Raw genomic sequence first — 144,179 nt, 5'->3', positions numbered from 1 at the left:
TAGGACTGTATTATAAACTCATTTTTTAAATGTAATACATTCCCTCCAAGAGAGAGATGTCAGTGTGCTAACATTTCTAATGAGCACTTTTTAAAGTACTATTTTAGGGAATTTGCTGGCCATCCAGTGGTTAGGACTTGGTGCGTTCACCGCCATGACCCGGGTTCAATCGCCGGTTGGGGAACTAAGATCCTGCAAGCTGCGAGGCATGGCAAAAAAAAAAAAAGGACTATTTTAAATCTATTATTTACAAAGTTGTTGGAATTATGTATTTTCCTCTCATTTTTTTCTGCCAACCTCTCCATCCACCCCTGAACAAAACTGAATTGGAAACAAATTCTTACCTGCAGCGGTCTCCGTAAATACAGTACCCTCGCTGAAAATACTTGCACACTACACCATATGGACTGTCAGAGAGGTCATGTGAGTATCGACAGTTATCTCCTTCCTTACAAACCCCATGCATGAAATACCTGTGAGACAAAGAACCACAAGTTGGTTTATAAGTCAGTACTCAAAGAATTCATGACCAATATATTCTAATAACACAGGAGCACTATATACTAGTACTTTATTCTACTGTTATAGTCTATCTACACAAACACGAGAAATGAACACAAAGAAAGTAGAACTAGACTGTATGACCATAAAAGTATCCATGATGGTACTACAGGAAGGTTGCCTATAGATACAGACACCAATTTAAACTTTGAGGTCATCATTAATCTTGTCTCTACGGGTTAAGTCTGACTACTGCTCTCATTTTACAGTCCTACAGAGGTAGCTTCTTGTTTTCCACTAACTTCAGCCATAATGGCAGCTCTATCTGCAAAAAAATCAAAGATAAGCAAGAAACAACGTAAACCTGAACGGGTCAGACTACTGTATATGTTTCAATTCTTTGAGAAACCATTTTAATTCTTTAAAAGCCACATGTGAAAATACAAGTAAAATTTGTTGCAAAGGTAGAGGCAAAGGGAAATCACTTTCTGTCCTTCATTTAGCAGACTCTTGTTCTGAAGGAGAACATGTGTACCTAACTAGCAGTTTCCAAAAACCAAGTATCAGAGAATGACTCAGTTTCTAAGAGGACCTGGGAATTTGCTACAAGTGCAACTTCTGAGACCTCACCTCAGACCAACTAAACTGGAAATGGGGCGGGGGGCCAAGCAGCAATCTGTAAGTAACTAGGTGGATCAGGGAAGTGATAAGGGGCTTTATTTTTTTTGTAGATAATCCTGATCTTGTAAAGTGGGTAGAACTATCACCACCCGTTGCATCCTCCCTCCCATCACTGACTTTGGTCTCTTTCTCTTGAGTAGAGTTATGAAAATTTCATGTTGGCAGACCATTAACTGCCCCGAATATGCATCTATGTACAGCTGATCCAGAGTAAGGAAAAAGTGCCTACCTCCTGGGTGTGTCAATTATCTAGAGAAGGAAGGTAAAATAGCATTAAGTGCACTCTACTTGTCCACTGGATTGAAGGATATATAGAAAAGAGACTCATATTTACCTAAAGGAGCCTTGAAGAAGCCTGCCCCAAATTGAAATGTGAAAGGTTCTATTCAAATTACTGGCATGGGGCTTCCCTGGTGGCGCAGTGGTTGGGAATCCGCCTGCCAATGTGGGGGACACAAGTTCGAGCCCTGGTCCCGGAGGATCCCACATGCCATAGAGCAACTAGGCCTGTGAGCCACAACTGCTGAGCCTGCGCTCTGGAGCCCTGAGAGCCACAACTACTGAGCCTGCGTGCCACAACTACTGAAGCCCACGCTCCTGATGCCCGTGCTCCACAACAAGAGAAGCCAGTGCAATTAGAGGCCAGCTCACCGCAACAGGAAGTGGCCTGAGAGCCCGCGAGCAGCAACGAGGACCAAACGCAGCCAAAAATAAATAAATTAATTAATTTTAAAAAATGACTGGCATGTATACCTTCTATGTGACACAGAAAGAAAAAATGTTAACATCTTGGTGGAACAGCTATAATTATCAAGAAGATCCTGAACTACCCTAGGGTTTCAGTCCGTAACAAAACATAAGAATATAGTAGTAGGAAGTCAAATTCTAACTATAATTAACCTAATTTCAACTATTATCAGGTTTAACTTAATCTAACTAGGTCTGAACTTTTGCTCAACTACAGGGCAACTTTCTGCAAGCTTTGAAGCTGTCTGAGCACCACATAACACAAATTTGAGTTAAACCACTTGCGCCAATAGGTACTTTTTGACTGTATAAATGAACAGATTAATACTTAAAAAAACCCAACAACCCAACAAGTCAATAATTTCATTGTAATCACCACTAGTATAATCATGTTTCAAAGTATCTATAAAAGTATCCACACACACACAAAAAAAGTATCCACAGTTGGTAATTGCTTATTCATTTCAAACAGTCTCACTGTTTGAATACAGTTGCTTACTGTCCCATCCCCAGTGGGAACGTTCACAATTCTCAACACAAGACAAAGCTGTCTATATCTTCAATATTCTTTGGGGTCAGTTTGAAGTCAAAGGTGCACATACTGATACAGTTTTAAGGCTTGATAAAATACCTGCCCCTGGAGATTGCAGAGCCGTCGCTCCAAGGAGTTCAGCTCCCTGACACCTGCATTTCAACGTCCAGCAGGATGCTCTTCCTCAACACTTGTGCAACACCTCACACCACTATTACTTTCTGACATCCATGATAGTAAAAACTGTTCTCGAGAATCCAAAATGAAAGAGTAAAACTCAGAGTCACTGGCCCAAGACAGTGTAGCATGGCCTGTTGGCACCTTTTGACCAAGAGCATAATACAGCAATGACCAAGAATGGAGAGAACAGAGGGGAGGACAGGCTGGAAGGCTAGGGAAACAGATTCTGCAGGGCCTTTTAAGTCAAGTTATCTTAAAGCAGTAAGAAACCACTGAAAGATCTGAAACAAGGACATGTCAGAATTAAATTTAAATTTTAAAACACTACATTAATTTAGCCTTCTTCCAGGTGACGTGTCTGGGCCAGCTGATTACATTTACGTCTAGGGACTTCAGTTGATTCCAAGTTTCAAGAGCCAGCAGTGGATGCAGGCACCAGAACAGTTAATACAATCGGGCTGCAGCAGCAGTCAACTGTTTGGATCCAGGTAGTAATAAAAAGCACACAGTTTAAGAACTGGGAAGACTGTTTAAATTCCAGCTTTGTGACCCTCAGTAAAGCTATTTTGTCTTAGTTTCACCACTCTTTCAGATTTAAGAACTTAAAAAAAAACCAAAAAAACCCCTCCATGTGTGCAGTAGCAGCTGCATAGTGTCTTTGCTGGCACTGAGTTCATTTCCCCATCTCCCCTTCCACATCTCTTCTCTGCCTTGACTACATTTGTTTCCGACCACACACTGTAAGAGGTACACACTAACGAATCGGATAAGAAAAGCAAGAGACCTAGATGTCATGCCATAAGAAGATTTTAAGTAACTGGAGTAGTTTGGCCAGAAGACAAAGGAATAGCCTTTTGCAGCACTATTCCTGGCAAAGTCAATACATGTGGGAAGCTACATCATAAACCTGGCTCAGCGTAAGGACTGAGAACTAGAACTATCCAGCAATGAAATAAGCTCCTGAGGTCCAGAACTAGCATCACCAAAGGAATTCAAGCAGACACAAATCACCTGATACCGCAGAATCAACAGAAACACTAGAATACAAGCCCTAATTAGTTACTGCCAAATACTAAGCATTATTTTACATGGTTGTTTGGTACATATGGTCTGGGTTTCTGGTTTGTTTTACTTGCCTTTTGTCTCTCAGTGATATTAACACTGTTGGTATAAACAGTCCTCACAGTGAAATCCCTTCTTGCCAATCCATGTCTAAGAGATTATGACATGATAGTGTAAGTTATAACCTAAAGAAGAAGAAAGGCAACTCTCCCAAGAATTTCTCCCCATTTTCTTTTTTAAATGCCACCACCAAAAAGTCATCATCCAAATTCACCTTAATGCCAGTGTCCAGGCTGAGCTTGCCTTCAGTTAAAGGCTGGGCCATATGATTTCTATGGTTCCTTCCACCTTGAAGATTCTATGACTCCAATCAGACATTGTCCAGTAATAAAGACAAATACAACTGACTAGAATCCCCGACTGTTGTACCTCTTGGAAACGTAAGCATGGTTACCAAGATATATATAAGAAACCCCAACAGTAGCTTGTGAGGGTGTAAGAGAACCACCCAATACCCTCAAAGTACTTCTAGGCGTCATAACAACCTGTCTGGGGATTTACAGAATATTAATTAATTTGGCACTTAATCACTTAATCTGCTGTGACACTGTTTACTGTTACTTAATTCTTGATAAGTACATGCACCCTATTTCTCAAACTAGATTGTAAATTCCTGGTGTTTAAGAACTATAGTTTATTCTGCTTTTTATCTTCTATAGTACCTGTACACATAATACTTAGATATGTGTTCAGTAAAAACTGTAGAAGACACTAGGTGTCATGGGGAATCACAGTGCCAGTAGCAAATTAATTTCTCTTTCCCTGGGCTGAATAGCTTTTTCAATGGCATCCCTTCAAAAAAACACTAAAGTCTGAAGGCAATAAATTTTATTGTGGATATCACAGCACTTGGATAAAGACTTTCCGGAAAAACTCCCTTCATTTTTACACTACACTTAAAGTTTTTGAAAAATCAAAATGAAAAAACACTTGGTTTTTGTGTATTATTTCAATACACTCGTCTACCATTGTAGAAGCACTCTGATAAAACATTGTCTAAGTTCAAAATTACAACTTGCAAGTTATGACTTTGTTGTTTTAACCCCCAACACTCAAGAAAACTAGAAGCAGCAATAGCATTTCTAGTTCACAGCACTAAATTCTAATAAAAGATATCAAAATGGCCTGGTGGGGGCAGCATAACACAGTTCCTTGGGAAAAGTATACCTAGGTTTTCCTTAAAGGCCGCGAAGATAAACACAATGACAGAATTTCAAGAGAAATATTTAGACAATTACTAACCAACAAGAAAATACAGATGATTCTGAGCAACCAAAAACAAATTTATAACATCCAAACAGCTAAGAGGATTATACCCTTGGTGAAGAAAACAGCCTTAGTCAAATTCCTAGATATAAAGGGGGGAAGAGGCACAAACTAGAACACTATCTTGAATTCTCTTCAAAGGAGATTTTGCTATCAAACACAATGAAAATATTTATAATACAGTGCATTTCTGCATTTCCTTCAACATCTAGCTCTATGTCTCTCGTTGTAAGCACTAATGCTTATTTACTGAATAACTGAATGAGGTAGTCCCAGAAAGATATACACATGTTCTATTAAGTCCTTTGTCTTTGCTGATTTACAAGGGTCGTCCACTTCTTAACGAAAGCAGAGGAATCTCACAAGCACATATCAAAGTGGGTAATTTTAGGTGTGGATTTATCAAGATCAATTTAAGCATTTACTGAGTATACCAGGCACTGAGTAAAGCCCTACAGATACAATGATAAACAAAACAGGGCCCCTGAAAGCTCAAAGCTTACAATAAATAAATGAAGATATCATATTTGGTATTCCCCTATTCAAAAGGAAGAAAGATTTTTTAACAGGAGATCGTGTTACTACTTAGAACAACTGAAAACAATATCAAATATTAAAACCCAAGACTTATCAACTAGCCTGTGCTTTTTTGGATAACTGTCTCAAGCAAAAGCTATAAACAGCTTCATATGAAAAACAAAAACAATAGCATATCTAAGCCTGTATCTGATACATAATGCTTCTTAGAAATATTACTCAGCTACGTAAATTTCTTAAATATATAAATCTATTGGTTCATGGGCAAGGAACTCCCACTGGTCCAGGATCGATCTGGGATCTTTCAGAAACTCAAAGATCCTAAAGGTAGACAAAAAGGAATGATTAGTCTGGTGAGCTGTTCTGAATTCTGGTGACACTGGTGAGGAAGTAGAAAAGGGGAAGTAGATCAGGGAAAAGTGCCTAACAGAGGGGAAAGTAAAGTGTAGAAGTGGTAACGCATTCTGAGCAGAAATGAGTTGAGCTCAGATACAGACGCAACAGGATAATAATGAGACAAGTAATATATAGTAATGTCAAGTTAGTGATGGGTATTCAAGGCTAAACTATATTGAGATCACAGTCTGTGTAAAATCAAGGCACTGAATAGAGTTCTTAAAGAACCCACATATTAAAGGAAGATTAGTCTGTGTATAGATAGATTGGAACTGCAGGATGAATGGCTAGAAAATTCAGGAATGTAAAAGGTTACACTACTCCCTTTATTTTTATATTTTTTTATTTTTTTGCGGTACGCTGGCCTCTCACTGCTGTGGCCTCTCCCGTTGCAGAGCACAGGCTCCCGACGCGCAGGCTCAGCGGCCATGGCTCACGGGCCTAGCCGCTCCGCGGCATGTGGGATCTTCCCGGACCGGGGCACGAACCCGTGTCCCCTGCATCGGCAGGCAGACTCCCAACCACTGCGCCACCAGGGAAGCCCCTAGTCCCTTTATTTTTAAAAGAGTCAACTAGCACATACATATCAACTGTAACATCGTAGATAAAAGAGAAGTAACAGACTCAAATAATTGGTTCCATTAATAGGAATTTTTTAATTCTCATTCTTTGGGATACTGCACAAGTATTCTAAGGATCTACAGATCACTAATAAAAGAAGCTACCTCAAACGGCTTTTATGCTTTCTACATCCCGTTATTGAAAATAAACTTAATTAAACTTATCATTCATGCCTTAAATGTATCATGTTAAGCACTGAGAACGCTTCACTCTCGCTGTTAATACCAGGGAAGTGAGTTTTGTATATTAAGAATATTTTCAAACATTTACATATAAATTAAATTACCCCACCTAAGTGAAAACCGGCGTTTCAACTGATTTTTTCAACCGATTGAAAAACAAAAGCTTCTAGGCGCTTACTGATCACTTTTTAAAAATCCAAGTACAACATCCAATTAAATGCCCTAATCTTAAACGTACAGCTCGATAATTTTTTACAGGCGTGCACACGTCAGTATAACCGTCCTCCACTAATCACTTATTTTTTTTCCAAATATTTTCATCCGACATCCCAAACCAAAACAAAATCTCTCTCCTTTGGGAGCGACGAGCTCCTCGACTCCCTTAAATAAGATGCGTGGATTTCCAAGAGATACCTTTAGCCGGGGCACGGGAACGGCAACCCGTCAAATTTAAGGCGGAGGAGACGACCCCGGCCCGGCACTCGGTTCTAAGACAAAGCTCACAACCGCCAACCTCGATAAACATACAAAGAAGAAATAACCAAAGCTCCTGCTCCAGGTGGGGCGGGGGCCGAGAGACCCGAGAAGACTTTACAAACGGATGACACGGCGCGGGGCCCGGCAGCCAAGCCCCCTCGCCGGGGCCCGCGGCGCCGCTCCCCGGCCAGGCAGGGTCGCGGGGAGGCGGCTGGCTCCAGGAGACACCGCCAACCTCCTTCTCGAAACGGCTAGCTGGAGGCAGGGGCTGGGGGATCCGGCGACAATAAGAAGGAGGGAGGAGTCATCCTACCTCTCCCCGTGCGCGCTGCGCGCTCCGCCGGGTGCGGGGAGACTGCGGGCGGTGCGGCGGATCCGCAACGAGGCCGCGCGCGCCCGAGCCTCGGCGGCCGGCGGGGGTTGACGCAGCGCGGGCGGCGAGGCCGCGGCGGCCGCGGGGACAGGAACGCCGGCGGCGGCGGCAGCAGCAGCAGCACCGTCGGCGGCGGCTACGAAACGCCGGTTCCCCTCCCACCTCCGGCCGGTCGCCCGCCCCTTCCTCCGGGGTCTCGGTCCCCTCCCCGCGCCCGGCGCCGGCCGCGCTGCGTCTCACCTGCAGGTGACCTGTTTAGTCCAGCCGCCGCTGCTGCCGTCGCTGCCGCCTCCCCCGCCCCCCGCCCCCAGGGACGGGGAGGTGACTGTGGGGGTAGGGGTGGGGGAGGCCGCTGCCGCCGCTGCCGCTCGTGCTCCTGATGTTGTGGCTGTTGTTCCGGGAGCTGCAGCCTCCGCCATTACTGTTTATCCCACACAGCAATGGCGCCGGAACTTCCGGGATCACATAATTCCGGTCCGGCTGCGGGGAGGAGAAGGCGGCAAGGCGAGGGGTGGAGAAGGACACTGAGGCGCCCGCTCGTTCCCCTCTGCCCCGCGTCGCGTCTCAGAGCGATCTCGCCGCTAGCACTGCGGGCCGGAGCCCGAGCGCCCCCAGCCCGCCCCCAGGGCTCTCTGATTGGTGGGCGAGGCAGCCCCGCCTTGGAGGGGCGGGGCGAGGGCGGGCTACCCCAGGTGAGGCCCACCCCCCCACCTACTGCCCCCAGGCTCCACATCCAGGGAACCAAAGTCCTCATTTCAAGGGCACTGACTTAGAGGAATGCGTCCCAGCATAGGCTGATGCAGTGGAGAGGCGGAGTGGGATTGGGGTCCTGGGTTTGAATCCAGACTTCCCTGGCTCTACCAATTACTAGCTGTACGAATTTGAGCTGGTTACACATTCTCTCTAGCCTCAGTCTCCTGATCTCTCAAATGGGGGTGAGAGTAGGCCCCACCACATTGGGTTGTGGTGAGGTTTATATATGTGTGGCAATCACTGAGCTTAGTGCCTGGCAGACTAAACACTTAATAAACGTTCTCTCTTATTCTTCCCATCAGAGGTGGGATCTCTCAACCCAAGAGAATAGCATGGTGGCTAAGCAAATGCTCTGCAGTCAGCTTGTCTCCATTACCTCCAGGCTTCTCCCATTCCTAGCAATGTGTTTTTGAGTAAGTTAACTTACCTCTTAGTCTCCTGCTTTCCATCTGTAAAATAATAATAATAATTTTAAAATAACTCCCTACCCCAGAGACGATTATGAAAATTAAATGAGAGTCCACTGTGCTTCACACTACAGTTTTAACTTAACAGATATTGAATAACAAAAGCTGTCTGAAATATCCCAGCTTCTAAGAGTTATTTCTAAAACTAAGAACATTAAAAAGTATTTAATCCTACTTTCTGATTAAACCCCATGGTCCACACAGATGCTGCATATTAAATCCTGAGCAGTTTTTCATGAGCCCTTAAATTTGCTTTTCTATAGTCTCTCTACCTTGAGAAAGTGAAAATCCACCCCACTGATAATCAGACCACAATGTACCCAACAGACACAAACAAGGACAGTGGCAAAGCCAACAGAAAACAATGTTTCACCCAAGGCCACACCATGACTGCAAAATGACTAACAAGCCCCTTTTGAGTAATCACAGCTTTTTGCTAATGACCTTCCCAGCCCCACTTCACTTCTCCCTCTGACCTCCCAAAGAAGATTTATGAGACACCCAGTTTCTAAACTGCCCCACCTCACGACAGCACCCCAAACCAGAGCTGGTCTCCTCTTCTGCTGTGTTGTTACCCAAAAAGAGCTTCAACCCTGTGAGAAGCCCCTCCCTATTCCCCTTTCCAAGATGCCCACATTCCGCTCCTGGGTGGCCTCCCCTGCTGCGGCAAGTTAATAAATCTTTGTTGGACTACAGGTGTGTCCCTGGTAGTCTTTATCTCTTAGGGTTTATCTGTTGTTGTTAAATAATAAAATTTCAACCAAGTCAATTTTATGATCTAATTGGCTTTATTGAACAATTCATGAATTGGACATCTAGAAAGGAGTTGCACTGAGCTGTAGAAAGGAAAGGTTTTTAAAGGCTGAAAGGGGGCAGAAAAAGGAACTTATTAGCAAAGAAAGCGTTGTTCTCCCAAAAAGAACAGAAGGGGCCTACTGGTCATTATCACCTCACCTAGTGCTGACCAGGTAATTCCAGGTTGACTGGTTACATTCCTGGGGGGTTGAGACAACAGGCTAGGCATTAAGTCTTGGTTTGGTGATGTGAGGTTTAGCACAAGTGACTCCATTTTGGGCCTTCTGTCTCCTTTTTAACACAGTCAAGTGATAAATTGTGTTTTTAAAATGTGGGAGTAGGAAAGGAAGTACTGAAACTTTTTTATGTTAAGAAAGAGGGCCATTTAAAACAATTCTATTTTAGAAAAATCCTCTTGTAAAGTATGGATTCTTTTTGTCTCCTCACTGCTGCCCTCACCTGGAAGCAGTGATGCTCAGCTCAGGGCCCTCAGAGCAGTCACATGAGATGGTAAAAGATCTGAGTCACAGAGATACACCTGGAAAGGCCCTGGGCCTCAACTTTAAGATGGATTGAGGATGGAACCCAGAGCTGTCCCCGACACCCCATGTGCCCAGCCAAGCTGAGCTCTGAATTTTAGATCTTCCTGTTCAGCCCTGCAGCCAAAGTGACTTTCTCTGCTCCAAGTTCTCCAAGGAGAGTTTCAATCAGGGTAAGGCTTTACTAGGCCCCATCTACAGACCTCATCTCTCTTCTGCCCCTTTTTCGCTTCTCCAGGAACTCTGACCTCAAGCTTGTTACCAAATGCAAGTTTGTGTGCCCGAGGCACCGTGAGGCCAAACAGACCTAAACATCAGAGTCTGGTGCAGAGAGAGGTTTATTGCAGGGCCAAGCAAGGGGAACGGGTGGCTCAAAAAACCCCAACTCCTCGATGGTTTTCAAGGAGAAATTTTTATAGGCAAAATTTGGGGTGAGGGCTGCAAGGTGTGTGACTTTCTTCTGACTGGTTGGTGGCGAGGTAACTGGACGGTGCTCCAGGAATCTAGCGTTCAGCCCGAAGTTGCAAAGTTACCATCCTCCACCTGGGTGGGGACCTTAGTTCCTGCAGAAGAACTCAAAGATATTGTTATGTACATTCCTTCAGGAAGAACCAGGACCCTGCCCCGAGGTTTCACTATTGTTTCTTGACTACTCCTTCTTTGTTTCTGTATTCCCTCCCTTCCCTGATTAGCAACTGTTTGAATCCACCCTTTGGGACTCAGGGAATATCAAGGAGGCTGAATGAAGCTTATAAACAAGAAACTGGGGGCAGGGAAAGGGTTTGTACTTGGTTTCATGCTGACCCAAACACGCAAGTCACACTCTCACAACCTCATCATCTAGACATTTCCTTGGCTACCTCCTCCAAGCTTTTGCCAAAACTCAACCAGAAATTCTCAAATCTTGGGGCTGGGGGTGATAAATTGGGAGATTGGGATTGACATATACACACTACTATATATAAAACAGGTAACTAATAAGGACCTACTGTATAGCACAGGGAACTCTACTCAATACTTTGTAATGACCTATATGAGAAAAGACTCCTAAAAAGAGTAGATAAATGTGTTGACTAAAAAACTCTTCACAACCTAAAAGTTGAGAGTTGTGTTTTATTCAGCTGGAGTTTTTAGGACTTCAAGCCCGGGAGTCAGTGTCTCAAGTAACCCTGAGAAAATTGCTCCAAGGAGAGGAGGGGAGCTGGGATATATACTTTTGTAACAAAGGGAAGTTAGTAGGAACAAAAGATTACTGTTAATAAAAGAAAACCAGATATCTCAAGTTAAGGAATTTAACATTTTTCTATGTATGGGAAGATGCAAGAGTTGGGCTCACTGAAATCATTCCTTTGATATGCACCTCAGTTGTCTGGGGCCAGTACCCTGTGTTTTCACGTCCTGAGTTTCCTCAGGGCTCACCGCAGGGAGTGGCTGCAGTCTGATGGCTGCTAGATGGCAGGTATTCTTTCCTTCCTGAGTCCCCTCAGGGATCACCAGCGCAGCCTAGTGAGCTGCAACTGCTGATGACTGTGACATCCTTTGTTTACTGATAATGGCAGGCAATATTCCATTTATCATATGTATATGTATAACTGATTCACTTTGCTGTACAGCAGAAACTAACACAACATTGCAAATCAACTATACTCCGATAAAAAATTAATTAAGGGATTCCCTGGTGGCACAGGGGTTAAGAATCTGCCTGCCAATGCAGGGGACACAGGTTCGAGCCCTGGTCCAGGAAGATCCCACATGCCACGGAGCAACTAAGTCTGCGAGCCACAACTACTGAGCCCGTGCGCCACAACTACTGAGGCTGTGTGCCTAGAGCCCGTGCTCCGCAACAAGAGAAGCCACCGCAATGAGAAGCCCGCGCACCACAACGAAGAGTAGCCTCCCGCTCACTGCAACTAGAGAAAGCCCGCGCACAGCAACGAAGACCCAACGCAGTGAAAAATAAATAATTTAAATAAATAAATTTTTAAAAATTAATTTAAAAATTAAAACAATTAAGAAAAAGAAATTCTCAAATCTCAATTTCTCCTCTGACTGCCTTTTAAAATATTGCAACACGTTTCCTCACCACCTCACCCCACCCTCCTACACTCCTAATCCCCTTACTCCGCTCCATCTTTCTTTTTCTTTCTTTCATTTTTTTTTTTTTTTGGCATGCAGGATCTTAGTTACCCGACCAGGGATCGAACCCGTGCCCCTGCAGTGGAAGCTGGAGTCTTAACCACTGGATCACCAGGGAAGTCCCTGCTCTATTCTTCTTTATTGCATACTATTTACCTTCTAATTTACTATAGAATTTCTTGTTATTTATTTTTTAATTGTCTATCTCTCCTAGCTAGAATATAAGTTCCCTGAGGGCAGGAATCTTTACCTATTTTGTTCAGATGTATCCCAAGTCCCTAGTACAGTGTCTGGCATATAGTAGGTGCTCAATAATATGTGGGCAATGGATGAAAGAATTCTCTGTTGTTAGAAAAATTACTACGCCTTGTCTCACCATCCATACCAATAGGAATAATGATGTTTTGTATTATAGGGAAACAAAATAAACAAAGAGTCATCCCTTTCTCTGGGAGAAAAGTTCAGCACAAGGCAATCCATTTACCTCTTCCCTCACAAAATATTTATTAGTGATTTTGATTTTGCTGGACCCATGCTACCCAAACAGCCAGGTTACATAGGAATCATGAGCGGACTTTAGTGCCTGAACATAGTAGCCCGGTGACATTGGGCAAGTTCCTGCCTAAGTCTCCTCACTGGTGAAATAAGGCTAGTGGTACACCTTCCTTATAAGTATTAAATGAGTTAATATATATAAGCCTCAAGAAACAGTCCCTAGGTGTAGTAACTGCTAGGTAAGTATTTATTATTGTTTCCATTGATGTTGTTATATGATGTTAAAACAGGGTTGCCAGATTTAGCATATGAAAATACAGGATGCCCAGTTAAATTTGAACTTCAGATAAATAACAAATCGAGTTTTAGTGTAAGTATATCCCAAATATTGCATGGGATATACTTATACTTAAAACATTCGTTGTCTGAACTTCAAATATAACTAGGCCTCCTATATTTTATGGGGCAACCCTACATCAGAATCATACTGATGCTTTTCAAAGGCCTGTCACCTCCTTGTCTAGTTCTAGTCTCACAACAGGCTTGTCAAGTTGAGCAAGCACAGATTATTTTGCCCCTATGAATCTGAGCAGATGAAGTTGAAGAGACAGGCAGAGATGCTGTGCAGGATCACACAGTCCATGAGTGACAGAGCAGAGCTTGAAGCTTGAGGAATTGTAGCTGTGGGGCTAGTGTTCCTTCCCCAGCCGGTACTGGAAGTCAGGCTCTCCCCTAGGGGAAGCTTTTAATGTAAAAGGGAAGACTACAGACAAGATGCAATCCCACTTGTCGGTCTGTGCCGAGTGCTACAAAATTAAAGAAAGTATAAGAGATAAGGCTAGCATCGTGCCAAGCTGCTGTGGATTCTATTGCTGTGGGCAGATCTACTTTGCACTCTGTGGAACAACCTTGAAAACCTTACTGTGTGAATTCTAGTCCCACACAAGAAGCACAAATATTAATCTTCCTGTTATTTTCTTTCCAAAGGGGGTTCAAATAATGATTTGGTCTCTGTAAAAACACTTTGTATTTTCACATAGGTCAGTGGTTCCCTGCCTTCTTCGGTGTAAGTATCCTCTCCAACAATTTATGAATTATTTTGTATTAGAGGCTGTGTTAATTTTTCCTTTGTATAATTTTTTTTTATAATAATACAATCATGTGACTAAACATTTTTTAAAAAGTAGAAAAGGGCCTGACAGGGACTTCCCTGGTGGTCCAGTGGTTAGGACTCCAGCCTCTCACTGCCCAGGGCCGGGGTTCGATCCCTGATCAGGGAACTAAGATCCCACAAGCGTGCAGAGCAGCCAAAAAAAGAGGGCCGGGGTGGGGGGGTCATGACAAAGATTCTTTGACTAAACTCTACTCAGGCTCCCCTGAACTTTACAATGAGGCCTCAATTTTTGGACTTCCGTGTTCATCTCTGCATCCAATTTTAGCAAGAATCCTGTTAAATTGCTTTAGCCAGAATCCTCCATCGCACCGGTGCCGGGTCGAATCTGGGAGACAGAGTTTTGGGTGAAGTAGTAAAGGACACTATTGCTTTGCCAGGCAAATGGGAACACACAAGGTTCCTGCCTCAAAAAAATGTGTGTGCCAACCCAAGAGGATTTGAGGAGGAGTTTTATAACAATACTTCAAAGGTGGGGTTGCTGACAAGATGAGGGTGTGTGCAGGGTCTCAGGGTCTCCTGATTTGATGGGCTTCTCTGCTCCCTTTAATCTTGCCTCGGGTGGTTTCTCGGCAGCTCCTCCTTTGATTAGCAACTGTTCGAATCTGCCCTTTGGAACTCAGGAAAGGTCAAGGAGGCTGGAGTCTTGCCTACAAGAAACGGGGGACAAAAAAAGGCTTCCTTGCCCAGGATCCCATAACCCCACCCCCGTTTCACTAAGCACTGGACCACCAGGGAATTCCCCTCTCTCTCTTTTTTTAAATGGAAGTAGAGTTGATTTACAATTATTTGCCATTCCTCTTAATCCTCATAAGTTTAAGAGATACTTTATTTCCTTTTCTGTCTATTCGCAACCTTTGCCCATTTTTCTCTTAGATCATTTGTAAGTGGAATTAGGGAAATTAGCATTTTGTTTCTCATGAACTGCAAATATGTTTCTCAGTTTGTTGTTGGTGTTCTGATTTTCCTTGTGATTTTTGCCATGTGGATTTTTTTTTTTAAGATGCAGTCTAATTCTATGTTTTCTGGATTTTGTATCATAGTTATAAAAGTCTTCCCCACCCCAAGGTTATTAAAGTATTCACCCCCTTTTTTTTTTTCCTAGTAATTTTATGGTTTGATTTACTACGTTTAAATTTATGATCCTTTTGTAATTTGTCCGGGCACAAGGTGTTAGGTGTGACAGCTTTGATTTTTCCCAGATGGTTACCCAGTTGTCTCAACACCATTTATTGAATAGTTCATCTTTTCTCCACTGACTTGAGATGCCATCTTTATGGCATATTAAATTCTTTTTTTAAAAATTTTAATAGTGTTCATTTCTTTTTTTTTTCTTAAGAAATTTATTTATTTTTGGTTGCATTGGGTCTTCATTGCTGCACGGGCTCTCTTCAGTTACAGAGCGGTGGGCGGGCTTCTCATTGCGGTGGCTTCTCTTGTTGCGGACCACCGGCACTGGGCCAGCGGGCTTCAGTAGTTGTGGCTCGTGGGCTCTACAGCACAGGCTCAGTAGTTGTGGCACACGGGCTTACTTGCTCCGCAGCAGGTGGGATCTTCCCGGACCAGGACTCGAATGCGTGTTCCCTGCATTGGCAGGCAGATTCCTAACCACTGCGCCACAGGGAAGTCCCATATTAAATTCTTATACTCAAGTCTGTTTGTGAACTTTCTGTTCTCTTTATTTAAATCCCAGTGCTGTATATTATTGAAGGTATATAATATCTGTTAGTGCCATCTTACTATTTTTTCCAGAAAAGTTCTCACTTTATCTTTTACATATGAAATTTAGAATCTGATTGTCTAATTTTTTAAATCCTGTTATTTTTATTTTTAACCTTAAACATTTTGCCCTACCCCTCCCACAATCTGCACATAATGCTTGGAGCTCTTTGTCCTCAGCTTTAGCTCACTGCCTGGCCCAAAATCTTTGTTGAGTAAACAAATGAATAGATAAACCAACGGGTAGATGCAGGAATGAATGCAAATTTAGGTTTGTGCTGGTTTACCCTAGTGTGAAGCTCCCCTCCCCCACTCTAAAGGACAGGAGCTAAGGTCTTAGGAAAAAAATTAGGAAAACTTGTAGCAAACTCAGTGCCTCCTCTTTAAATGGCCTGGTGTCTCAGCCCTTCGGCATTCCCACACCCCCAAGCCTTTGTGCAGACCAAATAGCTTTTGCAGTTTGAGGGCTTTCTTTTAAGCAGGGAGCAAAAAATGCTAATAATGTTTCCAGTTTCCATTCTTGCCCTTGCTAGGAGTGTGAGCTGTAATCTCCAAAAGTACAAAAAGGCCCAGGGACAGCCCTAGGGGTGGGTGGGAAAAAGATCAACTAGTTTTGAGAAAAGTAAGCATTTAAAATACCAAGAAGTTAGAAAAATCTTATCTGCTTTAACCTGTACTTTCTAGGGTGTGTGTGTGTGTGTGTGTGTGTGTGTGTGTGTGTGTGTGTGTGTGTGTGTGTGTGTGTGTGTGTGTGTGTGTTTTAACCGTTAGAGTAAACGCTACTCTCTCTTCTGCCCTAGTGAAACCAAGCTTTCTAGGAAACAGAGGCTGGAGAGGGCAGCCTAATCTCCGTAGGAGTTATCTATTTCAGAAGACTTCTTGAGTCCAGACTAAGAAATGGGTGCTGAGAATGAATTTAAGAATTCCCTAGGCTGGGATTAACAGATACACACTACTATGTATAAAATAGATAACCAACAAGGGCCTACTGTATAGCGCAGGGAACTATACTCAATATTACATAATAATCTATGAGGGAAAAGAATCTAAAAAAGCATATATATATATATGTTTGTGTGTATATATATATGTAAATAGCTGTGCTGTACACCTGAAACTCACACGATATTATAAATCAATTAAAAAAACAATTCCTTAGCCTTATTTGGTTAAAAAACAGAATTTTGTTTGTTTGTTTGTTTTTTTAAGAAAAAGCTTCTTCTGGGTACAGTCTAAATGGGCCACAGTCTTAGAATGATGGCATCAGTGAATGTATTCACTTATTCATTCATTTAGATAGGATCATCAGGGAAGGCTTTTCTTTTCTTTTCTTTTTTATAAATTTATTTATTTATGTATTTTTGGCTGTGTTGGGCCTTCGCTGCTGCACGGGCTTTCTCTAGTTGCAGAGAGCGGGGGCTATACTTCATTGCATTATGCGGGCTTCTCATTGCAGTGGCTTCTCTTGTGGCAGAGCATGGGCTCTAGGGGCGCAGGCTCAGTAGTTGTGGCCCATGGGCTTAGTTGCTCTGCGGTGTGTGGGATCTTCCCAGACCAGGGCTCGAAGCCATCTCTCCTGCATTGGCAGGCGGATTCTTAACCACTGCGCAACCAGGGAAGTCCAGGGAAGGCTTTTCTAAGATGATATTTGAACAGACACCTAAAGGATTGGCAAGAATAAGCCAATTGAAAATCTAAGGGAATAGTGTACAGGACAGAGGGAACAGCGAGTACAGAAGCCCTGAGATGGGGTCATGCTTGATATAATCCAAGAACTGCCAATGCCAGTGTGGCTGGAGCCCACTGAGCCAGGCTGAGTGTGGCCAGAGATGGGGCAGGCTGGCTGGGGAGAAATGGGAAGAGAGAGTGAGAGATAGAGTCCCGAGGAGCAGATTCCTCCTAACACCAGTTCACAGCATGCTTTGGGTGTGAGTCTACCAGCCAGGCAGAAGTTATCAAACCTATTGAAACTGCACCGAAGCAGCGGGCATCCTGGTGTGGCTACCTGAAGGGAGGAGACAAAGGGATACTGTGAGGGGAGGGGAGGGACAACACAGACTCCTTTTTCATTCTCAAATAATCACAGGTACAGAGTGTCTTTCTAGCTTTCTGTCTGTTTATCCTTCTGGCTTCACACGTAGCAGGGAGCTTTGATCTGAAGGATTACAGCAATGCATTCTGGATTTGGTAATTACATGGGAGAAAAAAAAACTTTCTCTACTCTCTTAGGTTCATTATCTAGGACATGCAAATTAAACTGATAAAAGACAGATTAACAGGAGAAAAGAGTTTGTTTCATACGCATAAGAGTAGCCAGCGAAAGAAGTAGCTGGCTTTTTAAATGGCTAAAATTAAAGGCTTATACACCTAACTTAGTAGGGAAAAGGGAGGGAGAGAGAAGGCTTCTATGGGAAAAACCCAATAGGTTTCTTTAGGGAAGCCCAGTGGGTTTTTAGAACAGGTGAGAGATAAGAAGGTTTGTGATAATGATTGTCTACATGGGTATGCACTGTATTTCTGCCTTCTTGAGGGCCATTAAGGGGATTTATGGTATCCTCATTTCCTAGCAGTTGCTGATTTTAGTTAGGTAAGGAAAACTCAGAAAAGCTTTTTTTCTGCATCTGTTGAATCTTAAATGTTTTTAGCTTAAAATCATCTTGATATCAACTCTGGGGCCTTGAGTGGGTCCCCACATTATCTAATATATATCTCATAGCATCTTGTGCCTATTTTCCAAAATATAAAAATGCACAGGTAATTGACAGATGAAACTAATGCCCTTTGATCAGAGAGCTGCGCAGAGAATACTCACTTTATGTGTCCTCATAGGACGGGGATCTGAGCTCCTAGGACTCACCCTTGAAGAGCAGTACAAGACCACCAGCCCCCCAAGCCGCAGAGGAGCCTTCACCTCGCTGACCCCACCTCAGCTCGGTGCCTGCAGCTCCTTGTTGCCTCTCACAGCAGCGGCCAGGCTTCCTGAGCACTGGTTCCCATGCAGGACCACCAGCCAGGCCCAGAGGCGACGGATGCCTTCCTCTCCCTCTTCCCAAAGCCCCCCTGTGCCCAAGTCCTGGCCTTTTCACTTCTGAAATCTATCTCAAATTTGCCCTCTTGCATCTCCACTGCCACTACTCTAAGCTATCATCATTTCTTGCTGGGCTATTTCAGTGGCCTGGTAATTGGTCTGTGGGCATCTACTCTGGCTCATCCCATTCCATCCTCTGCATTGTAGCCAGTGATCTAAATCTGAAGATGCTGTGTCATTCTCTTGCTTAAAACTTTTTCATAGTTTCTGGTTACTTTTATTATTTTTTAATTTATTTTTTAAACATCATTTATATATATATATTTAGTTACTTATTTGGTTGCACTGGGACTCAGCTGCAGCAGGCGGGCTCCTTAGTTGCAGCATGTGGGCTCCCCAGTTGTGGCATGTGAAATCTTAGTTGTGGCATTCATGTGGGATCGAACCTGGGGCCCCTGCATTGGAAGTACGAGTCCTATCCACTGCACCACCAGGGAAGTCCCTCTGGTTACTTTTAGAATGAGAATTAAATCCTTAGTAGGATCTACAGAGCCTTACAAATTTTGGCCCTGTTATGGACTGAACTGTGGCCCTCTCTCCCCCAAATTCCTGTGTTGAAGCCCCAATTCCCAGCACCACAGAATGTGACTGTATTTGGAGACACAACCTTTAAAGAGGTAACTGAGGTTATATAAGGTCATTGGGGTTGCCCCTAATCTAAAATGACTGGTGTCCTTATAAGAAGAGGCACTTAGGGCTTCCCTGGTGGCGCAGTGGTTGAGAGTCTGCCTGCCGATGCAGGGGACGCGGGTTCGTGCCCCGGTCCGGGAAGATCCCACATGCCACAGAGCGGCTGGGCCCGTGAGCCATGGCCGCTGAGTCTGCGCGTCCGGAGCCTGTGCTCCGCAACGGAAGAGGCCACAACAGTGAGAGGCCCGCGTACCGCAAAAAAAAAAAAAAAAAAAGAGGCACTTAGGACACAGACAAGCAAAGAGGAAAGACAATATGAAGATACAGTTCATCTGCAAGTCAAGGAGAGAGGCCCCAGAAGAAAGCAACCCTGGGACTTCCAGCCTCCCCAGCTGTCAGACAATACATTTCCATTGCTTAAGCGGCCTAGTCTGTGGTACTTTGTTATGGCAGCCCTAGCAAACTAATACTGGCCCCTACGTACCCAGCCAGCTTTAATGTCTCTACAAAGCTCCCTTTACTAAGTTTCTAGAACTTGCCTTGCTCCCTCCCACTATGTATCCGTACCAATCTATTCCCAACCTTCTTTCCCTTGCCTGTTCCCACCACAGAAGTGAAATACTAGCTTTCCCAGCATCCCTTGCACCAAGGGATGGTCATATGATCATAGACCAAGGAGCTATGAGGGGAAGGCTGCAGGGAGGCCTCTGGGAAAGATGTCCTGGGTTTTCTGGATAAGTCAGGCTTCTGCTTGGTCCTCCCTACCTCCTGCCTTTGAAAACCATCCTTATGTCTGGAGCTGGGCTGATAAGAGGACAGGCCTGAGCACAAGAAGTAATGTACAGAAGATGGTAGAGCAGAAAGAGCCTCAAAGACAGAGTGCAAGAACTGGCCCAGTGCCAGCAGCCACCACCTCCATATTTTTTGTTGTATGAGAAAAAACAAAAACACCCAATTGTTTTAGCCACTGGCAGTCAGATTTTGTTTCTTGAAGCCAAAAGCATTTCTAACCAATGTATGACTTAAGGCTTTACACATGCTATTCCCTTCTGTGGAATGCTATTCCCTCCTCTCCCCAACCTTCAGACCTCAGCTCAAGTATCACTTTCTTGGGGAAGTGTTCTCTAGGCTCCTGACCAAGTCCAACCCCTCTGATCCACTCTCACACTCCAATTCCCCATCCTTCATAACACCTGTCATGATGGAAACATTATGTTTGTTTGTGTATGATTATCTGAATGTCGGTCTTCCCCCCAAAATCTCTTGAGAGCAGGGACTGTATTTATATTTGTTCACTGTTGTACCACCAGTATCTATGACACTCAATATGTGTAGAATGAATGAATGAATGAATGTCAAAAAGGTCCAATCCCAGGACATGCATTCATTCAAACTAGAGCAGTGTCTGGTGCATCATTTCAGTTCAATAAATATATGTCTAATGAGTGAATGAATGGGGGAAACAAAGGTGAAAAGTAGCAGCACCTGTCCTCAAGGAATTTAGAAGCTAAGAGGGGAAGCAGACCCCAAAGCAGAACATTTTACTGGGAATGTGCAGTGGTAGAGGCACCTGCAAGGTGCTGTCAGAGGTCAGAGAAGCAGCCATTATGCCAGACTGATTGAGAGTGAGGGTAGCAGGGAAGGTGCCACATGAGCTGAGCCAGCCGTGTGCCCTTGCTGCAGACTGCAGATACACAGGCGTGGAGCTCAGGGACCGGATGGTGGAGGAGGGCAGCTGGAAGCAGTTCTACATTCACTGTTGAAGCATAAAATCCTCGGCAGGAAAGGGCAGGCTGCAGCCAGCTCTGGGGGAGGTGGGGAGGGCAGGGAGGGGTTGGACTTGGCCTGCAGGCAGTGGGGAGCCCTGGGAAGGTCTTGGGCAGGAGCCTGGCGCCGGTGCAGGTGGTCAGATCACAATCTAGCAGCAGAAGAAAGGTAGCTCTGAGTCCTGAGCTGCCAGCTTCACCGTGGTTACCTACCCTTCTAACTGGGATGATTCTGAGTCCCAGGCAAGGTTTCTCCACACAAGCTGTTCCGAAAAACAAATCAACCCTGTTAACTGAGTCAAGGAAATGGGTCCTGACCATTCATCAAGGACTCTGGCACCTGCCCCGCAGTCTCTCCACCCCAGGCCAGACCAGAAGGTCAGTTGTCTTTAAAATCCACGAGGAGACTTCCCTGGTAGTCCAGTGGTTAAGACTCCGAGCGTGGGTTCGATCCCTGGTCGGGGAACTAAGATCCCACATGCCACGCAGCATGGCCAAAAAAATAAATAAAGCAAAGCAGTATGCTAACACATATATATGGAATTTAAGAAAAAAAAATGTCATGAAGAACCTAGGGGTAACACAGACCTACTAGAGAATGGACTTGAGGATATGGGGAGGGGGAAGGGTAGGCTGTGACAAAGCGAGAGAGACATGGACATATATACACTACCAAACGTAAGGTAGATAGCTAGTGGGAAGCAGCCACATAGCACAGGGAGATCAGCTCGGTGCTTTGTGACCACCTAGAGGGGTGGGATAGGGAGGGTGGGAGGGAGATGCAAGAGGGAGGAGATATGGGGATATATGTATAACTGATTCACTTTGTTGTAAAGCAGAAACTAACACACCATTGTAAAGCAATTATACTCCAATAAAGATGTTAAAAATAAATAAATAAAATAAACTAACTCACTTTAGAGATTAAAATAAAAAAGCAAATCAAATCCACGGGGACCACCCTGACTCCAGTTTTCCATGCACTCACCCTCAGGGGCCATTTCCTACCTTAAAAAAAAAAATCCCTACTATATATAAAATAGATAACCAACAAGGACCTACTATATAGCACAAGGAACTGTATTCATTATTTTGTAATAACCTATAAGGGAAAAGAATCTGAAGAAAAATTAGATATACATGTATGCATAACTGAATCACTTTGCTGTACACCTGAAACTAACACAACATTGTAAATCAACTAGACTTAAATATATATATATATATATATATATATATATATATATATCTCCAACTTAAAAAAAAAATCCCAGATACCTTCTCTACTGTTTATACCCAGGTCTTTTCAGCCCCCTAACTGCTCTACCTCCAGCCACTGCTCTTATAGCCCATTCTCTAGGGGTTTCAGGGACAATCATCCTGTGAGCCCAAGACCCCCCAAGAAAATGCCACTTGTCATAAAATCTTTCTTGGTCATCAGATCCTGCCCTAAATCAATGAAAAGCTTCAGGCTTTAAATAGAAAGCTGAGACTTCCCTGGTGGCGCAGTGGTTAAGAATCCACCTGCCAATGCAGGGGACATGGGTTTGAGCCCTGGTCTGGGAAGATCCCACAACTAAGGATCAACTAAGCCCATGTGCCACAACTACTGAGCCTGCGCTCTAGAGCCCGTGAGCCATGACTCCTGAGCTTGCATGCCACAACTACTGAAGCCCGTGCAGCTAGAGGCTGTGCTCCGCAACAAGAGAAGCCACTGCAGTGAGAAGCCTGAGCACCGCAATGAAGAGCAGCCCCTGCTTGACGCTGCTAGAGAAAGCCCGCGAGCAGCAATGAAGACCCAACGCAGCCAAAAATAAATAAATAAATAAAATTTTAAAATAAAAAATAAATAGAAAGATAGAAAGCTGGCCGATTCCATTTGATTATACTCTGGCAATGGGGATTCTGGTTCCAACACTGCATTTGAAATGTAAAAATGTGTGGTGTGATCCAAGTGTCCATCAACAGATGAATGGATAAAACAAAACGTGTTTAACATTCCCTGGTAGTCCAGTGGTTAGGGCTCCGCATGTCCACTGCAGGGGGCATGGGTTCGATCCCTAGTCTGGGAACTAATACGATGCAATGAATATGATTCAGCTTTAAAACAGAATGAAGGGCTTCCCTGGTGGTGCAGTGGTTGAGAGTCCGCCTGCCGATGCAGGGGACGCGGGTTCGTGCCCCAGTCCGGGAAGATCCCACATGCCGCGGAGCGGCTGGCCCGTGAGCCATGGCCGCTGAGCCTGCGCGTCCGGAGCCTGTGCTCCACAATGGGAGAGGCCACAGCAGTGAGAGGGCCACGTACCGCAAAAAAAAAAAAACAGAATGAAATTCTGACACATCTCCAACATGGATGAACCTTGAGGACATTATGCTAAGTGAAATGAGCCAGTCACAAAAGGACAAATCCTGCATGATTCTGCTTATATGAGGTACCTAAACTAGTCAAATTCATAGACAGAAAGTAGAATGGAGGTTGTCAAGGCCAGGGGAGGGGAGAAGCAGGGAACTGGGAGAATGGGTACCAATTTTCAGTTGGGGATGGTGAAAAGTTTGTGGAGATGAAGGATGTCATTATGGTTGCACAACAGTATGAATGTGCTCACCACTGCGAACTCTACGCTCAGGAACGCTTAAGGTGGCCAATTTTGTATTATGTGTAACTTAACACAATTAGAAATTTCAAAAATATGAATGGGTTTAGGAGTATTTGGAACAGATAACACATACACAGTCGAGTGCCTGTTCTGTGTGAAGCCCTGTGTGAGTCAGAGCTGCACCAGGAGCCCAGTGTGCTCATCAGGAAGGCAGACATCACTGGAAAGAGGATCCAGTACCGGGCACTGCAGGCAGCTACCAAATAAGGAGGTGTATGAGATATAAATAGCTGCTAAGACTGGTTGAGGCATGCCCTGACTTTAAGACCAGCTCAGCTGTTAGCTACCTGGGATACACTGGGCTCTAGCTCAGTGTGTTTCCTCCCTCCTCACACCCCACCTGTCCTGCCAAGGCCTCCAGCTGCTCCCTCCCTCTTGCATCTGCCCAGTGGCCCCATCAGCTGAAGGCCCTGGGATCCCGCCCTGACCGGGCATAATAGACACACTTCCTGGTTGCGGCCACAGGTGCTCCAGCAGGTAGTCAAGTCTGGGGTCAGAAGGGACCTCTTCAGGGACCTCCCTGGTGGTCAAGTGGTTAAGACTCTGCACTTCCAATGCAGGGGGCCCAGGTTTGATCCCTGGTTGGGGAACTAAGGTCATCCCACATGCCACATGGCGTGGCCAAAGAATAAAAAATAATTAAGAAGGGACCTCTTCACCTACTTTACAGATGGGGAAATGGAAGGGCTGGAGGCGAGGAGCTGTGCCCCAAGTTCCACCGTCACCCGGAGGCAGAGCTGGGTGAGGATGTTCCATGCCTCCCTCTCTCCCAAACCTCACTGTCCTTTTGGTGCCAGGGCCTTCCCGGGGGACAGGTAAGAATCCGGAGGGGTGGCTGAAATTTATCTCTTCCTCTCCCCCAGGTGAGGCTATAGGACATTATCAGTTTGCCAGTGAGATGTCCATATGCTGGGCCTACACAAAACACTCAGGGAGTGGGACTTCCTGGTGAGGGAGTGGGACTTCCTGGTGGCGCAGTGGTTAAGGCTCCGCCCTCCCGATGCAGGGGGCCCTGGCCAGGGAACTAGATCCCACATGCATGCCGCAACTAAGGAGGCTGCCAGTTGCAACTAAGACTTGGTGCAATCAAATGAATTAAAAAACAAACAAAAAAAACAACGGGGGTGACGACTCTTCTTTCTGGTGTGTGTGTGTGCGCGCGCGCACGCACATGCATGCAAACAGAAGAGTGTGTAAAAACAACGTGCATAGTTCGAACTGAAGGAGAACAGTCTATGCTACCCCAAAATGTGCCATTCTGGAATGAAGATTATTTTGAGCTGAAGGCAATTGAGAATCAACAGATGCAGGAAGGGTTCTCTGTCCTTCTGCCCCTTTTCCTCCTAAAAGCAGGATATATATTTCCCTTGTGAAGGTACCAGAAAGAGGAATGCAACTCTTATTACAGAGGTGGAGGCACCAGCATTGGGGTGAGTCTGCACAACCAAATCTCACTAACATAACCCTTATCTGTCATTAGCTTCCCCCATATATTTCCTAGTCCCTTCTCCACAGTTTATCGTCCTTTGAAACCCAAACCATGTTTCCTTTGTTAAAATGGTATATGAGCCCCTGAATCCCACCATTTCTTTGATTTTCACTTATTTTCTGTCAACTCCCATGCACATAAATATTGATAAAAACTGTGTACATTTTATCCTGACAATCTGTCTTTTGTTAGTCTAATTCACAGACCCTAAGAGCTCAGAGGAAGTTTTCCTCCAACAAAACACACCCAGGCACCTATCACCCATATCACGAAGTAGAATATTATCATATCCTAGAAGTCCTGCCCTGTGTGCCTCTTCTTCCTTTTTTTTTTTTTATTTTTATTTTTATTGGAGTATAGTTGAGTTACACTGTTGTGTTAGTTTCTGCTGTACAGCAAAGTGAATCAGTTTTACATACACATATACCCACTCTTGTTTAGATTCTTTTCCCATATAGGTCATTACAGAGTATTGAGTAGAGTTCCCTGGGCTATACAGCAGGTTCTTATTAGCTATCTGTTTTATATATAGTAGTGTGTATATGTCAATCCCAATCTCCCAATTTATCCCTCCCCCCTTCCCCGCCATGTGCCTCTTCGATAACACATCCTGGTCCCAAGTAAACCATTGTCCTACATTTTGTTTGAATCTTTCCTTTGGTTTTCTTTACATTTGTTTTTAGCTGCACACGGATTCCTAAACAGCACATTATTAGGTTTGCCTGTTTTAAAATTCGATTTAAGTGGAATCTTACTCATATCCTCTGTTTCTTGCTGCTTTAGCTTATGTTTGTGAGATTAACCTGTATTGGTGCATACGATGTAGGTTATAGATTTTTCACTGTTGCATAGTGTTCCACTGTATGGTTATCCCACACCTGATTTACACATTTTACTGTTGATGAATATTCCATTACCTCCAGTTTCTGGCTATTACAAATGATGCTGCTCTGAATACTCCTGTACATGTCTTTTGATACACGTAGGCATGCATTTTGTTGGGTGTATGCTTAGGAGTGGGATTACTGGGTCATTGGTAATCAATTGCTTTACTTGGTAATGTCGGTTTTCCAGCGGCTATACCATTTACTTCTGTCATATCCTGTTGCTCTCGATTCCTACATTTTTTTTTTTTTTTTTTCCTGTACGTGGGCCTCTCACTGCTGTGGCCTCTCCTGTTGCGGAGCACAGGCTCCGGACGCGCAGGCTCAGCGGCCATGGCTCACAGGCCCAGCTGCTCCGCGGCATGTGGGATCTTCCCGGACCGGGGCACGAATCCGTGTCCCCTGCATCGGCAGGCGGACTCTCAACCACTGCGCCACCAGGGAAGCCCCCCGATTCCTACATTTTAAACTGTACACCCAGCAGGACCTGAACGTTCCCAAGCCCCTGCTCTTCCAACTCCAGGCCAAGGCCAAAGCCGCTGCCCACAGCAGTTTGAAAAAGATGTAATCTTTCTCAAGTGATGAAAGTGTTCTGCAGTTAAACAGTGGTTATAGTTGCACAACTTTGTGACTGTGCTAAAAGCCACCAAACTCTGCACGTGAAAAGGGTAAATGTTACGGTATGTGAAGTGAGTTATATTTCAATTTAAAAAATGGTCTGACTTTAATTTTTGATCATGTGGGAGGTTTGAAATGGTAACACGTAGTGGTTTCAATGTGCATTTTTCTGATCAATATTGTATTTGAAAATACTTTCGTCTGTTTATAGATCATTTGTACTTCCTCTTCTATGAAATTACTATACTCTTTTTTTTTTTAAGTATAATTGATCTTTTCTTTTTGTTTATTTGGCTGCGCTGGGTCTTCGTTGCTGTGCACAGGCTTTCTCTAGTTGTGCCGAGCAGGAGCTACTCTTCGTTGCGATGCACGGGCTTCTCACTGCGGTGGCTTCTCTTGTTGTGGAGCACGGGTTCTAGGTGCGTAGGCTTCAGAAGTTGCAGCATGCGGGCCCTAGAGTGCCCAGGCTTCAGTAATTGCAGCCCTTGGGCTCAGCAGTTGTGACTCACGGACTCTAGAGCGCAGGCTCAGTAGTTGTGGTGCACGGGCTTAGTTGCTCCGTGGCATGTGGGATCTTCCTGTATCAGGTATCGAACCCTTGTCCCCTGCATTGGCAGGTGGATTCTCAACCACTGTGCCACCAGGGAAGTCCCACTATACATTTCTTTTGCCTATTTATCTGTTGGATTGTTTGTCTTTTCTTGTTGTCTTTTCTTATTGTTATAAGCCCCCTTATAGCCTAGGGGCTACTTACATATATTTAGGTCCTAATCCTTTGTTGGTTCTATATGTTACAAATATCTTCCCCCAGGTGTGGCTTATCTTTTTACTCTACAAAATGGTATCCTTTGATGAAGTAAAGATTTTTTCCGCCGTGCTTCTTTTTTTAAATTGCATTTAAAAAACTGAAATAAATGTACAGACAGTAACATGCACAGGGATTTCCCTGGTGGCGCAGTGGTTAAGAATCTGCCTGCCAATGCAGGGGACATGGGTTCAAGCCCTGGTCTGGGAAGATCCCACATACCGCGGAGCAACTAAGCCCGTACACCACGACTACTGAGCCTGTGCTCTAGAGCCCGTGAGCCACAACTACTGAGCCCGTGTGCCACATCTACTGAAGCCCATGTGCCTAGAGCCCGTGCTCTGCAACAAGAGAAGCCACCACAATGAGAAGCACGCATACTGCAACGAAGAGTAGCCCCTGCTCTCTGCAACTAGAGAAAGCCCGCGCGCGGCAATGAAGACCCAACACAGCCAAAAATAAATAAATTTATATAAAAAAACATACACAGAATAAATAAATAAAATAAATTTATATTAAAAAATAACATGCACAGAACTTAATTGTTGTTCAGTGAATTTTGACAATTGTGTACACCCATGTGATCACCACCCAAATCAAGATATAGAAGATTCCCACCACCCCGGATTGTCCGTTGTTCTTTCTCCCTTTTAGTCAATTCTCTCATCCCAGCACCACAATCACTTTCTGAATTTTATTATCACAGATGAGTTTTGCCTTTTTTCGGATTTTTATATGAAGAGAATAATGCCATGTGCATTATTCTCTTTCTGGCTTCTTTTACTCCACACACTGGGAGGTTCATTGTCTGGGTCAACAGTCTATGTCTCCTCCTTGATATGCAGTGTTCCATTGTATGAATACATCATGATTTATCCATCTTTCTCCCTCTATGATGTTCTTATTTTTACTATATTAAAGTTTTTCAGTCTTTTGCTTTATAATTTGCACTTTTTATGTCTTGTCAAAAAATTCTTCCTCGCCTTGAGGTCAGATAGGCATTTTCCCATATTGTCGGTTTTTTTTTTTGGCTGCACCGCGCAGCACGTGGGATCTTAGCCCTCTGACCAGGGATAGAACCTGCTCCCCCTGCACTGGAAGGTGGAGTCTTAACCACTGGACCGCAGGGGAAGTCCCCCATATTGTCTTCTAAAAGTGTTGGATTTATGGGAATTCCCTGGTGGTCCAGTGCTTGGGACTCCACGCTCTCATTGCTGAGGGCCCAGGTTCGAGCCCTAGTCTGGGAACTAAGATCCCACAAGCTGCACGGTGCGACCAAAATTTTTAAAAAATAAAAAAGAAATAAAAGTATTGGATTTAGCTTTTTACACATTAATTTGTTTTACCAGCAGTTAGTTAGTTACCAAGTTCACAACATATTAACTAATTTAAACCTCACAGGTACTTCCTTGGCGGTCCAGTGGTTGACTCTGTGCTTCCAATGCAGGGGGCATGGGTTTGATCCCTGGTCAGGGAACTAAGACCCCACATGCTGCGTGGCCAAAAAAAAAAGAAAAAAAAAAAAAGGTAAACCTCATAAAATATTCTTTCCATTTTATAGATGAGGAAACTGAGACAGAGACATTAAATAACTTGCTCCAAGCCCCACAATTGGTGAGAGGGGAGCCAGGATTTGAACCCACACCATGCCCAGAATCCACACTCTTGACAGCTGACATACTTTGCTGGATATCTGGAATTAATTCGTATGCATGGGCTGAGGTGGGGGCCCTATTTTCTTCTTTTTCTTTTTTCTTTTTTTGGCTGCATCAGGTGTTATTTGCAGCACGTGGGCTTTTCTCTATTTGTGGCGTGTGAGCTCCAGAACACGTGGGCTCTGTAGTTTGTGGCACGAGGGCTCTCTAGTTGACGTGCACGGGCTCAGGAGTTGTGGCGTGCGGGCTTAGTTGCCCCGTGGCATGTGAGATCTTATTTCCCCGACCAGGGATCGAACCTGAGTCCCCTGCATTGGAAGGCAGATTCTTTAACACTGGACCACCAGGGAAGTCCCTCTTCTTCATATGGAAAACCACTTTTTCCAGTACCAGAGGACAGTGTGATTCAGAGATACTTTGAAGCTGCTTCAGAACAAATCACTGCTCTTTCAGCCCTAAAAAAAGGAAAGAAAAGAAAAGAAAAGAAAGAAAGAAAGAAAAAGAGAGAGAGAGAGAGAGAGAAAGAAAGTAAGAAAGAAAGAAAGAAAGAAAAAGAAAGAAAGAAAATGACCAAGTACATGCCCCCTCCTCAAGCACCCTGTCCTACCTTCCCTTGGCCCTGCAGATCTTCAGGGGCAGTAGGAGCCTCTCTCTCCTGTCTTGGGCCCTGATCTTCCTTTTCCAATACGATGCAAAAGCACCCAACATGCCCTTTCCCACGTAAATTGGTGCAGCCACTATGGAAAACAGTATGGAGGTTCTTCAAAAAACTAAAAATAAAGTTGCCATATGATCCTGCAATCCCACTCCTGGGCATATATCCAGACAAAACTACAATTCAAAAAGATACATGCACCCCAGTGTTCATAGCAGCACTATTTACAATAGCCAAGACATGTGGCATGTAGGCTCAGCCACGACTACTGAGCCCACGTGCCACAGCTACTATATGTCCATTGACAGATGAATGGATAAAGAAAATGTGGTATATATATAATGGACTATTACTCAGCCATAAAAAAGAATGACATAATGTCATTTGCAGCAACATGGATGAATTTAGAGATTATCATATGAAGTAAGTGAAATAAGTCAGAAAAAGAAAGACAAATACCATACAATATCACTTATATGTGGAATCTAAAATATGACACAAATGAACCTATCTAAAAAAACAGAAACAGACTCATAGACATAGAGAACAGACTTGTGGTTGCCAAGGGGGAGGGCGGGAGGGGAGGAATGGATTGTGAGTTTGAGATTAGCAGGTGCAAACTATTATATATAGAAAGGATAAACACAAGTTCCTACTGTATAGCACATGGAACTGTATTCAATATCCTGTGATAAATCATAATGAAAAAGAATACGAAAAAGAACATATATATATATGTATAACCGAATCACTTTGCTGTACAGTAGAAATTAACACAACACTGTAAATCAACTATATTTCAATAAAATAAAATTTTTAAAAAATGCCCTTCCTCAGCCACAGATGGGTTAGCATGTGTTTGAGCTGGAAAAAACTGCCAAAAACACTACAGCTTTCTCATTCCTCTTTCAGAAGAATCCCTGGTCTCCTATGTAGAGGGCACTGTTCACTGTCCACTGCTGTGAGACTGGCAATAAAATCCCTGTGTTGGGGGACTTCCCTGGTGGTCCAATGGTTAAGAATCTGCCTGCCAATGCAGGGAACATGGGTTCGAGCTCTGGTCCGGGAAGATCCCACATGCTGTGGAGCAACTAAGCCCGTGTGCCACAGCTACTGAGCCTGCGAGCCACAACTACTGAGCCCGCATGCCGCAACTACTGAAGCCCACGCACCTGGAGCCTGTGCTCCACAACAAGAGAAGCCACCACAGGCACAGTGGTTAAGAATCCACCTGCCAATGCAGGGGACACGGGTTTAAGCCCTGGTCTGGGAAGATTCCACATGCTGTGGAGCAAATAAGCCTATGAGCCACACCTACTGAATCTGTGCTCTAGAGCCTGCGAGCCACAACTACTGAAGCCCACACGCCACAACTACTGAAGCCCGCGCACCTAGAGCCCGTGCTCCCCAACAAGAGAAGCCACCGCAATGAGAAGCCTGCGCACCGCAACAAAGAGTAGCCCTCGCTCGCCGCAACTAGAGAAAACTCGTGCGCAACAATGAAGACCCAACGCAGCCAAAAAAATAAGAATAAAAAAAAAAAAAAGCCACCACAATGAGAAGCGCACGCACCGCAACGAAGAGTAGCCCCCACTCGCCACAACTAGAGAAAGCCTGCACACAGCAACGAAGACCCAATGCAGCCAAAAATAAATAAATAAATAATAAAAATAAATTATTAAAAAAAAAATCCCTGTGTAGGGATGGCGAGGGGCCTGTGGAAGTGGCGGGTGTGGGCCGGGACAGAATGTTCGAGCTGTTTCACGTTTTATTTCAGGGCTGGACGCAAGGCCAAGATCAGTGAAATATTTGAAGTCTGCCTATAGCCAGTTGATGAGTCTCTGGGAGGAGGAACAGCCAGGAGATACTGTTGGGAGTTTTGTGTACAGAACACGCAGTAAAGCACGGAGTGAAGGGTCAGTTGAGATAATGATATCAGCTGTTGCGGTGAAAATACGCTTTTCTCTCTCTCTCTTTTTTTTTGGTTGCGTAGCCCAGATTGGCAGCTTGCAGGATCTTAGTTCTCTGACAAGGGGATTGAACCCGGTCACCCCCACTGGACCGTTAGGGAATCCCCAAAATACACTTCTTTAACAAGCAGAGTCTTTAACAATTATGAGGAAACTGTAAGCACGCCTCTGTGGTAGTTAGATTATTGGTCACAGGGCTTGCTGTGACAGTGGCCCCCACACGCCCAGATCCATAAACCAAGATGGGGGTATTCTCTCTCCTGATGTTGGGGTGTGGGTGCTGCTTCTACTTTCTGCAGCCTGTTGGGTCCCCAGCTACAGGCTCAGCTTGTCCCATACACCAAGCTTGCTCCCCTTGTCCCCCAATGGCTGGTCTTGTCTTTTATTTTTATTTTTGGCCATGCAGCATGTGGGATGTTAGTTCCCTGACCAGGGATGAAACCCACAGCCCCTGCATTGGAAATGTGGAGTCCTAACCACTGGACGGCGAGGGAAGTCCCCTTGTCTTTTTAAAGGAACATTTATTTATTTATTTTTGGCTGCATTGGGTCTTCGTTGCGGTGCTCAGGCTTCTCACTGCGGTGGCTTCTCTTGTTGCAGTGCACGGGCTCTAGCCTCGCGGGCTCTAGAGCACAGGCTCGGTAGTTGTGGTGCGTGGGCTTAGTTGCTCCGCGGCATGTGGGATCTTCCCAGACCAGGGCTCGAACCCATGCCCTCTACACTGGCAGGTGGATTCTTAACCACTGCGCCACCAGGGAAGTCCCCTCCCCACCCCCGTCTTTTATTTTATTTTTTTAAAAATATTATTTATTTCGCTGTGCCAGGTCTTAGTTGCGGCATGCGGGATCTTTAGTTGTGGTATGTGAACTCTTAGTGGTGGCATGTGGGATCTAGTCCCCTGACCAGGGATTGAACCTGGGCCCCTGCATTGGGAGTGTGGAGTCTTAGCCACTGGACCACCAGGGAAGTCTCTTGTCTTTTATATTTTTTAATTAATTTATTATTATTATTATTATTCTTTTTGGTGGTACGCGGGCCTCTCACTGTTGTGGCCTCTCCCGCTGCAGAGCACAGGCTCCCGACGCGCAGGCTCAGCGGCCATGGCTCACGGGCCCAGCCGCTCTGCGGCATGTAGGATCTTCCCTGACCAGGGCACGAACCCGTGTCCCCTGCATCGGCAGGCGGACCCTCAACCGCTGCGCCACCAGGGAAGCACTCTTGTCTTTTATTTTAATTGAAATATAATTCACATACTACAAAAGTTCACCCTTTTAAAGTGTGCAATCTGGTGGGTTTTAGTGTAGTCAAAAAGTTGTCATGTAACCATCACCACTATCTAATTCCAGAACATTCTCATCACTTCAAAAAGATCTCGCCTCTTTTCAGCTGCTGTGGGCAGCAGCTTGGGCGATGTCGCAGTGGAGGAGCAGGGTTTCAGGAGGGCTCAGATCCTTTCCCACACTTGGCTGAAAGCGAGGAGGTTTCAGTGCTCCCCTGAAGGTCATCAGTGTCTGTAGGGGGCGCCCAGGAAAGTTGTGCTGCCTCAGACGTGGGCGGGCTTGGGTGCTAGGGAAGGGGCTTGGCTGGGCAGGCACAATGGAGACAGGGGCCGGACGGCAAGTCCAGGGGGAACATTCAGGACAGGCCCCACCCAAATGATCCCTCCCCTAAGTGCCGGTCTTAGCGCTGCAATCCACATTTTGGGGCTACAGCTCAAGAGTCAGCAGTTGAACCGGAAATGCCTTGCAGGGGTGACTCCCTAAATGGTTATCACCACAGCCTTTCTCTGAGGGAGCTTATCTCAGAGGCCGGAGGGAAGATTGAGCTCTGGGGCTGAGAAAGGAAGGAGGAGGGGCCGACTTAGAGAAAGGAGAGGAGAGCGGGAAGACCAAGTTTTAGCAAAATTCTGTCAGGCCAACCACAATGCACATTGCTTTGTCCTAAGGCTCCGTTTGTCATCCCCAAGCCTCTGAGGAAGGCATTAAAGAGCTCCTTCACAGTTCCCTGGACCAGTCTTGCAATAGTAAGAGCCCAAAGTATTAAGAGGAATATATATAACTTTACCAAGTGGACTTAGTAGGAAGTGCTCTTAGGATAAATACCTGTGGAATGGAAGAAAACAATGGCACAGAGGAAGAAGTTGGCATTTATCCTGTAGAAATACATGTGTGAATGATATATGCCCAAGGTTGACATAATTGCACAGGATATAAATGCATTGCAACATTACTCCTATGGTTTTTTGTTTGTTTGTTTGTTTTTTGTGGCATTAGGCACATGACATAAAATTTGCCAATTTAACCATTCTTAACTTTACAGTTCAGTGGCACTAAGTACATTCACATTGTTGTGCAACCATCACCTGCTTTTTTTTTAAAGAGCAATATTTTGACGTGGCTGGAAAGTGCAGGACAGTGACTGTCCCCCTCAGTGTAGCAGGGCCCTTGCCCTACATATCTCCTAGAGGGCAAATGCCCCCATCTCGAGATAGGGGGCAGCTTACGGCATCTCTCTGCTTCCACAGCCCCATCTCCGCACAGAGCAGGGCTTGACTAGGAGGGGTCATCTGGCTGGTGGGAACCAAGGGCGTGGAGCCAGTGGACCCCATGCCGCTGGGAAGGCACTGACCCACTCGCCCTGTGAATCACCCTAGCACAGCTGATCCTGGCTTGGCCTTGGCAGGGCTGCTGTGCCACCTCAGTTTCTGCCCAGAGCTTCCCAGATCAACCAGGCCAGGGATAAACCAGGGCGGGGAGGGGAGAAAAGCGGCCTCGGCCCCGAGACCCGAGCGGAAGGCAGCGGGGCTCCGGTCTGCTAGGCTCGTTGCCGGCCAGCCAGGCCCTCCGCTCTGCTGGACTCTTGGCCTGCCGCCTCCCAGCTTGTCAGGTCTGGCTGCCACCCACAGTCCCGTTGGATAAGCCCATTCACACCTGTCCAGGGGCCTGGCTAGAGTTAAGGGTGGGTCCACATGAATCTGCCAGAAAAAACAACTCAGCCCGCATTCCGCCTGGGGGGATAAGGGATGAGCTCTGTCGTAGGGAGGACAACCTGTGGTGAGGTTCAGTAGCAGGGCTTAACCTGGGCTCTTAGGATTAGGGTTGGGGGGGAGGGGTGAAGGCTGTAGGCAGGAGAGTAAGAGGGGCAGGTAGGGAGCCCTGATCAAAGGTGAGACGCTCCCTGGCCCATTGTCAGGGAAACTGGCTCCAGGCCGCTGTTAATTGTAGCCCTAAGGAAGTTGCAGGCTGGCAGCTGAACCCCATGCAGGAGCTGGGTAGGGGCAAGGTGTGGTCACTGGACAAGCCAGGGAGTGAAGTTAATTGGCCTTAACAGGTGCCAGCAGCTAAGTGGCCCGTCTCACCTGCCTTCTGCTTTTCTTACTAACCTTTGCTCAGCCAGGAATCTCCCCTTCCTCCTCTACCTGTTTCAGCCCCTCGCAAACATCCAAGTCAGGCTCTGAACTCAGCTCACATCAAGCCCGCCTGAAGTCTGAGCGGAGCTTCCAGCTCCGGCCCGCCTTGCCCTCCTCTGAGTTCACGCCCACAGCGATCTCTCCTCGGGATTTTGGGGAGCCTAACCTGTACTGCCTTGGGTTGGCTTTTAAGCCGAGGCAAGGTAACTAGAGTAATGGGACCTTTTTAAAAAAAACATACAAACAAACCTGAATTCACCAAGTCTGTGGGCTCTTGCAAGCTTTCATCAATGCTTTTATTCTCTAAAGCACTTTAGAAGCTCTTATGTAATGCTGAACTCAGGCCATGCGTGCAAAAGCCTTACCTCCAAAACTTGGTGCTAAGATTACTCTCTGTCAGTGAAACTCAAGGGAGAATTTGTATATAAGGGAGGAGATGGGTCACCTGAAGAAGTGAGACACCTAAGACAGAGACCTGTACATATTTGAAGATACTTGGGGGACTCCCAACCAATCAAGCGTTCTAGGGCCTTAGCCCCAGATAAGTCAAGGTGGATCCCCGGCACCTGCATTTTAAACTAGTACCCCAGGCAGATTTGATGCAGGTGATGTCAATCACCCCTGAGAAACATGGGGCTTCTTTGAGAGGTATGGCTGGAAGGTGAAGGATATACCTAAGAAAGCTGGAATCTCTCTGAAGAAAGGAAGGGAGCATAGGAAAGGGGGCACCCCTCATACATTGTGGGCAGGAGTATAAAATGGTGCAGCCTCTGTGGAAAACAGTTTGATGGCTCCTCAAAAATGTAAATGTGGTAATTACCATATGACTCAGCAATCCACGCCTAGGTATATACCCAAAGAAAGTGAAAACAGGTACTTAAATACATGCATACACATATTTGTTGCAGCTATTCACAACAGCCAAAAGGTGGAAACAACCCCGGTGTCCATCGATGGATGAATGGACTTTTATGTTATGTGAATTTCCCCCCAATAAAATAAAGAGGAAAAAAAAAAAGAAATGTAGGGCAGGGGGCGGGGGCAGGGGAAGTGCCAAGGATCAAGGAGTCAGCAGGGCAGGGCAGATGGAGCACTGCCCAGGGAAACAGACCCTCGGTGACATGGGAAAGTCTGTTGGGCTCCCCTCCCCTCCTGGGGAGACGTTCCTCCAGACTCTCCACCACCCTTTGCTCTGACTTCCTACTCACCAAGCAACCTTCTGATTATTAATGTGGTCTCCTAGGAGCTTGGTGCTTGTGCTGAAAACAAGCTATCTGAGATGCCAGGAATGGCTGTTACGGTCAGTAGCAGGCTGCCTCCCCTTGATGAAGTACTCCTTTGGCTTTGTGGGGTATGCATCCATCTCTACTGAGCTTGCTGCCTGCGATAGAGACAGTATAGTACCAGTTTTATTTTTTATATTTTTTAATTTTTTATCCGTATATTTTATTTTTATTTATTTTTTATATCTTTATTGGAGTATAATTGCTTTACAATGTTGTGTTAGTTTCTGCTGTAAAACAAAATGAGTCAGCTATACGTATACATATATACCCATATCCCCTCCCTCTTGCGTCTCCCTCCCACCCTCCCTATCCTACCCCTCTAGGTGGTCACAAAGCACCGAGCTGATCTCCCTGTGCTATGCGGCTGCTTCCCACTATCTATTTTACATTTGGTAGTGCATAGATGTCCATGCCACTCTTTCACTTCGTCCCAGCTTACCCTTCCCCTCCCCATGTCCTCAAGTCCATTCTCTAACGTCTGCATCTTTATTCCTGCCCTGCAACTAGGTTCATCAGTACCATTTTTTTAGATTCCATATATGTGCGTTAGCATCCGAGTACCACTTTTAGTACTGTTGTGGGAATTGTTTCTTTGGTCAGCAAACATTTACTGAGAGACAACTCTGTGCCAGGCGCTGGTTTTAGGCTCTGGGAATTCAGCAGTGAACGTGATGGACATAGTCCCTGCCCTCAGGGGCTTACATTCTTGTGATCAAATAACACATGTGATGAACTCACCATAGTAATGGGCAAAAAGAAGTGCTCAATAGAGGGCAGATCTTATCACTATTCTTGGTCTGAGTGAGAAGAGGTTTGTGTGGTAATTCCTAAGAATTCCTTCTCCCTCGTCTCAGCAGTGGTGACAGCCGCATTCTCGCTCAGACTTGCTCTCTCCGGCCTCTTCCCGAGACATGCCAGCTGCACCTGCTCCCACTCACCCCTTCCCTTGCCCACCAGTGTCTCTGATATTCCATAGCAATAAAATCCACCCAACAAGCCTGCTCCAACTGTTTTTCGTGGCCAGGTAACTGACCATTAATTGAAATACAATAATGGAATGCTTCTAAACACATATTCTTTATGGAAACTGTATGAGTTTTACTGGAATTAGAGGACTTGGTTCTTGGACAGATGGTTGGTGTGAGGCAAGAACCAAAGGTTGAGTGGTTGTGATCTGGTCTAACACACCCATGCTTTATGGCCATGCTTTGTTTCTGAACCCAAATAGCATGATCCATCCAGATCTACCCTAGACTGAGCAGAGATCACAAACCTACTTTTCTCTTTTGTCTCTGATCCTCCCCAGCCCAATTTACCACTTTGCAAAATGTAGACAACTTGTTAGTTGATTTAGTTTCAACTTAGAGTAGGATGGGAGGGATGTTGGGAAGCTGAACCGTGTCCGATGATGTTCTGCTTCTTGATATGGGTGCTGGTTACACAGATGTGATCATTTGTGAAAGTTTGTCAGGCTGTGTATATTTCATAATCTGTGCACTTTTCTGTATGTATGTTTTACTTAAAGCAAAAATGAAAATGAAAATAGGGCCAATGGACTAAGATACTATTTTTTTTGGCTGCGCCGCGTGGCTTGTAGGATCTTGGTTCCACAACCAGGGATTGAACCCATGCCCCCTGCGGTGGAAGCACAGAGTCCTAACCATTGGACTGCCAGGGAAGTCCCTGTACTAAGATACTTTTACAAAGATGCTTTTCTCAGTGCTCCTTATGATATTAAAAATTGGAAATACGTTGCATGCATGAGAGGACTGGTAAAATAACTTTTAGTATATCTGTAAAATAGAATATTATGTGACCATTAGAGGTGTTGAAAAGATGTATAGTTATTCACTTGGAGGTGTAAACAATATAATATGAAATAAGTTAGAAAAGAAGGTAGATTATAAAATATTAAAAGTGATCATTTTTGGGCAGAATATTGGTATTAATAGAGTTAACTAATCTGAGGAGCTTGTTAGTTACTAATTCCTGAGTCCAAACACTCAGAGAGTCTCTTTCAGTCTTCGCCCAACCCCCAACCACACATATCTACCCAGGTTAATTGTTATGCATAGTCTCATTCTTACCCTTTTGGGGGGCCTTGGACCCCTTTGAGAATCTGACGTAAACTATGGATCCTCTCTTCTCAAAAACGAATGGACACACCAAATCTCGGATACAATTTGGGGGGTCCATGACTTTAGTTAAGAACCCCTAATGTAGAATGAGAGGTCAACCTCTCCTTATTTTCCTCTTGTTCTTATTTTTCCTCAGAAGACCCCCTTGCTCCCAACTCCCTAAAGGTCAAGAACCTCTGCCAGGGGACTTCCCTGGTGGTGCAGTGGTTAAGAATCCACCTGCCAATGCAGGGGACATGGGTTTGATCCCTGGTCTGGGAAGATCCCACATGCCATGGAGCAACTAAGCCTGTGCACCACAGCTACTGAGCCTGCGCTCTAGAGCCCGTGAGCCACAACTACTGAGCCCGTGTGCCACAACTACTGAACTCCACGCGCCTAGAGCCCGTGCTCCGCATCAAGGGAAGCCACCGCAATGAGAAGTCTGCGCACTGCAACAAAGAGTAGCTCCCACTCACCGCAGCTAGAGAAAGCCCGCGTGCAGCAACGAAGACCCAACGCAGCCAAAAAATTAAAAACAAACAAACAAACAAAACCTCTGCCAGGCAGCACAGGCCCCTGGGCCATTGCCAAGGTCAGAGCACATTCCTTTCGTGTGTTCTTGCAGGGTTCCTGGTGCCACCCAGAGGGAATCCACCAGTGGGATGTGCAGGCAGTGGGTTGGCCGGGGGGTGGCCCGGAGGCCTGCTTTGAGAACGTGCCTGTGCTGCCGACTGGTCTCTTCCTGCCGCCCTGCCTCAGGCCTTGCAGGACAGCGTCCCCCGGAATGCAGCCTTCTCCTGCACCCCCGCTTCCTCCCCTCTGGCCGCACAAGTCTGAGGAAGCTGTCCCCAAGGTTTTGATGCGCCTTGATAACATCAACAACAGAAGTCCCTGCATTCATCCTGAACATGTACTAGTTCATGTACGCTGCTCTGGGTCCCTACACTGAGATGGGGAAATTTCATATAGTATAAATAGTATAAATAGTCCCTACACTGAGATGGGGAAATTTCATATAGTATAAATAGGAATGGGCTCAAAGCAGTGGCTCACATGTTTTAAGATGGGCTCTAGGCAGCATCATAAACTTTAGGACCCTAAGAATATTTTATTAACAGATCTTACGAGGAGATTTCCTCTTTTTGTGTGTACCTCTAAAAGTCATGGGCTGCTTGGGCAGGGGACGGCTCTATGGCTTCTAAGAGGAAAGAGGCCGTCCAGAAAAGTCAGGTCCATTTGGGACCAGAGGAATCAGTGGCATGACAGCAAGTGGCCTTGGCCACCAGGTGGCATCACCAGCCAGCCTGAGAGCGCAGCTCATCCCAGGAACCCAAATCCTTTTACTGTTGTTCTCTTTCTTCCTTTTCAGCACAGATTTGACTCCACTCCACTACCTGCCAGTCCTTTCCCCAAGAGGACTCCCGTCCCGACACCTGTGGTGTGGTGTGGTGTCTGTAGTGTCTGTAGGCGTCGCCACAGTGCTCCCCCCTTCACCCCGCACTTGTCCCCAGTTCTGCCCAGAGGAGCACCTGGGGGCCGCCCCTTCCCATCTCCTCCTCTTGGCTCCAGAGCACAACTGCCAAGCAGGATGAACCAGGGAGAGGTGACACAGGGCAGGACAGTTGTCTTAGCCTTGGCATAATAAAAGGAAAACCCAAACACTTTTCTTTTTTTCTTTTTAATATCTAAGATAAAAAAAATTAAAAAAACCCAAAACCAACAACCAAAACAATCCGTTTGAATGTGCCTGGTCTCAGGTCCCATTTCCAGTGCTGTTCTAAAGAAGCGGCACCTTCCGGTGGCTCGGGGGGTCCCGGGTCCTGGGGAGAGCCCAGTGGTGGCCGGAAACCATCCCGGCCTTTATCCCAGCCCCTGGGACAACCAAGGACCCAACATTTCAGAAAGACCACCAGGACTGTTTTTAAGACACGCGGTTGCCCCAGGAAAAGTTCTCCCTGGAGGCTGGATTGAGGGCTATTTCTTGTGGAGAAACTTCATTTTATTGCCTAAAAAAAGAAAGTGAGAACATTTCACCAGGCAGACAAAGGGGCTGAGTTAAATCCTGCTCTTTTCACCCCAGAGGCAGTGCAGACAAGTGTGGCCTCCCCGCCCCCCCCAGAGCTTCACCCCAGAGCTCAGGAGAAGTTGGGGGACTTCGCCCTGCCTGGCTGCCCTCCTCGTGCCTCCCAGTGAAAAGGGGTCTTCCTCAGACTTGGGGAGTTTTGAAAGGAAGCATGTCAGAGCTGTAGATGTTGCTTCTGAAACGGTGATACAGGAAGCACTGACTGTAACACATCCCTGAGAGCCAAGTGAGGAGAAAACTCCCAGCAGCGCGGGAGGCAGGCGGTCCCTTCCCAGGCAGCTGGCCATCCTGGCTGAGGCACCGGCACGCCCCCTGCAAGTCCTCCGTGGGGTCCTCCTCACCGCAGTTCCTCCTTACTGGGGCCTGCTTCCTCCTTCACCTTTTTCGCTTTCTTCTCCTGCTCCCTTTCCTAGCAAGGGCCTTTTTCCTGATTAACTGCAGTCCTTATGAAAATTCTTACATTTCCACCTTTTGGGGGCATCATCTGGAGGCTGGTCCAGGTCTTTACTGCCAGACATCTTTCTCTGGTTCCATTCCTCATGCTTCTAAGCCCAATACCCCAGAAGGTTTAAGAGTGTGGGAGATAATAGTGAAAGAACAGCAAGGCAGCCAGGGGCCCAGGAAAGCAGGGAGGGGGCCATTTGCGTCCTTTGCTTACGATCTGGGGACAGATTAGAACAGGTGGGTAAAATGCTGACTTGGCCCACTCGGTGCAGGCCTCAGAGCTCTGCATTATTAGGCCCCGGCTCTAGGGGAGGGAACTGGCCAAGACCCCATGGTCCGGAGGCTGCTGATGGGAACCGAGACCCCTAGGCCTCACCTAGTCCCTTCAGGAACTTGTTGACACCACTGTGTTCTCCACTGGGGAGTGTTTCCAGGTACTCTTGGGCTCGGACCTCAAAAAGACCTGTTGACAAGAGAAATCCCAGCCATTTTAGTTCCTTCTCTTCGTGCTTCTAGACATATCCATTTCCTTACTGCCATAGGAAAGAGAAACCTTGCTTCTGAGATGAAGTTGCTCCTATAAACATGCTCTGAATCATGAGATTTATAAGGGCTTGTACTGCCCTTATAATTGTCCAACCTGTGCAATAAGTGTCTTTGGAAAGCTGTAAAGCTAGCTCGTATGTGTAATCCTATCTTTACTGGACAAACGCCTTGCAAGCATGTACACCGTGCCAGGCCCGCGATTTCAAAGATGAACCAGACGGCCTTGGCTCGGGAGCTCCTGAGGGCTCCCTTTTCCTCGCATTCTCCCACAAGAGGGCCCCTGGCCAAGTGCTTTGGCCTCCTGGGAACCCGGCTGCCATCTGCAGACTCAGGAGGGCGGGCAGGCCACCTCTGAGGGCCCTTCAGTTCTCACCCGGGACTGGAGCCTCAGGCACGCTGTCTTCATCTCTTACTGATCTTCCACAGACGGGGCTCCTTCTGTGCTACTTTTAAGCCTTATGTCTCACTCTCTCTATCAAATAGTGATCTGTGTACCCAGCAGGTCTTCTATTAAAAGGAATCCTTTCACCAGGAGTTGTGGGACTCATACTTGCTAATCCATTTTCTTTTGTCTCTTCAGATAGCACTCATCAGAACGCCTCAAGTGTGACAGACTCCCTTTCTGCCTTGCAAAGAGCTCTGGGAATGCAGAGCTTTGGTTCCTCAGATCAGTCTCTGCAATCGCAGCCCCAGAGGACACCAAGGCCTGGGCCAGCTGCTTCCCTGGCCCCCACCCTGGTCACTGTGAGGCATCTCCTCAGTGTTGAGCATCTTTCCCCTTCTCGGGTCTAGCTCCCATCTGGGATAGCCTTTACTGACATTTCTAGTTTTTAGATTCCCACAAGGACTTAAAATGATGTAAGAAAGAGATGGGAACCGTTTCATCCTCCTGGTGCACACTCCCTGCTCCTCCATCACTAGAAGCGTGATGGAGTCCAGCAACAGGGACAGGGAGACTAGGAGAGACAGGGGAACCTCACGGAGCGAGGGCTGGGGCGGGGCTGGGCGGTCTCGCGGAGCGATGACCCACAAACTCCACAGGTTGGGGCAGTCTCTGCCGTCCTGCCTCCCCCATGGCCAGCCCGCTGGGCTCAGTGGCACCACGTACAGTGGAGGGCGTGGGGCCGTCCTCTCCTCCTCTATCCCATCCCCAGGTCCCGGAGGAGAGGCTGAGGAGGCAGGGCAGAGGGAACCAGAGGAGGCCTGAGGAAAAGGGAGGGGAAGGGAAGGGTGTCCTTGAGACTTTCGTTGAGCTGGGGAGAATAGAACAGGAGGGAACTTGCCACCAGAACCTGCAGTGTGGTTCTGGGAATGGGAAGCAGAGGGGAAGCGACGCCTGAGGAGACGGCAGGACATAGGGGCAGTTTCCCCAGCTCAGAGGTGGCGAGAATGAACGTCCTCCAGAGAAGGCTGCATGCTGTTCCCATCCGTGCCCTGGCCCCCGACCTTCCGCCCTGCTCAACACCCACCCGGGGTCTGGGCATCTCTGGCTGCCTCAGCCCCCCACAGGGAACATGCCTCCTGACCTTTGGCATCCTGCCGGCGCCGCTCCCGCTCCTGGATGAAGCCCCGGAACGTCTGGGTCTCCATGAAGACCTCCAGGAACCGGCGGAGGCTCTTGGAGGAGACGGCTTTGCGGAAGGCCTCTCGCTGCAGGGTCCTCTCCTCTCGCTCGCCCGCCGTCAGGAACAACGAGTAGTGGCCCACGATCTCCACGAAGAAGCGGACAAAGGCTTCGGATACCACTTCGTTCAAGGGGCTGGACTTGGGGCCTGAGCAAAATGGGGAAGGACCAGGACCGGTGAGGGCGGAGGGCTGAGGCAGAGCCTTTGGGACAAGCCAGGCACTAAGACAAGGATGCTAGCTCCCTGGATGGCAAACTGCAATGATCCACAAAAAGATTACCCACAGTGAGCATTCATTTCTTCCCACCTTTAAACAGATATTTTAGGGCCAAAATGGGGTGGGACAAGTCTTCCCCACAGCTCATTGTTAGAATGAGGTCCTGATAGAGGGGATGAGCGCCCAGCCTCTCTCCCTGTATACCTCTCTTGCCTATTTTCCTGCTTAACCCAGTGCCAAGTGGGACAGATGCCCATAGTCCATTTGCTCCCTGACTCCAATGATGGAAGAGGGGGTGCAGTCTGGGAGGTGGATGAGCATTTACCACGCTTGCAGTCTGGGGACCTGTCATCCTGGTCACTAGCCAGGTCATTCCTCTGTTCCAGAATGTGTTCCAGGGCTACCTGAAGCTTCCGGGGCAGAATGGAATCCTCGTCATCCATCTGTAAAGCAGAAAAAACAGGTGGGCCATCGCCCCGGTGCTTCTGGGGATGGTGGCTGCATCCTGGCCAGCAGGACACATTGGACACTGCAGGGCAGGCCTGGCAGGGTTCCTGGTTTAGTGGAAAGAACACAACTTAGAACTAGAGGTCTGAGGTTTGAATCTTGATTCCACTTTTTACAAGCTATGTGAGCCTCAGTTTCCCCACCTGTAAAATGGGCTACCAATCAGTATCTACCTCACCATGAAGATTAAATGCACCATATAAGACGGTGATGAAAGAAACTGAAGAAGATATAAATTAATGGAAAGATATTCTGTGCCCATGGATTGAACGAATAAATACTGTTAAAATGTCCATACTACTTAAAGCCATCTATAGATTCAATGCAATCCTTATGAAAATTCCAATGACATTTTTCACAGAAATAGAAAAAACAATCGTAAAATTTGTATGGAACCACAAAAGACCTTGAATAGCCAAAACAATCTTGGGGAAGAAGAACAAAGCTGGAGGCATCATAATTCCTGATTTCAAACTTTATCACAAAGCTACCGTAATCAAGATAGTATGGTACTGGCAAAAAAACAGACATATAGACGAACAGAACAAAATTGAGAGCCCAGAAATAAACCCGTACATATATGGTCAGCTAATATTTGACAAGGGAGCTGAATATTTAATGGGGAAAGGATGGTTTCTTTCTTTTTTTTTTAAAATAAATTTATTTATTTATTTATCTTTGGCTGCACTGGGTCTTCATTGCTGTGTGTGGGCTTTCTCTAGTTGCGGCGAATGGGGGCTACTCTTCCTTGCGGTGTGCAGGCTTCTCATTGCGGTGGCTTCTCTTGTTGCAGAGCATGGGCTCTAGGTGCATGGGCTTCAGTAATTGTGACATGGGGGCTCAGTAGCTGTGGCTCACGGGTTCTAGAGCACAGGCTCAGTAGTTGTGGTACATGGGCTTAGTTGCTCCGCGGCATGTGGGATCTTCCCGGACCAGGGATTGAACCCATGTCCCCTGCCCTGGCAGGCGGATTCTTAACCACTGTGCCACCAGGGAAGTCGGAAAGGCTGATTTCTTAAATAAATGGTGTTGGGAAAACTGGACATCCACATACGAAGGAATGAAATTGGACCCCTATCTTATACGAATGAAATTGGACCCCATCTTATATGACTCACAAAAATTATGTGGATTAAAAAAAACTGGATTAAAGACTTAAGTGTAAGAACAGAAACTGTAAAACTACTAGAAGAAAATATAGGTGAAAAGCTCCTTGATATTGATCTCAGCAACAATTTTTTGGGATCTGATACCAAAAGCACAAGTAACAAAAGCAAAAGTAAACAAGTGAGAGTACATCACACTAAAAAGCTTCTGCACAATAAAACAAACAATCAGCAAAATGAAAAGGCAGCTTACAGAATGGGAGAATATATTTGTAAAGCATATATCTGATAAGGGGTTACTATCCAAAGTATATAAGGCACTCATACAACTCAATAGAAAAAAAAGATGGGCAAAGGACATGAATAGACGTTTTTATAGATGTGTATGTACGTGTATATACGTGTGTATGTGCATATATGCACATAGATACACATACACACAATGGAATGTTATTCAGCCATAAAAAAGAAAGAAATACTGGGCTTCCCTGGTGGCGCAGTGGTTGAGAGTCCGCCTGCCGATGCAGGGGACACGGGTTCATGTCCCGGTCCGGGAAGATCCCACAGGCCGCGGAGCGGCTGGGCCCGTGAGCCATAGCCGCTGAGCCAGCGCGTCCGGAGCCTGTGCTCCGCAGCGGGAGAGGCCACGACAGTGAGAGGACCGCGTACCGCAAAAAAAAAAAAAAAGAAAGAAATACTGACTTTTGTGATAACATGGATAGACTAATACTAAGTGAAGTAGATAAGACAGCAAAAGGTAATACTGTATGTTCTCACTTATATGTGGAATCTAAAAAAACTGAACTCTGGGAATTCACTGGTCATCCAGTGGTCAGGAATCAGTGCTCTCACTGCCAGGGTCCCGGGTTCAATCCCTGGTCAGGGAACTAAGATCCTGCAAGCCCCGTAGTGCAGCCAAAAAAAAAAAAAGTTATATATATATATATATATATATATATATATATATATATATGAACTGAACTCATAAAAATAGAGAGTAGAATGGTGGCTACTAGGGGCTGAGGGGTGAGGGAAATGGGGAAATGTTGGTCAAAGGGTACAAACTTCCCGCTATAAAATGAATAAATTCTGGGGAATCTAATGTACAGTTTGGTGACCATAGTTAACATATACTTGAAAGTTGTTAAGAGAGTAGATCTTAAATGTTATCACTACACAAAAAAGGTAATTATGTGAGGCAATGGGGGGTTAACTAACCATACTGTGGTTATAATTTCTCAGCGTGTATGTACATCAAATCATCATGCTGTACATTTTAAACTTACATATGATATGTGTCAATAATATCTCAATAAAGCTGGGGGGAGATTAAATGCAACACAATTAATTTGTGAAAGTGCCTGGCACCTAGTGGCTCCTCAATCAATGTTTCCCACTGTCCCCTACCTCCCACCTCATGGGGTGGCTAGTTCTAATCCGGGGACTCGGGTCAGGGCAGATGACCAGTATTTTTTTTTTTTTTTTTTAACCAGTATTTTTTAAAGCTGGCTTTATGATCTGGGTCTCAAAGCAGGAAGGCCTTGGGATGGGCCTACCCAGAGGGGCTTTGGGAAGTGAAAGTAGATGGAACTAATGATAAAAAACAGGCATTAACATATATAACTTTTCAGTGGCCATTCCAAGTGTAAAAGCAGTCCTTCAGAATGCCCAGAAAGCCTTTATGTAATGATTCTTTGCAAGACCTGATAGGAGTCAGGCCTTTCTGGCAAGTGATAACAAGAAACTAACTGTGTATTACTTTCTCTGATAATGAAAGTAGTTTATAATCATTATAGAAAATATATGAAAGTATCAAAACAATTAAAAATCACTCATAATCTGTCTCCTTTTCAGTCTCCCATCCCAAGACGACCAGAATTAATGTTTTGGTGAGTTTTCCTTTCAATCTTTTTTAGAGTTTTATATATATATATATATTTTTTTTTTTCTTTCTTGTTTCTATTCTTTTTTTTAAAAAAACAAGGTCAGCAAAATAGTGTATACAATTTTGCATTCTGATTTTTCCACTTCATATCATATCATGAAATTTGTTATCAAATATTATTGAAAAGCATGTTGAAAAAAGACAAGTGTCCATAGTTATAACCTATACAAAGATTCTAATTGTCAGTAAACCGTTTTGTGACAGAACACGTGGGAATCGATCCTTTGTCCAAAGCCCTCCTCTTTGGCCCCGTCTTCTGTCCTATCCTCAGTCAAGCCCTGGCCAGGGACTGCCCAAGCCCCTTGACCTGTTGTGCAATTTCAGGCACACAAGGGAGCCTTTCCGTAGCTGGAAAGCTGAGCTCCAAACAACAAAGAGCTGAAAACAGAGCAAGCAGTGGGTTGAAGCTGCACTTCTTACTCACCTGTCTGAGGAACCGATTGTTGACAAGATCGACCACAAGGACCTATGAGATAAGGAAAAGGGACTATTATTGTTACCAGGGCTTCCGGGATACAGAGATGGACTCTTAGCCTTCTTCCTTCTTGGCACCCAGAGTGGCAGCAGGGCTGGGGGTGGAGGGGGCCATTTGTGGTTTCCTGACATTGCCACTGTAGCCACAAACGATGAAGAAGGGAGGTGGGGCAAAGGGCTTTCCAGAAACACACACACTTTCAACACTGTAACTGCAGGCTGGGACGTGTCTGGGCCACAAGCTGGACTCCCTGCCCTGTTCTCGGACTGGCTGAGGCAAAGCCACTCAGACTGTTTTTTAGCGTGTGGGTCACTGAGGAGGCGCTAGAGGCCACAGCCCCCCATCGTTCCCATTCCACTCGGTTCTGTCACACCCCCACCCACCAGGCCTCCCTCCTCCTACCTCCCAGTGACACACTTAGCCCTGTCATTTGTTTTAATAGGGTAGGAGGGGAGAGACCCAGAGGACTGGACCCAACGGGAGAGTAAGTCAAGCTACAGGTGCTGGGCTTCCATGAGTCAAGGCTTTCAGGCTAAAGCGCCTCCCTCCTCCCTCCTCAGAGTGAGGCTGAGACCCAGAGCCACAACTAGGGTGAAGCAAGTGAAGGGCCTAGGGCACGAAACTTAAGGAGGCGCTCACTCATAGGATCATGCAAGTGGCCGAGCCCCAGGCCTCAGCGTGGGCCACTGGCTCTGATGGAGGATGAGCAGGGGGCCTGGATGGCCACCATGATTGCACCAGCAGCGGGAATCATGGGCTCTGACACATGGCCCAGGAGTTAAGGGAGCGCTCTCCTTCCTTCTCACACCTTCTCCTGGGGTAGAACTGAGCCATTTGCGGGATTGAGGGTACCCAGGCAAACTCTTTGCAGTTCACAAACCCACACTCAAAGACCTGAGTCTGATGGTTAATATTTAACGGGACTTTAGGACTCTCTGGGCAATTAGAGGAGCTGCATCTGGGGACACGGGGAGGATTTCAGGCCCAGGGGTTCCCTGGGGGTTCAAGACTGCGCAGCGTCATTCAGTCCCCACGGTTCTGCTCTGACTGCTGGAGTTCTCAGTACACGGGGACAGACTATTTAGAGGAAGGGGCTGGGACTAAACATCCACAGAAATGCCAAGGGCTTTCCTCACTTGGATGCTAACCTGAAAATCCAGAACGCGATCATTAAAAACATTTTGGTTGTGGTCTTTTTAACTGATATGGAAAAGGACCTCCTTGTAGGAGCACAGTCTTTGTCAAGACTTCGTTATTAGCCCAAAGATAGTTTCCAGTTATTGTTCGCTCTTTGTGTGCTGTCTTCCCCCGGTGCTGCTGGGTGGAGAAGGGAAGGATAGGGTGGATGGCTATTTACGGATTAGGTGTATTAAAATCTGGGTAACTTGTTGATTGCTGCCCTTCTCAATGGGTATACATGGCAGTAGGTTCATTTAGAGGGGAAACCGAGTCTGCAGTCACTGAGGGTCTACTGAAGCCGACTTGGGGCGGCGAACTCCCAGACAAAGCTGTGGGGTCCCCCTGCTCCCCGACCCTGCCTGCTGGCAGAGCCACAGCCAGCACCTCCCCTCTGCCCCGCCCCACAGGCAGGGCACAGGGGACCTCCCTGAGCTCACCTCTTCCAGCGGCAGCTCCCTGAGCAGCGGCAGCGAGCTGGTGAGCAGCCCAATGAGGAAGGGGGTTGGCGAGCACACGATGTCGATCATGGCAGGTGGCAGCACAGGGATGTAGGTGTGCTGCCAGGTGAAGGGGTAGATGACCGCCACCATCGCGTGGCAGCACGTGGACAGGGTGCTGCAGTGGGGAGAGAGGGGAGAAAGGGCCGGTTTAGGGGAGGTGGGCAGCCTCCACGGGGAAGCCAGAGAGAGCTGTTCACACTCCAGCTCCCATTCATTCCTTCTCCGTCCCAAAACACCCCCAAACAACAAAAGCCTCTTTTCTCATGGGTACTCCTTCTCTTATTGAAGATGCTTTGTATGCAAACACACAGTCTCTCCGCCAAGCATGAAAGCCTAGGTGTGACCAAGGGAAAACAGGGTAAGTCCTTCAGTATTCATGTGCAGCCGTCCGCTCCAAATGGCTCGGTTTGTGTAAAAGCGAAACTCACATACAGTTGCTTCTTGCTCAGAATCCAAAACACAGAAAAATAACAACATTCAGAGAAATAGTCTCTCTTAAAGCAGAATGATCATAATGCAGCCTTTTAAAAAAATATATATTTATTTATTTATTTAGGCTGTGCTGGGTCTTAGTTGTGGCACATGGGATCTTTAGTTGCAGCATGCATGTGGGATCTAGTTCCCTGACCAGGGATCGATCCCAGGCCCCCTGCATGGGGAGCATGGAGTGTTACCCACTGGACCACCAGGGAAGTCCCATAATGTAGCCTTTTATTGGCAAACGCTGGGCCTTATGAATCGTGCGTGATCCACAGCGCTTTGCTCAGTGCCTGGATTCAAACTCAGTTTGTTGAATGAAGGGTGGATTATTTGGGATTATCACTTTGATATCAGTTCTGTGGAGCGGAGCCGCAGCGCAGTGATGACTGGCGGCCTTCCGAGATGAGTGAGAGCAGACTTTCTCTTCTTCCTTGCAGCCGTTTCTTATCGCTACTGAGCCTGCTCACAGCAGCTCCCCTCTCCTCTCATTCTAATATGCTGTTTCTAAAATGCTATGGGATTGGAAACTTCAGAAGCTTGTTAGAAATGTCTAAGGTAAGAATAAAACAAAAGTGAGGGCCCAGTGGATTCGTCTGTGAGTATACCAAGTCATCTTCAGGGCCCTGTAACCAGCATTTCATTTGTTAGGACATCTTTTGAACATTTGCCCTGGTTCTCAGCTGTGCTCTGTTTACGTAAAGTTGCAGGGAAGCTGAGTTCTGGATAGATGAATGCTCCTTTACTAGGTTCCCATGATGTCAGGCACCTATAATCTCATTGTCATAAAACTTTCCTGAGGCCGTTTAAAAAAATCACTTAGCTCTGGTTTACTTAAGGAAAAAAGAGGTGGATTAAAAGATATTGGCTAGGGACTTCCCTGGTGGTCCAGTGGTAAAGAATCCGCCTTACAATGCAGGGGATGTGGGTTTGGTCCCTGGTGGGGGAACTAACATCCACATGCCGCGGGGCAACTAAGACCACACGCCACAACTACGGAGCTCCCACGCCTCAACTAGAGAGCCTGTGTGCCACAAACTAGAGAGCCGAAGCGCCACAACTAGAGCGAAGCCCACGCCCCACAATGAAGAGCCTGCAATGCCTCAAAGAAGGTCCTGCGTCTTAGCCGCAGCTAAGACCGACACAGCCTAAAAAATAAATAAAATAAATATTAAAAAAAAAATGAATTAAGCCAGGCAGAAAGAGACAAATATTGTTTGATTCCACTTATATGAGGGACTTAGGATAGGCAAATCCATAGAGACAGAGTAGAATAGAGGTTAGCAGGGGCTGGCGGAAGGGAGAGTGTTGCATTGTTGCTTAAAGGGTACAGAGTCATAGCTGAGATGATGAAAAAGCTCTGGAAAGGGATAGTAGTGATGGTTGCAAACACCGTGAATGTACTTAATGCCACTGAATCGTACACTTAAAAATGATTTAAATGGTAAATTTTATGGTTATGTATATTTTACTGCAATAAAAAAAGCAGGGCTTCCCTGGTGGCACATTGGTTAAGAATCTGCCTGCCACTGCAGGGGACATGGGTTTGAGCCCTGGTCTGGGAAGATCCCACATGCTGCGGAGCAACTAAGCCCGTGCACCACAGCTACCGAGCCTGTGCTCTAGAGCCCGCTCGCCACAACTACTGAGCCCGCATGCCACAACTACTGAAGCCCTCGCGCCTAGAGCCTGTGCTACACAACAAGAGAAGTCACCGCAATGAGGAGCCCGCCCACTGCAACGAAGAATAGCCCCCGCTCACCACAACTAGAGGAAGCCCGTGTGCAGCAACAAAGACCCAACACAGCCAAAAATAAATGAATAAATTTATATATATATAAAAGAAAGCAATCCCCCCCAAATCATTTAAATTCCTCTGAATCTAGTGAGTTCCTCTGAATCTAGTACCCCCTGAGACATCCTTAAAATATACACTAGCCCTCTTTTCTATCCTGCTCCGACTTTGGGGCCCCTAACCTAATAAGGGTAATGTTGAATCTTGTCCATTTATCAGCATGTCTCCTAACCTTCCTGTTCTCAATCTTAGCAAATAGTCAATCTCCTAATACTCACTGGAGTCATGAAATGCCTCTTAGTAGCATAGCATCCACATATTTCACTGACATTTGGTCTTGTGTTTTCTTTCAAATGATCACCCCCAAAATGAGAAAGATGCTACCCCAACACTTTTGTTTTTATCACTATAATACCTTCTTTATTAGCTGAGTAAGGGTGAGACAGACTAAAGTTCAGACTTATACCAAGGAGAGCAACATCAATAATTCAGCCAGCAGCTTGGGGTGAAGTGACTCCTGCCTTTCAAAGGATCTTCTTGAAAAGCACAGCAGCTTTTTTTCTTAAGGCATCACTTTCTCCTAGATATCAAGAACATTGATACTTTTAGTGAATTGCTTACCATTTATGTTTAATTTCCTTGATCTATATAGATCACTGAATGTGTTGAATTCACTTTATTCTAAATCTTTTTGATTTTTAGGACTAATCTGTATTTGTGTGTGGCCAGTCTACAAATTTGATCTGCTCAAGTACCATGGGTGTGAGGTCATGACTTAGAAAACTAGAAGGACATTAAACTATAAACAAGGATAGTTGTGTCTAGAACAGGTTTTTGCAGACTATATTTACAGCCCATTGGGGGTCTTGAAATAATTTCAGTGGGTTGTTATTAGCATTAAAAACAACTACCGGGCTTTCCTGGTGGTGCAGTGGTTGGGAGTCCGCCTGCCGATGCAGGGGACGCGGGTTCGTGCCCCGGTCCGGGAGGATCCCACATGCCGCGGAGCGGCTGGGCCCGTGGGCCATGGCTGCTGGGCCTGCGCGTCTGGAGCCTGTGCTCCGCGACAGGAGAGGCCGCAGCAGTGAGAGGCCCGCGAACCGCAAAACAAACAAACAAAACAAACAAACAAAAAACCCAAAACTACCACAGAAAGAATAGAATAGAAAATAAGAGAATATGTTGCATTTTTTCCAGTTGTAAATGACTATCTGTGTGTATTATGTGGGTGGTATATTGGGTCTGAATGTAAAATGTATTTCTTTTTAAAAAATTATTTATTTTTTTGGCTGCATTGGGTCTTAGTTGTGGCACGTGGGATCTTTGTTGCGGCACGTGTGCTTCTCTCTAGTTGTGGCGTGTGAGCTCCAGAGTGCATGGGCTCTGTAGTTTGCGGCACGTGGGCTCTCTAGCTGAGATGCGCAGGCTTAGTAGTTGTGGCACACGGGCTTAGTTGCCCCGTGGCATGTGGGATCCTAGTTCCCCGCCCAGGGATCGAACCCGCGTCCCCTGCATTGGAAGGCAGATTCTCTACCACTGGACCACCAGGGAAGTCCCTAAAATGTATTTCTTATTGGGGACTGCAGTAAAAAGGCTTGGAAGCCAATGATTTGGACGAGAGAACTGGTGGGGGCGGGGGGTGGAGACAGGTAGACAGTGATGGTTGAGTTGGAATTTTGACATTTACGTGTTTTACTAGGATGTTGGTTTTCATTTCCAAGTGACTAGAGGGAGTCCCTTAAAAGAGACCCTAAGAAGGAATTCCCTGAAGGAAGCCTTGTGCATGAAATCCACGTCTTTTTATAGCACATTTGTTGTTAAGTTCCTAAATATTACTTGGAGAAAGAGTGGATCATGCGATGGTCCAGGCCACAGACGCTGTCATCCACGGTCTCTTCAGCAAGTCTTTGAAACTCTCACTTTAGTCAATTCACTAAAGGAGAATAAAAATTTAGCACTCATGTTTAACAGTCCGTTTACAGGGGACTTCCCTGGTGGTCCAGTGGTTGAGAATCTGCCTTCCAATGCAGGGGACGTGGGTTCGATCCCTGTCGGGGAACTAAGATCCCACATGCTGTGGGGCAACTAAGCCCATGTGCCGCAACTACGGAGCCCACACCACAACTAGAGAGCCTGCACCTAACTAGAGAGAAGTCCATGAGCTGCAACGAAAGATCTTGCATGCCGCAACTAAGACTCGATGCAGCCAAAAATAAATACGTAAATATATAAATAAATATTACAAAAAAGAGTCAGTTTACATTTCAGAGATGTGATTTAAGCATTTTTGACTCCAGGGAAGTTATAGAATCACAGAATTTTAGTCCTGGAAGTGATTTTAGAGATGGAGTGCATCGTCTTTTGAATTTTATACTAACAAGCCCGAGGCTAAAAGATGTTAAAGTAGGGACTTCCCTGGCAGCGCAGTGGTTAAGAATCTGCCTGCCAACGCAGGGGACACGAGTTCCAGCCCTGGTTCGGGAAGATCCCACATGCCACGGAGCAACTAAGCCCATGCACCACAACTACTGAGCCTGCGCTCTACAGCCCATGCTCCACAATAGGAGAAGCCACTGCAATGAGAAGCCCATGCATCACAACGAGGAGTAGCCCCCGCTTGCCACAACTAGAGAAAGCCCATGCACAGCAACGAAGACCCAACGCAGCCAATAAACAAATAAATAAAATTAAAATAATAATAAATAAATAAATAAATAAAATAAAAGAGGTTAAAGTAACCTCTGCATTCAGGATGGGGGGAGAGTGGGGACAGAGGAGTTCTGCAGACTTGGGATGGTAAAGAGATACACACTGAGGAATGGAGGTACGAAGAGGCCCGGCCAGAAGCCTTTGGGTTTTTCTCAGTCGCTGCAATAGAAAAATACAACTGTTTTTTCCCAACTCAAAGAAAAGGCCTCCCGCCCTTCTGTTTTCTTTTGGCCTCATCCCTAGAAGGAGAAAGTCTAATGGGTTCTCCTTTCTCTGTGCTGCTGCAGCGCTTTGTGTCTCCTGGCTGAAGCCCTGCAGGGCCGGGGTTGGGGGACAGGGTGTGCCTGGCTTAGGTGCAGTGAGTGTGAACCAGCTGGACTGGGAAGGTGTTGGAACAAGTTGAGAAGATAATGATGAGCAACGCCAGAGCTAGATACATCGGGCCGGTGAATAAATGTCACAAAAGAAAGAAGAAATTCATTCATTTCACTGGAACGCAGGGAGCTAAAGGATAACTGTACTCAGTTTGATGACAACTCACTGCATCACCTGTTGGCCATGTAGCTAGGTGCTGCCACTGTTTGTGATTTCTCCTAACAAGTGGTTTTTGTTTGTTTGTTTTTTGAATAGTCTGATTCGCTGTTGCAGCTGGGTCCCAATGTTCCACACCTGGTTCCCACTGCCACCTCGTTAGCTGGCACCTGTGGAACCCAGCGTGTCAGGAGCCACATGGCAGGTGGGCAGTGCTGGCAGCGTCACATCCCTCTTGCTTTCCAGCTCCACCAATATTCTAAACAAAAGTTCTGCCTCTTGAAACACTATAAGGAAAGGTCAGATTCTGTATATAATACAGCTAGTGGCAGCTCTTCCCCCAAAATAAATGGTGGAAGAGAAAAGAAGGGGTTATTCTGAGTGTAGCCTGTCGAAATTTTATTCCCCAACTCGTGAAGGCTAGAGGAGCCTTCCATGGGGGTGGGTCCTGCTGGGATTGGTGGTTTCTTAGGAACATGCAGAGAACAGTCTGTGGTTCTGGGGATGCTAAGGATGACTCTTCAAGTTCGCTTGCCCCTTAATGTGTAGCCTTACTGAGCATCTGCTGGTTGGAGGACAGGCAGTGTTTTTGAAGGAAGTCCTAGGAAGAGAGCCCTGGAAGCTGGCTTGCATTACAGTGGGGGTGGAGGAACACCAGGGCCCGCAGCTGTGATCAATTCCTACAAAAGCGAGGTGGGGGAGGAGATGCCCCAGTGGGAGGTTGCCTGGGCCACAAGGTTAAAAGATGGGCACAGGGGAGAAGGGTCAGGTCTCAGAATGCTTTGCCATTCTGTGGTGTTTCCTGAGGATTGAAGCATCAGTCCAGAGACATCAGGATACACTTGTGACTGCTTAACTTCTCCTGGAGAAGACACTATGGTTCTGGTTGCTACAAAGCCCTTGTGCCCTACTTGGGGTTACTGTGCTGAGCAGCCTCCCAATTCACCTAGCAACCAGTAAGAATCAAGCACAGAGCTTTCTCTAAGATGCTACCAGAAAAGTAAATGATGAGTTTCCAGAGTTGGACAGACCCCAGGAATTTGAAGGATGAGCCCATCAGCATCCTTTAGCATATTCCAAGCAAAGCGTCTCTCCTACTGTGCATCAATCCCAGGAACGTGAGTGAAAGGTAACTCGGATCTAGTCTGGGGCCTGGTGAGACCTAGTAGGAGGTGGCTGCCGTATTTCCATTACTATACTTTCAAACCCTGGAGTAATGTGTCACTGAGTTAAAAAGAACACAGCCTGGGCCTCAAGAAAACTGGGTCTGCTGCTCTCTGTGTGATCTCAGGTAAAGCCCTTCTCCAGGCTTTAGATTCCTCATCTTTGACATGAGGAAAGTGGACGTTCCAGCTTTAACATCTACAAACTATGAACTACAAGAGAGAGAGAGGGCTTCCCTGGTGGTGCAGTGGTTAGGAATCCACCTACCAATGCAGGGGACACAGGTTCGAGCCCTGGTCTGGGAGGATCCCATATGCCGCAGAGCAACTAAGCCCGTGCACCACAACTACTGAGCCTTTGCTCTAGACCCCGCAAGCCACAACTACTGAGCCCATGTGCCACCACTACTGAAGCCCGCACGCCTAGAGCCTGTGCTCCACAACAAGAGAAGCCACCGCAATGAGAAACTCGTGCACCGCAATGAAGAGTAGCCCCCGCTCACCGCAACTAGAGAAAGTCCGCGTGCAGCAATGAAGACCTAACACAGGCAAAAAATGAAAGGAAGGAAGGAAGGAAGGAAGGAAGAAAAGAAAGAGAAAGGAAAGAAAAAAGAAAGAAAGGAAGGAAGGAAGGAAAGAAAGAAAGAGAAAGGAAAGAAAGGAAGGAAGGAAGGAAGGAAGGAAGGAAGGAAGGAAGGAAGGAAGGAAGGAAGAAAAGAAAGAGAGAGAGAAAGCCAGGAAGTGGAAATAGGAGCCAGGAGCTGGAAACAGCGATATTGAAAAGAACCAAGGCGTGTCATCGGAGGGTAATTGTATAGCTCATTAGCAGAGACAGGACAGAAGAGCAATGGCGACACCTCACTCTGAGCAACTAATGGATACAAGTGTTGGAGAGTTTTTAAACTACTGCAGTAAGGCCCCAAAAGACTACACACAAAGCCAGCATAGCCTGGGAGGGATCTGAATCCGAGGGAAGAACTGGAGTACGCTTCCAGCCCGAGATTCTGTCAGTGATGGATTTGGAGTAGAAGACAATTTGTGGCTATGCTACTGTCTAAATGTTGCTTCAAATGCTATCTTCTTGGTGTTTGTAGGCAAAAATAGGTAGTTAATATATAGTCAGTCTGACGGCATTGTGCTATTAAAATTGCATTTTTCATAGCACTCTGCTGAATTAAATGTAGGTATCTCCCTGCCAGCCACTCTGAGGACCTCTGAAGTAGTATTCTGGGTGCCAGACCACCAAGATGGCAGCTACTCACACTTTTGGGTAGGCCTTGGCAAGCTCACCTGCCTGGAGGGGGCAGGCCACAAACCCAACCTTTTTCTGAGATGGCAAACATTGCTGGTGCAACTGATTCCAGACAAGATAGGGGACCCCATTTAAGCTTACAGAAACTGATTAAAAATGAACCAAAAGGAACACACAACAAGATGAAGGCACACAGCTACACATGGACTTATTTGCTTAGTTATCCCATGTCAAGGCCAAGGTTCAAACTCTAAATTTGTCAAGATTCGACCACCGAATCCTACCTATCATTAGCTAGAAGTCTGTCATTTGGCTTCTGGTCTTAATGCACTACAAAAAGATAAGAAGTAAATTTCTTGAATATTAAAAACTTCATCCTGGGACTTCTCTGGTGGCGCAGTGGTTGAGAATCCGCCTGCCAATGCAGGGGACATGGGTTCGAGCCCTGGTCCGGGAAGTTCCCACATGCTGCGGAGCAACTAAGCCCGTGCGCCACAACTACTGAGCCTGTGCTCTAGAGCCCATGAACCACAACTACTGAGCCTGTGTGTTGCAACTATTGAAGCCCGCATGTCTAGAACCTGTGCTCCGCAACAAAGAGAAGGCACCGCAATGAGAAGCCCGCGCACCACAATGAAGACCCAATGCAGCCAGAAAATAAATAAATAAATAAATAAAAACTTCAACCTGTCTACAACTTTTGTACAAATTGTTTATGTGCAGCTCTGACTTTATTATTCAGCCTAGTTGTATATTTGGCCAAAACTTTGGGAACTGAAATTAATAAACTAAAAAACAAAATGTTTATCATCAGAGAAATGAAGAAAGGGGTATAGGGAAATATTTATTTGGGTTGTTATGACAACAGAACAAGCCATCACAACAACATTCTTTCTTTTTCATCTGCTAAACTTTGGCTTGACAGAGCCTTAAGAAACACTCAGCGTCCACCCTAGAGATGAAACGGAGCAGAAATGTTATTCTAAATTCGATAGATTTTTGGCTCAACTTAAAACCCTTCTGTAACTCACACGGTGTTTGCCACGGCTCCCAGCTCTTCCCTCTTGCAGTGGGCAGCCGCAGCTGCGGTGCTGAGCAGATGAGTCGTGCGATGCGGAGGGTGCTGGTGGCAGTGACTACAGGCCTCAAGCAGGCTAACGTCCGCCCCGCGAAGTCACGGGGCCACTCCCTGAGTTTAGAGCATGCCCTGTTCTCATGCCCTGCTCTGTGGTCTTAAGAAGACTGGGGCTACGGATGGCAATCGGGAGAGGCCCGCTTCTCGCTAAGCAGGGCTGGAACTCAGTGCATGTGCAGCCTGTAGAGAGCGGTGCCAGCTGATGAGGATGAAAGTACCCGCGGAACTTAGGCTGAAGGCTTTCTTCATAGACTTTCCCAGGTCCGACAGCTTGCGGCCAGCTACTTGTTTGTCATGGCCTGGCTGAAAAACACTTCAATCCCCTCTAGCTATTTTCCCGTGAATCAGAACTAGACTGAGGCTGAGGCCTCCCAGAGGAGTACCCTTAGGCGGAGCGGAGGAGAGAAGGAGGGTTCTGGCTTTCTCCCTCAGTGACGTCACACCCACCATGCTTTTTGGTGGCGTTTCTGTGCTTCAATCATTAGCTAGGTCTCTGCCTCCCAGGTGAGGCAGACTTCTGTGCGCGCTCCCTGTTAGGGGAGGGGGCACATCTGCGGGTCAGAGAGGCCCAAAAAGAGAAGGCCGTGCTGAGGCCCCCTCAGAAGAGGGCAGTTAAAGCTGCAAGAGGAGGTGCAGAGGGTGCCCCCAGCTGCTGAACACAGGCTAGAGCAGAGGCCTGGGAATCCCATGAGAGCAGATCCACAGCATGGTGTGTATTTATCTTTAACCCACATACGGTGAGGAGGGCCATTAGCGGAGCACTCACAGTGAGTTACCTCAGCGTCTCACCGCCCTGAAGTGCCCACAATCAGAATCCCTCTAAGGGAAACGCTATCTGGATGGTTAATACTGAACCAGATCCCCGGGGAGAGAAGTGGGCCTCCGTGAGGGTGGGGAGGGGCAGATGTCTGGTTATAGGGCTGACTTTCCCTCAGTAGCGCCTTCATAGAATCCCAGAGCATTTGAGCTAGAGGGGTCCCACAGGAATTACACAGTCTACTCCCCCACTTCACAGCTGGGCAGATGAGGTGGTTGTCCCCTGGGGCACTTTTAAAAAAAAATTTATTTTATTTATTAATTTTTGGCTGCATTGGGTCTTCATTGCTGCACGCAGGCTTTCTCTAGTTGCGGAGAGCAGGGGCTACTCTTCATTGTGGTGCACGGGCTTCTCATTGCGGTGGCTTCTCTTGTGGCGGAGCACAGGCTCTCGGCGCACAGGCTTCAGTAGTTGTGGAGCTCAGGCTCAGTAGTTGTGGCTCACGGGCTCTAGAGCGCAGCTTCAGTAGCTGTGGTGCACGGGCTTAGCTGCTCTGCGGCATGTGCGATCTTCCCGGACCAGGGATCGAACCCGTGCCCTCTGCACTGGCAGGCGGATTCTTAACCACTGCGCCACCAGAGAAGCCCCTTGTTTTTTGGTTTTTAAAAATATTTATTTATTTATTTGGCTGCGCAGGGCCTTAGTTGCGGCAGGTCGGATCTTTAGTTGCAGCAATGTGAGCTCTAAGTTGCAGCATGCATGTGGGATCTAGTGCCCTGACTACGGATCAAACACGGGCCCCCTGCCTTGGGAGCGCGGAGTCTTAACCACTGGACCACCAGGGAAGTCCCCCCTGGGGCACTTTGGAAATCACAGGATGCCTGAGGTGGATGAGTCCTGGGTCAGGAATTGGGGTGGGGGGACCTTAGTAAGTCCTGGAGTAAGATTGCTGGGAGGGCAGACACCAAGGAGCACAGTGCCAGGAGGCCTGGGGCACCCTGGTCCACAAAGTCAGAGAATATCATAGCTGGGAGAGACTATGGAGGTCACCCAGTCCACCTGCCTCACTGGGGTCCCGGCTGGAAGGCTGAAGGCTGTAAGGAAGGGTGGGCCCTGGGGAGAAAAGCACAGATGTCTTAGCATCTTCAGGAGACAATTCTAGCCTGATTGCCAAGCACCAAGGGGGTCCTAATGGCATGTTTTTAAAAAGACTGTAGACGGACAGTCTCACAGACACTACCTCCCCCCCCACCACCACCACCACGGAGGCCTGCTCCGCTTCCTCCTTTGCCCTGGAGCCAGCTGACCTTGTCTGAATCCCGGCCCTCCCACTGACCCCTCCCTCCCTTGAGCAAAGTGACTTAACCTCTGTGTGCTTTTTAGCTTCCTCCTAATAGAACCTAACTGACTGAGTTGTCAAGAGCCTGAGAGAATACAGGCCCAATGCTTAGAGGAAGGAGCCGGGCCCAGGGCAGCTTCCAGCGCTCCCTGTTCTCACGGTTGCGCTGTTGTTATTCTCTCACGGTTGCGCTGTTGTTATTCTCATCAGGTTCGCTCACGCTGTGTTTCCTTCTCTTCCTGCCTCAGAGCTCTCAGGGCCTTTCTTTCTTTATTTCCCCACCTCTTCAGGTCCACATGGAACTAGTGTTGGGTGGAAAGATAATTTATTGGGCAAGAGAGAGAACACTTTGAGCCATTTGTAACAGGACAATCATGGGCTGCTTCTGCGGACCATGAGATGACACTGAAGCCCCAGCAAGTCAGCGCTCCGAGGGGCCGGTCCCAGGCAAGCCCTTGTTTCCTAAATGAAGAGACCCAGGGCCAACAGCTGAGGATGTTCAGGCCTCCTCCCGATCCGGGAAGACCCCTCTTGTGTGATGAGAGATGGACGTGCAAGCCTGAATGTTGTAAAGGGTCTAAACATGTAACTCAGGTATTTTATACGCACATGCATGCACAGGCACACACTAATTAGTGCACCATGGCCCGGCTCCGGACCCAAAGGTGGCGCCAGAATTATCCATGTCCCTGCCCCCGCCTCCTCCCCTACAAAAACCCTGTCTCCTCAGTGCCCCACGTCTGGCAGCTGCTGCAAAAGAAAACAGCCAGTGGGCAGTAAGGGCCCTATGGCGAGAACGGCGCGCAGCAGCTACAGCTGGCATTTCACGCTCTCGTGGGTGTCTGCTGCTTGAAGAGACTAAATCTCTCAGGGCAGAGTGCCAGGCACCATGGCAGGTGGGGTGACGAGAGAAACAACCAAGTCCCTCTAATCAGAACACCGCGGTGACTTGTCTCCTGCCAGAGCAGGAGGGGAGGGGGCTGGGAGGACCGACCAAGACCCAGGGTAGGGCAGGCTCCATTCTCAGGGATGGGGTCCCTTCACCGTCCATTGTCTCTCATTACAGCAGCTCTGTGTGAGGGGATGCCCAGAGTTCAACCTGTCAACCCAGAAATCTGTCCAGGGACAAGGTAGACGTGGCCAAGTCCCTTCCCAGACATCTCTGTCCTAAGTACTTCCCGGTGTCTTGGTGCCCTGAGCCTCTGACACATGCCCTCTGTTGCCCTGCAGGGATGCACTGGTCTTTGATGAGGCTCCCCTCCCTTTCTGTTCCCAGCTTCTCTTTCATTGTACCTTCATGAGAAAGACAGGTGATACTTTCTGTTCTCCTTCCCCCTGAAGAAAGCCTGGATTAGGGCGGGGGCCACAGGCCCTGGTGGCTACTCCTCTAGAGGCACGCCCACCTTCTCAGACATTTTCTCAGGCTGGACCCTTCCCGAGCCTAACATCTTTAAACCAGAAGCAAGCGTCTCAAGGGACTGTTTGTCCCATCTCCACTCCTGGTAAGCCTTCTACTCCTTGCCTAGGTCTTTCTGAGATCCATCATTTTCCCCTTCCCCAAAGGAAAGCCTGAGAATTCTACAACTAAAGACGTGGGGGAGTAGGGGATGGTAGGGCTTCCACAGAATACAGACAGTTACTCGAGTGCCGGTGAAATCCCATCCTGGTCACGGAAGGGTTATTTCTCAGCCTTAGCTTCCAGGGCCCTAACCCAGAGAACTCTCTGGTCCGAATTCCCCAGTGCCCAGGGAGCTTGGAGAGCTGCCTGGCGCCCAGCACCAGCTGCAGGCTATAGGCAGGGCCTGCTTCCTGAGCTGACAAAAGTACACAGGGAGTACAATAACTATGACATTAAAAGTGAATAGCTAGCTCAAAGGCAGGGTGGGAGCAGCCTGGGAGTAGCCAAGTGGCTGCCGTCCAAAGGGTAGCATCATCAAGGTGACCAGATGGGCTGCGGCAGAGAGAGGGCTGGATTCCATTTCCCACCACGCCTCCTGAGGGACCCCACATTCATACACCTTGTCCTTTCCATGCTTCTTTCCCTTTTCGTCTTCCTCCCTTTTGTTTCTAGAGTTGAGAGTCATATTTCCTCTCCAAACCACAGTTCTCCAAGTTTTGTGTTTTGGCATTTCTTCTTTCCAGATGGACTCTCAGCTGGCCTCCCTGCCTCTCCTGCGGTTGGCCCACCTCTAGCTGGGCCCCATATCTCAGCCCTTCCTGGAATTGCAGCCACCACTTGTGCAACTATGTCCTCAGGTCCAAAGCGAGGAAGGCTCTGATTCGGTATTTTGAAATGATGAAAATGCCAGGAATTTTTTTTTTTTCTTTTTTAAAGTTCAGAATTAACCCAAATCCCTACCTGCATCTCCTTCAGGATCTTCTTTGATTTGTGGCCTGGGCTTTGCAAATCACTGAATGTGACCACGAGGATGTGGGTGCCTCCTACTGGGCAATGAGTTTGTGTGTGTGATTTACGTTAGTACTGAGAGGAAGGGATGCCTTAGGCTGTGTCTCTGCTTTCCACCACAGTCCTGCAGCCCTCCAAGAACCGGGCCTTGCCCATCTCTGCCAGTTCCTGGCTTTCTTCTGGGCTTTCCTCTCTGCTCAGCCACACTGAGCTGCTTTGCAAGTTCCTGAAGGCGATGCTCTTGGCCTCTCGTCTCCCTGCCTTTGTACAGACAGCTCCTTTTGCCCGCTATGTGCTTTCTACTTGCTCTTCATCTTAAGACACAGGGAACTCGCCTCCACTGGGAATGAGCACCCTCCTTGGTCTCCAGAATGCTCTGCCTCTAGTCAGCCTTTACATGCTGCTGGGTGGTCTGTTCACCTCTCCATTCCCCGCCTTGGACTGAGGCCTCTTTGAGGACAGCTCTGTGTCTTTAATGCCTCTTTCCTTAGCACATGGAAGGGTGCCCAGCACAAAGCAGAATGAGTGAAAAGTAGACCAAGTACCAGAAAAGTAGTGCACAGAAGTGCGGGCTCACCTCACTTTACACAACTGGTGTGCCTCACAAACCTCCAGCCTTAGCTGTCCACTGACTCACACCCCTTCTTCCGAGGAGCTGCCTCTGCAATCCCAGGCAGTCCCTACCCCACAGATTCCAGACGGTGTGAGACGCCCGCCGCTCAAACACCTTAGCAGGAGTAGCCACGGGTGGTACCTGAGTTTGTCTGCGATGAAGATGACCCTCCTTTCCAGAAGCAGGGAGGCAAAAACACAGAGCAGGTGTCGGACGCTGAGACAGGAAAAGAGAGACTCAAAGTCCACGTGTTCGAGCCGGGAGTCCAGAGGGCGGCACAGTTCAATCACCTGCCGGGAAACAGGAGCAGCATGAGGGGGGCCAGGCCTCTCACACGCAGTGCAGACCTGGGGCTCTGCGATCTGCAGCAGGGGTGGCCCACTGCCAGTGGAAAAGGGAAAGAGAAAAAAAAGGAAAACAAAAGGGACTGGGAAAGGAAAGATCACAGGAGATTGGGGAAGGAGGTGTGTTTGGTAGGGACTCAGTCTCACAGCTGCGTGTGAGGACAGTTTGGACGGAGGTGGGAAGAGAGGACTGCAGAACAAGAGGCCCTCGGCCCAGGATGGTTGGAGACCCTCCTTGTCGATAACATATCTGGAGCCCACACAGGGAGTTCTATGACTGTTGAGGTCCTGTCCCTCGCAGTCCCACAGCAAAGCGTCTCGGTCTCACATGGGAATCACAGGCTCACGCAGAAGGACCAGCAGATCCAAGCACCTCTTTCAAGACTCACCTCCTCTAGAAGGTGATTCGTAATGAACTCAACCCCATTCCAGCCCCTTCCCAGTGATGGCTCTTTCAGCTTGTATGCTTAGTGTGCATATCTTCTCACTCCGTACTTGCTGAAACGTTCCTGAGTTCAAGTCATTACTCATGTGCAGGTTTTTCTTTTTAAATAGCTGACTCCTTCTTGGTGAGCAGAGACTGGCTTCTACTCTCAGCACGGCACCTGCCTGGTGCTGCCCACACAGTGGGGCTCACTAAGGTTGACACCCCCATGGCCAAGCCACCTGTGTCTGTAGGGGTAGTTTAGGATTCTCCAGCAACAGGGAGACTGCTCCTCTCTGTGCTGGGAAGTTGGGTTGTTCCAGAATATCCCAGACACATCCTCATCCTTCCCCTGTCCCCAGAGGTGACCTGCTCTTCCGAGGGCCTTTAGAACTGGAGACTCAAGGCTGAATGGGACCTGCCCTCTGATATCCACAGAGTCACACACAGGGAATGGGAAGGATGAAAACAAGCTCTGGCATCAAATCCCAGCCCAGCCAAGGAAAGGGACATGCTTCAAAGTCTAGGATGAATAAAAAGTAGTACCTGAGCTTATCTTCCCTGAAAAGAATCTGCTTTACACTATAAAGTGGTAGAGGTGATGCAGACCAAAAACCTGAATAGGTTTAAATACGATTTATGAAGGTAGTAGGCTAATAAGAGAAGCTAAAGATGTTCACTGCCCTGGCACAGTTCTGAGCCAGAATCCTGGGCTGGATGGACTGGACTTAGGGTGGAATTTATGATACTCTTAGAAATGGGTGATCTGGGCCAGCCTGAGGAGCAAGAGGACATCACTGAATATGACAGCCCACTGGAAGCCAGCCCCTGGGATCACTGGAACTTGGCCACAGTCTGGGCTACTCCCCCCAGGACAGGAAAGGACTCTGATGGCTTACCTCAGTTCCTGATCCTGGCAAGAAGTTCTTGACAACAATGGTTTTGCCCAGGGCTGGGAAGGGGGCTTCCATGACGCTCCTCATGAGAGGCTGGACCAGGGCGGGAGAGATGCCTCGTCGTTTTTCCACCTCATCCAAGATCTGCAAGGGGCAGAAAAGCAGCTCAGCTATCCTGAAGTCAGGTCATCAAGGTGTAGCTCTGTTCCAGATGAAGTGGGCCTGCCACAGAGGCTGAGGAATTGTGGGGAAGCCCGTTGTCCTCATCAGGCCAAACAAAGTCTCTTCCACCTTGTGTGTTAGGGCCCCAATTCTCTCCTCTATGCAGCCCCTCTTTTTCCACGTGACTCTGTAATTTCTCCCACTAAAGGGGTGAAGTATAGTTTCTTGCCCCCTTGACTTTGAAAACTGTCCTGTTTGTCACACGGGTATGGCCATGTGACTTACTGGATTGATATATGCATTCTCAATGGGAAGAATAGCACCCCCAAAGAGGTAAAAATTTGTTTGGGGGTTGGTGGTGAAAAACTTAGATATTGTGAGGGTTTATAGCCTTCTAAGGTGCCACAGTACATAAACAGATATGCGATATATCTATGGAATTAAAACTTCTCTGGGGGGGCACTTCCCTGGTGGCACAGTGGTTAAGAATCCACCTGCCAATGCAGGGGACACGGGTTTGAGCCCTGCTCCAGGAAGATCCCACATGTCGTGGAGCAACTAAGCCCGTGCGCCACAGCTACTGAGCCTGTGCTCTAGAGCTCACAAGCCACGACTACTGAGCCCATGTGCCACAACTACTGAAGCCCGTGCGCCTAGAGCCCGTACTCCGTAACAAGAGAAGCCACCTCAATGAGAAGCCCACGCACTGCAAAGAAGAGTAGCCCCCGTTCGCCACAACTAGAGAAAGCCCGCGCACAGCAACAAAGACCCAATGCAGCCAAATAAATAAATAAAATAAATTAAAAAAAAAGTTTCCCTGGGGGGTAGCCATTTGGGCAACACAAACCAAAACCAATGAGATACCACTTCATACCCATTAAGATGGCTGAAATAAAACACAGGTAACAGGTATTGGTGAGGAAGTGCAGAAATTGGGACCCTCATACACTACTGGTGGGAATGTAAACTAGTGAAGTTTTTCTTTTGAAAACAGTCTGGCAGCTCCTCAGAAAGTTAAACATAGAGTTACTATATGACCCAGCAATTCCACTCCTAGGAATTTAACAAAGAGAAATGAGAACATGTTCACATGAACACTTGTACATGAATGTTCATAGAGCATTATTCATAGCAGTCAGAAAATGGAAATAACCTAAATGTCCATCAACTGATGAATGATAAACAAAATATGATATTCATATAGTGGAATATCATTCAGCCATAAGAAGGAATAAAATACTGATACGTGCTACAACATGGATGAACCTCGAAAACACTGTGCTAAGTGAAATAAGCCAGACACAAAGGGACAAATAGTGTATAATTCCACTTACATGAGAGCCTAGAGTCGAACTCATAAGAGAGACAGAAAGTAGAGTAGAGTGGTGGTTGCCAGGGGCTGGGGGAGGAGGGAACAGAGAGTTAGTGTTTAATGGGTACTGAGTTTTAGTTTGAGGAGATGAAAAAGTTCTGGAGATGGATGGTGGTGACGGCTGCACAACAATGTGAATAAACATAATGCCAACCAATTGTGCACTTAACAATGGCTAAAATGGTAAATTTTATGTTATGTATATTTTAGCACAATAAAAAGACAAAAAATTAAAAGTAATTCCATGGGGAGGGGAGGCAATTGAGACAAAAATATCTAAAAAGGCTGCTTAGGGGATCAATAATGAGAAAAAGGTTGCGGAGGACTGTGCCAGCAGAATGAGGCAGAAGTGACAGTGGGCCAGTTCTAAGCCCAGGCCTTAGGAGGCCTGCCTTATGTGTTTCTGCTCGCCCTCTCATGCCCCTGCCACAGCTGCGAGAAGAGCACGCATGGGACAGCTTACTGTCTAAGGGAGGTGACAGATGTGTGAGCCAGACCCGCACCCAGACTTGCAGCCTTAAGCACAGCCCAGCCAGCCTAGATCAGCCAACCCCCAGCCTACTAGCAGCACATGAGTGAGCCCATGGAGACCGGCAGAGCCAAACCCCAGCTGCCTGCCCCTCTGTGAGAGTAAATGATGGCTGCTTTACACCACGGTGGTTTGTTACATAGCATTATTGTAGCAATACTTCTGCCTTTCTTCAGAGATTCTGAGAGCTGTTCTTATCCATGATTCCTCTTTCTGTACTAAAGGACAATTTGCCATTTTAGTTATCCTTGTCCCTCACCTAGAAATAGCTTGAGATTTTGGAATCATTTAGCCAAAGCTCTGTCTATGGTTCTATGCTGAATATTTGCTGTGTGATCTTTGGCAAGTCTTCATACTACAGTCTTAAAACATATGCTGTCACAAAACTGACATGAAAAGGCAGGACTGTGCATCACACGAGTATGTGAGGATGTTTACTTGCTCTGCACCCCCTGCCCATGATATAGCAATGCAGCTTATGTGAACCCCAAAGCTGCCCCTGGGTGCTGGGCTACCTCACATCAGCTGTTTGCTCCTAGATTCATAAGCATTCTTGCAACAACAAGGGCTATGACCTACAGCCTTATTTCCATGTTTAAACAAGCCCATGTTGAAGACTGGCACGAGCAGCAATGCATATCTGTGCTGCAGCTTGTAAATGACTGACTTTAATGTACAATGATTACCACTTCACGTGGAGTGGAGGTAAGACCATGACTCAGATTACACTGATAACGTTAACTACCTCAGACTTGCATACAAGTTCTACCGTGGCAAGAGGTCACGCTTCATCAGTATAATTCAGGCTTCCTCTGAGTTCAGGAGGAGGGTGGGCAGGAGGGAGGGAGACTTTTGTTTCGGAATGCTTTTAGGGAGTGTTGCTTACATCCGTGGAGAGCAGATGTAGGACTTCAATTCTCTAAAAGAAAGCTCAGACTGAAATACGTGCTCAAGAAGGATTTTAAAAAAATTTATGGAGGGACTTCCCTGGCGGTCCAGTGGCTAAGACTCCAGGCTTCCACTGCAAGGGGCATGGGATCGATCCCTGGTTGGGGAACTAAGATCTGCATGCTGTGTGGTGTGGCCAAAAAAAAAAATTTATGGATTATATATTCAGGTCTGGTTAACACAGGAAAAAACGTTGAATTATACCTAACTTTTGAGATTGGCATCATATAGCATAGTAATTATCTCCTACACACCATTCCGGAATACTGGGGTGGGTAAGCCAATTCACCACGGCAATCCCTATGTCTTGGTATACTGGCTCATTTTCCAAAAAGGACCAAATTATACTAAGATTTTGATAGAGCAGTCTTGTGATAGCAAATCTTGCACACACACAACAGATATACACACACGACACATATACACAACGCACAACGTGACAAAAGATAATGCTTAAGAGAAGGAAATTAAAACGTATGGAATATTCTGGGGAGATCCTCTGCCCCTCCCATCCTCAACTGCAATGACATTGACCTTCTCCCCTTCCCCACTTTCTGGGCCACAACCTTCATCAGCTCATTTCCTGTCCTAAAGTTTAGAGAATAGATGAGGCTCAAGGAAGGGAGAAGGAAGAAGTGGGAAGGAAAACAGGTGGGGGAATAAGAGGATAAAAGTCACACGAGTTAGGGTGTCTCCTGTGTCCTCCTGGGCCCTGCCCTGCATTCCCTCCCTCCCTTCTCTGAGGCCCAAGTCCTCACCTTCGAAAAGAGGCTGAAGCATCCCAGGCGGCTCACGATGCAGTAAACTTCAGGGAGACGCTTTCCTTTGCCACCAGGCTTTTTGGAGTGAAACACAAGGAAATCATGAGTGTTACCAATCTCAGGGGAGGAAAGACCCCAAATGTTTTTAACATGCTGCCTATTGTTTCCATACACCATAGCTTTTGAAAATCAGTGAGGTAAGCAGTTACCAATACCCCGTCTTATAGGTGAAAGCACTTCTAGTTACGTAGACATATTTTTTAATTCTCCCAAAGGGACCAAATCAAGAGTGTTGTGCACACAGCAGGTGCTCAATATGGCCTATAGCACCATAAAATAAGGAATCTTGTTTACCCGTATCGCTGTAATTCCTCTCAAGGAAATTATTTATTCTTTATCATTATTATAATAAGTCCGAATGAGAAATCATTTCTGAAAATCCTTTTTGGAAACTGACTTTTAATTTTCAAAACAATCTCAACACTTAAACTCTAAAGTAATTATATCAACAAAATCTATTATCCCACTTAACTTTTTTGATTATTATCCACACTTTTTATTCACTAATTACTAAACAGCCACTATGTGCCATGCGTTATTCTTGACTATATTAGCCTATTTATAAAAAGACTAAAATATACTCTCAGTGGAAAATGATTTGCCACTACAGAAGATCGTCCCCAAAATGGGCCTCAAAAAGACCAGTTCTTAAATGTTTTGGCAAAATCATTTCATTGAAATAAGTTTCTGACTTTTATAGGTTAATGTTCTGAAGGAGGCACTTAAATTATTTGCGTCATAAACAACAAAGCCATCCTTCTTCTGCCCTAACAACTATTATGAATGTTCTCTGTAGGCTCTCAAAGTCTGTTTAGCACACTTTATTAGAAAGGACATTTGGTTTGAGGAGAGAAAGTCATTTATTTGGCAGGGAAAACAATGGAGAGAGTATTTTCTTTCCAAAGGAGACAGACAATGTTCCCGTCTACCAGTAAGACTCACGTGGACCCCCAAATATTCCTTCCTGTTTTTAACTGCCCCGGTGAACTTGCTACACCTCCTGTCCCTTCTCGTGTGGCACGTGGTGAGTGAGACCTCAGGAAGCCAGCGCCGGCTCTGCACAGAGCTCTTGCTGACCGAGAGCAGGACGTACTGACCAGCAGTCTTCGGCAGTAACCGAACCTCCTGCTCCCATCTTCTCCAGTTAAGACAAACGAGAATGTTTCACTGTGGTTGGGAAAACGAAAGCGCGTTACAAAGCAAAACAAAACCAAAGTCACATCGCGTTGAGCAACCAGGGGACATTCTGGGGGAGGCTGTCAAAAGGGCTGCTCGCTGTCTGGCTTGTCCACCTCTGGGCTGGGGCTCCGGTCACCTACTGCTTTGGAGTCTGTGTCAGGGACAGGGAGATCTAAAGTGTCGCTGCGTCCTGAGACGAAGTGAGGAATTTTCTTTTCACCCTGAGCCCTCATATAATCCTATCACCTGGGCCATCCCATTGCATGCACACAGCAGTCATTATCTGAGCCCGGGAGTGAGGTGGCATCTGCTGATCTAGGGATGTGCCTCAGCGAGGGAGCAGTGGAAGAGTAGGACACTTCTGTGCCCCTCTCGGAACCGCCCCTTGCGCGGCTCTCCGAGGCCTGGACCGTCCCTAAAGACTGCTGGGCCAACTTCAAGGAACTCAGTATCCCTCAAACACTCAGGATTTGGAGCCTCCTGAGTTTGGTCAGTTACTGAAACATCTGATAAAAAAATATTGGTATCCAACAACATGGGTTAAAGCAGAAATGTAAACTTATCACAATCCGAGTAACAGCTGGATGGGCTACTGAAGAAATATTTCCAGAGCACTGGACAAGTATTAGTGATGGGCAATGCTTTCCTAGGCTATGAATTACCTTATTGCCCATCACGTCAGCTTATGAAACACACTCCCAGGTGGAGCGGTAGATCTGGGAATCTGCACACTTAACAAGGTGATTCTTGTCTTCAGGCAAGTTTTAAAAACACCTGTGGAGGAAATTGCTACACTCGGGCCCACCAGGATCACTTAGCAGTAGGACCGACTTATGGGGTCTACCATCTATGACCCCCTCTAGTTCTTGCTTTAGTCTTTGCAGGAGGGGAGGGGGATGCCAGCACATACCTGGTAAACTGCTGGACAGGAGTCCAGTCCTTGGCGTCAGGGAAACAGAATTGGGGGATAGCCTTCAGCTGGTCCTCAGCTTCTCTCATGAACTTGAAAGACCTTTCCAACTGCAGGGAGAAGGGCGAGAGAAGATTGGAGAATAAACCCCAGCACCGGAGAGTGAGGCAGATGCTTGGCAAAAGCACATCTCCCACCTTCCGGAAGTCATGACTGCCACCTTAATCTCCACTTTGAGGAGGGTTTGCAGCTCAGTCTGCTTGGGGTTTTTGTCCCCAGGGCAGTTCCAACTATAATCTTATGGGGGAAATGAGGAGAAAATAAGTGTGCTTTAGAGAAATGTTCTCTATGCAGAACATTCTGGAATGTAAGTATTTTAATCAATAAGGAAACGCTGTCACAGCAATCCCTTCCAAACCGGAGACTCATGAATCTGCAAGGCAGAACCTCAAATCTAGTCTTCTGACCTCTGGGCCCAGGCAAATGCGTCCCTCCTTGATCTAGGCAAAGACGTTTTACAACACTTTTTAGTGACTACATCCAGCTAAATTACATTATATGGTGAAATTTAACTCATTTCAGGAAGTCTTTGAATGTCAGAACTAAAGGAAAACTAGACATCATCCAGCCTGACCTTCTTATTTTAGAGATAAGAAAATAAGCCCCGGGAAGTTAAGTGATTTGTCCATGATCACACAGCTAGACTCTAGTAGAGAATCAAAATGATCTTAATCTCTAGCCTGTCTATCTTTCTCTCTCTCTCTGATTTATCTGACATATCACAGACTGGATGAACATCATCTCATTTCAAAATGGAATGAATCAATAAAGTCTGATTTAGAGATGATATTTAAAGCCATGAGTCTGCTTGTTCTGTGTCTGAACAGGTTACCTGTGCTAAAAAAAAGCATCCCATCCTGTTGGACAGCAATGCACATGCAGTTAACCATACTGTACTGTGCACATGGAGATGTTGGGATGGTGAATTTTATGTTATGTGTGTTTTTTTGTCTCAATTGAAAAACAAAGGCACTCTAGGTATAAGTTTGGGATACAAAAAGGAATAGTTTATAATTAGCACAGTTAGCTTATAAATTGGTACTTCTAATGTGTTGGGAAGAATTGTTGGCTTTTGCTGTGTTGTTGATGATAGGTTTACACTTGTTAAATTTCCTTTATAAACAGTTAAAGAAAAATAAATTATGCTAAAATTATCTTCAGTCATTTGAAATATCAGATATTTGAAGTGAGTGGAGTATGAATTTCTAAAGTTACGAAATTGTAATGTCTAACCTAAATTCTTACTATAATATTTTCCATAATTTCTTATTTTGTTTCTCATAGTTTGCCATTGGCCTCCACCTTAAACCAGGCTGGCAGAGAGTTTCTGACATCTGCAGGCCAACAGTACCTTTGACTCCTTCACAGAGGATCTACAAGCCTTCCCAAGGCCATGAAACGTCAGAGAAAGGAGGTTTCTGGAGAGCATCCAAAAGAACAGAGCACCGGGCTGATGGCTTTCAATTTGAAAACCCACTTCTAGTATGATTCCCCTTAGGCTAGATCAAATTTAAGTAAAGCTGCTACTACTATTAATGGTGGAGACAACTATCAATGAGTGAAACACAGTCACCATATGCAGACGGAAAGCCAGTCATTAATTGTCCTTTAGTTTTTCTTCTTCAGAATAAATAGTCACTCTTTCTTTTCTGTATAATTGTTCTCTCTTCTATCCATGACTCAGAGGCTTCCAAATGGTCCTGGAACAGTCTTTGAGTTGATAATTCACTAGCTCAGACTGTTGCCAAAGCAATAATTTTTGATTACCCTTGGACAGTCTTGCAGAGAAGCAAATACCAGCTGGGTGTAGTTGTTGGAAGGGGTCATTAATCATCACAGAGTGAAGGACTCCAAACTATAAATAATACAAAAGGAAGGAACAATGACATTTCTCCACAGTGGAAACAGCATTAGAGAACTGAAGCACAGGCCTTGTAGAGAAATGAGTTCTAGCGCTTTTCAACGTGGCCCAGTCACCATTTGGATGAACCCACCCTCAGACCACATGCACGATACCCAAAAATATGTGTCTATACACATGTGCTTACACACACTGTCATCAATGTATGAGTTATCCACCCGTATGTGCACACACATGCTCTGACATGCACAGGAGCACACTTATAGGAAGTGGCCCGCAGAGATCTCTCTTACAAATACAACCAAGCACAGATGGCTGGAAAACAGCCTGACCTCCATGAGTTGTCATAAAGATAACTGCAAGATATCAAGCATTTTAAGGAAATACAGCAGGCATGATCTCTAGTGTGCAAATATGGAGTGTAAACCTTGATTAAAGTGGCTATAGGGGTGGAGGATAAAACTCATGAAAAAGAGTTAAAAGTGAGGAGGCAGAAGGAGAAAAGGGGCCTTCTGACAGAGGGAGCAAGTGAAGGGAAGGAGATATAAAGTAGCCTGGCATGCAAAAATGCATATAAAGGATGATCAGCGTAACATTAAAAATACATATCTAAAGAAATACTGGCAGCAAGACACATTTCCAACAGAAAGAGAGTGGTTAAATAGATTAGGGTAGGGGATTCCCTGGTGGCACAGTGGTTAAGAATCCGCCTGCCAATGCAGGGAACACGGGTTCGAGCCCTGGTCCAGGAAGATCCCACATGCCACGGAGCAACTAAGCCTGTGTGCCACAACTACTGAACCTGCGCTCTAGAGCCCGTGAGCCACAACTACTGAACCCGCGCGCCTAGAGCCTGTGCTCCACAACGAGAAGCCACTGCAACGAGAAGCCCGCGCACCGCAATGAAGAGTAGCCCCCGGTCACCACAACTAGAGAAAGCCCGCGCGCAGCAACGAAGACCCAATGCAACCAAAAATAAATAAATAAATAAATTTATTTTAAAAAAAAAGATTAGGGTATACCCACATAACGCAGCATTATGTAATTTCAAAAATGATGTTTTAGAATTTGTATTAAATATGTTTATAAACAATGACAGGTATATAAAACGACACGGAAATTACACAACGTATGATCTCAGTTTTGTAAGAAAATTATACTATGAGAAAAGACTGGAAGAAAACACAATAAAATGCTAACAGTGATGATCTCTGTGGGATTAGAGATGGCTTTTTTCTTTATACATTTCTGGATTAGTCCCCTTTCAACAGTGACTATACAACTTTCCACTCTTTAAAAAACGTTTTAATGTGATGTCTAAGAGTCTGGAGATTCCATGTTGGAAACTCAAGCATTCAATAGTTAGGTTGATTCATTAATTCATTCACAAATTAACGCTTTTATTCCTGGAACACTGGTTAAGTATTGCTATATGTATAACATTGTGCTATGCCCCAAAGGAAGTACATAAAATAATAGGACAGTCCTTCATGTGTTGGTGCAAGTGTGGTTCTCAACTAAATATGGGCACACCCGTAGCACTGGGGTTTTCAGAGCATCATCCCTGGAGCTCAGACAGAGGAAGTGGAATAAGTGCCGGTGTGGAGGGCTGGTGCCTGTGGTTTCTTTCAGTTATACATATTTCCATCCTAAACTCCAAGCAGAGGGCTCGATTGCTGTGCTGGAACCCAGTGCACAGGACAGAAGGCAGGCTGGCCTGAGAAAGGAGAGGGACAGCTGGAACCTAGGTCTTGGTAGATGCTGGGATTATGCTTGGGTGGTGGCAGCAAAGCGAGGCCCTGATGGGACTAGGACATGAGCGCCCTCCCGTTCCTGTGTCTGCGCACCTGCACTGTATGAACTGTACAGAGACTGTCACATTGTACCTCGCGAGTCTTATCTCATGCCCTCCTATCAGAGTGTAAGCTCCTTGAGGACAGGAAACACATTTTGCTCATCTTTGTAATGCCCTGGGGCCAAGCAGAACACAGCTTGAAAGTAAAAGGGTCTCAGTAAATTCTGGCTGAACTCAATTAGAATGTGGTGGAAGCTCTTTATTACTGATGTCAAAGGCTAAGAATAATTTACATATTCTAGGCCGTGTCATTTTCGGCTTTATTGAGCGCCGTTTCATTTTAGGAGCCATAATTTAATATATGGTAAAGCCACATCCACATAGCCATGACCCATGTGAGAACAGAACAGGATTCTCGTGCATACACACATACAGAGGCACACAGGGCACACAGGGTGTGTAGCATGGACACAAACATGACACTCCTTAGGGAGAGTTGTGCGGCTGATGGAAAGAAGCTTCTAGGACAGGTTGGGAAGAGACCTGGCTGGATAAGGAGATGGGGAGGATGAAGAGGATAGTACAGTCAGCACAGTGACCACAGGAAGGGGCTAAGTATTTCTGTCCCTGCTTTGAGCATTGACTCTCACACCTCCTCGGAACTCGCAAATTCTCCAGCAGCGGTTTTTTTCACTTGATATACCTTAATTAGGACCCATTTTTGAAATTCTAAGCACTGAATGTTCCTTGGGCTCCTGTACCTCCCTGAAACCGTGAGTACCAATAAGATTTTGTCAAGAATGCTGCAGTCCCTGGCAGGCTGCAGACGCCTGGCCCACCCTGTACCTTCAGAGGGAACTGCTGGGTGAGTTCGGGCACATAGGCAGCGCCGGCCTGCTTCTTGTGCAAAGACACGACCACAAAGTACTCGAAGAGCTGCCTCTCCTGGTACTCGACGAGCTCCCGGTCCAGTGATGGGTATCTTGGAGCCTGCTTCAGGCGTGACTTCACATTGACCAGGCGCTGGCTGTGGGCTAGAGAGGGAGTAGAGGAGGGGCGGGGGGGAGGGGGGGAGAGAGAGAGAGAGAGAGAGAGAGAGAGAGAGAGGGAGGGAGGGAGGGAGGGGGAGGGAGGGAGGGAGGGAGGGAGGGAGGGAGAGAGGGAGGGAGGGAGGGAGGGAGGGAGAGAACGCCTGAAAATGACTCACCCCCAATGTGGAATTGCACAGAGCTGCAACACGTTGTGTAATTCCTACCTCAAAGAACTTTTTCTAATCCTAAAAGAGTGTTCCCACATTTAACAAATTAGTACAAAGCTCCTTATTTGGGATTCTTGCCAGAGTTTTAGTTGGAGCAACACCCGCCGGGCCACCAGGCTAATCGGGGTGCAGGAGCCTGGAATGTGGGATCTGCTGTCTGGACTTAGGGCAGCGGCTTGAGTGACCCTTGGGTTCCTCTGTCAGATGGGGTGGGGACTCTTCCCTTCACTCACTTCCTTCATCTTTCAGTTTGGGGGATGTGACAAAATCCAGACCCTAGCGCTTTTGGAGCTGGGAGCTTTGAAAACATTCCATGTGGCTCAACTGGCAGAGACCTGACTAACTCAGGAACCCCATCTGCCTTCTCTCCTGCCACCATTCTGTGCAATGGAAGTGACTGGCTTCATTCCAGAGGTGGGAGCAGGTGGGTGCTGGAGGCAAATGAGGCAGGGCCACTGAGCAGATGGGTCCCCATCACCTCACTGAGCAGCCCTGGACTATGGCTTTCTTTGGCTTCCCCCCTAGGGTCTGAAAAGCTGTGGAAAACTCACTAAAGCCTAGATTGAGATCACGAAATTTAGATCCACAGGGACCAATAATTTCAGTGACTTCATTTGACAGATGAGGAACTAGAGGCCCTGGATCTCAAGTGATTTCTTCCAGATCACAGAGCCAGGAGTAGGGCAAGAGCCCCAGGTCTCTGGAGTCCAGGCCAGCACACTGTACCTTACACAGGTGTGAGAAACACCTATGACATAACGGAAAGGCACAGGAACGGGGTGTCACTGCAGTGGTAGCCACCCTGGATCTCTAGAACTGAGCTGTAGGCTCAGGGACCGAACAGGCCCACTCTGGCCAGGCTCAGACTTTCACGACTTGCCCAACAAGCTCGTGCAAGGCCACTGTGTCCCGTCCCTCACACTGAACAGGAAGGGCTACCTTCGCAGCTTCCCAGTCACCTGCACGCGCCCTGCACCGCAACTGCTCTTCTCACCTTTCAGCTTCTCCTCGGTGTCACTGTCAGACTCACTGTTCTCATCTGTCACTAGACAAAAAAACATAACAACAAAAGGAAGAAAGTTGCAAGTGTGGGTTTTTCTAATGCAGGAAACTTTTTATATGTGGTAGCACAAATCCAAGACTTCTAGTTCAGAGGGGCTGTTTTCTTTTTGTCTATTTAAATGTAATGAACAAACTATGTCTTTGTCCAACTACATGTGTTTCCAAATTAATTTGGCTTTAGTTCAGATGGTACCTATATAAATACAGCAAAAGATACTGGCCCCTTTAATGTATATTAAGCAAAGAAGGTTGCTCCCATGGTGAGGTCAGAGAATGCAGCCCTAGGCTGACCTGATGGATACACAGGGAGACAGGATGGTGGGGGACATTTCCAAAGCCCCCAACTTGTTCTCCTCCTTGCTGAGTCAACCCCAAACAACAGGAAGCTACTTGTAGGAAGATTCTGTTTTCAGATTCTTGGGGGAGAAGGGATGGTGGCAGGGCCCTACCTTTTCCTGAGTTGCTCTCCGTGGACTGGGACAGCCTCTTCACCCGTTTCTTTCCTCTCCGGGCCTCATAAATGGCATTGATTCGCAACACCAGCTGCCAGACATGGGGAGAAGAAAAGCCAGTGTGAGCAGTCTCCTGCTGTGGCAGCTGGGATTCCTTCGCTGCCCATTCTCTTTTAGGAGGGTGGTGGGCCAGGGAAAGGGGGTGGGGGGAGACATTTCCCACTGGCCCGCCGGCGTCTTTCGGTCATTCCTCTGGGCCAGATAGAAGCATGACTGTCAAGAACACTGAAGGCCGCTGCCAGCCTCACTGATGTATGGGCGGGTGTCGTCTGAATATGCTAACGCAGCCAGCTGAGACACAGAGGGAGACGATTTCATTGGCTAAATGGTGTGATGGCTCCCCCCCCCCAGCCCCCCCACCCCCCGGCCCTGATAGTGAAACGTAACTGTGGTTTGGGAAGGAGCTTTTGCCCCCAAAACAAAACAAGGAAAGAAAGAGACAGAAAAAAAAATGTTCCCAGGCAGGGCCCCTTTCATAGGCACCATGCCAAAGAGTGTCTGAGCAGCAGGAAGGGACCAGGGACTGCGGTGGCTCTTGAGTCCGAGCTCAGGACTGCAGGGAGGAGTGCCATGTACCGGGCACACCGTCCTTCCTGCAGAGGACACACTGGCCGCAGACTTGCTGAGGCCTTTCATGACCTCTCTGGCGCTCAGAAGCCGAGCTGCTCAGCAGACACCTTAGTAAGCAGCACATCCTCCAGACTGACTATAGCAGAACTGTCCGGTGATTGAGGCTCTGGGTCACTTCCCCTCAGGCTTTACGGCACCACCTGCAACTTTCAAGAGAAGAAGCTTCCTGGACTTCCCTGGTGGCACATTGGTTAAGAATCCGCCTGCCAATGCAGGGGACACGGGTTCGAGCCCTGGTCTGGGAAGATCCCACATGCCGCGGAACAACTAAGCCCGTGTACCACAACTGCTGAGCCTGTGCTCTAGAGCCCACGAGCCACAACTACTGAGTCCACGAGCCACAGCTACTGAAGCCCGTGCGCCTAGAGCCCATACTCCACAACAAGAGAAGCCACCACAATGAGAAGCCCGCGCACCGCAATGAAGGGGAGCCCCCGCTCACTGCAACTAGAGAAAGCCTGCGCGCAGCAATGAAGACCCAAGGCAGCCAAAAATAAATGAAAAAAAAAAAGAGTGTAAGCTTCCTGGGTTCCATCTGGTTGGGAGAAAGGGAAGTCTACCCATGCATAATTGACACAAACCAGTGACTTTAAAGGGGAGCTGTCTGTAAGCTGCTGCCTTGAAAGGTTGAATATTCTTTCATACATTGGGAAGAACAGGAGGGGGTGTGCTATGGTAAACTGGGTGATGCGTACCCGTCAGGGACAGTTGCCAATACCCACCTCTGCCCCTTACTCCTCGATCCCCTCCCTAAAGTAGTTCACCAGCTCCTCTCTACAAGCACTGGCCCACCAGAGAGGAGGGTGGCTTATTCTCAAGGCCTCCTTGTGGCCAGCCTGGGTTCCGTCCCCCCAGCTCTGTGGACTCTCACTGACACTGCCCTGCCGTAGCCTCGGCCATCTGTGCCCTCTGGCTCCTGACGGGAAGCCCAGCCCTGGCCTTGCCAGCTCTCAGTGTGAACTCCTCTTCCCTAACCGTGAACCTGACCCAACTGAGGCCTCTGTCTTCACCCCCAAATCCCTGCCATGTGGCAGCTCTTTATATTTGCTCTCACGAACCAGCCACCTCCTTGACAGCTCACACCCCTGAATTGGCCTTCTTTTCTTTTCCCGCATGTTCTAACTAGTGGGATGTAACACTGACCCCATTTCCCATGCAAGAAGACACCGTATCAACAGTATTATTCACAAGGACCAAGAAGTGAAAACAACCCAAATGTCAACTGATGGATGAATGGATAAACACAATGTAGCACGTACATACAAGGGAGTATTATTCAGCCTTAAAAAGGAAGGAGATTCTGACACATGCTTCAACGTGAATGAACCTTGAGGATTTCATGCTAAGTGAAATAAGTCACAAAAGGACAAATATTGGATGACACCACTTATACGAGGTACCCAGAGTAGTCAAATTCATAGAGACAGAAAGTAGCATGGTGGTGGCCAGGGGCTGGGGGGAGGGGGGGAATGGGGAGTAAGTGTTTAATAGGTGCAGCGTTTCAGTTTGGGGAGATGAAAAAGTTCTGGAGACAGATGATGGTGACGGTTGCAGAACTATGTCAATGTACTTAATGCCGCTGAACTATACATTAAAAAATGGTTAAAACGGTAAGTTTTATGTTATGTATATTTTATCACGATTTTAAAAATACAGGTAGGGCTTTCCTGGTGGCGCAGTGGTTGAGAGTCCGCCTGCCGATGCAGGGGACACAGGTTCGTGCCCCGGTCCGGGAAGATCCCACATGCCGCGGAGCGGCTGGGCCCGTGAGCCATGGCCGCTGAGCCTGCGCGTCCGGAGCCTGTGCTCCGCAACGGGAGAGGCCACAACAGTGAGAAGCCCGCGTACCGCAAAAAAAAAAATACAGGTAAATAAACAAATGAGTTGCTAGGTCAAATTGTTTTTGGAGAGAAGGAAATTTTTAAACCTTTTCAAAATCTCCCCCCAAAGTATCCAAAAATTAACTAGAAAGAAGACATTTACAATATAGTTAATATCCTTCCATTTGTTTAAATAAAATGAACACTAGACTGTAAGCTCCATGCAGGCAGGAATTTTTGTCACTTTTATTTACTGCTGTCACAGTACCTGTATGGGATGGAGCAGGGCCTGGCACACAGTACGTACTCAATAAATATTTGTTAATTATTAATTTGTTGAATGAATACTGAGCATCTCCTATGTGCAAGGGATTTTGCTAGGAGCTGTGAGGGATAAAAGGACATATGGGACATGGCACACATTCTCAGGAAGGACGAAGGTGCATTCGTAACTATAAGACATGGGACATGGCACACATTCTAACAGGAAGGACGAAGGTGCATTCGTAACTATAAGACAATTCATGAGTGCTATGTAAGTAGTATAAATAATATGACAGAGAAGGTTTTTCTCATTTTAAATCAGGTCATAGAGTAAGTGGAAGCCAAATATATACTTCAGTTAATAAATCTTTGTTCCTTTTTATTTAAAAAAAAATTTCCCCAGGGAGAAAAACTTAAACAGGCTTTCACATAATTGAACTTTAACAGGAGATAAGTTTTGTTGTTTTAAAAGTGTTCTGAAAAAAAACACAAAAGTGTTCTGTACTAGAAGTATTGGCCTTTTTAGAACTTTTTTAAAGTTGAAAACAAACATTTTTAACTATAAGCTCATTTGGAAGACAGTCTGTTTCAGACAGAGAGTCATCTGGGACCTAATTCTGCCTATGATGGCTGCCTAAGAAACAAAGGATTCCACATAAACCTGCTACAGTGCCGAGGGGGAGTTCACTTCTCATTATAAAGGACAGTACGATGTTTCATGAAACCTGGGGACATCACACCACTGTGTAATTAACTGCTCCGTTTCAGCTGCCACGTTAATGAAGGTACAGGGTTGTTAGGAGAATATAGGGAAAGACTGTCTCTTTCTCTCTCCCCTCCTCCACTGGGACCTTCATTCCTCTTAGGGCTGAGGCGGGAGAGATCAAGGGAAGCATCCATACTTCCAGAAGGGACTCGTGTTACGCGTTACAGCAGAGGCAGCTGAAGGAACACCAACCAACCCATTAACTGATGAGTTGTGAGTAGACCATTAAGTCCTTCTTGCTAGATAAAAACACAAAAGCAAGGGTTTTGGATAGCAAACGCTTTAAGGTTCCAAAACCTGGAAGTCATGAATGTGCCTGAAAAAGAAACTTTGACTTCAAGTAAAGGATTCAAAGCATTTGGAAAGGACAAGCCTAGGTTAAGATTAAGTAGCAAGTGACAGAACTGAGGATTCATGAGACTTCTAATAGACTGTAATGAGTCATTTTTAAAGAAATATTTATTTGTTTATTTGGTTGTGCCGGGTCTTAGTTGCGGCAGGCGGGCTCCTTAGTTGTGTCATGCAAACTCTTAGTTGCAGCATGAATGTGTGATCTAGTTCCCTGACCAGGGAACCAACCCTGGGCCCCCTGCCTTGGGAGCACGGAGTCTCACCCATTGCGCCACCAGCGAAGTCCCTGTAATTAGTCATTTGTTTTCTTTTTAAACATTCCTTTGAAGAATTGTGTACTTCACCTTTACGACTAAAATTTTAATAAGATTTTGTTGTTGTTGTTGCTGATTTTTCTCCAGATTTGATTACACCTGCCAAACCCTACTTGAGTAAGTGCTTGGGCACTACGTAAGTGGGGAAACTCACTTCAATTTCAGGCAATAAAGTAAGAGGGACAAACTGCTGCTTGCAAGTTAAACTCATATGAAGTGGCAGAAATAGTTCTACCTTTATCTCCACCTCTCTATTTTTATATAAAATATGCACACATATTCTCTTCCCCTCAATCTCAAAAAATCTTTTTTAAATATTAAAATACTATAAAGGGGGAAGTGATGGGTAAAAGCGCAGGGGTAGAAGACAGAGGGTAAATGCTTACTAAGAGATACAGAGTCAGACTTAGAGTTGTATCAAAACTCTTTTAAATTCAGCTGATTTATTTGACTGTTCCTGTTTAATTTGCTAAAATAACAGTGAGGCTGTATAGATGTTAACAGCCACTTGTAATTATTTCACTATTGCAGGTTTTTGACATTACAGATATGTGTGAGTCATGCCAGAACAAGAAGAGGAGAGTTAAGACAGTGACTGAAAGACAGCCAAAGGGAGACAGAAAGCGATTCCACCAGGGGCGAAGGAGACTGGGATCCATGTACTAGTGGGAGCTCATTCAGCCAGCATCTAATGATCAAGATGCAACCTGCACTGTGCCCCAGGTGGCACGAGGCAACCAGGAGAACAGGAAGGGGAACGAGGCCTGACTCCTGCCCTCCATCAACAACACAAAGCAAGACATCTTCTCCCCTGTTCCACCTGCAACCCCGCTGCTGGGCTGCAGGTGACAGGTCTTCTCTTGCCGCCTGAGCCTAACCGCCCTCACCCTTCAGAATGCACTCTTTTTTTTGGCTGCGCTGTGCAGCTTGGGGAATCTTAGTTCCTCGAGCAGGGATCGAACCCGTGCCCCCTGTAGTGGAAGTGCAGAGTCTTAGCTACTGGACCTCCAGGGAAGCCCCCAGAATGCCCTCTTGATTGTCCAGGTGACTTAATTTCACTTGAATAAGAATGTCGGGGGCAGGGGTGATATTATGGCTCAAAACACTGATTAACCAAACTGGGTCAGGAGGGACTGGCTTGTGAAAATGTCCCTGGACTTTCAGGTCAACGGGTCACTTTGAGAAATCTGATGAAACCTACAGACAACCCACCCCCTCTTCCTTTTATCCCCCCCAAGCTCATCCATACAGTTTTACATGATTTTGTGGGTTTCATGATCCCCTAAAGTCCATCCATGGACTCTGAAATGAAGAATTCCTGCCCTAAAAGTTCCTGAGGGAAGTTGGTACCAAAGTGGCCAATGAAGAATGACAAGCACTGCAGGGGTTGGACTGAGCAAAGGAAATGTAACAGCAATAGCGGCCACATGAGATGCACATCCAAGCCCTTGGGCATGTTTTGCCTTTGGGGCTGAAAAGAGCCAGAAAAGATGTATTTTTGACAAGTGCTCCCTTGGAGCGCAGGCTCCATGCGGTGCCACCTCTGCGGTGGGAGGTGACGGAGTCTGAGCCAGAGCACAAGGGATGGAGCTCTGCTTTTTGAGGCCATGAAGGAGGGAGATGCAGCCCTTTGAGGCTGGGTCCTGGAAGCACAGGTTGGTATCCTAAGAGTGATAAAGGTAGGGAGAGGGATGGCTAAGAGGAAGGCTACAGGACCACCACAATTACTCTGACAAAGGGCCAGATATCTCAGCCTGCTGGCTTCACTGTGTCTACCCGGCCTGTGGTGAAGCAAGAAGAAGGGCTCAGTGATTTGATCTCTGCCCAGACTCCTCTGCAGCCTTCCTTTGCAGGGAAGGGGGAGTGCACATCTGAACATGAAGCTTGTTGCAAGCCTTACCTTGGGTATCTTTCTCTTCTTCCTGCCGTTCTGTGGGTCTCCGAGGTTAAAGAAAGTGTCATCAGGGCTGCTGGGGGTGGAGGGAGGGCTGATTTTAGAAGGGGACCCAGTGCCATCCCGACTCAGCTTCCTAGTGTCCAGCAGTTTGAAGTTCCTCCTTTCTGAATTTTGCCGGAAAAAAGCAGGTTTGGACAAGGACTGCTGTGAGGGGAGAGGAAAAAAGAAGAGTAAATAAATACAAAGGGACTAAATGAGAGGTAACTGGTGGTGGCAGTGATGGAGACCAAGAAGATCAAGAAGGGAAGCTGGTCTATGTTCCCAAGGGTATGTTGAGTCTGCCTATGCTATTCTTAAGTGCTCAATAAACACTTATCATTCAATTATGGAAAATGAGCATGATAAAGGATGCAAGTCTAATCCAGTCTCTTTTTAGACAAGTGGGAACTCACCTGGCTCAATCCCTTACTTTACAAATGAGGCTTTCTGATACAATGTACCGGGAGTTACAAGACCTAAGCATAGCTTTGTCCCTGCCACTGGTAAGCTGAGTGCCTTCTATACAAGGAATTTCACTTCTCCGGGCCTCAGTGTCTTATTTCTAAAAATGAGCTGCTTTAAGTTCAAAAGGCAAATAAAAAACCAATTAAAAAAATTTGCGACTTATAGAACTCATTTTTCTAATACATACTATATATTAATGAGAAGAAGACTAACAACTCAGAAGAAAAACAGGCAAAAGATGAGAATTGAAAGTTTACAGGAAAGGAAATATAACAACTTTTATATATATAAAAGATTCTTAGCTTCACTCAATCAGAAAAAAAAACATTAAAACTCCACTGAAGAAACATTAAAAATTTTTATTGGAGTATAGTTGATTTATACTGTTGTGTTAGCTTCTGCTGTGCAGCAAAGTGAATCAGTTATACATATACATATATCCACTCTTTTTTAGATTATTTTCCCGTATAGGTCTCATTATACAGTATTGAGTAGAGGCCCCTGTGCTATACAGTAGGTCCTTATTAGTTATCTATTTTATATATACTAGTGTGTATACGTTAATCCCAATCTCCCAATTTATCCCTAACCCCCAACCCCCCTGGTAACCATAAGATTGTTTTCTACATCTGTGACTCTATTTCTGTTTTGTAAATAAGTTCATTTGTACCTTTTTTTTTAGATTCCACATATAAGCAATATTATATTTGTCTTTCTCTGTCTGATTTACTTCACTCAGTATGACAATCTCTAGGTCCATCCATGTTGTTGCAAATAGCATTATTTCCTTCTTCTTTATGGCTAAGTAAAATTCCATTGTATATATGTACCACATCTTTTTTAAAAAAAATTAATTAATTTATTTATTTTTGGCTGCATTGAGTCTTCGTTGCAGTGCGCAGTCTTCTCATTGTGGTGGCTTCTCTTGTTGCAGAGCATGGGCTCTAGACGCGCAGGCTTTAGTAGTTGTGGCACGCAGGCTCAGTAGTTGTGGCGCACGGGCTTAGTTGCTCCGCGGCATGTGGGATCTTCCTGGACCAGGGCTCGAACCCGTGTCCCTGCATTGGCAGGCGGATTCTTAACCACTGAGGCACCAGGGAAGTCCCCCACATCTTTATCCATCCCTCTGTCGATGGGCATTTAAGTTGCTTCCATGTCTTGGCGATTATAAAGAGTGCTGCAGTGAACATTGGGGGTGCAAGTATCTTTTTAAATTATGGTTTTCTCCGGGTATATTCCCGGGAGTAGGATAGCTGGATCATAAGACAGCTCTATTTTTAGTCTTTTAAGGAACATCTATACTGTTCTCCATAGTGGCTGTACCAGTTTACATTCCCACAAACAGTGTAGGAGGGTTCCCTTTTCTCCATACCTCTCCAGCATTTACTGTTTGTAGATTTTAAAAAATTTATTTATTTATGGCTGTATTGGGTCATCGTTGCTGTGCACGGGCTTTCTCTTGTTGCGGAGAGTGAGGGCTACTCTTCGTTGCAGTGCGCGGGCTTTGCGTTGTGGTGGCTTCTCTTGTTGCGGAGCATGGGCTCTAGGCGTGTGGGCTTCAGTAGTTGCGGCGCGTGTGCTCAATAGTTGTGGCTCACAAGCTCTAGGGCGCAGGCTCAGTAGTTGTGGTGCATGGGCTTAGTTGATCCGCGGCATGTGGGATCTTCCCGAACCAGGGATCGAACCCGTGTCCCCGGCATTGGCAGGCGGATTCCTAACCACTGAGCCACCAGGGAAGTGTCTGTTTGTAGTTTTTTGATGATGGACATTCTGACTGATGTGAGGTGATACCTCATTCTAGTTTTGATTTGCATTTCTCTAAGAATTAGTGATGTTGAGCATCTTTTCATGTACTGAAGAAACATTTTTCAAAGATTAGCAAAGATTAAAAAATTTGATAACTCACTGTATTGATGAAAGTGAGGGAATAAAATCACTTTCACACTTTCATACACTGTTGGTGGGAATGGAAATTGGTACACCTCTACGGAGGGCAATCTAGCAGTGTCAACAAAAGTACAAATACATATATGCTTTGACCCAGTAATTCCACCTGTAGGAATTTGTCCTACTGATATGCTCATACTTATGCAAAGTTATATTGTACAAGGAAAGTCATATTATGCAAAGTATACCGTACACTGTGCCATGGTTTGTAAACACAAAATACTGGAAACAACCTACAGGCGTCGATGGAAGCTGGTCAAATTATGGTACATCCATAAAGTAGAATACAATGCAGGTATAAAAAAACTTAATGGACTGGTATGGAAGGTTCTCTCATTTATACATTGTTAAGCATAAAAGGTAAGGCGTAGAATAGCTGGTGTGTATGTGTTGGGGAGCTATTCTGCTGGTATAGGCATAGGACAGTTCTGGAAGGATACACAAAAAACTAACAGTGGTTGCTCTGGGGAGAGAGATAGGGGTGACATAAAGACTTTTCATTGATACTTTTCATACTAAAACTTCGAATGATATGAATGTAATAACTACTCAGCAAAATAAGGAAAATTAATAAAGATTTTAAACAACTTTGACCACATGTTCTCTAAAGGTACTTCCAGATGCATGTTTTATGATACCATAATTATAGCTGCAACGTCTCTTTTTAAAAATTACCTAATGAATTAGATGAGATAAAGGTATCTAGCAGAGTACCTGATACACAATAGGCATTCAGTGTAAGTTTTTCTTTAAGACATTGACATTTTTTCATACTTTAATGTTCTAACTGCATTTTTATTATATTGTTTATGTTCTTTTCCTGTTTATTCTTTGGGATCCTCGTGTTTTTATTATTATTTTGGATGAGCTCCCTATATAGAACAGATATGAACTATTTGTCAGTTTTGCTGCAAGTGTGTTTTTCCCGTGTGATTTGTTTGTATTTTTATTTTGGTTATGTGGAATTTTTCACATAGTTTTTTTTTTTTTTTTTTGGCCTCACTGCTTGCAGGATCTTAGTTCTGCGACCAGCGATCAAACCCAGGCCCACAGCACTGAAAGGTTGGAGTCCTACCCACTAGACCGCCAGAGAATTCCCCACATAGCATTTCTATGTATGAAAATCTGATCATCTTTTCCTTTGTGATAAATTTACTCTCTTCTTTCTTTCCCTAGAAAAACAATACCTTCTTAAAGGTTTAATATATATTTAATTCCATTTTCTTTTGGATGTTCTTAGTTTATTTTGAATATATTTTATTCATTAGTCCATTTGTAATTTATTTTATTGTATGTTAGTCTAAACTGATTTTTTCCTTCAAGCTAACTTATCCCTATTCCATTTAATAAATAAGCCTTTCTTTCTCTATCAATTTATAAGACCACATTTATCATATCTTAAACTCTCATAGAATAGTTTTATTTTGTTCCTTTGGTTTCTCCATTCTTACTTAGTTCCAAACAGTATGTATCAATAACTCCAGAACCTTTTTTTTTTTTTTTTTTTTTGCGGTATGCGGGCCTCTCACTGTTGTGGCCTCTCCCGTTGCGGAGCACAGGCTCCGGACGTGCAGCCTCAGCAGCCATGGCTCACGGGCTCAGCCACTCCGCGGCATGTGGGATCCTCCCGGACCGGGGCACGAACCCGTGTCCCCTGCATCGGCAGGTGGACTCTCAACCACTGCACCACCAGGGAAGCCCTCCAGAACCTTTTTAAAGATTTCCAGGAATAAAGACTCCCAGCCTTCCCAGGTGGCCTCCTCCTGTGTCATCATGGGTCTATAGGGAGCAATCACAAGCCCTGAGTAGAAGAGGCTGGCCTGACTTGCTCTCTATGGGCTTCTTAATAATTAAAGCAGCACAGAAGAAGGAATAATGACAAGCCTTCTTCAAGACCAAACTCCATCTGCAATGAAATCCAAGGAAATGGCCCCAGTTCTTTCACTGCATTGGAATCTCATACCAAATTGTTGGCAAAAAGCAGGTATCTGTTTTTATTAGAGATTTAGATTGTGATAGAGTTTGTTCAAAGAAGTTTTGACCTATGAAAAGGGCTGAGAATAAAGAAAACGGAAAGGAAGGAAAACACGGCACATGACTTTCTAAAGGCTGTGCAGAGACCTGGTGGAGGCTGTGTAGGGGTTGCATCTTCCAGGGGTCATGCTGCTGGAGAGGGGGCCTGGTGTGTCCCAGAGCACCCAAAGGAAGCCACCAAATGTCCAGGGAGTTTTCATGAGGGGGTGGAATTTCATTAGCTGCTTCTTTTTTTTTTTTAATATTTATTTATTTTATTTATTTTTGGCTGCATTGGATCTTCGCTGCTACACACGAGCTTTCTCTAGTTGCGGCGAGGGGGGGCTACTCTTCGTTGTGGTGCGCGGGCTTCTCATTGCGGTGGCTTCTCTTGTTGCGGAGCACGGGCTCTAGGCGCACAGGCTTCGGTAGTTGTGGCACGTGGGTTCAGTAGTTGTGGCATATGGCCTCTAGAGCACAGGCTCAGTAGTTGTGGTGCATGGGCTTAGTTGCTCCGTGGCATGTGGGATCTTCCTGGACCAGGGCCCAAACCCGTGTCCCCTGCATTGGCAGGCGGATTCTCGACCACTGCGCCACCAGGGAAGCCCTCATTAGCTTCTTTTTTTTTTTTTTTTTCTCATTAGCTTCTTAACTGATAAAAAGGCTTAGTGGGCTGTCGGGGAGAGCATTATCATGTATAACAAGCACAATCTGAGAACAGGAATAGAGTCAAGAGCAAATAAAACCAAGAGTATCTTCGGGGTTTACAGCCAGTGCAGTGAAACAGATGGAAAGATGGTCAACAATGAAGACAGAATTGCCTGTAGAAGGCCTTTGAAAGTGAGGATATGAAGCCAGCAGGAATCAGCAAGTTTTTTCTAAAAGGCCAGACAGTAAATATATTAGGCTTTGTGGCCTATACTGTCTCTGTCACAACTACTCAACGCTGCCACTGTAGTGCAAAAACAGCCATAGACAATATGTAAACAAATGAGCTTGGTTGTGTTCCAATAAAACTTTCTTTACAAAATCAGGCAACCATCAGCAGTTTGCCAAACTTGAACTATAGTATAAAAGGAAAGTCACTGCAGGACCCTAGGAATGATTGTGTCAGACTATGGTCCAGAGAAGATCCCAGCTTTTGATCAGAGCACCTCAGACCGACAAGCCCTGATGATAACACACCCATCCTATGGTGTCTCTATGGAGTAATCTCTATGGAGGAGCCTAGCTCTGCTGCAGCAGAGTCTCCCTAACCTTAGAAATATTTGATTTGCAATGGACTCAACCAAAGATCTGTAGTGTCCAAAAGGGAAAAGCAGACAAGAACCCTCTGTTGAAACCTCTTATTTCAGGAGACAGTATGATGGGCCCTAGCCAGGGAGCATACACTGGGAGGAGGGGGCGACAAGGAAGCTACGTGCCTTCTGCCTCGAAGAGGGAGCTGACCTGGACTCAGCCAGAGTTCATTCACCCTTCTTGTCTGTGAATGGTGGCTAATGGCTTAACTCCTTCCACTCCTCGAATGTCCCTGTCCTACTGCCTCAGGAGACTGACCGCAGGAGACTGAAAGGGTCCTTGATATAAAATATCCCATCTCCTCTTTTACCTATCTCAACCTGACTCCTACTCTCTTCTACAGAGGCCTCCCCCAGGAAGTAGTCAGATGCCATTCACACACACGTACACATTTGTTCACATATGCCCACAGGTACACATATTCACATGAATACATAGAAGCTCCCTTAACTATACATACATAGAGATACACAGGAAAGCATACACACACGTTCCAACAATTGGGACATTACGCTAATGTAAAGTAATGGCATTACATTAAATGATGGCATACCATGCAGGCAATACAAGTTGTTTTTAAAAATAAAGTTAATGACATGGGGAAACACTCATGATAAATGTAAAAGAGCAGCAAAAATGTATATACAACATCATCCCAAATCTTTTTTTCATGTACACACACACACACACACACACACACACACACACACAGTGTGACATGGTCTGGAAGGAAGTAAACCAAAGTGTTAACAGTGGTTTTCTCTGGGTGTTGGGATTACATGCAATTTATAAAAATACTTTAAAAACACACACACACACACATAATAACAATCTATTATAGAAAAAAATATAGGTGAGTACAAAGAAAAAATAAAAATTCCCAATTACAGATGAGTTTTTTTAAGATTACACATTTTGGTATTTAAAAAGAATTTTATAATGAGAATGTTCTGCTTTTAGAAAATGAGGTTATTTTATAAAGAACACATATTGAGGGACTTCCCTAGTGGTGCAGTGGATAAGAGTCCACACTCCCAATGCAGGGGGCCTGGGTTTGATCCCTGGTCAGGAAACTAGATCCCACATGCATGCTGCAACTAAGAGTTCACATGCCGCAACTAAGGAGCTGGCAAGCTGCAACTAAGGAGCCCAGGAGCCACAACTAAGGAGCCCACGTGTTGCAACTAAGACCTGGCGCAACCAAATTAAAAAAAAAACACACATATTGAAAAGCATAATTCTTTTTCTTTAAATTAAAAAAAATTTTTAAACTTATTTACTTATTCATTTGGCCGCTCCGGGTCTCAGTTGTAGTATATGGGCTCTTAGTTGCAGTATGTGGGATCTAGTTCCCTGACCAGGGATCGAACCCGTACCCCCTGCATTCGGAGTGCAGACTCTTAGCCACTGGACCACCAGGGAAGTCCCTGAAAAGCATAATTCTATCTATTTAGCAAACACACATAAATAGTAGTTATGTTGCAGGCACTAATCTAAGTGGTTTACAATAATTAATTTGATTAATCTTCATAAGACCCCCTAAGAGGAGTGTACAATTATCATTCCGTATTTTTACCAACGACATACAGATGTATAGAGATAAGATTATTTGCCCAAAGTCACAGAACTAGCAAGTGGTCTAGGTAAGTTTTGAATGGAGGCAGTCAGGCTCCAGAACCTGCACACCTGACCAGATACGGTCTCTACGTAGCCGCAGCTAAGTAACAGATGATTTGTTGGTGGCAGATGGTGTGGGTAAGCTACCCAGGCAACCAGAGAATGCCAGTTAGTGACTTTTCCCACTTAGGTGTCAATACATAAGAAAGAGTATCTCATATTAGCCTAGATTTCCTTTATTACAAAAAACAGTTCCTACCATATTCACTGTGCTATTCTACATTTGGGAATGGTGGGTGACACATAGCAAGAAAAGAAAACGGCCCCTTCTCAGGAGCTTGCATTGTGTGTTTGTAAGTGTCAGCATCTGCCCCCAGCTGCACGTCTCTCCTTGTTGAGGAAAATCTGTCCAGTTGACCCTTACTTCTCTACTGGGACTAGGCACAATCTAATTAAATAAAAATCCTCAAATATGTTTTAGGACTTTTCTGTGGCTGGTAGAGGAGGTTGTCACGGAAAGACTGCTTCAGTAAGTTCTCAGTCCCAGATGCAGCCCAGATGTGGCAGATGCTCCATGAATATTGATGAGCTAAATGGAGGAGGTGGAGAAGTCTGCAGCTGTCCCCCAGAACGGGGACACAAACCAGACACCCAGATGTAGGAAGGCAGAGAACTGAGCATGACACAGAGTCTTGCTAATGACTTGCAAAGGCCCAAAATGCCTGCAAGTATCTGTGGCAATCAGACATGTGCATTGGGCAACTGGATTCTCTTTCTGCAGGATAGCTGCCTCTGGACTTCAAGTTCTCATTGACATGATTACCTACTGTGCTTTACTGTTTTGGGGACAGGGGACCTAGGTTTTCTCTAGCCTGGCAGGAAGGGGAAGAAAAGGGCTGCTAAGCCTTTATTTTCTGGTAAGAGGGAGGAGCACCCAGTTCTGCAGGCAGAGCTGCTTTGGACAGATGTTTTCCATTGTTCCTAAGAGGCCATGCAGTTCACTCCCTGCATGAAGTGGGGTAGAACTGAGTAAGACACGAAGGGGGCAGACTGGGTATGATAGCCTTCTTTTTCTTTTTTTAAATTTTTATTGGAGTATAGTTGATTTACACTGTTGTGTTAAGTTTCTGCTGTACAGCAAAGTGAATCAGTTATACATATACACATATCCACTCTTTTTTAGATTCTTTTCCCGTATAGGTCATTACAAAGTACTGAGTATAATTCCCTGTGCTATATACAGTAGGTCCTTATTAGTTATCTATTTTATATATACTAGTGTGTATATGTCAATCCTAACCTCCCAATTTATCCCTACCCCCCCACCTTTCCCCCTGGTAACCATAAAATTATTTTCTACATCTGTGACTCTATTTGTTTTGTAAATAAGTTCATTTGTTCCATTTTTTTTAGATTCCACATAAAAGTGATATCATATGATATTTGTCTTTCTCTGTCTGACTTATTTCCCTCAGTACGACAATCTCTAGGTGCATCCATGTTGCTGCAAATGGCATTATTTTGTTCTTTTTTATGGCTGAGTAATATTCCATTGTATATATGTGCCACATCTTCTTTATCCATTCTTCTGTCGATGGACATTTAGGTTGCTTCCATGTTCTGGCTATTGTAAACAGTGCTGCCATGCATAGTGGGGTGCATGCATCTTTTCAAATTATGGTTTTCTCCAGGTATATTCCCAGGAGTGGGGTTGCTGGATCATATGATAGTTCTATTTTTAGTTTTTTAAGGAACCACCGTACTGTTTTCCACAATGGTTGTTAACAATTTACATTCCCACCAACAGTGTACAGGAGGGTTCCCTTTTCTCCATACCCTCTTCAGCATTTGTTGTTTGTAGACATTTCACCAAAGAAGACCTACAGATGGCCAAGCGGCACATGAAAAGATGCTCAACATCACTAATTATTAGAAAAATGCAAATCAAAACTACAATGAGGTATCACCTCATGCCGGTCAGAATGGACATCATCGAAAAGTCTACAGACAGCCTTCTTCTTCTAAGCCAGACTTATCCACTGTGGGAAATGAAGGATTCCCTAAATGTTGAAGACATCCACATTCCAATGAAAATATAAACAACACATTTCAAAGGCAAGTAGAAACTATTTGCTAATTATTGGTTGTCATGGATTATTCATGATGACACTCTTTTCCATAGGAGGAGAAAGCAGCAGTTAATTGGTTTTGGCAAGTATTGCAGCAATTGACTTGGGTGGGTAAGATCCACCCTTCATGAAAGGTTCTACCTTCCACCCTCTTGAAGAAGATTCCCTTTGTGACTATCATGTCTCATGTGTATACACCCCGCCCGCCAGCAAATCCTGACCTCGAGTGGAGCCCAGAGAGGAAGATGGCTTCTTTTCTTAGGCTGGAAACAGATCCTTTCAATGGGATTTAAACGGACACTTGCAGCCTGGATTTGGTCTTCCTTGATTTAATTTCTTCAACAACTAAACCATTGTATAACAACTACTTATGGAAGACACAAAGAAAACAAATATATACTTCCTGACCTTGAAGAATTTACAATCTAGTTGGGGAGATGTTTTAAAGATATTTTACGTGACCTAAATCAGAATTCAAACCATCAAAGTAAGAGATATCATAAGACAGTATATACAGTTTGATGTGAAATGAATGCTTAGCCCACTGAGTGTTGCAGGCAAGTACAGGGGGAACAAGTCCCAGGGACTGGGATGACCTGGAACCTTCCTGAAGGAGGCATGATTGAACTGGGCCTTAAAGGATGGGAAGGGAGAGGTCCAGGCAAGAGCCAAGGGCAGAGGTAGAAATGACCTAGCACAGGGGTGGGCAAGTTACGGCCTATGGGCCACATCTGGCCCACCACCTGTTTTTGTACAGGCCATGAACCAAGAATATTTTCACTTTTAAATGGCTAAAAAATATATATATATATTTCATGACACATGAAAATTATATAAAATCTAACTTCAGTGTCCATAAATAAAACACAGCTTCACTTACTGGTTTGCATATAGTCTGCGGCTGCTCTGCACCGCGATGGCAGCACTGAGTAGTTACAACAGAGATCATATATCATCATATATAACCAGATCTCTGGTTCTTTAGAGAAAAAGTTTGCTGATCCTGGGGCTACAATATCAGAGGGGCAGTTAGTAGGCTTTGGCTGGAGAGAAGATTTTGTACATAGAAACTGCGAGAAATGGTAACCAGGGATCAATTATGAAGGAAGTTTAATGCTATGCTAAAGAATATGAATTCATACTAATCTGTTCTCTGTTCCTACAATTTTGTCCTTTCAAAAATATTATATAAACGGAATCATGTAGCATGTAACTCTATGGGAGTGGCTTTTTTCACTTGCCATCATTCTCTGGAGATTTATCCAGGTTGCTGTATACATCAATAGCTTATTCCTTTTTATTGATGAACAGTATTCCATCATATGAATGTACTATACTATATGTAACTGTTCACCCACTGAAGGATATTGGGGTTGTTTCCAGTTGGGACCATTATAAATAAAACTACATACGCAAAAAAAAAAAAAAAGAATATGAACTCAGTTCTGTAGGCAATGTGTTGATGTTATCATGTATGTGAATATAGTAATATTATCTGTATGCACATAGTACAAAACTGCAAAAGGTTCAAAAAGATATTCTGTGAAAATGTCAGTCTTCTTTCCTGACCTCCAGATACTCAGACACTCAGACAACTCCACAGAGGTACCCACTTACTCATTCTTAGGGACCCTTACAGAGATATTCTAGTACATTCACAAACATATATGAGTTTGTTTTATGTCAGGACATTCTTCTTTATAGCTGTATAACATGGATGTACTATCTTATTTACTCAGCTGGGGAGAATTCTGACCTAGAAGCTAAAATGACACTTTAGAAAGCCTTGTTGAGCAGAGGGGTTCCAAGAGAACTAGAGGCAGGAAGAGGAGGCAGGCTGCCGATGTGTAAATCCAGGAGCCTGGCAGTGAGGGTGGCCTGGCATTCCAGTGTGACCCAGAACTCCAGCCTGCTCAAGGCCGTGGTGCTGGGGACCCCTCTCCCCCACTGCTCCTCTGGGGGCTCATACCTTGGTGGGTGTGTCAGGGATGGAAGAGGTGGGAGAACCTGGAAAATTCAAGACACACTTCTTCCCGAGGCATCGACCATGTAACTCAACGTCCTCATAAGGATTTTCCTTCATTGGTGGATCTGCAGTCAAAGGCAACAGATTAGAAACTGGGAACACTAAGGAAGTTCTCCTTATCAGATCACGACCCAACACCTTATCAGGTCTCTCCTTGTGGGGATGTCTGTTGTCTTGCTATCCATTTAACCTTCCTCTTGGTAACAGACCTTGGTTTTCACTGGGATAACTCCCTGACTCCCCATTCTTAGAAATGTGAGATTAACTCCACTCCCAGTTTCAGGGTTTAAGCCAATCTGAGTATCCCGAATCCCTGCCTCAGTGACCAGCTCTGGGAAGGGCTCATATTCCAAGCCTAAGCCAATTGCTGCATGGCATTCCTGGGCTCTGAAGGTGAACAAGGGACCTAAATCAGTCTCATCAGAGTGAACCTCAGGATGTTTGTTGGGACTTGCAGGACACAGGCTTTCCTTTCTCGCTGCAAGGCACAGCTTCTGGGGAGCCAACGGCAGCCATCATGGGGATCGTGGGAAACCTGCTGAGAATGGAGCTAACATGAGAGATAAGAAATGAGGAAGAAAAAGACAGTTCTGGTCACATGAGCCAACAAACTCCCTTTGTTGTTTCAGCTGGGTTTTCTGTTCCTTGTAACTGAAAGCTTCTCTGTCAGGTACACACTGCTAAGAGACGTCTAGATCTCATACCCACTTTGGATTTGGGAAGCCTACTGCTTTGGCAGGAACCCATCTCTGGCAGCTTGGACACAGCAACTCAAATAGCTCGGCTTAGTGTACGCCCTTCCTTAAGTCTCATGTTTCCTCCTACCATGGAGTTTCTTCTAGTGTTGATGACTGCATGCATGTAAGTACATGTATATATGCCTGCTCTGCCCCTTGCATAGGGACACAGAAGGGTTTCTTCCTCAGCTCATTTCTCGCCCACTGCCGCCCTCAACATATGCAGACACGGTCTGGGTCTACACCTTACTGAAACTGTGATCCTCCCTGGAGATTATTTAACTCACCAAACCTAAATGCACAAAAGCTCTGTGAATCTGAGCCCCATTTTGGAATCACAGAATTCTTTAGAGCAAGGCCAAAGTTACTTTTTAAATAGAAGACATTCATTTCAGTCTGAATTGTGATGCCGTTACTGCCACATTCCTACAGTTTTGGAAAGAGTACGGTGGTCTTTGGTTTTCTTTCATTCAGTAATCCCTACAATTCACTGAGAGCCTCTTATAAACCAGGTATTTTACATACCATTTTCTTCAGCCCTCAAACAACCCTGTAAAGTAGCTGTCACCCTCCCTAGTACAGAGATGAGAGAATTGAAGTTCAGAGATGTTAAGTCACCAGCTTAATGTCACACAGCTAACAAGTAGCAGAGCCAAGATTCAGTCATGGATATTGAGGCTCCAGGTCTCATGTGCTTCCCGCTGTATCACGCTGCCTCCTTGGCCGTTCATCGCCAGCCCTTCCTCCCCACTCCAGCCCATTTTTCTCTCATGTATTTCACCATGGGTCACTCTTCCACCCACCTACCTGATCTCTCATTCATTTGAGTACATGTTTGTCTTTGAGTGTGACTGTGTGTGTGTGTGTGTATTTCAAGCAGCTAGCCCCATTTCCTCCCTCTTCCTTCTCATAGACAGACTCACTCAAACATTTTGGCCTCTTACCTAGAATGTCCTCATAGACGTTCTCCTCCGATAAAGTGCGTGTGAGCCCCAGCTTAGTCTGTGCGTACCAGTCCACCCTGCTGTTCTCAGAGGAAGACTGCAGTAAGTCTTCAAACTCATAGGACTTTCTGGGTTGTACAAGGTGGGAAGAAAAAAAACGAGAACTCAAATCAAATTAGGCTGGTTCAGAGAATACATGCCAAAATGTTTTTTTTTCTTGCAAAAATTTCCAATACTGAAATCAACTCTGTTCTTTATAAGAAAGTGTGAAAATCCTCAAATACGAGATGTGGTTTTTACTTGTGAGAATGTTTATGCTATTATGCCAGCTAAAGATAGTAAAGTATACATATAAAATACAATCCCAACTTTGTAAGCAAACATGTACATAGAAGATAAAAAGAAGAGAAGTGAAACATAGAGCTGCTATCTCAGGACTGAGGGACGACTGGTGTCTTCTCTTCACTTTTACTTTTCTGGATTTTTCAAATGTTCTAGTGTTTACAGAGCACACATTAATAAACACAAAGGAGTAGTAATGGCCAATTCAGAGCAGACAAGAAGCCTGAGCACCTTCCCCTTCTCTCACCCAAGTGGTTATCAGAAACCCAAGGGCCAGTTGAGGCACCCCACGCCACCCTGAGATCTGTGCAAATGTGCCCGGGGCTCTGTCTGGGGCCTGGCTCACCGCCACCCTCCCCCCCATCTTACATCCACACAGGCTGTCCCTGTTCTGCTGGTATTGACTCTACTGTGAAATCTAGCCCCTTCTCCAGCTCACACACACACACACACACACACACACACACGGCCAGTCACCTTGAGTTTCTAAGATCTTTTGTAACTCTATGGAACACTTGGGAGATCATGAGGTGGGTCATATTATGAAACATACAAAACATCACCCATCTCACAGGTTCACTCCACCTCCCCCCTTTTTCTTCTCTCTCTATCCTTCTCCAAAGTAACCCACAACTTCTCCCTGTTGGAGCAGAACAGTCCTGCCCACTCAGGCTCCAGAGGCTCACCTTCTTCTGGCCCCAAGCAGATTTATCAGGAATTTCTGCTGAACACACCTGGGCCTTCTGTGAATGGAATTTAGGTGAACATGCAGTCCACCCACGTTAAACAGGGCACATCCCTGAGCTGACTTGGTCCTGGCCCCTCACTCCTTCTGGTACAGGGCCCAGATGCTCACAACCCTCCTCTGGCTCCGCAATCACCGCTCTTCTCTCTCACTGTGTTCACATGTGTCTAGTACAGTGTTCTGCGCATGCCAGATGGCACATTGCAGCTAACTGCTGTGAAATGCAGAGCGTCCTCGTTTCCTCACCCACACTTCCAGCCCTGGGAGAAAGTGCCCCTCTGGTGGCTCTAGGATTAAACAAATCTGGACACAGATCCCGAATCCCTCATTCACAAGTCTTTTCAACTTGGATAAACTACCTGAGCTCAAACTCAGTGTCCTGATTTGTAAAAATAGTAATTATCTCATAGGACTGTCCATAGAACAGAGGACGTTTGTAAAGTCCTTGGCACCTAATAAGCCCTCAACAAATGTTAGCTATTATTATCTGTCGTGGTGCTATTAGTTATTTATGCAGCCAGGGCTTTATATGAACATTTACTGTGTGGGAGGCACTGTGCTCAGGGTTTGGAAAATGAGGACTAAAACAGCCAGAGTCTGTGCCTCAAAGAGCTTACATTCTAGGGAGGAAGACAATGTTCAACCAGCTCACACACAGATAAACAGAATTATAAACTGGGTTAAGTTCAGTGATGGAAAAGCACAGGTTGCGAGGATGTCGAGGAAGGCTCAATGTAGGTTGTGGGATGCATCAAGGGAGGGCTCAATGAGAAAGTCACTCATTGAAGCTGAGCCTTGAAGGATAAAAAGAACTTAGTCGGGGGAAGAGCATTCCAAAAAGAGGGAAAAGCATGTGGGAAAGTCCTGAGTCTACAGAGAGAGCTCGGTGCATTTCAGGAAACGGCAGACAGACGGACACCACGGCTGGGCTGCAGGGAACAGGGTGGAGAGTGCCAGGCAATGAGACAGCAGAACCAAGCAGAGGCCATCTGCCTGCTTTCCAAGCTTTGGGGATTTCTTGCATTTGAAATCTTTCCCTCTCCACTAGCTTCTTTCTCTCCTTCTTTAACATGCACAGGTTTCCTCTATCTTAAAAAGCTTTCATTTGGAGCAATGACCTTTGTGGTTCTGCTATTTCTCACCTTCCTTGCCAAAAAAAAATTTTTTTTTTTTTTTTTTTTGCGGTACGTGGGCCTCTCACTGCTGTGGCCTCTCCCGTTGCAGAGCACAGGCTCCGGACGCGCAGGCTCAGCGGCCATGGCTCACGGGCCTAGCCGCTCCGCGGCATGTGGGATCTTCCCGGACCAGGGCACGAACCCGTGCCCCCTGCAACGGCAGGCGGACTCCCAACCACTACGCCACCAAGGAAGCCCTTGCCAACATTTTTAACTAAAGGGAGGGGAGGATGAGCAGAGATTATTCTCTTAGTTTACCACAGTTCACTCGTTTTCCTTTCCCTTACCCTCTCAACCTGTCCGTGTGCATCCCTTTCCTGAAATTCCTCTCTTAGTTTACCACAGTTCACTCGTTTTTCTTTCCCTTACCCTCTCAACCTGTCTGTGTGCATCCCTTTCCTGAAATTCCTCCTAAAGGTCACTAGTGAGTTTCTGGTAGAACCTAACAACTTTCTCGGTCCTTTCACTACGTGACACCACTTGGTTTCTACAGCATAAGGTAGCAGTGCTCAAAGTGCAATCTGTGGGCCAGAGCTGGGGTGCCAACTGTTTCCGGTCCTTGACAAGGTAAGTACAGAAATTGAGAGAAAGCGTTTAGGAACTTTTCAAACAATTTGACAGAATGAACTTAAAAAAAAAACACAAAAAAACTGAGGTTTGTATACTGACGTCTTTTTTCATTACATTCCTCTGGTAATTCTTTTTTTTATTATATTTTACAGAAGTATCTTTTGGCAAAGGGTTGGAAACACCTGCAAACCGGCCCCCCTGATGGTTTGAGGAGGCGGGTGCAGAGCTGCCCTAACTCTACTTGCCTTGTCAGACCGCTCTTCCTGGGCTTGCACTGGCAGCTCTCTACCTCTTCCTCTTTCTGGGCTATAGGTATTTCCCAAAGCTTCTCCTCTTCAGGCTTCATACTTTTTTCTTTTTGGCTGCACTGCACAGCTTGCGGGATCTTAGTTCCCCGACCCGGGATTGAACCTGGGCCCACAGCAGTGAAAGTGCCGAGTCCTAACCACTGGACAACCGGGGAATTCATTGGGTTCTATACTTTAATATCTGCACAACTGAATTCATCACCCCTTATCTCCACCCCACCCTCATTCCTTTATGAACTTGAACGCGGCACTTAGGACAGGAGCACAAAGATGGGCTTCTAGGCTGGAGCTCTATGGCCTTAAGTCAGGTCACAAGGCTGAAACCGTCACCAGTGCCCCAGGGTTCTGACTTATGAAAAGAAGTTTGTGCCCCAAAAAAGGGATACTAATCCATGAGCCCCTTCTTTCTCCCCTTGAGGTGTCCAGCGGGGAGAGGAAGGACTGAGTTTCAGAGCTCTCGCAGATGGGACCTGGGGGAAAGCAGGTCTGAGCCGTTTTCTCTAAGATGGGAATGGGTTGTGCTGTGACCCCACTCTGAACATTTTCTAGTCCAGTTTCCATTAGCCCAGGCTGGCAACAGCCAGGCAGCTGATTGGGGCTGGAGGTGTGGCCCAGAACTCCTGGGTTTCCCCTGCTGAGCAAACCAAGTTACGTTAGCTAGTCCTCAGCATGTACGCTCCGTGGTAGGGAAAGTGCAAACTGTTCAGAGACCACAGAATCATTCATTCAGTACTTACTGTGTACTGACCAAGTGCTTGTCTTGGGTCAGCACATTCAAACTTTACAACAACCTTGTGAAAGATTACTATTATTATACACATGTTATGCATGAGAAAACAGGTATAGAGACATAAGGTAAATTGCTCAAAGTCACTTTGGGAGAACCCAGGAAATCTGGTTAGAGATTGGTGCTCTTAAAAAGACAGGCACTGGACTTCCCTGGTGGCACAGTGGTTAAGAATCCGCCTGCCAATGCAGGGGACACAGGTTCAAGCCTTGGGCGGGGAAGATCCCACACGCTGCGGAGCAACTAAGCCCGTGCTCCACAACTACTGAGCCTGCGCTCTAGAACCCACGAGCCACAACTACTGAAGCCCGTGTGCCTAGAGCCCGTGCTCTGCAACAAGAGAAGCCACCGCAATGAGAAGCACGCGCACTGCAACTAGAGAAAGCCCATGCTCAGCAAGGAAGACCCAACACAGCCAAAAATACATAAATTAAAAAAAAAAAAAAAAAAAGACAGGCATTATGCAGAGCACACAAGTAAGGCAAGGCAGGAGGAAAGCTGCAGTCACAGTCCCCAGATTAAATCAGGTCGAGTTTCCAAAGTTTACTGTTAGGAACTTGAACTATTTTTTTGTTTTTTATTTGGCTGTGTGGCTTGTGGGATCTTAGTTCCCCAATCAGGGACTGAACCAGGGGCCCTCGGCAGTGAGAGCACGGAGTCCTAACCACTGGACCGCCAGGGAATTCCCAAACTAATTTCCTCTATAAAACCATATTACACATTACTGAGCATTGCCCAGGCAAGCCCTCTATTTCCCATAATGTAACTAAACTATACGATGAAGAGATGCTATGAACCCTCACAGGGAAAAGAGAGGACAGGTGGGGAGTCACTTCACTGGGAGCTGAGCAGTTTCTGCCACAATAGCAGGAAGTCCACTCCCAGCAGCAGAGGGAGAGGGTGGTGGCCACTGCCTACAGTTAAAGCCTTGACTGCCTGGGATTCCAGCATGACGTTGGCTAAGGTGGGCCTTTTCTTTGATTGCAGAAAGGGGCTGCAGCTGTGCCTTGCTTTGCCACGGAGAGAGCTCTATCGTTATTTATTTATCATAAATTTATTTATTTATTTTTGGCTGCGTTGGGTCTTCATTGCTGAGCGCATGCTTTCTCTAGTTGTGGTGAGTGGGGGCTACTCTTCGCTGCAATACATGGGCTTCTCATTGTAGTGGCTTCTCTTGTTGTGGAGCACGGGCTCTAGGCACGCGGGCTTCAGTAGTTGTGGCTCGCGGGCTATAGAGAGCAGTCTCAGTAGTTGTGGTGCACAGGCTCAGTTGCTCCACCGCATGTGGGATCTTCCCAGACCAGGGATCGAAAGCGTGTCCGCTGCATTGGCAGGCGGATTCTTAACCACTGTGCCAAGAGGAAAGCCCTATCACTATTTATTTTTTAAATTTTATTTATTTATTTATGGCTGCGTTGGACTTTGTTGCCGCGCGCGGGCTTTCTCTAGTTGCGGCAAGCGGGGGCTACTCTTCATTGCGGTGCGCAGGCTTCTCATTGCAGTGGCTTCTGTTGTTGCGGAGCACGGGCTCTAGGTGCGCAGGCTTCAGTAGTTGTGGCTCGCGGGCTCAGTAATTGTGGCTCGTGGGCTCTAGAGCACAGGCTCAGTAGTTGTGGCGCATGGGCTTAGTTGCTCCGCAGCATGTGGGATCTTCCTGGGCCGGGGCTCGAACCCGTGTCCCCTGCATTGGCAGGCGATTCTTAACCACTGCGCCAGCAGGGAAGCCCTATCATTATTTATTTTAATTTTTTAAATTTTTATTTATTTATTTTTGGCTGTGTTGGGTCTTCGTTGCTGTATGCGGGCTTTCTCTAGTTGCGGCGAGCAGCGGCTACTCTTCGTTGTGGTGCACGGGCTTCTCATTGCAGTGGTTTCCCTCATTGTGGAGCACGGGCTCTAGGCACGCGGGCTTCAGTAGTTGTGGCACGCAGGCTCAGTAGTTGTGGCTCACGGGCTCTAGAGCACAGGCTCAGTAGTTGTGGCACACGAGCTTAGTTCCTCCATGGCATGTGGGATCTTCCCGGGCCAGGGATCGAACCCGTGTCCCCTGCATTGGCAGGCGGATTCTCAATCACTGCGCCACTGGGGAAGCTCCATTATTTATTTTTAAAAATATCATTTGAGGTACCAGTGAAGCAATATTTTTATAGGTCAAATTTTAAAATAATAAAATTATTAAAAAATAATATCTGAATATTAGTTCAAATGTTTTAATAATAAATGACCTGGGAGACGCAAGAGGGAAGAGATATGGGAACATATGTGTATGTGTATACTGATTCACTTCGTGAATCAAAGTGAATATGTATATGTGTAACTGATTCACTTTGTTATAAAGCAGAAACTAACACACCACTGTAAAGCAATTATACCCCAATAAAGATGTTAAAAAAAAATAATAATAAATGCCCTAACAATAAAGATGTTTGTATGCTAAAGGCTCTCCAAGTCCCAGCGGATGGCTCACTTATTTAGAGCATATGTGGCACAATCAAGAATCTGGATCATCTGTTGGGGTTTGTTAGGATGGGATTAGCCTGTAATCCAAATGGCTGCTGTCAGATACCCTGGGATTTCAAGCTATAGTTTGAATTTTTTTTACGATCCTTCCATATTTCTGAGAACAAGATGCTGAAACAAGATATCAGCCATATTTTGCATTTGATTACCAACACATAAAAGGTACCACCAATCTAAACAGTATTAGAAAAACCCACTTTTAAAATGTTACAAACTTCCATTAATAAAAAAAAAAAGGCTGATTAGAGGATGGTTATTCACAGTGCAAAACTCTTATTTAATTTGCAAAAGAATTCATCACAGGATTTCTTAAATAGTAGTTCCATTTCTGTATTAAAATGTTGGGTTTTAGCTGGTTAATTCTTATACAGGAAGCCTGAAAGACAAACTTTAAATCAACATGAAGCTATTGTCCATCCAAGATCAAGAAGAAACCAGAAATCCTTACATGCCCAGCTTCTAGAGGCAGTGGGAAAACAAAATTCCAATCACGAAGTTTGATTTCTCATTGTCCTGTGTTGGTGACATGTTTGCAAGCATTAGCTTTATTAAGTGGTTGGTTCCTCCTCAGCACTATTTCTGTAATCTGCATAAATGCCTCCAAGGACTGCAGTCCTTTGGTTCTGAGGTTCAAGTCGGTGATTAGGGTCCCAAAGAGGAGACATATGATTAAACTAATCATCCAATCATTTAGCTAAGTCTTTTCCATGAAAATATTATTTACTTGAAAAAAAGGTTTTAATACCGTTATTTACACATTAACTTTGAAAGGAAATTTTGAAAGGCTAATGATAACCACATCCAAATTGGCTTCTCTCTCGTTTAAACATTTCCACGTTTGTTCCACATCCAGCTGCATGTTTAATAAGCACCTCTTAAAGGGTGGAATTGAGCTCACAGCTGGTGATGCACGGTAAGAAGTCCCTGGGAATGTATTTCCTCGAGGTCCAGTGACTGGGACTCTGCGCTTCCACCGTAGGGGGCACAGGTTGGATCCCTGGTTGGGGAACTAAGATCCGGCAAGCTGTGTGGTGTCCCCCAGCAAAACAGTGTAATTTCAAGTAGCATTTTGAATGTCTTTGTTTTTGTTTTTGTTCGTAGCACACGGGCCTCTCACTGTTGTGGCCTTTCCCGTTGCAGAGCACAGGCTCTGGACGCGCAGGCTCAACGGCCATGGCTCACGGGCCCAGCCGCTCTGCGGCATGTGGGATCTTCCCGGACCGGGGCACGAAGCCGTGTCCCCTGCATCGGCAGGCGGACTCTCAACCACTGCGCCACCAGGGATGCCCACATTTTGAATGTTATTTGTGACTTTTCCATATTTTGTAAACGAAGTACTAACGTAAGAGCTCATCCCACATCTCCGTTTAGATGATGCAAGAGAAGCTCAAAATGAACAAATCCGAAGTTGAACTCATACCACCATTCCCCACTCCCTCACGAGGACCAGCTCCCTCTCCAGTGCTGCCATCTCGGCAAAGGCCATCACCATCCATCCACGTGTTTACGCCTTAACCCTGGAAGTCCTGTGCAACCTTCCCTCTCCATCACTGCCCACATCTAACCAACTAACGAGTTCTACCTGCAAAGTATCCCTGGGATCCACCCACTTCTCTCAACCCCCACTGCAGTTATACCACAGGGTAACCCCAAAACCTCCTTGATCTCCCTCCCACCCGCCCCAACTACCCACCCTGTCCACTGGTGCCCCTTCCAGTCTCCCCGCAGCTGTGGGGTGGGGCAACCTCTTAGGAACGCAAATCGGATTGTGTCTCTCCCCTTCTTGGACACTTCCGGATGCTTCCCATTCCTCTTCGGTAACAGGCCAACACCCTCGCCTGGGCTCCAAGGCTCTTCCAGAGCTGACTCCAGAGGGCTTCTGGACCTCAGCTTACACTCTTCCTGCCCCTCTGGCCCACCCCCTGCCTTTCAGTCCTCCAGTGTGCTAAATTCTTTCTTGCCCCAGGGCCTCTGCTTGTTTGTCCACTCAAACTGCACACACACACACACACACACACACACACACACACACACACACACACACACACACACACACACACACACACACACACACACACACACACCCATTTCCCAGCCCACCCCCTTGCCTGGGAACCTCAGGCCTTACATGAGTGTCACTTCCTCTCTGAGCTGGCCAGGTTTCCATGACAGGCTAGCTACCCCTGCTGAACATTCCCACAGCACCACAGGCTTCCTCACTGCCCCGAGAGTGCTTAGTTACATAACCAGTTGTATAGTTCTGACTATTACTAGTACGTAAGTTTCATGAGGGCAGGGTCTGAGTCTGTCTTATTCATTGCGATAGCATAATACTACATAGGTATAGTAAAATGTTGGTTGAGTAAGTGAGTGAATATTTTAAAAGCTGGTTTTAATGGCCATCTTTACTGCTTATAATTTATCCCTATTTTGGGGTAAAGATATATTTTATCTGTATTCTGAGAGCTAATGTTTAGTCAACTGTTTGAACATATTTCCCCCAGAATTATTTTCAGCTGTATTTAAATTTGCTTGGACAGCCTGAGACCCAGCACCCACCTAAAACACCATTCAGATGATCTAGAAACCAGGGATGCCTTGCTCTGAGTCCCTCATCCACCTCCAGCTGCCACAGACTCTCTTCTTTCCTCCATCCCCGGTGATCAGGGGCAGCTCTTCTCCTTGGGAAGGGCATTCATACCACTGTTACTGATCAGGGTTCTTGGCCTCCTTAATCCATAGAAATTGATCAGAGGCCAGAAAAGAGATTCAGGCAAGACTTTATTGGGGCCCCTGCTGCAGCAGTGGGGAGTGAGAACAAACAATAGGTTCCCTTGCTTGCTCATTTGCTCAAGGGGCTGCGAGCTGGTTCCTTAAATGGGGTGAGGGTAAGGGTGTGTCCAGGGGTCGGGCCAGAGGGATGGTTTAGGTGGGTTTCCCACCCCTTTGGTGGTGGTGTATGCAGCGGACCCTACTTTTTCTCCCTCCCGCTCTTCAAAAGTGGCAGTTGGGTTTTTTTGGCCTCTTTGTATCTTTTGTCCAGAATTTGTCCCAACTGCACATGCACACAGTTATTTTTAGTCCCTTATAGTTTCTTTGTATTTTGCTGCTCAAGGAGATGTTTGTCCAGGTGCAAGCATTGAGCACCGCAGCAAAGAGTCCCAGGTCCCAGCCTGTCTCACCACCAGGTGATCAGAGTAGGGGGCTAAATGAATGTTTATGTCAGCTCTTAGCTCTCACTCTGCTACTGGGTATCTCCTCTGTCGAGGGCTATGACTACGCCTGTTGGGTTTCCACTTATCTCTATCCTGGATGCAAAAATAGAAATGTCAGAAGAAAAACTATCCTTAGCCACCATTGTACCTAAAATCCAACCATTTCCACCTTCTCATGAGAAATGACATGACAATCACTATTGTAATGTAGAATGACAACCACCCTCTCTACTCTCATCTCTTTGTCTTCCAATGCAAACTACTATCGAAATAAATGAATTCACAAAGTCAAGCTTCTCAGCTGCTTTCAAAGTTACTTTTGCTCTAAATCTCAAATTAATCAAACAATTTGCCCCTTTGAAAATTTTAAACATTCAGTTTTTAGACATGGTAGTTAGAGTTGCCTCATGGATGACATGGTGACTGAGACAGATAGTGACAGAGACAGACCACAGTGTGGCTGGTACGTTAACTTTAACGACTAAACCCATGATAGCTGAGGGCTGCTGCCCAGCCAGACTTCTGTGGGGATCCCTATCAGTCCTAGAGTAGATGGAAATTATGGAATCAATAACAGTACCGTATAATTTGGCAGCCATATAATGACTGAGGTTTCATGTCCTCAGAAAGTTCTGAAAGTCTTACACTAAAGCCCCAAGGAAAGGCTGAATCTCTGTGATGCCAAAATAATCAGTTGAAAAGTTGAAATTTTGGTCAACATAGTTATTTGGTTTCATAAAGATCTAAAAGCTCTGTCATGTGATCATATTAAACTAAAATAAAACAATCTGAATTCGAATGAAAACGTTTTGGACACACAGACCCATGTGAATTCAGGACGCTGCTTACACTTAAAAAATAATCACTTTTCTTGTTAAATGTCAGCCTTAAGGCATTCCTGCCAAAGTTTTTAAACGTATGCCATAAAATATACATAACCAAGTTAATGCTGCTGTAGGAAGCTTATCTTTGGAATTTCCTGACATTTGAGGGTTTCTCATTTTCCATTTTAGGATTGAAGGCATAAGTCCTTGCAGTTAATTTCCTGGGGCTTTAGAGAAATGAAGAAAGAAGAGAGAAGAGACAGAAGGAAGGAGGAAGAGAAGAAAAAAGAGGAAAAAAGAAAAAAGAGCAGGGAAAAACAGAAAGAGAGAAAAAGAAGAAAAAGAAAAAGACGTTTTCTCAAACCGAGAATCTGAATCCATTGGTTTGGCTCTTGCTGAGGTGGACTAACGGCCTATGAAAATAAGCTGAATACGTTCTCGGGAGCGCGCAGCCTGGCCGTGTAATTCTAAACCCTCATAACCTCAAAATCCTTAATCATTTCTTTCTTCAACCTTGGCTTGGCTTTCCTGCCTCAGAGAGGACAGGAAGCCTGCCAAATTCAGAGTTGGGTCTTTTCTTTTTTTTTTCCTTAAGCGATAGGACCACAATAAAGAGCATACTTTGTTTTTTAAGAGTAGAAAGCGAACATCTTGCCCTAATCACCTCCATTGTACAATTTTAAACAAAACGAAAAATCCAAAGCCAAAATTCTTAAAACACAGTTGATGCAACCATATTCAAACTGGCCAAGAAAAATTACATCTTTGGACTGAAACTAAGTAACTTTAGCTGGTTTTAAAGAAAATGCTGGAAGACTGAAAAGAGCAGATGGTAGCTAAGAGAGAAGAGATAATGGGAATAACTGTTCACCAGGTTGATCTGTCTGCCCAGTGATGACACAGCTGAAAGATACCAATTTCCCAGAACGAAGCTGCCCCTGGGAGAGTGGGTCTCTTTGGAGGAATAGCCCGGAAAGGGCACGGAAGGGCTACTCTGGGTAAGCACTGGGGACAGGAGCAGAAAAGTCACGAGGGCACTTAGGGCCCTGAGGTTGGCACTAGTTTGGGAAAGGATTTAGAATTGGAGGTCGATTCAAACCTTCTCAGCACATAAAGAAGGAAGCCTGTAAATTCTTCTATAGATATCACATAATGCTGATACCAAAGCCTAGTAAAGTTAGTATAATAAAATCCAAGTATAGACCAGTCCCATTTATAGAATACTGGGACAAAAATCTTAAATAGGGGGCTTCCCTGGTGGTCCAGTGGTAAAGAATCACCTTCCAATGCAGGGGATGCAGGTTTGATCCCTGGTGAGGGAACTGGGATCCCACATGCCGCAGGGCAACCAGGCCTGCACGCCACAACTACTGAGCTTGTGCACCTCAACTACAGCCCACATGCCGCAAACTAGAGCCCACGCACCCTGGAGCCCACACGCCACAACTAGTGAGAGAAAATCTGCACACCACAACTAGAAAGAAACCTGCGCGCCACAACAAAAGACCCCATGTGCCGCAACTAAGACCCGATATAGCCAAAAATAAATTAATTAAATAAATAAAATATAATAAATCTTAAAAAAATCTTAAATAGAATAATAGCAAATAGAATTCAGTTGTGCATTAAAAGAATAATGAACCAGAACAAAGTGGGAGTTCATCCCCCAAATAGTATGATATAAATTCACTATTAATAGGTCAAAGGAGAAGAAACACACAATCATATAATGTTTCTGAAAAGTAATTTGACAAAACCCAATCCTAATTTTTTAAACTCTTAGTAAGAAAAGGATTACCAATGAACACCACCTTGATAGCATGAAAACATAACTCCAACAAGAGTTCTTGAGAGTAACACCAGAAGCATTACCACTAAAGTTAGGGGTGAGATAAAGCTGCCCAGTGATATCAGCACTATTATTTCACACTGTTATGAAAATATTAGTCAGTGCACTTTAGTAAGAGAAAGAATCTGGAGATGTAAATCAAAATGAAAAACATAAAATGATAATTCTTTGCAGACAATATGATTATATACGCAGAAAGTCCAAGAGGAACAATTGACAAACGATTAGAAACAATAAGAAATTTAAGGAGTCTTTTAAATGAATAATATACAAAAATAAATATTTTCTTAAATACAAAGACCATATAATGAGAAAAAAGATTACATTAACAATGGCAACAGGGCTTCCCTGGTGGCGCAGTGGTTGAGAGTCCGCCTGCCGATGCAGGGGACATGGGTTCATGCCCTGGTCTGGGAAGATCCCACATGCCGCGGAGCGGCTGGGCCCGTGAGCCATGGCCCCTGGGCCTGCGCGTCCGGAGTCTGTGCTCCGCAACGGGAGAGGCCACAACAGTGAGAGGCCTGCGTATGGCAAAAAAAAAAAAAAAAAAAAAAAGCAACAATGGCAACAAAAGAATAAAATACTTAGGAATAAACTTAGCAAACGTATAGAATCCCAATTAAAAGCTGACATATTTCGTGTGTGTGTGAAATTTGATAGTGATAATATAGACCATTTAGGAAAAGACATCAGAATATTCAAGACATTTTTTGAATAAGGAGAATAATTAGGAAATAAATAAGAGGTTTATAATTATTAAAAAGGAGACCAAATGATCATTTGTGTGTGTATTACATGGTAGTGTATGTAGCATGTCCAAAAGAATCCACTAATTATTAGCAACAATAAGAAATTTCTGTAAGCTCTACTAGATGTTAAAACAGATTATGAGGGGACTTCCCTGGTGGCACAGTGGTTAAGAATCTGCCTGCCAATGCAGGGACACGGGTTCGAGCTCTGGTCTGGGAAGACCCCACATGCCACGGAGCAACTAAGCCCGTGTGCCACAACTACTGAGCCTGCGCTCTAGAGCCCACAAGCCACAACTACTGAGTCCACGTGCCACAACTACTGAAGGCCCTAACTCCTCACATACAAGGGACCTTCAATAAGATTATTTGATTTCTAATAGAAACTATGGAGGCCAGAAGGTATTGGGATCACATATTCAAAAGGCTGAAAGAAAAATATTGTCAATTAAGAATTCTATACCCAAACAGGGACTTCCCTGGTGGCACAGTGGTTAAGAAGCCACCTGCCAATGCAGGGGACACGGGTTCGATCCCTGGTCTGGGAAGATCTCCCATGCCGCAGAGCAACTAAGCCCATGTGCCACAACTACTGAGCCTGCGCTCTAGAGCCCACACACCACAGCTACTGAAGCCCGTGTGCCTAAAGCCCGTGCTCTGCAACGAGAAGCCACTGCAATGAGAAGCCCGCGCACTGCAACAAAGAGTAGCCCCTGCTCGCTGCAACTAGAGAAAGCCTGCGTGCAGCAATGAAGACCCAATGCAGCCAAAAATTAATTAAAATAATTAATTAATTAAAATAAATAAATAAAACAGATTATGAGGTTAAAATAATTAAAACAGTTTGGTCCTAGAAAAGAAATAGGTACCCTGGGCTTCCCTGGTGGCGCAGTGGTTGAGAATCTGCCTGTTAATGCAGGGGACACGGGTTCGAGCCCTGGTCTGGGAGGATCCCATATGCCACGGAGCAACCAGGCCCGTGAGCCACAACTACTGAGCCTGCGCGTCTGGAGCCTGTGTTCCGCAACAAGAGAGGCCGCGATAGTCAGAGGCCCACACACCACAATGAAGAGTGGTCCCCACTTGCCACAACTAGAGAAAGCCCTCGCACAGAAACGAAGACCCAACACAGCAAAAATAAATAAATAAATTACTAAACTCCTACCCCCAACATCCTAAAAAAAAAAGAAAAGAAAAGAAATAGGTACCCTGATTAATTAAACAGAATAGAGCAAGAAAAAAATAACAGCTAACATTTATTGATCATTTACTATATGCCAGGCTCTGTTTTAACTTATGTTTACAAATATTTACTCATCCAATCTTCACAACAAAGCTATGAAGTGGTCACATGGAGATAATTATACATCTCCATTTTACAAATCAGTAAAATGAGGCTCAGACAAATTTAGGAGCTTGTCCAATGTCACACAACAACGCTGTGTTCATCACAGCGTTATTTGTAAACTGGAAACAACCTAGGTGTAAATCACTAGGGGAATGGCTAAATAAAATATGGTTTAGCCAGGTGCTGTAAAGATGGCAGTTAAAAAAGGAAGGTGAAAAAAAAAAGGAAAGTGGAACCACTGAAATATCTCAATGAGATCCTAAGTAAAAAACAGTCGATATAGAGCATGATTTCATTTTTTAAAGGATATAATATATACGTGTGTGTGTTTCTAGAAATTCTAGAACACCCAAACTTTTTTTCCCCTGTAAGAGAACATAAGACATTGCATTTCTGGCACCCAAAGAATCCTACCTGACAGACCATGTTGAGTAGGGGACTGACATGATCAACTCTGTATTTCTAGAAGACTCCTCTGGCTGCTGAGGAGAAGAACACTGGGGGTGGATACAAAATGACTAAGGTGGTGGCAGTGGAGGAGATGTAGTCAGCTTTAAGAAAATGTTTAAAACTAGAACCGAAGGACTTGCTGATGAATTAGACTGGGGGTATGTGAAAAAGAGAGAAATCACAAATGACTCTTAGGTTTTTGGCGTAAGCAAAATAAAGGGTGATATCACTAATAAGATAGCATCTATTTTGGGAAGAGACCGTTAGTAGTGGTCTGGATTGAGAATTTAGGTTTAGACGTGTTAAGTCCAAGCTACTAGATAACCAAATGGAGACCCAAGCATGAGAGGACTATACAAACCTGAGGCTGGGGGAGAGTCAGGGCTGGAGATATATATCTGGGAATCATAAGCATGTAACTGACACTTAAAACCATGGGACTGGGTGAGATCATTTAAGGGAGTGAGTGTAAATGGAGAAGAGGTGACATGATCCCGGGATGGTGTGTAGATGGGTTTGGGGGTGTTATTCCGACATGTAGAGGGAGAGGAAAATGGAGCTGAGGAGGAGCAGCCAGTGAAGTAGGGCTATCAGGAAAGCAGGTGGCCTAGAAGCCTAGTGAACATAGTATTTCAAGGTGGTGCGAGTCAAGTTGGTTCTCAAATGCTAAGAGAGGTCAATCAAAAAAAGAACAGAGAACTGGCAACTGTATTTAGCAAGATGGAGGTGGTAGGTGACTCGGTCTAGAGCAGTTCCAGCATAAGTGGCAAAAGCCCAACTGCAGTGAGTCAAGATAAACACAGGAGGGGAAGAAGTGGTGACAGCAGGTACAGGCAGCTGCTCTGAGGAGTTTTTCTCAGTAGCTGGTTTCCAGATTAGCAGGTATCAAACCAATTAGCACATTACAGAAATAGACAAGAAATTAGGTTTCAAAACAGAAAAGAAATTGTTTCCAAAGCACAGATTTCACCTTCAAGCATTCACATGTTTTTATTACCTAAGGTGTTATTTTAATATTATAAAATATTTACCGTGTGTGCATCTATACGCATAAATGAGAAAACTGAGGCCTCGAGAGGTTACGTAACTTGTTCAAAGTCACTTAGATAGACCATGATAGGGCCAGGGTAGGTCAGGCAGTGTGTTTCTAGAGCCCATACCAAGAAAAAACATGAAAGGAAGAGCCGGGAAAGACTTCCGGCACCACGCACCAGGTGGGGATGGTAGTAGCAGAATGAACATCAATTAGCACCAATTAGTAGATGGCCAGTGTCAATACAAGTTTTCATTTAACTCTTGGTTACTGTCTGAATTACAAGCACTCATCACATTCAAAGGGTGATTTTTCAAGGCCAATACTCTTTTTTGAAGACAAGGAACTAACACAAAACACCTGTAACAGTTACCATGTTTTCAGGTTTAATCAGTGAACCATCTTAAGCTATGAACAGTCTCAACTAACTACAAGATCCAACAGTTTAATAAAATAAATAATTAGGCTGAGAACAGACAGTTGCAGTGCGGCCTAAAGGGCTCCAGCTGACAGCCACCAGTCACCTACCTGTGGTCAGCACTGGCCTTCGGTCTCCCGCTCCACAGTCTCCTGTTCACAGAGGAAGGCGGGGGAGAGGAGGGCAGAGGCGGGGCCGGTAGAGAGGGCAGAGGAGGCAGGTTCCTTTTATCTTTCCGGAAGCTGATGCCTGGGTTCCCATCCTTGTCCCCTTCGCCATCATGTTTGAAAGTTCTCCGGGGTTTGGGCGGGGGGCTGATGAAGGGTCTTGTGGGGGAGTCCTCCGAGCCCCTGTACACACTCTCCAGCCTCTGGTCACAGGGCCTCGCGCACAAGCCCTTCCTTTCTTCTGTGGCCTCAGGGGCAGGCTCCCTGCCTTCCAGGTCCAAGCGGTGGGCCCTGAATTCTGAGACACTCCCGCCCCCACGGTTCTCAGGAAGGGTGGGCCCCTCCTCGGCCTTGTCCGGCAGGCAGTGTGGGGAATAACAGGTGCCAGGTAGCTGGGGATTCAACCCTGCAGACCCATCCTTCAGAGCCTGCTCAAGTTTCTCCACCTGCTTCAGCACAGACAGGCTATCATTCTGAAAGCGCTGTTTGCCAAGCCTGGGCTCCCGGCCTCTTCCCAAGCTAGGAGCCAGCTCCCGGGCTGGCTGGCTCAGGTCTTGCCTCTGCTCTGCATCCTGTGCCCCAGCTTTCACTACCCCTTTATTCCTCTCATCCTCTCTACTCTCTGCGTCCAGCCTTGTTCTGTTCTGAGCCTCTGTGACCCGAGTCCTCGAACCATCGCTACTTCTCCTCTCCATCACACATGACGTCAGGTAATCCTCTTGCCCATCTGCTTTCCTGCCAGGGGCAGGAGTGGGCAACTCCTTTTTCCCTTCCCATTCTGATATCTTGTCCTTTATGCTGAGGGACTTGTGCCAGGCCCTGCCTCGGGCGGGAGGGCAGGGGTTCTGAACACTGCTTAGCTGCCTCTTGCCGGCCCTGCTGGCTCCTTTAGTGCCGAGATCTGAAGCTGGGTCGCTGATGATCATATTTGAGCTGAACATGTTCTGCTGAAAACAGTCCACTCTTGGCTCTAGCATCAGGCTATAGAGGCTCTCCAGCGGGCTTCTTCGGAAGGGTGAGTCCTGATCCGTCTCTAGGAAAGGAATGGAGGACCTAAACGGCTGCCTTTGAGGGTCTTCCCCAGCCTTTGGACCTTCCACCTTGACCCTGAACAAGAAAGACAAACACTGAGTGCAGGAATTCTTGGTTATTGTTCTTAACTAGTCATTCAGATTTGCTAGAACTTAGATATAGATGTTACATACTAGTTGCAAGCCACACACATTGAAACCACCATTAAAAAAATCACTTTATGTTTTTCTTGGGGAGACAGCACGGTGAAATGAAAGGAGCTATTGGATTGTGGAGTCCAATAGACTTGGGTTTAAATCCTAATTCAACCACCGACCAGCTATCTGACCTTGGGTAAGTTGCTTAACTTCTCTAAACCTCAGTTTCCTCATATGTGAAATGGGAATAATAAACATATCTAACAGGGTGGCTGTAAACATTTAATAAGCTAGCTCACATAAAGCATCTAGTATGGTGTGAGTGTACAGTAAATGGTAGTTGTCATTAGCTTTTTTTAGTATTTTATTTATTTAGTTATGTATGTATTTATTTATTTGGCTGCACCGGGTCTTAGTTGCCATGTGCGGGATCTTCACTGCAGCATGTGGGCTCTTAGTTGCGGCATGTGGGATCTAGTTCCCGGACCAGGGATCGAACCTGGGACCCTGCATTGGGAGCGTGGAGCCTTAACCACTGGACCACTAGAGAAGTCCCATATTTGCTTTTTCCCCTGATGAAAATAGGAGAAGTTTTTCCTAATACTGGGTTTGATAAATTGTCCTGATCTGAGTGGGTAAAGCCACAATGATTGGCTGCATTTGAATGGAACCTCCTCTAGAATGTGAGCCCTACTAGACTGGTCTCTCCGTGAGGACAGGGATTGTTTTGTTTTGTTTTGAACTGTGGCCTGTTTTGGCTACTGCTACATCCCTAGCACCCAGAACAACATCCGGCAGAGTAGGTGGTCAATAAATATTTGTTGAGTGAATAAGTGAGTAAACAAGCAGATTCAGATTTCTCACATAGCCTGGAACTGCACTGTCCAATATAGTAGCCACTAGCTACATGTGGCTATTTGAACTAAAATCAAATTAAATTAAAGCTCCTCTTCCTCAGTTGCAGCAGCCATATGTCAAGTACTCAGTAGCCATGTGTGGCTAACGGTCACTGTATTGGATGCAGAAGAACATTTCCATCATTGCAGAAAGTTCTGGCCTAGCACGTACGTGTGGGGATATAGGCCTCCATACGTGACTTTAGGAGATGAGTTAGTGCCACAAAGATGTTAAAAATTATTTTGAAAGAAAAACAGAACATTTGAAGCTATTCTAATGAGAATGGGAGTATCTGTGTTTTGAAATGCAAAGCATTCGTCCACCAGCAAAGGTCATGACGGAGCACAGGGACCTTAAATGTGCCAAGATTAGCAAACATGCATGGACCGACTTCATGGTGCATGTTTTCTGAATATGTAAATCTGACTATATGGAAACTCCAGTTAAGGTTCACATGAAGGATGAATAATTAGCAATTTCATGCATCCTGTTACTAGCTAGCTTTCTATTCCAGAGACTAACGGTTGTTTATGTAAAGACTTCTCCCAGGACTGGGACATTAACATGTAAATTATGTCGTCGTTCTTGGTTGCTCAGCATAAACCAGAAGCTTGTGAAATTGCAAACAAATTTTCATATGTTAAATGTGGCTATCAAAGCAGAATTCCTTGTTTAAATAATCAATTAGCATTCATAACAGAGCGCTTACAAAAAAGAAACCCTTTTGTAATGGTCCTGTCACCACTGAGGATATTAGCATGAATTCAAATTTTAGTCAGAACCAGTTTGTTATTTTACTGAGAGTTCAAAAGACAGAAATTTAAGTCCTTACTCTCATTGTGCTAGAGGCAAGATGAAGAAACAGGACACATAAAAACACAATTCAGGTTAGTTCACACTTAGTGAGAATTGATGATATAATATATAATCATAAATATCCTATGTACTGTTAAAAAATATTGACAGTAGATAAATATATGGCTTTAGAGTTAGAGGGACCTGGGTGTGGACCCTGGCTTCATTTTTTTTCACTTTAAAATGAGAACACTGGATTTTATTGGTGCAGAGGCCAAATTTATCTTGTTTGCTGTGACCAGTACATAGTAGGTAGTCAATGAATGAATGGTTGTGTTAATATATGTAATGTGCCCAGAGCACAGCACACATTATAAGTCTTGATGGCAATAAATGGTAACTAGTGTTATTATAATGATTGTAGTTATTGTCTAAGATCCCAGACATCTGAAGCAGCTTCACAATCACTGAGGCCCCATCTAAAAGCTGAAGAGGAGAAAGGCTAGCTTGCTAGAAAACCACGCTGGAATTACAAAGCTCAAGCAAGAGCGGCAAGGATGATGAAACCAGGGGCAGAGTGCCTTCTCCACATGGTTGCTGTACCCAAGAAGTTCTCGAGTTCCTGTTTCCAGGATTCTGTGGCCTCAGAAGGGGCTCTGGACTGGGATGCATAGCTGTGAACAGCTCAGTGATCTGTGAACAGCTCAGCAATTGCTAATTCCATTGCAGAATGTGAGACAGGGTATCAGAGGAAAGGGCTCCATCTGGGGAGAAAACAACCCTGCTAATATAAAGCAGGCTATGTGGACAGATGCAGCTGCAAAGCTTTAGGGCTCAACGATAATTAAAATACCTGCACATCCTAGTAGTTAGAAAAATAAACCCTGGACTGGAAGGCATACATGGGGATAGGGCCTGAAGTGGAACACTGGGCACCAGGAAGACCTTTCCTTGACCACTCTGGTCTTGGGTTGCTGACTGAACGCAGTGCATGGAGATGATTTACAGGAGGCTCACCACCAAGACTTGGAAAAGAATGCCTCCTTAGTTCAGGGAGGCAGGGTTAGTGAGGAGGGAAAGGCAGTAGAAAAAGGAAGGAGACTGCGAATCCAGGCCAACTTCTGCGTTCCTGGGGGAGAAAAGTTCTTACTTGTCAGCCAATTTGTGGCCCAGGTTTTCAGTCTGGCTGTGGCTGCCCTTGGCTGGCCTGCACACTGTCATCATGTCAGCACCGAGAGGAGCTCCAAGTCGCCTGGGGGAACAGGGATGCACACTCAGTGAGCCATGGCAGCAACTCTAGGGCCCACACCCCAAACTATTTATCTCTGGTGGATTCCACCCAGGAGTAGAGGGTGACAGAGATGCACCATACAGAATCCTTGACCCAGGAAGGGGTTGGGTCAAAGGCACAGAATCCTGAGGTCCACCCAGATTCAGACCCCATGCCAGCACTTCTCGTGTGTGTGTGTGTGTGTGTGTGTGTGTGTGTGTGTGTGTGTGTCTTTTAGATAATGTAACCAAAATTTTTAAGAAAACGTATAAACTTAGAAACTAAACCATAAATACCAGCACAAGTTGACACTTTTTCAAGGCTCTGTAAGAACATGTGATGAGCTAACAGCCCCTAAAGAAGAGAAGAACTATTACTTTATTTGAAACAAGAAATAAACCACCTGCTAAAGTGGAAATACCTACCCAGAGCTACTCTACTCTTCTGCTGCCCCCATGCTGGGTGTAAACCCACACTGTCTTTGGAGCCCTGTACATAGATTCACGTCTTTTCCACTGAACCTCCCAGGAATCCCTCTCCCACCTCCTCCTCAAGCTTCCAGGATTCCTATCCCCTCGCTCAGGAAGGTTTACCTGATGAGTAGTTTTCTAACTACTAGGATGTGCAGGTATTTTAATGATCGTTTCTTGGCCTAGGCAACCCCTCCCCCCAAGAAATCAAAGGGCTAGGCTTTAAGACATGCATGTACCTCTTGGGGACAAGGAGAGGGAGGCTAGAGGGAGAAAGAAAAAGAGAAGAGTGAACATGGGCAACAAATTAAAGAAGAGGGAGGTTAGGAAACGGCGAGCTGAAAAAACCTCTAGAGAAACTGTGGGAGAAGGACGGAGCTTGGGCCTGCCCACAGAACCCGGTTGTCCCCCTTTCCAGTGAGCGGCACCCTGCATTTTGGGGTATGTCAGTGTTGAAAGCAAGCCCAGTTCTTCAAAGAAGCCAGGCCCCAGGTCTGTCCCCTCCGTTAGGGAAAAGAGCCCTGAGAGGCCTTTCAGGGACAGGAAGGAACTCACTGCCCCTCTCCTAAGCTCAGCAAAGCTTCTGGAGCCTTCTATGCGGCTGGGCTGACAGACACTGCTCCTCTGTCCTGCATCTGGCAGAGGCCCCATGGGACTCAAGGGTAGCAGCCACTCCCCGCTGCTCTCTGCACGTCTGCACTCTGCCTCCACACAGACCAAGCCCACAGAGATGCAGCCTTGCTCCGCGTGAGCAGCAACTCTCCCCACTCACCCTCTTCTTTCGAGCTGGCATCCTCTTTCACTGGCTCTCTGAATAGGTGCCAGGCCCTGTGCAGAATGCTCTGGGCACTCAAGGATGAGTAAGACATGATGTCTGCCCCTGGGGAGAGCACCGGGACTGTGCTTGGGTCATGATCAGCCTCATAACCCCCTCTCTCCTCAAGGGAACGGTTTCCTTATACTTCCTAGGAAGCCATAGCTTTTTCAAAAAGCACAAAGCGCACTGTGTCTAATGCACAGAGAACCATGGATGAACTCTGAGGTTAAAGATCCCGAGAAGCACTTAAACAACATGGTACTTAAGTGAACTTGATTCCCATCAGGCAGTAATAACTTCCAGTCCGAAAACCACAGTCTCTAGAGAAACAGCTGATACCGCAGTCTGAGAAGCAAGTTCAAGTGGGCTTAAGGGGCTGGAACTGAGGGGGCATAGAACCCAAGGCACACTCAGCAATCAGCTCACCAACATTTCTAAATTCACAGAAGAATGGAAAATGCTGCTCCCACAAAACTTTGTCACTTCCCTTTTGTCTCTGATGTTTAAAGGTCATTAATTAGGTGACAAGCCTAGCCTAATTTGCTAGGTGGGAGAACTCTGTGACGTAAATTACCAAGATAAACTTCTCTATCACTTTATAGGTCTGGGAATACAAGATGGAGCTGTTTCCCAAAGTGTGGTCCATGAAAGTTCTTATGTTTTTTGAATATTCAAACATTCCCGTAAGTTTTTTAAACTGTCTTACAAATTGAAGAAGATATTTTTTAAATGCCGATATCTATAGCTGATTATGTTTATCAGTCTAGCCCATAATCAAGTTTTGTTTTTCTTCTTGCTAAAGTGAATACTGTAAAATCTGTTCTTGACTCAAAGGTTCTCTTTGGAAATCAATGTCAAGTTGATTGGAGGGATCAGGTGAAGTTAAGAAGTGGTGGGAGGGGCTTCCCTGGTGGCGCAGTGGTTGGGAGTCTGCCTGCCGATGCAGGGGACACGGGTTCATGCCCCGGTCCGGGAAGATATCTAATTAAAAAAAAAAAGAAGTGGTGGGAGAGTCTTTTCAGCTTTTAATGTTAGGAACTCCCTTCTAACATCTCAACATGTTACTCCTAATTACTTCTCTGAATTACCTTTTTACTTTTTCAAGAGAAAGAGACAGATTATAGTGAGATACTTCTGGCCAGTCTTAAAAGCCCACAGAAAATTTAATTGCTCCAGACTGACACTACTAGATCAAAATGCTATATTATTTTGTGACTCCTTCAAGTTTACCCACTAAGGCTTGAAATTCCAGCCTGATTTCTGAAAACACTATTTTTTTAAAGGGGCCTGGGGTACTAAATGTGAGATCATTAATTTAAAAACAAGTATTTCCCCCCAAAAGGGTCAAGATTTTAAAACAGATATAAAGTGTTTCTCCACAAGTAGGAAGGAGGCAGTTGACATATCAGATCTTTTCCGGGGAGCAGTTCTTACAGGAGAGCCTGAGGGTGCCTGAAGGAGGGAGGGGAACAGCCCTGTGTGGAGAGAAGCGAGGAGTGCCAGCGGGGAGATAGTAACTCCTTTAGAATCTGGCCCATGCCTGCCTGCTCTCCTCCCTCCATTGCCATTTGAGGAACCAGCAAAGGCAGGCAGGAAACACCACCTGATGAAGCTAGCATAGTCTTAAATACCAGGAGCCCAGTAAGACAACTACTCATGGTCTGAGGCTTGGCCTCTTAGAGTGCTTCTACTTATAATAAAGCATTGTTCATATTTTGTTCTGGGCATTAATTATCCATTTATGATATTTAAAAAAAAGGATATAGGATGCCATGGATTGTTGATATCACCAACAGTAATAACCTTCTTCCTATTAGCTCTGGTGGGGTTTTTATGTTGGGAACAGGGAGGTGATACATGGTCTACAGAAATTTTGCAATCAAGGTCACTTACAAGAAGAAGTTTGGATAGTACTGGTTTAGGGACTGCTATAAAAAAACCCTGGACATGTTTAAGCCACAGGACATGGTGGGGGTGGGAGCAGGAAGAACCGATTTTCCCCAAATCATAAAACAAAAACAGTGATTTAAATAAAAAATGAAATCTGGAAATGTCGATCAATGGATGAATGGATAAACAAACAAAATGTGGTCTAGCCATATAGTATAATGTTATTCAGCTCAATCTTAAAAAGGAACAAAGGACCATTACATGCTACAGCATGGCTGAACCTTGAAAACACACTACGTGAAAAAAGCCAGATACAAAAGGAATATTGTATGATTGTATTTATATGAAATGTCCGGAATAGGTAAACCCATAGAGGGAAGTGGAATTGGCATGATTACTAACAGGTAAAGGTTTCTTTTGGGGATGACAGAAATGTTCTGGAATTAGATAGTGATGATAGCTGCACAACACAGTGAATACATTACAAGTCCTTAAATTGTGCACTTTTTTGGGGGGGGGCTGCGTTGGGTCTTCGTTGCTGCGTGCGGGCTTTTCTCTAGTTGCGGCGAGCGGGGGCTACTCTTCGTTGCGGTGCGCGGGCTTCTCATTGCAGTGGCTTCTCTTATTCTGGAGCACCGGCTCTAGGGGCTCGGGCTTCAGTAGTTGTGGCACACGGGGTTAGTTGTTCTGCGTCATGTGGGATCTTCCTGGACCAGGGCTTGAACCCGTGTCCCCTGCATTGGCAGGTGGATTCTTAACCACTGTGCCACCCGGGAAGCCCAACTGTGCATTTTTAAATGGTGAATTTTATGTGAATTATATCTCAACTGAAAATACAGTATAAGTATATTCAATGAAATTTGGGCAGGGGAGGAAGTGGAGTGAGGAATACATAACTATAATTTTCCAGTGCCCTTTAGTGTTCTAAGGCTAGTATGTTAGTTCTGAAATATAAGTAAATGTATACGATACATAACTTGATTCATAAAATGGTCAGACTTGAAATACTGAATGAAAAATACAGTTTAGTTCATAAATGATTACATACTAATAAAATTAAACTTTGAGTGGTTTTTATTTGCGTTGCAAATAAAACTACAAGGGCTTCTCTGGTGGCGCAGTGGTTAAGAATCCACCTGCCAATGCAGGGGACACAGGTTTGAGCCCTAGTCAGGGAAGATCCCACGTGCTACAGAGCAACTAGCCTATGCACCACAACTACTGAGCCTGCGCTCTAGAGCCCGTGAGCCACAACTACTGAGCCTGCACTCTAGAGCCCGCAAGCCACAACTACTGAGCCCATGTGCCACAACTACTGAGCCCATGTGCCACAACTACTGAAGCCTGCACACTTAGAGGCCGTGCTCCACAACGAGAAGCCACTGCAATGAGAAGCCCGTGCACTGCAACGAAGAGTAGCCCCTGCTCACCGCAACTAGAGAAAGCCTGCGTGCAGCAACGAAGACCCAACGCAGTCAAAAATAATAAAATAAATTATTTATTTTTAAAAATAAATAAATTTAAAAAAAACAAAAAAACCTACAAGCTTTTCAGCTTTAATGATTCTAATAACTTAGTTTTATCAGCTTGTAAAGAGCAGGCAACAAAATTGAGAAGAAACTATAACAATTACAGTAGAACAAAAATAGTTATTTTCTCAACTGAGCTTTTTTTTTTGGCTGCACAGCTTGCAGGACCTCAGTTTGCAAGGGATTGAACCTGGGCCACAGCAGTGAAAGCCCAGAATCCTAACCACTAGGCCACCAGGGAATTCCCTGAGCATTCTTCTTATTAGCAAGCATACCCAGAAGGTGTTTGTTTTCAGAAAATATGTTGAGAAGGACAAAAACAAAACAAAACAGTGCACAATCACATAACACAACTCTTGCTGCGTCTGACTGCTTAGTGAAGCTCTTTCCTGAGCCTCTTGATGCTTCATTTTCATTATCTTCAAACAAACAAAAATAATTTTTAAAATTAAAACAGGCCACTCTAGTTCTTTACATAACAGCTTTTGGGGTGGACTATTTTCACAAAAACAGCAATATTTTCACATTTGAAAGAAGATGGGGGATCCTGAAGCAGGTGAGTAACAACGGAAGCCAAAGGCTACGTGCTGCCTCAGAACCACACCCGGGGGCCATATTTGGCAAAATCACAGCCTGCACTTTCGGACCAAATGTTTAAGCAGTGCCTGCACACCACGACCAGACTCCAGGTCCTCAGTACACACGCCAGGTAAAGCCTGTGGCAGAGCCAAGTTAATGGCTTTTCTGGTAACGACCAAAGTCTTTCTATTTCTAGAGTTCTGCTTTAAGCCCAGAAGATTCCCCCTTCAAATAAGCGTGTTCAAGAAATGTTTGTTGGGGCTTCCCTGGTGGCGCAGTGGTTGAGAGTCCGCCTGCCGATGCAGGGGACACAGGTTCGTGCCCCGGTCCGGGAAGATCCCACATGCCGCAGAGTGGCTGGGCCCGTGAGCCATGGCCGCTGAGCCTGTGCGTCCGGAGCCTGTGCGTCCGGAGCCTGTGCTCCACAACGGGAGAGGCCACAACAGTGAGAGGCCCGCGCACCACAAAAAAAAAAAAAAAAAAAAAAGAATCCGCCTTCCAATGCAGGGGACACGGGTTCAAGCCCTGGTCCGGGAAGATCCCACATGCCGCAGAGCAACTAAGCCCGTGCGCCACAACTACTGAGTCTTCGCTCTAGAGCCTGCGAGCCACAACTACTGAGCCTGCGTGCCACAACTACTGAAGCCCGAGCACCTAGAGCCGGTGCTCCAGAAGAGAAGCCACTGCAATGAGAAGCCCACGCACCGCAACGAAGAGTAGCCCCTGCTCGCCACCAACTAGAGAAAAGCCCACGCCAAAATTAAATTAAAAAATAAATATTTTTTAAAAAGAAAAGATGTTTGTTGAATGAGTGAACACATATACCATTTTCTTATACTCAACAGATGACTGGATAAACAAAATGTGGTCTAGCCATACAAATGGAATATTATTCAGCCATTTAAAAAAAAAGGACTATTACATGCTACAACATGATGAACTGTAAAAAAATACTAAGTGGGAAAAAGCCCAGACACAAAAGAAATATAGCATGATTCCATCTACATGAAACGTGCAGAACAGATAAATCCATAGAGATGGAAAGTATTGATAGATTACTGTTGCCAGGGGCTGTGTGACGGGGAGTGGGGAGTGACTGCTAATAGGTACGGATTTTCCAGGGGAGGAGAGTGATGAAAATGTTCTAAAATTAGTGGTGATAGTTGCACAAAATAGTTAATATGCTAAAAACACTTATAGTTAATATGCTAAAAACACTAAAAACTGTGTATTTTAAAGGGGTGAATTTTATGGTATGTGAATTATATCTCAATAATGCTGTTATTTTTTTAATATTTATTTATTTAGCTGCTTGCGCCGGGTCTTAGTTGCGCAGGCGGGCTCCTTAGTTGTAGCATGTGAACTTTTAGTTGCGGCATGCATGTGGGATCTAGTTCCCTGACCAGGGATCAAACCCAGGTCCCCTGCCTTGGGAACATGGAGTCTTAACCACTTTGCCACCAGGGAAGTCCCCTGTTATTATTATTTTTTTTAATCAGCAAGGACAGCTGCTAAAGTTGAGGAGTGCTGGCCCCACCCCAGACTGAGTGAATCAGACTGCTAGAAGAGGGCCTAGGAGTCTGCATTTATAAGTTCCCCCGGGAATTCATAGGCTTAGAGTTGAACCCTAGAGTTTATCTTCCTGTCACTGGTATTGTCAGTCAGCAACAGATCTACTCTCCTTTGCCATCTTCCTTTGCAAGGCAGTCTTTTACTCCAGTGTGTCTCTCTACTCCTATTTTTCAGAGCATCTCTGAAATCCGATGGAGGTGTTATCAGCACACAGTGAGTTGCTCCTGTCCCTCAAGCCCAGGTGTAAATGCTCCAAGATGCTGTTTCATAGATCGTCCCTACACAGGCAGGCTTCAACAGCAAGACTCATTTTCACCCTAAGGAATGGCCTCCAGACCGAGAGCATAATCTGAGTCATTTTAAGACTTTCTGTGAGTATGAATACCCAGTTACTGACAATAACAGTTTCTTTGAACAACCTGATCAGTATTTTCTTGACCTACACCTGTCAGTTGTCTGACAAGTGAAGCCACTGGGAATCTGTGGCTTGAGCAGCCTGAGGCTGTAGACTGGACCACACTTTTTGATGCTCCTGAGGCCAGAGATAGTGAAAGATTTTTATTATTCTCACTTTTCGTAAACCCAGGAAGGATTTTTCACACCTGCAGAACAATCCTACATAGAGAGATGTATTTGGCCACCTTCGTAGGATGGAAACACATTTTTCACTTGACAATATTTGCAAATCATGTGTTTCCCCTCACTCACTTGCAGTGTGGAAATACTTCCATATGTTGCCTTTCGGTTCACCATTTTGTGGAGGATAAAAAGCAAGAAAGTACAATTAGGTGGCCATCTTGCATATGAACACTAAACTACTGTGTGTATAAAGTTTTAGTGGTGTCAGCCCTCCCAAGTTAATGCTTAATAACTACTAGAGTCACCTCTCTGGAAAAAGTTACTATGAGTTTGCCATAAATCATAAAAGTAGGAGTTATGGGAGTTATGAAATATGCTAATACTGCGAAAATATGGTTTAAAAATCTGAATTCAGGTAAATATTTCTTTTAAGTAAAAAAGTACACCTCCTTTTGTTTCTTTTAGGTATTACAGGTCACCAAACTTGGAGAAGTCAGGTTCTAACTTCTTTCAACTCTCAAACATTTAAACTTACTCTTCCTTCTCTCTGTTCTTGGCTAGGCCAGAAGCCACTTCTTATTTCTAACCTCTGCAGAAGTCAATGTCAATGCTCCTACCATTCTTCTGATGAGGAAATCAAACCAAGGGAAGTTAAGTCACTTGTCTAAGTACATATAACAACTCAAGTGGTAGAGCCAGGAATGAGTCTATGTTTTGAGCCCAAGCCTGGTGCTCCTTATACAGTATCACTGTGGCTTCATATTACATTTTCTAATCTAGACGAGAACTAGACTCTAGCTGATTATTTTTAGTGTTGTTCAGCTCTTCAAGATCAGCAATTGTTTTATTCTTTTACACCATGCTGAATTTCATAAACACTTGCTAATTGAGTGAGCTGGGAGGGAGACTGAAGGTTTTTTTGTGGGTCTCTCTTTTTATGGTTCTGTGATTAAACATTTCTCTACTTTGGGAGTCTATCCTAAAGAATAATCCTAAATATGGAAAAATGTATGCATAAATGTTCATAGCTATATTATTTATAATACTGAAAATTACAAAAAACTCAAATGTCAAGCAATATAATGGTAATATAAACTATAATACAGCTTTCAGTGAAATATTATATAGCAAATTAAATTACGTTTAAGACTACTACAATTCTATTGAGATAGAAAGTAGATTAGTGGTTGTCTAGGTTGGAAGCGGGTAGGTGGGGAAAATGGGGAGTGACTGCTAATGAGTATGCGGTTTCTTTCTGGAGTGATGAAAATTTCTAAAATTGATTGTGGTGATGGTCGAACAACTCTGTGAATACACTAAAAACCATTAAACTGTACACTTTAAATGGGTGAATTGTATTATATGTGAATTATACTTCAATAAAGCTGTTATTTTAAAAAAGTAAATTAAAAAGTCAAGCTAAAAAAAAGAGACTATTGGGACTTCCCTGGCGGTCCAGGGGTTAAGACTGAGCTTCCACTGCAGGGGGCACAGGTTCGATCCCTGGTTTGCATGCGTGCAGCACAGCAGAAAAAAAAAAAAAAAAAAAAACTATTACTAAATGGAAAAAATGCTCACGTTGTGATGTTAGCCAAAAGGAACAGGATCCAAAAGCTTGCATACTATATGAGTAAAACATGTTTCTAAAGGGGGCAGGGGGAAGGAATCTATTCCTACTCAAAATCTCACACATAAGAAAATGACTGGAAGGAAATGTAACAAAGGATTAACAGTAGCTGTCATCGAGTAAGAATCTTGGAATGATTTTTTTCTGTTCTACTTATCTATATTTTCAACAACAACAAAAAATAGATTTCCAATTTTTTTGTAATAAGCATGCATTATTATTACTATCACAAATAACAGGGGAAAATGTAAACTCAGCTGTTACCTGCGGGAGTCAGGGTCTGCCCTGTGGCGCCCCCAACAGGCCACATGGTCGCTCTGCAGCTACAACGACAGCTGCAGGGTATCAGGTCGGCTGAGCCTGTCACTCCACTACTTGTTGGGCTTTGCCACAGTATCTCCTGAACGAAAGGGTAAGTGATACATTCTCATTTCCTCCCTTCCCTTAGTGACTAACAAGGCTTGGATCCTGGTCTCCAGTAACCACTTCCCAGTACAGATGTTCCCATGGGTTCAAAGAGAGATTATATGGGGACCTATGGCTAACAGGGAAATAGTCATGTAATTCATTCTTCCAACTAATAATTGTGTCTACTGCACACAGGGAACTGAGTGAAGCTGGGAGAAATGTAAACTAAATCATTTACTTGCCCTCTGAGAGTTTTCATTCTCATACAGAAAATAAGATGTGCACGACAGTACTGTATTATATACTTGGAAGTTGCTAAGAGAGTAGATCTTAAATGTTTTCACCACACAAACAAAAAAAAGTTAACTGTGTGAGGTGATGGATGTGTTCACTAACGGTATATGGTAATCATGTCACAATATAAATGTATATCAAATCATCACGTGTACACCTTAAACTCACACAATGTTATATGTCAATTATATCTCAATAAAGCTGAGGGATGCAAACAAACGTCTTTAATACAAAAGACATGTCTTTAATACAAAACACAATATGATAAGCAAAACAGGTGACAGCAGATTCCTTTGCGGATCTGGGCTCAAAGGGTGGGCTTAATTTCCTTTGGGGTGTATGGGTGAAAGGCAACGATGTTTGCATAATCTCAAAATGGCTAAATGCTTAAGAAAGGACAAACTCCTGAATGAAAAGCAGCACTGATTCTGTAAGGAATTACACCCAACTGATTTGCTGGATTTCCTTGCAGGAGTCAATCAAGATGTGAACTAAGACAGAATCTGAACACAACTTGTGTAGACTGCTGAAAGCTTTTACCAAGATCTTACCAGAAGCATGGCGACCTTAAATTTTATTTCAAAATAATTTCAAGTTTACAGAACAGTTGCAAGAACAGTACAGAAAACTCATATACTCTAACTACATTCACCACGTTTTAATATTCTCTCTCAATTAAAGAGTATTCTAAAATGCTCTTTTGGAGCTTCAGGGAAAATGAGTGCTATCCAGCCACTAGAAGCCTTCAGTGCTCATGAATCTAAAAGAAAATAGAATCTTACAAAACCAGTTTAGTGAAGTAAGTAAGCACACCCAGGTCCAAAAGACAACTCAGCCCCAACCCACTCCTGACCCTCCACCAGGACCTCCCAGGAGGACACAGAACACTTTAAAACCAGATTACCAAACGTGTAAGAAGAGCTAAGAAAACACAGAAAAATAAAAAAAGCTGAGGGGCAGAGGTGACTGCCCCTACCAGATATTCAAACATACTATAAAGCCTCTATAATTAAAACAGTGTGGTACTGCCACAATAGATAAATAGACTGATAGAACAGAAAGTCTAGACATAGGCCTAAGTATTCATAGAACTTTATATATGATCAAGGTGGCGTCTTAAATCACTAGGGAAAAGATGGACTTTTTAACAAATGGTGCTGGAATAACTGAATAGCCCCAAGATGTTCAAGTAAGATCACATTGTGAATCTGATGTGCCTGCAGCCCTGGTGAACTGAGAATGACTTGGGTCTTTCTCAGAGCCAGAAAGCCAGCTGCAGGCAAGAACCAGCTCCACAGAGGGGCTGCAGCCCTGAGGGGTTGACAGTAGCCCCTGACCAGTATCTGTCATATCCCCTAAAGAGCTCCAAATGCCTTCTGAACCTGCTGTAATTTGAACGGAATTTCAAAATTCTGATTTTCTCCCCTATGGCAGCCCTAGATCTTATCACACATTTGTACAGCACCTGATTTCCGCATCATACACACATTATAACGTACGTAAGCCCCCTGCCTCCTGCCAGTTTCCAGATGTAATTCTTGTTATGCTTATTTTTGAAGAGAAGATTAAGGTTCAGAGACTTGCCCAGGATCACAGTGTTTAAGTAGCAGAATAGAGAATCTTATGATTTGTATCTTTCTACTCCGAATTCTATATTTCGCCCCCAAACCTTGTTATCTGTTCTCTTAGTACCTTCAACCAGAACCACCCAATCGACACCTCTCACAAGCCTGATGCAAGAATCTGCTACTCAGTGATGCCAGTACCCCTGGGGACAGTAACCTGAAGGCCTGACCCCCTTTCTTCCAAGGGCAGCAAGCAGGAAATAGCTTTCATTCATAACCTTTGGAAAGGCCAGGGTAAGGAAATGAACACTGTTACATCCTATGACCTGTTAGGCACTGTACTAAGCACTTTACAACATAATCTTAGAAATAACGCATCTCCCAAGAGAAATGAAGACATATATCCACATATGTTCTTGTATACTAACATTCAGAGCACATTATTCCTGATGGTCATACAGTGGAAACAGTCCAAATGCCATCGACTGATGAATAAACAAAATGTGGTATACCCATATGATGAAATAATATTCAGCCATCAAAGGAATGATGACACATGCTACAACATACTAAGTCTTGAAGACATTACGCTAAATGAATAGAAGCCAGTCACAAAAGGCCACAAATTGTATAAGTCCATTTATATGAAATGTCTGGAACAGGGATATTTACAGGACAGAAAGTAGATTGATGATTGCTTAGTGCTGGAGGAGATGGAGTGGGCGCTGGGGGTGATGGCTAAGGGGTGTGGGTTTCTTTTGCCATGTGATGAAAATGTTCTAAAATTGGTGACGGTTGCACACTCTGTGGATATACTAAAAACCATTAAACTGTATGCTTTAAATGGATGAATTTTTTTGGTATGTGAATTATACCTCAATAAAACTGTTACAAAAAAAGGGAGGGAGGGAGGGAGGAGGGAAGGAAGGGAGGGAGGGAGGGAGGAAGGAGGGAAGGAAGGAAGGGAGGGAGAGAAGGGAGAGAGGGAGGGAGGGAGGAAGGAAGGAAGGAAGAGAGGGAGGGAGGGAGGGAGGAGGGAAGGAAGGAAGGAAGGGAAGGGAGGGAGGGAGGAAGGAGGGAAGGGAGGGAGGGAGGGAGGAGGGAAGGAAGGGAGGGAGGGAGGGAGGAGGGAAGGAAGGAAGGGAAGGGAGGGAGGGAGGGAGGAAGGAGGGAAGGGAAGGAGGGAGGGAGGAAGGAGGGAAGGGAGGGAGGGAGGGAGGAGGGAAGGAAGGGAGGGAGGAAGGAGGAAAGGAAGGAAGGGAGGGAAGGAAGGAGGGAAGAAGGGAGGGAGGGAGGGAAGGAAGGAAGGAAGGAAGGGAGGAAGAGACGGAGGAAGGAGGGAAGGAAGGGAGGGAGGGAGGAAGGAAGGAAGGAAGGGAGGGAGGGAGGAAGGAGGGAAGGAAGGAAGGGAGGGAGGGAGGCAGAGGGAGGAGGGAGGGAGGGAAGGAAGGGAGGGAGGGAGGGAGAGAGGGAGGAGGGAAGGAAGGGAGGGAGGGAGGAAGGAAGGAGAGAAGGAAGCAGCATGTACCAGGTACATATTTGTAAGTTATAATAGTATCCCTGGGTTTTTTGGGTTTTTTTGCGGTACGCGGGCCTCTCACTGCTGTGGCCTCTCCCGTTGCGGAGCACAGGCTCCGGACGCGCAGGCTCAGCGGCCATGGCTCACGGGCCCAGCCGCTCCGCGGCATGTGGGATCTTCCCGGACCGGGGCACGAACCCACGTCCCCCGGCGGACTCTCAACCACTGCGCCACCAGGGAAGCCCTATCCCTGGGATTTTAAGAGATGTGTGTAGCCCCAAAGCCCTCGCTCTAGTACGCCATTACCTCCTTCACAAGCACTCTCTCTAGCAAAGTAGCGAGTGAATCTGAGGAACCGGAATTCTTATGAATGCAGTGGTTAAGACATATGAACACATAACGGTTACAGAAACATAACAGGTAGTAGATCTGACAGACACTATCCAGGGCTTGCCTACCTCACAAAACGGTCCCTTTTCTGAAAACTGCCCTTTCCCTCCTCCACAGAGGCCTCAGAGACCCGGGCAGCCATGTTGGAATGATGATCCCACCCCCAGCCACAGCTGATTGGCTCTAGAGGAGGCCTAACTCAAGTCGGGCCAATCAGGTTCTGCTTCCAGGTAGTGCGGCTGGAACACGGAAACATGGCGCTGTGAGGCCGCCATTTCCAGCCTGTGGACGAAGGAGCAGAGGCAGCTGGGCTGTGGGGGAGAAGAGTGATGCCGGCGGAAGGAGGGTTCTGCACTCCCTCAATCCCATCCACTCTTAAGGCCAGGCTGCATTCCTGCCCGCGGGTTCCACGAGATATCTTTAGACCCTTGTTTGCTTAAGCAACCAAAAGAATCCCCACTAACACAGTGTCACGTTCGATCTATGTTCAACTACTTTCCCAAAACGAAAAAAGAAAGCTAGTGTGCGTGTGAGTTTTAAACATGAATCTGCACCCATATGGCTGAAGCTGAGCCAACTGCAGCTACTAAGGAAACCAAACCCCCATTAGGTTCGCCTCCAGCGTGGCACAGAAGGTTGCCTGTGATCGAATCATTCCTATTACCCTATTGAGAAGTCCCTTTCCCTTTCTGGGGAGATTCATCATGACACTGGAGGTGCTGGGAACATCTGAAGTCTTAGTAAAGCCGTGTCATGAGACCTAATCTTTCTAAGGACCTGAACAGCATATTATAAGCGTTAGTACAGGAAGATCTGCTGAACTCTTGGATGAAGTTAAATAGGCCATGGTATCAGAAGGTGTACAGTTTCTTTCCTTCCTTCCCAATAAAACCTCAGTGAAAAAACTCTGGCCTTACATTGGGCCTCTTACAATGAGAGGTTACTGTGGGTAAATGAACAAAGAAAGGAATGTATGCCTTCTTCAGCTCTTATTTGGACCTACAATATACGAGAAAGCAGATCTCACATCTCTCCCACATACCCTAGCAGGGACACATTTGAATAAAAAAACATTTACAAGAGGTTGCATTGTCTGAACACCAGAAGAAGAGCTGAGTTGACAGTAGGAAAGGGATGGACGAATCCTTTTCCCATCCCTCTGTCTATTTATGGGAGTCATTTCCCTTCAGGAAATACTGAGCCCCTTCTCCCAGGACCCTGTTGGGAATGACGCCTGCGCTGGCTGACCCAGCCTTCCACATCCTCCTCCTGGCCTCGGCAGCTCTCCCCTCGTGACCCCCGTCAGTCACTGGGAACCCAGCCTGTAAACGACAGTGCTTCTTAGAGTCCCCAGTCTATTGTGAAAATTCAAAGAGGAAAGGGGGAAAAAAAGGTACATAATGAAGCTAGAAAAGCCCCTGGCATGGAGAAGCTCCCAAATATAAACAGACAAAGGTAGCAGGGAGGAAGTGAGGGCTAGAAATGACCACATTGTGGTCCAGGAATTTGTGGCTCACCTAGCTTCGGTCACCTGTCTGGGGGGGTGGCAGAGGCAGGCGCAGGACCCAAGGTTCCTGTCACCCCATCTGTCGACCCAAGGCTCATTCACCTCCTCTACACTCATTTCCCCTCCCCAGAAATGTATAGACTGACGTTTCTATAGAGAAGCTATCCCAGGAGAACCTGGGTCCACTAATTACATATTCTTCTTTTCTTCCCTTTTCTTCTTTTCTGTCAGCTAGGAGCCCACCTTTTCAGAAACCCGGAGAGAATTCTGGGGTTAGCCCTGGCCACCCCAAACTGAAGTTCTTCCTCTCTCCTCTGAATTTCTCTGGATATTTTTAACTTATCTACATTTGGTAGTCCTACTAAATGTGCATAACCATGTGGTATCTCTTTCATGGTTGGCTTCGATTGTTATTTATATGTTATTTATTTAAGATTTCACATATTTTTTTTAATTTTTAAAATTTGTTTATTTTTGGCTGTGTTGGGTCTTCGTTGCTGCGCGCAGGCTTTTCTCTAGTTGTGGTGAGCGGGGGCTACTCTTCATTGCGGTGCATGGGCTTCTCATTGCAGTGGCTTCTCTTGTTGTGAAGCACGGGCTCTAGGTGCGTGGGCTTCAGTAGTTGTGGCACATGGGCTCAGTAGTTGTGGCGCACGGGCTTAGTTGCTCCGCGGCATGTGGGATCTTCCCAGACCAGGGATTGAACCCATGTCCCCTGCATTGGCAGGCGGATTCTTAACCACTGCGCCACCAGGGAAGTCCCAAGATTTCACATAGTTATGTTTGACAACAATGAATGAATGATTAACATTTATCGAACACTTAATATTTTCTAGGCCAGATTCTACACAGATCGTGTCACTGAGTCCTCACACCAAGCCTACAATTGCCTCCCCTTTACAGATGTGGAAAGCAAGGCCTGGAGAGATGAACTTGCCCCAAGGCCACATGGATGCTGAATGAATCCAGGTGGTCAGATTCAAGTCCAGGTGCCTAATGCCAAGTTGAGTGCCTTGGGGGCAAGGCAAGGGGCCTTCCCCTCCCGGGTACAGACTAGTTACTCGGGGAGTTCTTACAGTTGGGTTTTATTCACCCCCTCCGTCCTCTCCAGGCACACCGTGGCACCAGGGCACCACCTGGCCAGCCCTCCACTTCCAGAGGCAGCCCTTGGGCTGCCATTTTGGGGTTTATTTTTCCCTCTGCAGGGTTTCCTCATGTTCTTTTAACCTGGCCTCACTGATAGGTAGTACTGAGGAGGGGAAGAAGGGTCCCCTGTGGCATCTGTCCTGTGTCCTGGCCTCCGGACACCTGGAAGCTCAGAGCACACCAGAAGTAGCCACTTGCAGGGGATGCACCTGAACGCCGTGCTGTATTTGCTTCCCAGCAGCCCTCCCTGGCTCCAGCTGTGCCGACCCAAAGTCCTCACTCGCCACCTCCGCTCCCCTCGCCTTCCGGCCCTCCTCTTCCCTTCCTCCCCCTCGGACCCTTTCCCACCCTCTTTTGCTGGCTTCTGTTCTCTTTCTTTCCATGAGCAGAGAGTTTCCAGCCTGGCTCCCGGCCAGCACATTTGGACAAAAGGCAGCAGTCTTGGAGGGAGACGTCATCTCCCATCCCCTTTCCCGGGGCCAGCACCGTGGCTCCCCGAGCCCGGAGAGGGAGCAGGGGGCTGCGGCCGTTCCTGCCCTGCTCCCAGCTCTGGGAACGAGCTTGAGAGATGGCACACCGTGGGCGTTAAAAGCAAAGGGTTTGGAAGCAGACAGACCCGGATGCAAATTCCAGCTCTGAAGCCTGCGAGCCGTGGGACCTTGGGCAAGTTACTTTGCTAAGCCTTAGTTCTCGCCTCTGTAAAACGGTGACAGAAGAGAGAAAGGCTCGCTTTGAAAGGCTTATAGGAGATCGCAGCTGTAAAACTTCCGGCACAGTGCGTGTCCTGTAAGAAGTGCTCAACACGGCTTCTGTTATTATGACCCGAACTTAACTCTGCCAAATAATCCAAGTAAAAATACAGGACTTTGTTATTATCATCATCATCATCCACCTGTTCAACTCATCCGCAAGGCTGCTTACCCAGCTTCAATGGTTTGCAAGTGTGGTACAGCTGTAAGCCCTCTCAAACATATCATTACTGTTACAATGTAATCTGTAAAAGTTGGTTTTGAAATCGGATGAGGAGCTGACCCTCTTCCCTTTTCAGCAGTCAGTGCTCAGCCTTGATGCCAGACGTGAAAGGAAGGAGGGGCCCACACCAATCAGCAGGGCCTGCTCGCCCTGACTCCCCTTCCCTCCCACCCTGTTTTTTGGCTTCTTATAAGCTGAGACCCTGTTTCTGTTTGTTTACTATCTGTGCTTGGTGTTTTATACTTAGAAGTTGCACAATGCCTGGGAATGTGCTCCGTTTTATTTAGCTAAGCTTTGAGATACGGGCAATGGTCTTTCCCCTATGATTTTATTTAGCTAATCTGAGCCAGCATGGATGGATTTGAAATTAATTAGTAAGATTCATCAAGGAGCTGAGCACAGTACTCCGTGTGAGGTGCTGCTGGGAAATTCACAAATACATGCAATGGTCCCTGCCCTAGAGCTAGGGATAAAAGATGCAAACCTGATCAACCACCGGCAAGAAAAGATTACAACTGTTCAAGACAAAAAGACAAGAGCAGTCCAGGGAATGCCTGACAACACGTTTAACAAAAACCACAATGTGAAAGTGGCTTAGGGACTAAATTCAAACTACAGTGGTAAATGTTATGAAGTAAATATAACTGGAGGAATTTAGAGGCGGGCAATGAAAGTCAGGAGTCATGGACTGCTTCAGAGAAGAGGTAGAATCTGGTGGCCCTTTGATAGATTGGGTTCCGACAGTTGGGAGAGTGTTTAGGCGAGGCAAGGGCATGAGGAAAAGGGGACGGTGCACCCTGCCCCAGACAAGATTGATGGCGGGACAGCCACTCTGGGACGTGTGATGGGGAAACAAGGAGAGGAGGATGGAAGGGGCTGGCGGATGAGACTTGGAGACGGTCTGGAATCAGAAAGAGGAGGTAAGGTTTGCTCTCTGTGGAACATAAAGAGGAGACATGATGAACATACGTGTTCTTTTTAAACATTCAAGAGGAAATGTGTAGGGACTTCCCTGGTGGTCCAGTGGGTAAGCCTCCACGCACCTAATGCAGCGGGCCCGGGTTCGATCCCCGGTTGGGGAACTAGATCCCACATACATGCCACAACTAAGGATCCTGCATGCCGCAACTAAGGAGTCCTTGAGCCACAACTAAGACCCAGTGCAACCTAAATAAATAAATAAATAAATATTTTTAAAAAACTAATAAATAAAAATAATCTTTAAAATAGACCTTTTAAAAAAAAGAGGAAATGTGCAAAGCAGGCAGTCAGAGGTAGAGTTCTAAGAGTCTGGCGAAAGCACAACCCTGGAGGTATAAACTGGGGACGCAGCCGAAGAACCAGTGAGCGTGAACGAGCTCTCTGAGGGAGAAAGTGAAGCAAAAGAAGAGAGTGAAGAATTGAGGTGTAGGGGTGACTCTCACTTTGCCCCTGTTACCCAGCTCTTGACTCAGTTCTTTTTAATGTTTCTTCATCTGGGCCTTCCAACCGAACAGGGAGGTCTGATGACAGAACACCTGCATTGGGCTTCTTTTTATTCCTCTGCAATGTCTAGATCAGATCTTGGTCTACCGTGGGTGTGGTATGAATGCTTGTTGAATGAGAAGAAGAAAAGGAAATCAGTGAAGATCTCCTTTTCCAAAGACAATTAGGACACCCCAGGTGGTGTGGTGTCTCAGGGGAGGAGCGATTCTTCAAATCACTTCACAAAGGTGGGGCTCGGACACCAGCCAATGGCAGTGGCCTTACTGTTGACCCTTTCATGGCTGGATCTGGTCTAGGGGCTCCCAGGATTGTGGGACACTGGGAGTGACTATTAACCAACCAGTAGAGAAGCATTTCCGCATTTTAACAAGTGGCATAGATGTGTCACCATACCAGTTTTATATCGACTGTGACCCGGGTCAGGAGACTTGCATAGATTGGGAAGCTCAAAAACAATGAGAACAGCAAACTAGCTATTCAATGACTGCATCGTGAGTAACGGGATAAAGTCTCCACAGATGGTTAGGGATGGAGGCCAGACCTCAGGGATGTGAAGGGGAGCTTGTGGACCTGCCCCAGGAGCTCTTGAAGGTGCTCTGTCTCCCCGTCCTGAAAACAGCATTCTCCTTCTCTTGCCCTCCGGTCAACAGGCAGCCTGAACCTGGGCTGTGTGTGTGCCTGGAAGCAGCTGCTGACTCTTTTCCCTGTCTCTCTCCCCCCTGTCCTAGGCCAGGGGTCTTGACTGACCTGCCTTCAGGTGAAAGGAGAGCCTGAACAGGAGCCTCTCTTGACTCTGCAGTGCCCGAATCTCCAAGTCTTATCGTTTTGGGAGGCATCAAGGAGCCTCTCCTCTCTGATGTTTTTCTGTCCCATTATATGCATCAGTCTGGCTGGTGGGTAAACAGAGCACTGGTCCCTTTTTGATGTCCTGGGAGCTTGTGTATGTTTGTTGATTGTCACAAACACAGATAATGAAATGGACCAGATGTAAAGGATGTCAGGCTGCCAGGGAGTTATACTTGGGGTTGGATGACCACACACTTCATTTCACATCTGAACAACTCTCACCTGCAGCTCAGAGTATCAAATGGAGAAATCCCTCTGAGCCCCCAGTGACCTAGAGACGTTGCCCTGGCAGAAGCCCAGTGCACCGGCAAGCTGCTTTGGTGGGAAGCTCCACTGTATCTTCCCAGCCACCCCCTGACCAAGTCTGTGGCTGAGAAACTGGTCCCACTTCAGCTGTAGGGAATGCAAGTTCTGTGTCTCATGCTGTCCCATTGCTCCTGCCCAGTGACCAAATTGGTGCTCTATGGCTTCTCCCCCAGCCAGCTAACCTCTCTCCTGACCACGCAAGGTCAGTTTTAATCCTGATTTGTGGTGTGATTCCATACAAATACCTCTGCTGGGTCATCCAGGGTGGTGGCGCCTGTATTTCCCAGAGGCGTGAGAAGCACAAATAAAATGATAGAAACGTCCTGCGTTAATGGTTCCAGTTTGCTGGGGAAAGGCAGTTGTTACTTTTTCCAAGGAGAGCTGCGGGGAGCAGGGAAGTGGGGCCTGTCTCCTCTGACTCGTTTAGTGGGAATGAGTTGACACACAGCACTGGGTTAGCCACCTGCCCTCCTCCTCCTTCCCTGCACTCAGACCTCTACTCTGGGGGGCTAAGAAAGGCTGGGGTCAGAGGGATGGCACAGAGCCATGTCCCTAGGTCAATGCACCTGGACCAGCAGGGAGAATGGATGGGCATGTCCAATCCTTCACCGGGTGGCAGTTTGCAGGAACAGTCCCAGGAGAGGCCTGCTGTGTATCAATCACCTTTAGGGCCCCCTTTTTACTTTACAAGTGTCGCCCTTTGTATATATGGTTACCCCATCCATTATCCGCAGTGGATTTGCAGAGAACTTACGGCTAAATCAAATCCAACCCTATGACATCTTCCCTTCTGAAAAGTGAGGAAGAAAGAGGGAGACACCTTGGATTATTTCCCTGAGTTGGCTCTTGTGTATATAACCCAGCCCACCGATCCCAGGTTTCAGCCTACACAATTATGTGAAATTGTGGTTACATGGGATCAAGATTTCGGGTACACGAAACCAACAGCGAGAGACAATATTGGGACAGTTTGTTGGACGACAATCTATAAACCATAAAAAATTTCTTAGACGCTCTAGTTTTAATACGTTGCCTTTTTAAATTTAACAAAACTCAAAATAATAGACTGTCTCTATAAATTACCACACTATGAATTTTAATTTTCATATTATCTTAAATAGAAATTCATAGTAAATTCAGTGGGGAACTAGGGTGGGGACACTTGGGTTAGGGGAGCGAGAAGTAATAATATTTTACAATTTTTTTAAGACTATCAGAATCTCATTTTTAAAACCTCCGTCACTGGGCACAGATATATTCAATATGCATTTGGCTTTGAAATCTTTTAACCTAGCAATTCCACTTCTGGGAATTCATCTTACAGAAATGTTGGAACGAGTGCTGGGGAGTCTTAGCAGTGGCTAAAGTCAGAAACAACTAATTGCTCGTCAATAAATACTGTGTTAAACAAATGAAATCGATCCATACAAAGGAAGACTAGGCAGCTGTTAGAAACAAGAGGACTATGTATGTCCCACGTAGAATTATTCTCACAAAATCCTGCTCAGTCATGATAGCATGCTTCCATTTTTGTAACAAGCAAACAAACAAACATATTACGTGTAAAGAAAAGAAGTCTAGGGGGATTTGGTACATACACTGAACAGTGATGGCCTCTGAGGAGGGAGTCAGTATGGGGAAAACTTTCATTTTTCATTGTGTTCTTTCTATGTATTGTTCAAATGTTTTATAACAAGGATAACTTTCATATTTACATATAAATATATATGTGTATATAAAAGTATGTATATAAAAGTATTCCTAAAATTTTAAAGCACACTTTTAAAGAAAACAAAAGGAAATGCATTTGATACTCTGCTTGAACTGGTCTGACAGCCCTCCTGATAAGACACACAGCCCTGGGAAGGCCTGGGTACCATGGAAGAACAGTCACGGCCACGGTCACGGTCACAGCTTCCTGTCCTGTCCCCATTCTCCAGCTCAATCCTGCTCTCATTTCCTTCTGAAGGGAAGCATGGAACCTCCTGGTTCCCCAATACAGAGGGAAGCTAACCTCTTCCCTAAGCTTGCTGCGAGGGTGACTCACCCCTTCTTTCCCTAAGGCTGGGGGCGGGAGAAACCATAACTTGGCTTTTAGTAGTGTAGCCAGTTGGAAAAGGGGGTCTCGGGCTCATCCCTCTTTCAACCGACCACAGGCCAAGGATGAACGTGTTAAAGAGAAGCCAAAGAGAAAGCAATTCTGGGCTCCAGCTGGCAGGGGCTTAACTTCTAGGCAAACTGAGTTTGGATAAATTTTGACCAAATCAGACAATGATTTTATCACGAGGGGAAAAGATGGCCTGATTCTGGCTTCCCGACATATTGCTGTCTTTTGGATGTCGAATGTAGAGAACTCGGTTCTCTACCTTTGTCAAATGTAGAGAATCACTCATTCAGTTCCAGCCACTGACTTGCCTCCCATCATTAAACGGGCAGTGGTGCCTGTGGGTCCCTCTGTTGGGTGCCCAGTGCGGGGGTTTCAAAGAGAGCCCAGGGTACCTGTGGCAGCTGTCTGGTTCTGGTGAAGGAAGAAGGGACCATGCCTGGACACAGGAGACTGTGAGTGACACGAGGCACAAGCAGGGGTCTTTGTCACTCATGAGTAACTGTCAGACCCTCCGGAAGCAAAATAAGGGGGCTGGATTCCAGAGATAGTGGGGGAGGATGAGTCAACTTTGCCCACAGCTGAAGAAGTAACTGCCTGTGAGGTATATTTGAGGGTTGTTGGGAAAGCCATGGAGCCTCAAAATAGTTCCCCTGTTATCCTGTCAGAGTTACTGAAATTCAACTCTTAGAGATTCACTCCTTTTGACTGAGACTTTAGGCAAGTTAAATTGCAAATGAATTCTCCCAGCTTCTTTCCAATCTGGAAGACAGAGGTCAGAGAACACATACACTTGAATATCAGGAGGGAAGTAGAAAGAACTCAGAGGCTCAACACTCAAAAAAGATAGACCTATGTGGGTCCTAGGCAGAAAGAGAAAGGTTCTGAGGCTTTTCAGTTTTGGCTATGGTGCAGCACTGCATATGATAGTATTAGACCAGACAGATCTAACTGTAGAAGGCTTGTAATTATGCTTTTAGAATTTCTGTTCAAAAAAAGTGCCTCACACACATACACGCAAAACTTCACATAAATGTGTTTGTTACTAGCCTCCTTATCTGTGTTTGTTACTCGCCTCCTTATCTGTGTTTGTTACTAGCCTCCTTATCTATATCTGCTCAAGATGGCTTTAGATCTTGATGTTGAAGGCTGACTAGCCAATTGATTTCATTGTACCAGGCTTCCAAATTTTAAATTCTATGGGGTCCTTGCTTTTGGAGTCTGAGGTTTCTGCCCCCTGCTGTAACGAGCCCTCTAGGTGATTGTTAAAGCAGCTGCTCTCAATCTTGGCTGTACCTTAAAATCACCTGGCACCTTATAAAAATACTGATGCCCAGGGCCCATTCTCAGAGACTTTGATTTACTTGGTCTGGGGCAGAGCCCAGGCATCATTTGTTTAAAAAATGCCCCCTGACCCCAGCATTTAAATGTGTAATGTGCTCCCTGGGTTTAAAATGCTAAGAACTGTGATGTGGAGGCACGATGGAGTAGATGATCACACCTATTCAGTGTTAAGACTTCTACAGCCGGCAAGAAGTGGTTTAAACTTCGGAAGGCACATCAGAAATGCATTGACATAGGGCTTCCCTGGTGGTGCAGTGGTTAGGAACCCGCCTGCCAATGCAGGGGACACGGGTTCGAGCCCTGGTCCGGGAAGATCCCACATGCCGCGGAGCAACCAAGCCCGCGAGCCACAACTGCTGAGCCCGCGCGCCACGACTGCTGAGGCCCGCGCACCTGGAGCCCGTGCTCCACAACGGGAGAGGACGCCACAGTGAGAAGCCTGCGCAGCGCAGCGAGGAGCGGCCCCCGCTCGACACAACTAGAGAAAGCCCTCGAGCAGCAACGAAGATCCAATGCAGCCAAAAATTAATAAATACATAAATAAATAAATTTATTTAAAAAAAACCCTTTTTTAAAAAAAAAATGCATTGACATAGATTCTGCAGATTCACCCTTCTGCAGAAACCAATGGGAAGGGCCTAGTCAGGAGATGTGCGACTGAGTGTAGAACCTTACCTCCCAGCCCTCACTCCCGGTTCTTCTGCAACATTCCTTATGTTGCAGTGAAGAAGTTTCCCACCCTCCCTGACCTCAGTAGAATGGATCTCTGGTGTCTTGAGTCCCACCCTTTCCCCACCCCTAGAAGCAGCCTTAACATCACGTCTGAGGGCAGAAAGACCTGGACCACTAGGGGAAGTGGACCCACCCAGCTGAATGGAATCCTGAAATGCTCTTCCCACTCTCTGTTTCTCTTTGGTCAGGATTTCCGATGGCAACCCTCCCAACACTCTGCCTTACCAGACCCCTTCTCCAGACCAGTCTCAGCCCACCTGTCTGTGGGCTATACTAGGATATGCCTGCTTCCCCCTTCCTGGTGGGCACCCGGGGTGCTGTGCTCTCTACATTCATCAAAGTAGGTATCACCTCTTCCTACACTTGAGAGCCCATGGGCTCCTCCATATAGGATTCCCCAAGCCCTCACTGCCCTGCATCACGACTGCCCACAGGCCTGAGCTGGCACTCAGCCCCCCCACAAAAATGCAGTATGTCCCCAAGTCATAACAGGAAGATGATATAGGAAGATAGTCATGTGGAATTTTATCTTCGCATCTTTTGTAACACTGACAATGAAGTTTCTTTTTCTATGTCACTCTTTAGTCTTTACACAAACTTCCACGTGACAAATTCCCAGTTGAGTTCAATTCCAGGAAAACATTTGTGCTGAATTTCTGTGCTTTTTCTTGTCCAAAATCCAAAACTGTGCAATCTAGTGTATTTTTGTTTGTCTCTAAGCTGCCAGAAAACTTATAGCCAAATTCATTGTCCAAGTGTTGTAATCTGTTAAATTCAGGCCATTCAAAATATTCATTCCTTTTGCTTTGCTTTGTTTTCTCCTGAGCTTTTCTGCATTTAGTTCTAAGTTATCTGACCCTGTGCCCAAGTCTGTTACCAGGTCCCACCTCACTATATCTTGGCTCTTTCCATCCCACGTCACCACTGCCGTCATCCTGCGCGTCAGTAACTACAGCCTGGGTGCTGCAAGGCCTTGGTCTCATCCTCCTCTGAGCCTCCACCCAGCAAGCAGAGTGAGCTTTCTAAGATACAGACCAATCCCATGGCCCCTGCTTCAGTGAGATCCTTCTTCTCTCTGGGAACTGCAACCATGAATTCTCCCCACACTTGCCCGTCCTCCTCCCTCCCACTTGGTGATTTTGCACAACTGTTCAAGCCTGAAACAACCTTCTCTGCTTTACTTTCTTGGTGAAAAGGTTTTCAGGGCTCAGCCTGACCTTACCTATTCTGTGGGTTTTCCCTGAGCTGGACAGCCCTGCTCTGGTTTCCCCTAGCACACAGCACGCATGGATGGCCAGGTCAGATGCAGACTGTAGTTAATTTTTTGTTTGACTACCCAGCAAGGATGGTGAGTGCCTGGAAGGAAGGGAGATATCTTATTCATCACTCTGTCCCTGACGCCTAGCAAGTTGATCTGTAGAACCGTTAAGTGAATGAATGCATGACACAGGCAGGGTTCACCTCTTCCGGAATAGTAGGACTGAAGGCCAGCCTTTTCACTGCCCTTCCTAAGAACAGTTACTGTTTGCCCTTGACTTCCTGTAGAATTCTGCTCATCCTAGGCGGCCCATCCCAAAGGGGGTCTACTCCACTCCTTTGGTGTGTTTGATACTTGATGGTGCAAGCAGAAAGGATTTTGTTCTTTTCTTTTATGTAGTAACAACTGCAGGTGTAAGAGTTTAATAGCAAAATTACTGCAGAGTGCCTATTATAACCCTGGGGCTGTTATTACTGTGTCATTCAGAACACTAAAGAAGTTGCATCCCTGAAGCGCATCTCAACACCAGCTAGAACTCCGTCTGCTCCTTCCCCAGCACCAGCTGGCTAAAAACAAAGTCAGTGCACTTCCCTTATCCCAATCTCTGTCCCTGGAAGTAATGTCCGGCTTTCCCACCCGACACCCTCAAGGACAGGATTCCTCCGCTGAGGTTCAGCTCTCCTCAGTGGACTGAAGCCAGTTTCCTGTGACCCTCCTAAATATCATTATATCCTGTGTTAAGAGACTACCCCTGGGCTCCATCTAGTCCCAACTCCATCCTGAGGGGAAAAGTGGGAGAAATAAGATCATGCAGTCATCTTTACCTCCCTGTTTTCTCAACACTGCAAATTTCTTTCTGTAAACACACACACACACACACTCTCTCTCCCGCGCCCCTGCGACAAGCACGGCGCAAGGCGGAGGCTCTGCCCGGTTTCTGCAGGTTTCCCAGGCGCGGGACCACGGCCTCCTGAGTTCCCGGAAGGACGTCCGGACAGCACTTTGCTCCAGTCCCACAGGTCGGGCTCAAGCGCCTCGGTCCCCACGTCCGCACACGGGAAACCCAGTCTTTGGTCTGCAAAGAGCCACTTCCCAGCTCCGGGTTGGGGCAGCTCCGGCCGTCTCCTCTCTTACCCACACCCCCGCGCGTCCCCTCCTCGGTCCCCCGGCGCGTCCCCTCCTCGGTCCCCCGGCCCGGCCCTACCTCCTGGCGCGCCGAGGCTCCGTGGGCTCCGAGGCGCAGCTCGGGGGCGCCCGGGCGGGCGGGGGCGGCGGGCGGCGAGGGCCCGGGGCGCCATGGCCCGCAGCCCCCCGCACTCGTGTCGGCCGGGCCTCTCCCGGCCCCCTCCGCTCGCGTCCCCGCCGCCCGGCCGCCGCTGTGGGCGAGTGGAGGGCGGGCTCGGCCGGCGGCCCCTTCCTCTCCCGGTGGCGCGGCGGCTCTGAGCCGGGCCGCTCGCCCCGCCGGCCCCCGCCCGCCGCCGCTCAGTGAGCTCATCCGCAGCTGGCGGGCGCCCGACCCGTTGCCACGACAACGCCTCTCCCAGGGCCGCGCGGACTCAAGCGGCTCCAGTAAACAGGACCTTCTGCCGGACTCTTCCCTTCGCCCTTTTTGGGGGGTGGGGAGATGGCGGCTTAACCCTTTTTTTGCTGGAGACCACCGAGTGGCAGGCTCCGTCTCCGCCGGGCCCGGG

At 46.0% G+C, this 144,179-nt stretch overlaps 2 protein-coding genes and 1 non-coding gene across 6 annotated transcripts in view; 1 reads left to right on the top strand and 2 right to left on the bottom strand.

Moving 5' to 3' along the window:
- Positions 1-8,235, bottom strand: part of MKRN1 (makorin ring finger protein 1) — a 28,818-nt gene extending 20,583 nt beyond the window's left edge. Inside the window, exons 1-2 of one of the 3 annotated variants that reach the window (XM_030854000.2) lie at positions 7,856-8,235; positions 345-473 (exon numbers count right to left, since the gene is read on the bottom strand). In XM_030854000.2, coding sequence (XP_030709860.1) covers positions 345-473; positions 7,856-8,034 — 308 coding nt within the window. In that variant the 5' untranslated portion in view covers positions 8,035-8,235. Of the gene's footprint in view, positions 1-344; positions 474-7,555; positions 7,577-7,855 lie in introns of those variants that run through there. The other 2 variants (XM_030854002.3, XM_030854001.2) reach the window with 2 other exon arrangements.
- A 16,113-nt stretch (positions 8,236-24,348) lies between these two features.
- TRNAG-UCC (transfer RNA glycine (anticodon UCC)) lies at positions 24,349-24,421 on the top strand. The gene has a single exon. It is a non-coding gene; the product is annotated as a tRNA-Gly (tRNA).
- A 15,829-nt stretch (positions 24,422-40,250) lies between these two features.
- On the bottom strand, positions 40,251-143,912 carry DENND2A (DENN domain containing 2A). Of its 2 annotated transcripts, XM_030854005.3 has the most exons (20): positions 143,693-143,910; positions 117,430-117,531; positions 113,362-114,525; positions 96,919-97,046; positions 95,181-95,302; positions 83,706-83,906; positions 77,598-77,691; positions 77,081-77,131; positions 75,675-75,862; positions 71,113-71,222; positions 70,121-70,190; positions 68,961-69,038; positions 65,195-65,335; positions 63,669-63,817; positions 49,287-49,464; positions 47,620-47,661; positions 43,963-44,080; positions 43,322-43,567; positions 41,626-41,712; positions 40,260-40,728 (listed from the first exon to the last, which is right to left on the bottom strand). In XM_030854005.3, exons 2-20 carry the CDS (start codon positions 117,501-117,503, stop codon positions 40,697-40,699), a joined length of 3,273 nt encoding a protein of 1,090 aa, XP_030709865.2. In that variant the 5' UTR covers positions 117,504-117,531; positions 143,693-143,910; the 3' UTR covers positions 40,260-40,696. The 2 variants fall into 2 exon arrangements, with proteins under 2 accessions (XP_060161212.1, XP_030709865.2); XM_060305229.2 differs by lacking the exon at positions 117,430-117,531 and having other exon boundaries at positions 40,251-40,728; positions 143,693-143,912.
- Positions 143,913-144,179: the final 267 nt, after the last annotated feature.

The sequence above is a fragment of the Globicephala melas genome, chromosome 9, assembly GCF_963455315.2.
Source record: "Globicephala melas chromosome 9, mGloMel1.2, whole genome shotgun sequence".
Taxonomy (NCBI): domain Eukaryota; kingdom Metazoa; phylum Chordata; class Mammalia; order Artiodactyla; family Delphinidae; genus Globicephala; species Globicephala melas.
The sequence above is the reverse complement of the archived record's forward strand: the minus strand, read 5'-3'. Positions and strand labels throughout refer to the sequence as shown.

Excerpts from the sequence above, each read along its gene's own strand:
- DENND2A (XM_030854005.3), bottom strand. The coding sequence starts at position 117,503 with ATGATGACAGTGTGCAGGCCAGCCAAGGGCAGCCACAGCCAGACTGAA. Across the intron at positions 77,132-77,597 it reads GGAGAGCAACTCAGGAAAAG|TGACAGATGAGAACAGTGAG; the intron begins GTAGGGCCCTGC and ends TTTTTTGTCTAG. Across the intron at positions 63,818-65,194 it reads TGCCAGGATCAGGAACTGAG|GTGATTGAACTGTGCCGCCC; the intron begins GTAAGCCATCAG and ends GTTTCCCGGCAG.